The sequence below is a fragment of the Pagrus major genome, chromosome 17 (genome assembly GCF_040436345.1).
Source record: "Pagrus major chromosome 17, Pma_NU_1.0".
Taxonomy (NCBI): domain Eukaryota; kingdom Metazoa; phylum Chordata; class Actinopteri; order Spariformes; family Sparidae; genus Pagrus; species Pagrus major.
In genome coordinates this window covers 30,460,502-30,571,720 of record NC_133231.1, presented here as the reverse complement: position 1 = coordinate 30,571,720, position 111,219 = coordinate 30,460,502, and the positions used below count along the sequence as shown (strand labels likewise).

At 41.0% G+C, this 111,219-nt stretch overlaps 6 protein-coding genes across 9 annotated transcripts; 4 read left to right on the top strand and 2 right to left on the bottom strand.

The window, feature by feature from the left end:
• Positions 1-6,933: 6,933 nt before the first annotated feature.
• On the bottom strand, positions 6,934-29,735 carry LOC141012230 (uncharacterized). The gene is made up of 26 exons (XM_073485658.1): positions 29,532-29,735; positions 27,327-27,411; positions 26,169-26,234; positions 25,208-25,380; positions 24,860-24,991; positions 23,859-23,912; positions 23,652-23,705; positions 23,358-23,411; positions 23,050-23,103; positions 22,791-22,844; positions 21,860-21,913; positions 21,097-21,150; positions 20,745-20,798; positions 20,100-20,144; positions 16,500-16,553; positions 16,361-16,414; positions 15,490-15,543; positions 12,168-12,239; positions 11,904-11,939; positions 10,480-10,524; positions 10,346-10,378; positions 9,193-9,339; positions 8,789-8,965; positions 8,472-8,562; positions 7,899-7,976; positions 6,934-7,624 (listed from the first exon to the last, which is right to left on the bottom strand). Exons 1-26 carry the CDS (start codon positions 29,550-29,552, stop codon positions 7,419-7,421), a joined length of 2,001 nt encoding a protein of 666 aa, XP_073341759.1. The 5' UTR covers positions 29,553-29,735; the 3' UTR covers positions 6,934-7,418.
• Positions 29,736-30,893: 1,158 nt separating this feature from the next.
• Positions 30,894-35,675, bottom strand: snrnp48 (small nuclear ribonucleoprotein 48 (U11/U12)). Its single transcript, XM_073486211.1, has 9 exons — positions 35,470-35,675; positions 34,410-34,523; positions 34,114-34,174; positions 33,812-33,892; positions 32,515-32,697; positions 32,161-32,282; positions 31,866-31,969; positions 31,633-31,752; positions 30,894-31,150 (listed from the first exon to the last, which is right to left on the bottom strand). Exons 1-9 carry the CDS (start codon positions 35,605-35,607, stop codon positions 31,054-31,056), a joined length of 1,020 nt encoding a protein of 339 aa, XP_073342312.1. The 5' UTR covers positions 35,608-35,675; the 3' UTR covers positions 30,894-31,053.
• Positions 35,676-40,054: 4,379 nt separating this feature from the next.
• sri (sorcin) lies at positions 40,055-47,658 on the top strand. 2 transcript variants are annotated; one of them, XM_073485816.1, is made up of 8 exons: positions 40,055-40,384; positions 44,073-44,117; positions 44,267-44,336; positions 44,879-44,922; positions 45,402-45,549; positions 46,404-46,517; positions 46,686-46,744; positions 47,330-47,658. In XM_073485816.1, exons 1-8 carry the CDS (start codon positions 40,337-40,339, stop codon positions 47,354-47,356), a joined length of 555 nt encoding a protein of 184 aa, XP_073341917.1. In that variant the 5' UTR covers positions 40,055-40,336; the 3' UTR covers positions 47,357-47,658. The 2 variants fall into 2 exon arrangements, with proteins under 2 accessions (XP_073341917.1, XP_073341918.1); XM_073485817.1 differs by having other exon boundaries at positions 40,258-40,384; positions 44,076-44,117; positions 47,330-47,489.
• Positions 47,659-48,711: 1,053 nt separating this feature from the next.
• On the top strand, positions 48,712-64,497 carry LOC141011741 (uncharacterized). The gene is made up of 14 exons (XM_073485003.1): positions 48,712-49,672; positions 49,744-49,791; positions 49,960-50,062; positions 50,338-50,427; positions 50,523-50,630; positions 51,092-51,181; positions 51,277-51,384; positions 58,545-58,608; positions 58,917-59,130; positions 59,490-61,272; positions 61,364-61,537; positions 61,856-62,035; positions 62,271-62,317; positions 62,771-64,497. Exons 3-14 carry the CDS (start codon positions 49,974-49,976, stop codon positions 63,304-63,306), a joined length of 3,483 nt encoding a protein of 1,160 aa, XP_073341104.1. The 5' UTR covers positions 48,712-49,672; positions 49,744-49,791; positions 49,960-49,973; the 3' UTR covers positions 63,307-64,497.
• Positions 64,498-67,220: 2,723 nt separating this feature from the next.
• On the top strand, positions 67,221-76,632 carry LOC141011742 (protein NLRC3-like). Of its 3 annotated transcripts, none has more exons than XM_073485005.1 (10): positions 67,221-67,274; positions 67,683-67,753; positions 69,341-69,443; positions 69,719-69,808; positions 69,900-70,009; positions 71,597-73,376; positions 73,468-73,641; positions 73,982-74,161; positions 74,398-74,444; positions 74,907-76,632. In XM_073485005.1, exons 3-10 carry the CDS (start codon positions 69,355-69,357, stop codon positions 75,440-75,442), a joined length of 3,006 nt encoding a protein of 1,001 aa, XP_073341106.1. In that variant the 5' UTR covers positions 67,221-67,274; positions 67,683-67,753; positions 69,341-69,354; the 3' UTR covers positions 75,443-76,632. The 3 variants fall into 3 exon arrangements, with proteins under 3 accessions (XP_073341106.1, XP_073341107.1, XP_073341108.1); XM_073485006.1 differs by having other exon boundaries at positions 67,683-69,172; XM_073485007.1 differs by having other exon boundaries at positions 67,223-67,274; positions 67,683-67,739.
• A 2,448-nt stretch (positions 76,633-79,080) lies between these two features.
• LOC141011740 (NACHT, LRR and PYD domains-containing protein 3-like) lies at positions 79,081-108,589 on the top strand. The gene is made up of 18 exons (XM_073485002.1): positions 79,081-79,434; positions 79,843-79,913; positions 81,498-81,600; positions 81,876-81,965; positions 82,059-82,166; positions 82,629-82,736; positions 82,814-82,921; positions 83,383-83,490; positions 83,568-83,675; positions 101,711-101,818; positions 101,895-102,002; positions 103,442-103,505; positions 103,812-104,025; positions 104,388-106,167; positions 106,258-106,431; positions 106,758-106,937; positions 107,174-107,220; positions 107,685-108,589. The coding sequence occupies exons 3-18, from the start codon at positions 81,512-81,514 to the stop codon at positions 108,218-108,220; spliced, it is 3,930 nt and encodes a 1,309-aa protein (XP_073341103.1). The 5' UTR covers positions 79,081-79,434; positions 79,843-79,913; positions 81,498-81,511; the 3' UTR covers positions 108,221-108,589.
• Positions 108,590-111,219: the final 2,630 nt, after the last annotated feature.

Here is a 111,219-nt window from a genome sequence, read left to right as displayed (position 1 = left end):
AGGTTTTGTCTTCCGACAGCCGAATGTTAAGATTTTACAATGATAAACAGATAAAAGTAGATTTTGGACCACAGGGGTTTTTATCTGATGTTTGGAGCAACCTGACATATCTTGTCTCTGTATAAAGTGGCAGCTGTGGTGTCTGTGATGGGAAACCCAGATGTGGAGGAGATCAACTCGCAATATTCCTGCTGTGACCTGGAAATACACTTCAACCAAGACTGTAACAACAAGTGGATGATCAATGACACGGTAAAAATAACTCTGCATAATCCATAAAATAACAGATACCTTTTCTTGAGGTGCCTGTAAGTGATAAGAGTTCATCTCTGTTCATAAAGTGATTTTTTGTTTGTGGTGTTTGGATCTCGCAGCCCTTCGCCCTCTCCAAGACCGACGAGTGCATACCTCCCTGTGTGAAGATTCAAGATGGAGTGATGACGCTGGATCGCTGCACCTCTGTGAACGCCATTGTGGTGTGCACGGTAGGCCACCCGCTGTTTCACATTTAACTTCTTTTTGTTTTAGTGGCTGTTTGCTATCAGTGCTTTCAAACGAAGGCTTATCTCTCCTTAGTTGCTGTTGCTATTTCTACTCTAACCCTGTGATGTCACGCTAAAAACAACCGTCATTTCCTGGTAGACGACTGGCACCAAGTGTAGAAACTTAATGTCTTAAACTTCAGCGTATGAGCTCATCATATTTGTCAAACCTTTATTACTCTAGACAAGAAGTTAAGGCAGAGAAAGAAGGAGAAAGTCTTTTATTCAGATCTAATTTTCACTCCTCTGTTAACAGAAGCAGAATGTGGCTGCGGAGCAAAGGATCAACTACACTAACCAAACGTGCGCTGGTTCTGGTATGGCACCAGATTCTGGTATGGCACCAGGGAACCACGGTGGGTCTTGTTTGTATTGGCAGATTTCTGATCCGATTGTATTTAAAGTCATTTTCACATCAAGAAACTCAGTTCGGCCCGCCGACTGAACATCACCTGTTTCTGCAGCGACGCTGAGCTAAAGATAGTAACCACAATATCACCAGACTCCATTGACAAATCACTTGATTTTAAAAGTTGCTGCGTGAGGAGAAACTTTTACAAACTTTACAAACTGGCTGTGACTAATCCTAAATCATTCTCAATCCATATCTTCCTGTAATTTCAGCATTAATTGCAAAACAATATGGGCTGCTTTTTTTTGTCGCCCGTGGAGAAAGTCACCAGACTCCCTTAAAAAAATGCTCAATTTAGTGAGTTGTTGAGTTGGGAGAAACTTTATAAACTTTGTGAAACGCTGTCTCTGACTAATTCTTCATTATTTGGGCCTTCTTGTAAATTCAGCAAATGTCCTACATTAAATTCTTTATTTATTTGTGTAAAAAAACTAAAATGAGCAACTAACACCGGTGCTATGGCTAATAGTTGTGAAGCTTAACCATTTTTGTTACCTAAATCTAAAAGGTTTATTCTTCGGACGGCGGCCATTTTATAACATCTCAGGCCCGGCTTCGTCAGACTCAACTTTGATCAGCCTAATCTGGACTTTCATTAACATCCTAATATGTAACTGTTAGATGTTAGCATTTAAACATGTGCACAGTTGACGTTATACCAACTTTAAGTCATGTCAGTGTAACATGTATGTTGAGATTACAACTTATTGTTGTTGTCCCTGCAGGGTCCGTTGGATCGGTGCTGCTGGCTGTGCTGATTGGTGGATGGTTTGTGAAGCTGATCTTCTGAATCATCGACCTCTGACTACGTGTCCTGCTGCTATTAATGGTACCAATTTAGGGAAATGGCTGTAACTGTTCGTGTGTCCTCGCTGTTGCTTGCCGTCCTCTGCACTTAATTTTTTTGGTACCATTTTTTAAATCGCTCATGTTTAGTTGTAGCTGTAGTAAAATATATAGTCAGATAGGATAATTCTTAGGTTTTTACATAAGTCTACCTCACTGCCTCGCTATGCAATGCCTTGCAGACAGTGGGGATTATTTTATACTTTTCTACTTTTTTATGCAAAGCTTGAAGTGAACGTATTCATCGAGCAGCTTAATGCATTCAGAAATATGGGGACATTGCAGGAAAGATATTGCAACGGCTGAAATTTTGCACATCAGTTTTTATCTCTTAGTTAGTCCTTTGCACACAAAGACAAAAAAAGATTGTATTGTCTCCTGAAAAACTTTACCTTCAAATATTTCCCTCCATTCAGTTCTTTAATATAATTTCACTGGTGCTTTTCTCAGGGCTGTATTTAGTAAGAAACTACTAGAAAAAAGCAGTGATTTCCAGTTTAGCAGACAGGTTTAGTAAAGGTGCAATATGTAAGAATTTTCCTTTAAAACATGTATTTAGTGCAGTTACTAAAGTTAGCATGCTAACCAGCTAGCCCTGGCAGTCCAAGGATCCTGAGTTAGTCGTCAGAAACACCAACACTTGCACATTGCTCCGACATCACAGACCGGATCCTCTCAAGTCTGCTTATAGGGCCACTAGCTACACGGCTAACAGAGCTCACGGCAGCTAAAGTTAGCAACACTGACTGAACATAGAATGCTAACCAGGTAGCCACTGGCCTGAAAACCTCTTTTTTTCCCCAGTGGTCCAAAGCTCCTGTGCTAGCCGTGTAAACACCAACACTCCCCTGGTAGTCCAGCTAGCTGCATGGCTAACGGAGCTAACAAACTAACAGTAGCTACAGTCCATGATACATAAACAGAATACGGTTCGCAGTTACTCTGGTGATTCTCACGTATTGCTCCTTTAAGACTGAATAATTTTTCAAGCATTATTAATCGTTCCCAGTCCTTTACTGTCCTCTTTTGGTGTGATATTCTATATATTTGACATATTTTATAGATGTAGCAACTCACAATAGAAATGCATTGATTCAAATACATTTACAAGACGGTTTGAATACACTTAATAAATACTTAGTAACACTTAGTAAATACAGCCCCCGGAGCTCTGCTGTCCAAAGTTCAGGTGATACCACATTCACCTGAGATCAACTCGAACCTACCGAAGCTAAAGCCACCCGCCAAAACAATGTTTACGTCTAATGTTTTGAACAAAACCTTTTTGCAAAGCGGGATGAGCTCCTGGTTCCAGAGGTGGAAAACATCAGTACAAAAAGATCAGCAAATACCGGATTCAAAGTTACAAAGTTACCTGTGAAAGCGACTATACCACTTAGTACCACGCTAAAAGCTGTGATTGCACTTTAAACCCTTTAAGCCATCATCAATAAGGAAGATTTTGAAACCAAAGTGAGGTTCTGGGGGTCCTAATTGTTAAAAAAAATAGATTTACAGGACAGTTTCCTGCATTCTGGTGACATTTAAAGAATGAAAATAACAAAATAATGAGTAACAACCTTTAGAGTGGTATGAATGGTAAAAAAACACTTCCTGAACCAGCCGACTCGTCCACTTTGCAAACTGCTTGAGTGATTTTTAAAAGATTTTAAGCACAAAAAACTTCCTGAAATAAATCTTTTGGAAATAGTTTCTGTAGGTCACATAGGTCCTACTCACTTTTAACTGGAATTTCTCAGAACATCAACCCAACAGTACAATTTTGACATCTTAGCTATTTTTGGTCAAACAGTACACACAGGTTTTTAAAAAAAAAATTTATTTGACCTTTAATGTCGAGATGCAGCTGACAGACTTGATTCCAGTTGGTATAAGCTCTAAAATGTCCGCACGGCTCCAACATGGCCGCTGTTGGGGAGTTCTGTGGGTCCAGTTTCTCAGATTCAGGCCTTCGTCCACACGTACACGGGTATTATCACGCAAATACTCCAACATCATTACAAACACTCTCAGTTTACATTTGCCAATTATGTTACAAGCACGTAAAGAGGATCTTTTTCTTAAATCTCCATTTTCAGTGGCCTTAAACACCGTTTATGAAAAAGTTTAATTTTAAGAAATACCTGTGAACGTGTGGACAGAGCCTCAGACTCTTATTACTCTTATTTATTTTTATAATTGAAGGAAAAGAAAAAGCACTGCCAGCTTTGATTGTGCACTGTGAACTGTCCCGATTTTTACACATCATGGCCACAAGTCATTAAAGGGATCAACATCCAGTATCGGTCCTGCTGTGGTCCGAGAGTGTCGGAGCAGGAAAGAGCATCTGATCAAGCTGCTTATGCCAGTGAGAGCACAATATGATGAGGGGAACTGCATCGTTAATCTGGCGGATTAAATGGAGAAACTGTGGCAGAGATCAAGTATAATGAGATTATTGAATAATCTACGTTTCCTCTCAGTGTTCGACTCTAAATAGTATTTAAACTGACCTCACCTCAGCTGCTAATGGCAGTTAAACTACTTTTAATTTTGTGTATTTTATGCGTTTGTCTGCTTCATTATTATTTTTAAAAAAAACATATAAGCTATTTGCTGCTTTAAAATGTGTAGATATAACTTTTAATGCTCTTTCACAACACTATCACTATCTGAGCTTGTATTTTCTCTCCTTTAATTCATTATAACTGATTCATCTCTCGTCGTCTCATAAAAACATTTCGTTAAGTGAAAGAAACACATCGGTGTAATCGTTCTAACTGCAGACCTGCCGACGCGTTTTGACCTCAAAGTCTGAACAAATGTGCAGCAGTGCTCAAGTTTAATAGCAAGAGGCAGCAGCCTGCTGAAAAACAGAAGAAGAGTTCGACCAATCGTAGCGGCGGGTTCGTTCCACCTGCCTTCACCCGCCTACAAAACAAATATGCCAGCGGTGACGATTGATGCTGGTCATCTCAAGACTCCAGTCCAGATCTGAATGTATTCATTTTTTTAAATAATGTAGTTTTTAAAAAGCAGATATTTATCAATGAAAAAGAGCCGATAAGATTTTAGATTTTTGGCCGCAAGACTAATTTATATGAGCTGAATTTCTTCGAGGTTGTCAGGTCTGATATTATGTGACGTGACTCGATGAGTGATGTCTGTTTTTAACTGACAGTGACTTTCAAAGATCTCTTGTGTGACTTAAAAGTCCAAATACTTTGTTTTTCAAACCTCTAATGAAATTATATGTGAGATACAGTCAGCTGTGTTGCAGTTATGTCTACTGAAGTTAGCATGCTAACCAGCTAGCTCGTAATAGTCTGACAGCCTGTAGTTTCAGCTGGGAGATGTAAAAGCAGCCAGTTCACTACCGAGTCTAATAAGTCAACAACATAAACTCACTAAATGTGAAGAAAGGAAATATTTTCCTTCTAAACAGAAAAATCCAACCGTCCACCGTCTGAACTCAAGTTTCTCTCTCTGACTGAACTCAGACGAGCTTCATCGCCTCGTTAACTCATCGTCAAACACACTTCATTCAAACTGAACCACAGTCACCAGATCAGTGTTGGATTGTCTCCACAGTCACCTCTGGTTCGGTCCAAATAAACCCTCAGTTCACAGAGTAACATGTGGAAATATTCTGGCTCTACGCGACATTTTTTTAACCGCCCGTTACCAATAGGGTCATTTAGCTCCACGGCTAACTGAGCTATTTGCTCACGACAGCCAAAGAGTTTAGCGAGCAGCAGTAAGCGGTTCTGCTGCTCCCTGTACGTTTGGAGCTACGTTTGAATTCTGGTAATTTCTGACAAATTACACCTTTAACCTTCGACGTAAATCTGGACAGTGAGCCAGATTAACAAATAACCAACATAATAAAACTTTTGACCCAACTCTACTCAAGATACTTACTCAGGATTAAAAATAAATATAACTGAATCCCCTCAAATTGAGACGTTCTCGCCTGCCGGTAATTTTAAATTTAGTTTTCAGATCATCTCAGTCCCTTCATCAAATCTGTCATTCAAACTAATCAATCTGGATCACAGTCTGGGTTTTTAACTTCAGTATTTAAGCTCCTCTGATGCTCTTTCCTACTTCACGACTAAAGCAGACCACATCACTAACATCGGGCATTAAGCTTCCTCTCTGTTGGTGCTGTGTCTGCAATACAGTCGTCTGTGTGCCAAATATCAACACCAGCTCATTGTTGTACAAGTCAGGAGGAAAAATGGTGCTTTTGTTGTTCTTGTTTTTTAGATATAGAATTGGACACAGCACACTGGATTTGTGTTTGTATTTTGTTTTGGCTCTTTAAAAAAACGTGAACGTGCCAAAACAGATTCCTCGACATTCAGTATCTGTTGCTTGACTGTGACTCCTTCCGGAGGACAAATGTGAAACCAGCACTGAAATTTAAACATCTTTGTACTGTAATCATTTATAATCATTCCCTCATGTAGTCATAATCATTCCCTCTCACAAAATGATGTATTATTTTATATAAAAGGGACCAAAATTCATGTGCAATGCTTCCTGTGTTGCTGCTAAATTGTCTTCCTAATAAATTATATAAAAACTTCTCTGCATTTTGTCTCACGATTTATTAAAAACGACGATGTGTAGTTTGTTGATGAATCTGAGTGTGAGAAGTTCAGATTTGAAATTTCATGAGCAACATAAAATGTTTGATGTGAAATTTTCTGAGAAATCAATCGACATTTTTTATGTTGTCATAAAATAAAATAGTTATATAGTAAAATGACAACATCGTGTCATTTAAAAGTTTAAACTGGAGACTTGAATTATGCTGGACGAGATGTATGGAGACATTTGTATTTTCTGGTTGTTTTTAAATCAAGTCTCCAGCTGCTTCCGTTGTTTAGCAGAACGCTGCAACTCTGTTTTACTGTGAAGCTCCAGAAATGTTTGGTGGACTACGAGACTTCAGCTGACTTTATATCATCATGAGGGGGAGGAGATAACTGGGTGAACTGATCATTTTAAAATGTCTGATTTTTAAAAACGTGCACCCTGGAAGCAGGTTCTGTCTGTGAATTATCTTCTCGGGAATATTTTTACAGCACAACCTCTTTCCAACACTGAAAAACTGAAGACTCGGAGTAAAAAAACATCAGACAGTTTATCTGAAACATCTTTCAGAGCACAATACATGTATTTGAGATACTTTACAAAATATTTACAAAAGACTTTTTATTTTTATTTTTGTGTATTTAACCAGAGAAAATAAAAACTAAACCGAAGGAGTCTGCTGGGAATCATTTTGTGTTTTTTATCAAATATCAACACATCAGATGAAACTGGTCTTGGTCAAAGTTGTAGCAGTATTTCGATCTTTATATTCACTTGCAGCCTCGTCTGTCTCAGATGATCAGTCTTTTCCACCAGCGGAGCGCCCCACAGCTCTACACTTGGTCCTCTGACATTTTAAACAACAGTCAGTGAAGGACAGAATCAGTCGCAGCTTTTAAACAAACTATTCTCATAAATCTAACAACACTTTTGTCCCATTTAAACCCAGTCGTAACTCCAGCTGGAGTTCAACGAGATGAACCTTCAGGTGGATCCTCAGTTTCTCGTGTTCAGGTTCAGATTTTTGAACTGACGGGTCCTTTCACCAGGCCCTGCTCTTTACGCATCACCGGCGCGTAAATGCTGCAGTCCCGTGCCTCGCAGAATCCCGGCACGCCTGCGATCCCGACCATGCCGCGCTGACCGACTGCACCAGGGAAGCCACGGGGACCTTGGGGACCCTCCATGCCGTTTTTGGGTTCTGCCGGGTTACCTGGCAAACCTGCAGAGTGGAGATCACAACAGGTGATGTAACACCAGGTTTATAAATTCAAGTCATGACCTTAAAGTTTGAGGGAAACACAGAAACACATCATCTGTTAACGATGTTAAAAAACTGGGATTAAACAGAAACAAATCATCTAAAAGTAGTTATAGTTTACATTTTCTCTTTCAGAGGAGCCAGCAGCTCAAAACTGAGATAAAATCATCTTGATACAGATTCTTAGACTGACGTTAACTCATGAATGATTGTGTGGAGATGAACAGTGACACACCTCTGACGCCTTGTGGTCCGTCTGGTCCCGACAGACCTTTACCTGGATCACCTGCGAGGCCTTTACCTCCTTTTTGACCTTTTGAGAGAAACACAAAGATCTTCTGAGAGAAAGAAACAAAACTACAGAACTGCATTTAGAAAAGCTTTAAACTTCTTTGCTGTCAGTCGTCAATTTAGCTGTTTATACTTTCTTTTCATCAAACTGAAGATTAATATGAAGCACAAAGGTTTTTCCACAGGATGTCAAAGACAACACAGCCAAAAAACGTCTTTATTCTCACGTAACTCAGGCTGAGATGAAAGTCAGACTGAAAAGTAAGAAATCCACAGTGTCGAGGAGGAAAATTGAATAAATGCTGTTAATTAAAGAGAATAACATGATTTAAAACATGATTCAGACTCTCAACAGCCTGAGGCGTTAATTTTAAGAGACAAATCATATAATCAAAAAATTAAAAATGCTGCTGAGCACAAAAATAAATAATTAGAGGGAATGACGAATGAAAACCTGCAGCACAGAGCTCAGTGGTGGACGTATTCAAAGGGAAACGTTGTGAAAATGTGCTCTGACCTCTTTTACCCTCCGCTCCCTCCTGTCCCTCCAGTCCTCTGTCACCTTGAGCACCTCTGGCTCCTTTGGCTCCAGTTTTTCCGGCTTTACCCTGAGAGGTGGAGGCAGAGACGGCGTCAGATTAGTGCTTTAATTCAGGGAGAGCAGAGAAACAACGTAACTCCTGACATGACTGTATCAGGTACATTTACAGTCTTAAAGTACTTGTACTTTCCTTCTGTATTTTATTATCTTAAAAAATATTAGTGTAAAATATAAAATACTGAGGAGAAGAAAAACCACCACAGCAGTCGGAGTGGAGGATTTTATCTTCTTACACGTTTGCCTGCTGATCCCGACGGCCCTGGAGCTCCCGGCGGCCCGATTAGCGTCCGGTTGTTGATGGGGCAGCCCTGAGAGCACTTGGCCCGGATGGAGGAGGCGTACTGGGACATCTGGGCCGTGATCACACCTCTGCAGAGCTGCAGGACCTGCTCGTCAGTCAGACCAGGACCCTGCAGGACAGAAACCACTCAGGTTAAACAAGTCTTTTACTCCTTTATCGATCTTAAAAATCAGTTTATTTTACGTGTAATTGATGGAAACAGCTGATGAGCTTTAGCTGCTTTACTTTGGTCATGAAAGATTTTATAGTCGTGATCTTGTCCAATAATCTTTACAGACAATTTAAAAGCAGTTTTAACATTCTGGTGTTATGAAGCACACTGATGACGTCACTCACACTGGGACCAGGGACTCCTTTGGGTCCAGCTCGGCCTTTGACACCCAGGTCACCGAGTGGACCGCGCTCTCCTCTGGACCCTGGGATGCCCGGCGGTCCCACGGGGCCGGGACCGCCGGTACGACCGACTGCACCTTTTGGTCCGCGCTGTCAGAAAGAAGAAAGGAAAGAGGAAGAAGTAAAGATTAAGTCTGTGATTAATGTTTTACTCAACTGCTTCCTGCTGGTTTATCCTGAAAACAACATCATCAGATCGTCGTGTTCATGTCTGAGGTTTTATTACTTTTAATTACTTTCACTCTCACTATTTTTCTCCTTCATAATCAATCTGTGCACTGACTCTAATCTGAGAGCAAATCAAGGACAAGGACACTTTTATTGAGACTTTTATTGGAGTGATAAGAATATATTGTGTTATTGTTTTACGACTCAAACCTAGTTTTGTTTTCAAAACACTCGTGTTGTAAAAAAATGACAAATAAATGGACCTCGTCCTTTGAATTGTTCCAAGCAGAAGTAATTAGAAGCCAAACCCAACGAGTTACTTTACACCTACAAGGTTTGTGTGACGTCACGTATATTTCAGATGTTTTGAAGCAACAAAGTGAGAGTTTGAGATCAGTTAAAGGGACAGTCCACCTCAGTTTACCTGTATTTATCCATCTGATATAATAGAACCAGACGTCACTCGGCTTGTGTTGCTCAAAGTTCTGACCCGATGACTCAAAATTATCCACAGATGTTGTTGTGAGCAGTTTCATGAAGGGAAAGTAATAGTAATCCCTTACACTACTAGTTACTGGGGAAAGTAATATTACAGTAATGAGTTGTTTTATTAAAATATTGCATTATTATTTTAAGGCCATATTGCCGAGCCCTACTAGAGGAAAAATATGTATTTTTTATTTTGTCCCTTTAAATGTGCTTTTATAATAGTTTATATTATAAAAATTTAAATAATTACACTGTAAAGATTTCTGTGTGCTTTGATTCTGTTCTCTGTGGTTTGTTCTGGTGTTTCAACACGATGAAGAAGCCTTATAATCATTTAAATTTGACTTTAAATGTATTTTACAACTTTAATCTTCCTTTCCAAAACCTATTGTGTGTATTTCTATGACGTGAAAGTAGAAAATGGAAATCGAGTAACAACCTGTCCTTTGTCTCCACGGTCACCTCCGCTTGCCTGGAAGAAGAAGAAGTAATTAGTGAGAAAATCCCGGCAGGAAACAGGAAGTGAAATGTAGGTTTCATCATCATCATCAGACTGTAAACAGGTAAAATTACCTTCTGTCCTTTGACACCTTTAATGCCTCTCTTCCCTGCTGCACCCTGCAGGAAAAACCCAAACACAACACGTGATCAGAAAAACAATAACAGCATCTGACTGACTGACAGAATAAAGACCGTCTGAGAGTAAAACACTGTCAAACAGGAAAAACAAGGTTACACAAGAGGAAGTAGACGAAGGGAAACTCCCGTCTGAGGTTTATTTCAGTTCATTTCATGTGTTCATGCTCGGTGGGTTAAAGACTTTCATGAACAGAAGATAAACATCAGTTTTAATTCTCAGGTTAAATCTCGTTTCCTCTCATCTTGAGCGAACACTCGAGTAATGATACGGATAATCAAGTTAGTTGAACAGACACAGACAATGTTGAACTCGTTCATCTTTATTGATTAGTTCAGTTTTATCTCTCAAATAAATTTATTTTTCTAAATCCAGAGATGTGACTCGAGCTTTGCAAGTCAATGTTTTGATGAGTTGCAACTCGACTCGACAGAAAATAAATGACTCGACTCGACTCGTGACTTGACTTGAGACATGATGACTCGAATGACTTGTCTGTGTTGAATTTAGTTTCTTGTAGTCTGGCTGTCAGTATTTCACTCTTTAAAAGTGATTAGGAGATTATTATATTTATAATTATATTTATTTCACTGAATCTCAATAAACAAATTAAATTGATTGTTATTCTTTGTGAATATGTTGGATTAAGTTGTCAGTAATATCTTTATCTGACAGGTACTTTATCTCCTCTCTTTATAAAGACTGGATACTACAGGTACGACTGATGATTCTTGGGTCGGGAGACTTGGACTACTGGACTTGATTTAGTGGATTCAGTCAATCAGCTGCACAGGAAGTGAAGTACTGATGTGTCAGGCTGTTTATTCATTTACTCAGGGGAGTTTCCCTGAGAGCAGCGCCCTCTTTGTCGGTCATGATCACATTCAAACACACCTGGAAGCTGCCCGGTACAATCACAGTCTGATCTGTTGGCCACTGAGCAGTTAGAGTTAAGCGCCTTGCTCAAGGGCACCTCAGTGTTGGTAATGAGGGAGGGGAGAGTGCGTCCTTTCACTTTGCTCATTCAGATTTAAGCTGCCTGTCCGAGGATTGAACCCGAAACTGCACAGCTCCAGAAACTCTCTCAATCTCTGTGAAATGCTTTTCTGAGCAGCGATGGAAGAAGTTCTCAGATCTTTTACTCAAGAACAGTTTGACGTCAAAAATAACTCATTATGAAGCATTTCAGAATAGTGTGCGATACATTGTTGGATTAAGTTAATGCATTAATGTGTTTGTGACTTTCCACCACCGGCGCCGACACAAAACAGCAACATCCACCGAGCATCTCACCAGTGATGGCTTCAGTTTAAAAAACATATTCTCTGAGAAGAGTTTGCTTCCATGCACAGACTCTCACCTTCTCACCATCTGGTCCCGTCTCACCTTTGGCCCCCTGGAAGAAAAACAAACAGACGTCCAACACTCAGCGTAACGATGAAGCACACAACACAAAAGGCCTCATCGCTGTCACAATTATATTAAATTCCCAATACAAGTGTACAGAAAAAAAATAAGATGTGTGACATTTTACATTTTGTTTTAAAACTTCATGTGTCAGGTGGAAAAATAAGACTCTGATAATTAATTAATATATTTATATTGTGTTGTTGTTTGTACCCACAGTGTGGCCCTGCAGGCCCTTTGGTCCCGGTTTCCCTGGCACTCCGGCATCTCCTTGCTCTCCTTGAGCTCCCTGTTGGACAGAAACATACTCGATCAATCAATGTGATTAATCCAGGATGAGGAAATGAAGTTTACGATGTGTAAATCTTCTTGGTTCTGTTGTGTTTATTGTTTGTTTCTTCTCTTTTCATTGACACGAGACATGATTCTGAGGGATACAAGATATATTTTGTTATTGATGAGCTGATGTTTCTTCTCTTTCTATGCATCATCAGATTTGTAAAGAAAAACATTAAAAAGGGAACTTCAGACAAGGAAACAGTTCACATGAATACAACTATAGAGAAAGAAAACATCACCAAGAGGAAGTTAAAGACCTTTACTGTGAAAAAACCCTTCGGTGGGTATTTCACCCTCATTCTCAAAATGTCACATTCGAAGAAAAGGTCAACCAAAGCTTTGTCTTAGACTGACTTTATCTCACCATCATTTCAGCTTCTCGTAACTATCAAGTCAAAACTTACTGTGCAGAAAGTTATAGGAACTAAAATATCACATCAATCTTTCATGCTGACACACAGAAAAAAAAAAACAGTTTGAAAATGTCCAGACTGTCTGACCATAAAGGTTAAAAACAAAGATCTGTTCACTGTATGAATCTTTCAGACTCTCGCTGTGTGAGAACGGCAGGTTTGGGGGTTTCTGTTTGAGAAGGTCGATTCAGAACCGTTTAACTGATGAAAAACTACAAATCTCTGAGAAACCTCAAATTAAAACTGTGAGAAATCAGATCTGCCGTCGGTTTCTTTCCTCGTCGTCTCCACTCGTCTCCTGTAGAGTACCACAGGGTTCTGTACTAGGCCCTCTTTTATTTTCTTATTATGTACTTTTTGGTATAAAATGCTTTTGGTTTTTCTGTTTGTCAGCATTAAAAGAGTTTATGTGATATTTTAGTTCCTATAACAGTAAGTTTTGACTTGGTTGACCTGTTGACCTTGACCTGTTTCACTGTATGAATCTTTAAGACTCTCGCTGTGTGAGAACGGCACGTTTGAGGGTTTCTTTCTGAGTAAGTTTGACTCTGAACAGAAAAACTTTCAATCCTCTACTTTATAGAATACAACATTCCCAAACAAGAGAGACTGGTGATCCGTGATGGTTTCCTGTAATTCCTTGCTGAGACGTTTTCAGGTTATAAAATCCTCGATGACAAAAAGCTTCTGATGGCTACAGAGAATAAAACTCATCCTCAGCCCTGAAAACTTTTCTGACATCACAGTGAATACTCTTGGGCTTCTGTCCTCTCATACAAGAAATATAGGTGTTATCTTTAATTCTGAAAATTACAATTTAAATTCACAACACACGCTTTCTATTTACTCCATTTACTAATACATGATATTCTCAAGGTAACGATTCTCATGCTTTTATTTTGACTTCATGGATCGACACATTCGTAGTTTTTTAATGTTCTCTATAAACGTTTTGGACGTGTGAACAGATGTTTCCTCTGCAGATGTGAACTCCGGATTAAAATACTCTTTAATCTGACGAAGCTCTTTGTTCTTGTTTCTTTCTCTCGTAGGGACTTTACCCTTTTTGTTCCTCATTCAGCTCTCGTGACAACAGTAACAACTGTGGAGCCTCCCAAGAACTGAACTTTGGGAAATTTCTCGAGAAATTAAGAACTGCAAATGTTTTTTAATGACATGAGGTGATACTTTGAGGTTATGAGTAATTACTTTCAACCACAACTGACTTCTTCCGAGGAAACTGAAGGAAAATTACATAAATGATTTTTTTTATTTAACTTCCCTAATGGATGTATTTTCAGCAGGATTTTCCCCGTGGAGTTGTGATTGGCTGATCTGTGTTGCAGGTTTGAATGCTCATGTCTGAGGCACAGTGTTGCCAGGTTGGACAGCTTTGCAGGTGTCCTGAACTGAGTAGCTTTCATTTGCTTGTTGTGAGTAAATCCCCGACTGAACACAAATCCTGAGGTCAGGCGAAGTGGTGAGTAACTTTCACATTGTACTTCAGATATTCTTTTTGCTTTCCACCGTACAGTGCATGACATGAGAGTTTAAATAAGTCTTTGTTTCAGGGCAAAAATAAAACAACTAAACTCTTTGTTTTCCCTGAATGTTCTGCAATCACAGGAAAGCCCTTCTTCTTTTTTTAAACAGAAAACAGACGTCATCCTTCATGTTTATTCTCACTTCCCTTTTATTAACGTCAGCAGGCGAGATGTTGACAACATGTGCAAAAATCAAAATGTCAGGACACCCCGGACCTTCTAGATTGACAGAGAGGTTAAAACAGGATAAAAACTGAAGAAGCAGAGGTCAAGATGTCCTGACTTTTAGTCCCCAACAAGGGTCAAACTCCAAAAAAAGGCTTTCTGTAAATGTTTACTATGGTGAAGCTCCATCAGATCCACAGAAGACATTAACAACTGTTCAGAGGCTGATTTCTCCTCATGAGGAGCAAATTAACTTTTACAATTTAAAATCTGCAGAGTGCCCCTTTAGTAGGTGTTTCATCGCAAAGTCTAGAGAGCCAGCGAGCAGACATTCACACCTTTCTGTGCAAAGGTAATTTGACTGATAGATCAAGACAGAGGATTGATTCTTAGAAAGTTTCATCTCAATTGTTTTTAGATGCCTGAAGAGCCTAAATATTCAGTATTTAACGATAAAACAGGTTGTTTCTCTTATTTTCTGTCTTGTAAATCATCTCACCCCACACTTATCTTACAATCCCTGACAGGTCTGGATTTCTTATTTGGTCCCGTCTGTCCAACAGATTTGCTCCAGTAATGAAGTCTGCAGAGGCGCTGATGACGACTTGATTCAGACTCCAAAAGAGTGGACATGATGATATAAACAGTAACAAGAGTCCACCTCTGAAAATACAAGAACCTGAAGATATCTTTTTAGCCTGGCTTTTATTTAAGGTGGCTTGTTTATCCATTGTCTTTATTTATTTATTTATTTTTCTTAAGACTCTTGTGTCTTTTGTCTTCTTTTGTTTTCCTGTTTTGTCCGTGCTGTTTGTGTTTTGCAGACGGACTTTGGGCTGCATGTCTGTGTGAGAGCTGCTATATGAAGTTGAGTAAAAATGGGGGATGAAATGTCCGGCATCGTACTCAAAGGCACTTTTAACAGGACATTGTTGGGATCAAACCTACAGGACAGTTTCTAACACACACTTTCGACTCAGCAGGTGTTTTTTTTTCTGCCCATTGACTCTTCACAATGTCAGGAATCAAACCCGCATCTTTAGTGTATTTAGCCCCGATCATCCCGCTGCTCACTCACCACAGCGCCGACTCTGCCTCGAGGTCCTCTCACACCACGATCCCCCTCACTGCCCTGCAGAGGAACAACAGACATCATGAGACTGAGAACAAGTTCAGCAGCTTGTTTTTATCCAACAGGCTGATTTTACAGCAAATATTCTGACTTTACATTGAAGGAAAATCACAGATATTAGATTATTGTGTTAAACAATTCCTCTGTAAATGTAAGGGTCAAGTATGTTTCTTTAAAGGAACAGTTCACCCAAAAACATTTCTGGAGTTTCACAGTAAAACAGAGTCGAGGCTTCTGGAGTTTTGGATGTTTAAAAGAAATGAAAAGCTCCAGAAATGTTTTGTGGACAACGAAACTTCTCCTGACTTTCCATCAGCAAGAGGAGGAGATAATGACTGAAATATCAACTGACTGAATCATTTCCCCCTGTCGTCATTTATATTATGTACTAACAATAATAAACAGTGCATCTTATCATTTCCTGCAGTTCTGTTCATTTCCGTTCAAGATAACTGGCAGGAAATTGTTCTGGATGAATCATCAGTACAAACAATACGACACTGAAAAAAAATCCAATAAATTTAAACTGTCCCAGACATAATCCAGTCAGGAACATCCAATCAGAGAGCTTTAAATCTTGTGGATGATGGTGAGGGGAAGTTAAAAGTTGATTCCACATTAAAAAATCCCAAAATTTTGAGATTTGACAAGATCATTGAGGTTATTAAACTAATTACTAATTAAAACTGAGGTAAAAATAAGTTTAAAACGAGTCCTAAATCCCGGTGGTCAGAGTAGCTCTATCTATTCTGAATCTGAAGTTTCCCTTGATGCCACTGAGATCTCACTGAAATGCAGGAGCCATAATGTTCGTTACCTTTGCACCAAACAGTCCCGGCTCTCCCATCACACCTGGGACTCCTATAGGACCCTGAGGAGACAAACAGCAGAGGTAAACAAATAAAGATGGCGGACAGTTTGTAGAGATTTGTGACTGTAAAATCGAATCAACTCACATCTTCTCCGGGGTCGCCGTCACTGCCAGGCAGGCCTTCCTGACCTTGAGTGCCCTGAGAGATAAAAAGAAAAAGAAGAACTTGAGTCGACTGGTTTGACTGGTTTTAAAACGTCTCAGTAGCATCATCCAATCCTTTGTTTCGGTTTGTCTTGGGCCCTTTTCAGACGTGGTATTAACCTGAGTGATCAGGTGTGAGTCCATCACTTCACACCTGGCACACCTTGACATGCACCTGGAGTGATTACCTGTGATCAGATCTCACTTCCACGTGACAAATGGACACAATATTTATTTCACACATAGAACTTATTCGCCGAATTTACAAGAAGGCCCAAATAATTCAGGATTTATTTTAGACAGGGTTTCACAAAGTTTATAAAGTTTCCCCGAACTCAGCAGTTCACTAAATTTAGCGTTTCTTTAAGGGAGTCTGGGGACTTTCTCCACGGGGACACAGAAGTAGCCTATACTGGTTACTGTTTAGTGTATTAAAAATGTTTCTTCTGTCATAAATTGAGTGTAAATGGTGAAATCAGTGTAAACAGTGTGTTCAAACAACTGCTAAATGTTGGCAGGTCAGACTTTAGCACTTTAGACACAGAAGCAGACAGGCTGGTACAGCCATGCTGCCACAAACTGACACTTTTTACAAGGAAACACACAACTTACTGTTTTCATTTAATGCTGAATTTACAAGAAGGAGACAATGATTTCTTCTCACTGAACAACTCTCACTTATTCTCTTTATTTTACATCTGTACCGGTGTCCTGGGTGTAGACCAGTTTAACAGGACAGTACTGAGACCTGTACATAATGAAGGTTAGAAGACATGTCCTTTGTATGTACTTTTACTTTTGTGTATGTACTTTTACTTTTGTTTACATTGGCGTTTACATACTTTTTTCACTTTTGCTTTTATATTTGTGGTATAACACCCACAGCCTCCAGCCTGCTGTTTCTACAGTTTTGCTTTCAATTTTGTCTTAGTCTGAGCTTTGATCTTCTTCTCATGTGGTTTTATTTCCATTTTATTCATATGTACAAGCCTTTGAGGCGTACTGTGATGTGTTGATTCTTGATCTCTTGATTCCCACAAAGCTCAAAGCAACAGAGAAAACTTTGGGAAATTTCAGAAACTAGATCAGGTGCTTTAGTCATCCCACATGTGTCACTGGTGCTGCCCACATGACACAAGTAAACATAGTGATTATCACCTCACTTTCAGTTTTACCTTACCCTGTAAACATTACAAGTCAGACAGACAGTCTGCATGTGGTATTGACCTTAAGAACAAAAAGTAAAAGTATGAAAACCCGTACAGCAATTTTGGTATTTTCTTACTTGAACTGAAAGTTTCTGGGGCAGTTCTGTGTTGCGTGAGACATAAGACTCGACAGTCCTTAAATGAGAGACAGAAACTTTCTTTATTCCTCCTGGGAAAGTTCATTTTTGCAGAGCAGCTGCCAGAGAGACACTGACTGACTCATCCAGTACTGATCTAATCATCAGTGATTTACCCATGAGTCATGAGTTTTTTTTAGAGATGTCACAATTAGAGTCAGAGTATTGTGATTGTGACAGAGTATAGAGTCAAGAATTGACCACCTGCTGCTAACTACAGCAGCAGATAGCTACTTAGCTCAGTTAGCTGTGCAGCTAGTGGTCTGGATTGACAGCTTGCAGTGGTATTAAGAGACAGGTTAGCTGGTTAGCGAGCTAACTTTAATGGCTTCTACACTATAGTCTACTTCGACATCTTTAACATAACGTTAAAACTCTGACTTCTTCACATTCTCTTTGTTGTTTAAACACAAAAATATTTTAAACCAAAATTCTTACATATCGCTCCTCTAAGGAAAATGGTTATAATATAAATCAGTGAGCTCCAGATAAACTCTCAAAAACTACATCATGGCATCAACTTAATTGGAGAGTAAGAGCACTTTCGAGTTGCTTTTTAATGTCAAGAATACAAAGACAATCACATTAAAAAGGAAGTTTGTCCTCTGTGGGCTTCTGTACATGATGCATTGAGAAAAATGGATGAAATTGAGCTGATTTCATTGTTTCAAGGGGAATAGTTGATGATTTATCTGCTTTTGTTTAAACAGTGAGATAAACAGTTTGACCTTCACCTGCCCTTAGATCACAAATTCTCTATTTTTCACTTCTCTTCAGTCTGGATGAAACAAATGAGATGCCACATGGTGGTTAGTGAGCTTGTTGTTGAGCTGGTTCTTATTGCTTTGAGTCTTTAAGCTATGCTAGGCTAATCAGGTCCAGCTCTCTGAGTAAGTCTAATATATAAAAATAAACAAATCTAATTTCAGCAAATCATCAAGTTAGTCTCCCGTTCTGTCAGAGCTGCTGTTCCCACCGTCAGTCACAGTTTGTGAGCAGCTGGTGGTTCAGTGTTTTGTTTAAAAGGCCACAAACCTGCGACCTTTAACCTTCTGACTGGCGGCTGCTCCACACACTGTGTATTCATGTGTTCATAAAACATGACCCATCACATCTTCTTGCACATTTTGTCTTATGATTATTACTTACACAACATTACACAGCACTGTTCCTGTTTCTTGTTGTTTTCCAAACAGCGGTGGAATGTAAGTACATTTACTCGAGTACTATACTTAAAGCAATGTAATGTAACTTTTTCATCTTAAAATAACAGTTTCAGAATAATTTTGTCAGTCATGAGAGGCTGCATACCTGTAGGTTATGACCAGGTAAACTCAAGAAAATACATTACCACCAGTTTTATTTGACTAACTCTTGGAGGCCTGAAGAGGGAAATTATCTAATAATTTACAGGAAAGAAAACCTCTTGTTGTTTTTCTGATTTTCTGTCCTTTTTGATCTTCTGACAACCCCTTGATTTATTGTGTAGCCTGGTTGGAAACCCAGTCATCATCTCCTCCCTCCATGTTGATGGAAAGTCAGGTGAAGTTTTTGTAGTCCACAAAACTTTTCTGGAGCTTCACTGTAGCAGCAAAGCTAAAAGTGTTAGCACCCAGTTTGAAGCAGATGCATGAGCTCGATCAGGTGTCGAGGGTGAAAATAACATCTTTCCAAATCAATACATTTTTGCACATTTTATCTTTTTTTAAATTTTTTTTTTTATGTTACGCTCCAGAAATGTTTTGTGGTCTACAAAACTTCACCCGACTTTCCATCAGGATGGGGGGGAGGGAGGAGATGATGACTGCAGGTCACCTTCATCACTGAGATTCATCCTCTGGAGACGCTGAACGTTCACAGCTAATGTTAAAGGAACGTGGCTGACAGCGTTTCAGATATCGTGCACGTTTTAACTCAGAGTCACTGTGATTCAGAAGGAGGGTCGTCATCGGGAAACTGAAACACCACTGAAGCGGAGACTGATGAGCTCTTTATCACACCCACACACACACACACCCACACACACCCACACACACATACTGTACAGTCACACACACATACTGTACAGTCACGCACACTCAGCGAGGAATGTAAACCGAGAACAAACTGAGTCATATCAACCAATCAGTGATGACTAAAAATAGACGACTACTACTACTACACAAATGAAACCGTGTGTTTAGTGGATGCTTGTACCTTTGGTCCGCTGGGTCCGAATGCCCCCGGCTGTCCAGGATAACCCTGAAGAGGACAAACACAATATTTTACTCAGATTATCATAAATACATCTCAGCGCGCGTGTCTCAGCAACTCAGCAGCGTGATGTAATCTGTTGCTACGTAGACGGAACAAACTCACTGAAGGAAAACGACTGAACCACAAACAACCGTAACGTCAGTAATCACGTGTTTACTATTTACTTCTTCATCTGTCGTAACGGAAACACAATAAAGGAGGAACCGAAAAAGTTGTGTCTGTGTGATAAACTGAATGTAGAGGCCTTGTATGTACCATGCACATTAATTAACAGCGTTGGAATGTAACTAAGTACATTTACTTGAGTACTTCCATTTAATGATAACTTATGCTTCCAATTCACTTTATTCTGAAGGCAAATATTGTACTTTAGTGAAATTATTACCACACAAGGACTCATTTAATTTGGCAGTACATTTATGGAGAGTTCTGCCATGATAATAATCCACTTTTTAAAGCTCTAAGTAGGAGAGACTTGTGTGGGAAAAGTATCTGATCCGGAGCAGAAATCCAAACTGAATGTGAACGATCCTGCTCAGAGTGAATAATCAGAGATTGAGATGACGACTGAGGATCATTTCTTACGGTGTATCCTCTGTCGCCGACGTCACCTGGAAACCCGGGAGCTCCGGTCTGACCCTGCGGGAGGAGACAGGACAGTTAAAGAGACATCAGTTTAGCTATGACCTCTTTCTACCTCTGCTGGAGAGCAGATGGAAGTGCAACATGAACAGAAATGTTAGATTTTGCCTTAATATTCAGGAATTCAGTCACTGTTTTAAGCAGAAAACATTTGGTGAAAAGCAGAAATATCACCAAGGTGGGTGAATCGACTAATTTAAGTTAAGTAACATGTTGTGACTCTGTTGCATGAAAACAACATTCACGTGTACATCAGGAACATGAATATCTTCCTTTCCAAGTTTTATTTTAATACCTTCTGTCCGTCTGGTCCCTGACGACCCTCTTTGCCTTTGTGACCAAGAGACCCCTGAACAGAAAACACAGAGAAAGCAGCGTCAGAAATAAAGGAAAGGTTCAAAACAAATGAAAAAAAAAAAAAAAAGCATAAAAATTCTCGAGTTATGGACAAAAACATTATTAATGAGGTCGCATTGAATTTTGATCTTTGACCACCGAAATCTAATCATTTCATCCTTGAGTCAAAGTGGACATTTGTGCCAAATCCTTCAAGGTGTTCCTGAAATATCACATTCACAGGAACAAGGCAGAGGGACAGGTGAGAGACAGGTGAGAGACAGGTGAGAGACAGGTGAGGGACAGGTGAGGGACAGGTGAGGGACAGGTGAGAGACAGGTGAGGGACAGGTGAGAGACAGGTGAGAGACAGGTGAGGGACAGTTGGACAACATGAAAACAAAATGCCTCTGGTCACGGCTGTCATTAGGTGTTTTTTGTCGATTTGCATTTGCTTTACTTGGGAATTATTAAACTCTTTGGCATCAATGTTCAGAGAAGAAACAGTAAAACATCTGCAAACTAAGGTTTTATATGGAGATCAGGTGACGACGATGCTTTTACCCTTCAGTGTTTCAAACTTAAAATATTCAACACAATGTTCAGATTGAACAAAACAGAAAAATGTTGTTCACACTTCTTAAGAACAATAAAATCAGAATTAATCGCACATGTTAGTTAAAATAGTTTTATATAATAAGTGTGTGTTTGACTTTTTCTTACCTTGATACCTTCACCTCCGTTTGGTCCTGCAGGTCCAGCGTCACCTCGAGGGCCCTGTAAACAAACATAAATAAAGATTAAACAACAAACTGTGTGTGTGTGTGTGTGTGTGTAACACTGACTTCACAGGTTATAATTATAATGAATATACACTATAATATTACATCTGGCTGAGTAAATAAAAAGGATATTACAGCATAAAAACAACATATATACAGCAGAAATGTTTTGGTGTTGCATACTAATAAACTAAGAAATAAGTTCACATGATTTGATGATGATGATTTTGATGATTTAAAACAAAAGGAAAATTAATTTCACGTTGTTTAACAGCTGCAGCAGCAGCAGCAGATGTCGGCTGGTAAATCCCCCAAATTAACCACCAGCCTCCTTTACTGCATCACTTCCCTCTGATGTGGTGACAGAGGCTCCATGGCGGCAGGTTGATGGCAGGTGAGGAAAACAAAAAAGTCTGGGTGATTTCCAACCGTGAGAATAAACAGAAACTGGATCAACGGATGAAGGTCACCTGGATCGCTACACAAATCGGCCAGTGGTTTCCCCCGACAACTGAGAGCTGATGATCAACACTGTGTTGAATGTAAAATATCAGTGAGGTTTTCTATCTCATAATTGATTTTTGTCCCACTTTACAGTTTCCATTTTATTGTATTTAATCTCGCTGTATTGTTATAAAGAGGTCAAACACACAGAGCGGTAGTGATGTGCGGATCAATACAGATTTATCCAGGTACAGAGAGAGAGAGAGGCAGTGTGTAGCCATCAGTGGTGGAGGGGAGCGGATGTATATCAATAAAATATGTGAGATTTTAGCAAACAAACAGACAGAACTGGCACTGATGTATCAGTTTACATCAAACTTCGGTTCAGATTTGACTTGGACATGTGAGAGGCTGCGTTGTTTCCTTACAGTCTCACCAGGACCTCCGACTCCTCCGCGAGGTCCCTCCATCCCGATGTCTCCCTGTCGACAAGAAGAGATGTCACATTTTAACACAACACGACATAAACTTTCATTTTCACTGCTCATTATTTTATCAAATCAAACTGAAAAATTAAAAAAACAAAAACATTTAGAACCATAATACTTAAAGACAAAGTTAAAAATGTTACTAAAGGGAGAGTGATATTTATTTCAGACACCTGTGTTCATATTAAAGTGTGTTTACCTTCAGACCCAGCTCTCCGGACTCGCCTGGGTCTCCTGGAAGGCCAGGTTCTCCCTGTTGATGATAAAAGTTTCAGTTAGTTACAGAATTATTCATTAATTGATTATCTCGTATTATAACTCCTGACAGGTTCATTTAACGAGAAGAATCTTGCTCAACATTACAGCAACAACGCAACGTCTCGCTTCCTTGTTAAATCAAACGAACACTAATTTACAAAAAAATAAATGTTTTCGTGTTGCTTTAAGGGGACAAGTTTCATTTTCTTATATCAATAATAAGCAGTGTCGGACGGGCAGTGAACTCACCATGGCACCGGAGAAACCAGAAGCTCCGTCATCTCCTTCAGGCCCGACGTCACCCTGTAAGACGAGAGGTCAAAGGTCAAATCCAAAAGTTTTATTCTATTGTCTAAATCTTCGATGCCACTTTTCTGCCTGTTTTTACTTTTGTCCCTTGAAGTCTTTAATCTCATTTTCACTTTCAGGTTGTGTTGTTCCCAGTGTCAGTGTTGTCACTACAGCGTTGGTGTCAGGTATCACTATGAGGCATCATACATGTTGGTTGTAAGTCTCAGTGCTGCGGTTACATGATCTACTCACCACTGGTCCGGTGTCTCCTCCTCTGCCTCGAACCCCTTTGGTTCCTTTATAACCCTAAAATACAACAAAACAAATAAATTCAGAAATCAAACTCCCAGTGAGCTCTGCAGCAGCAGAAGCACCTGAACACGCAGCTGTAACTTGATTCTTATGTAATTCAGCTTTTCTCATCATGAGTGCTGTTATAATGTTAATAACGCCTCTCACCTCTCTGCCTTGAGCTCCTGGTTCACCAGTTTTACCCTGCAGACCTCTGGATCCCTGACAGGAAATGGAGAAAAGAAATCAGCAACAGATCAAGACAAACATCACCGTTTATTGATCCATTCCTGCACATTAAATACGACTGTGTGTCTGCAAAGTGACGCTACTTTAACCTGAAGTTCTCAGACAGAAACACACAAATCTCTAAATGCAAATTAATCCTTGTTTCCATCCCCGACTGCTACGTGATTATTAGAGGTGTTGGTTCATTGAGTTAAGCACCAATTCTCTGTTCAGAAAACAATTAAACCATTAAAGAAGAAGAAGGTGCGACAGGATGTCTGGTTGAACCTCAGACATCAGAAAACAGGATGAAATAAGATATTTCTGTTTGTTTCGTGTATTAATGTGAGGAAGGAAACATCAGATCTGTGTGAAGCGATGAGGAGACTGTTTTAATCTGATGCTGTGATTTATCTCTTCCCTCAGAAAGAAAACAGCTAATCAGCATTATTCTGAAAAGGTGTTCCCATCTACCACGATGGGCATTTAACTCTTTTACAAAAAAGGCAAAAACCACCCTAAGATGAGCGTTAAAACGTTGATGTCATTATACACTGCAAAATCTCCAGTACATTTGTCTTATTTATTGTCTCATTACTTTTAATACAAGACACAATCTCTATCTCTGCTGTTCTTACAGCTGAGATATCAAACACCAGGATGCTCTCTGTCAGACGGATATAGACTTTTTTCTCTTCTCACATGTATTTCCAGAAATTCAGTCTGTATATACTTGTACAAATTTATAGTAACCATCAGAAGACCTGGATGAAAGCAGTAGGCAGTAGAGAGTAACAGCGCCTCCTTCAGGCCAGTCAGTGTAATGTTTTCAGTAAACCAGGGGACTGTGAAGGTCGGCCTGTGTTTCTTCATCACTCCCAGGAAGCAGGATGGAGAATAATGTGATAAAGTGACTCTGATATCCTGAAGTGAGTCGGTACCTTCGGTCCTGCGAAGCCAGCGAATCCGGGCTCTCCGGGTTCACAGTTGCACTCTGTCGGGCCCTCTTCCCCGAGCGCTGCGTCGCCCCCAGATTCCTCCGACGAGTCGGTGTCTGGAAACTCAAATGGGACCTGAAGCAGAACAACATTAACCTGCATGAAAATACACACTGTAGACTGCCTGCTGAGATCCTGGGTGAAGATGACATTTTATCTTTTGCAGCACATAAACATTAGAAAAGGGAGATAATGAAAGTGGGCCTTTTATAACTGACTTGTGTTGATCTTGTTAAACTTTAATCATTTTGTTTTCCCAACTGAAACAGGAGCTGATACCTGCGCTCATACCTGCATGGTCTCTGTGTCCTCCTTGGCGTAGTGGGACTCGGCCGTGGTGGCGTAGGGGAAGGAGTCCTCTGTGATCATGGTGACCTGGGTGGGGGCGGGGCCGTAGGGGTCGTAGTCCCCCTCCTCGGGCCTCTGGTCCTCGTCGTAGCTGTGAGTCGGCTCAGGTGGATACTCTGGTGGAGACGACGGGAAAACATTAAAGTCCTGGGACACAAAACATTTCTGGAGCTTCACAGCAAAACAGAGGTGAAGCATTTTCCTCAACAACTGAAGCAGCTGGAGACTTGATTTAAAAATGGAAAAAAAAACAACTTTAAGCTTTTAGCTTCGCAGCTACTGTGAAGATTTCAGCTTAAAAAAAGGTGAAAATAACATATTTTCAAGTCAATTTTGGATCTCGGTGCTTTTGAAGACTTTGATTAAACCGGACAAGCTGTATGGAGACATTTCATGCCCTTTTTCAGTTGCTTGTTTTTTCCATTTTAAATCAAGTCTCCAGCTGCTTCAGTTGTTTAGCAGAATGCTGCAACTCTGTTTTACTGTGAAGCTCCAGAAAAGTTTTGTGGACGACGAGACATCCCCTGACTTTATATCATCAGGAGGAGATGATGACTGCATTCTCATTTTTGGTCAACTGTTCCTTTAAGAACCTTACTTCATTAAGCCACAGCTAAACTACAGCTGAATATGTACATTTTTATACATAGACAGTATCGTCACCATGAATATTTGCCTCATTGATGTTTGTTTCTTTTGTTTTTGTTTCTCATCTCTACTTCATTAAACTCATATGTAAAGTTAAATAAAAGAATGCAGAGATGTTTATTTACTAAATGATGAATGTACGTTTGTTCCATACATAGTAAAAAAAATAGACTTGTTGTTTTGTTGTGGACAAAAGCACATGCTGCTGGTCATATATAAACAGGTAAGAATAAACAGAACGAGTCACTGTGCTCACCTGATTGAGGAGAGACGACGTTGTCATAGTGGTCGACCAAGGAGCCTTCGTAGGTGTGTTCCTCACCTGGACAGACACACACATCACACAGCATCAGACCTGAATCAGTGGGTTCACTCATTCAGCACACAGGTGGCTTGTTAGTCTGGATGTATCGTTCTTGTTTTGGGTGCGAGAAATCCCGGGTTCTCATTTTCAAATCTCAAATATTTCTTCTACAATATGGAATTTAAAATAAATAAGATAAATCTACGATGCTGCATTTGCAGGAAGTAAAAAATGACACAATGCAATCAGAAAAGTAACTAAGATACTCAAGTACATCAGAATTGAACTCTCCACCAGTGTAAATACTGAAGTAACACTTCCTGGTTACAGCAGCAAACAGACTTTCAGCAGTTAATGTGTTTTGTTTTTGTTTAAATGTTAGATTATTACAAAAATAAATCTTTTGGTTTTCACAGGGATTACAGATGAAAAAGAGCTCAGTAGTTAACTCAGGCACACTGATGTGTCGACTGAAATGCTAATTAATTTGCATTTTCCCTGATGAATAAATAAACATATAAATAAATATTTTGGTTTCATGCAGCCAATCAGTCAAGTCAGAAATCTTTAGATAAATCTGAGTTCTGGTAAATTTTGTTTGTCATTTTTTATATTTTCTAGACCAAACAATTCATCCAACATTAACATATTTTTACTGAGCTGTCTCTTTAATATTTAATATAACGTTTTCCTACAAATGGAACAGTTTCTTTTCTCAAAATAAAAGTTGTTGACCAAAAAACATGTAATTGTTTTGCTTGTTTCGGCTGTTAATGATCAATAAAACTGGAATGTGTTTTGTGTCTGTTAATCACGATACTGGAGTTTGTAACTTTGATACAATACCTTGAAAAATATCCACGATCGATACGTAAACATTTTATTAAAGATATATATAACAGGGGTTGTGTACTGTGTTTTAAGAACAACAACAAGTTGATTTACTCTTGCGAGTGGGAGGAGGTGGTTGAATATGTGAACTCGCTGTCAGAGGGAAAGAGAGGGTGAGAAAAAGCAGCTGGTACCGGTGGGAAAGAGGGTTGGAACTGTTTCCAATATTCAGAATCAATATGTATCGATATATTGATATTTTTGTGTGGCAGCTCTGACCTGAGTGGTATCCAGAATATTCCTCCTGGCCGAGAGAAGAGGCGACGCACAGCGTGAACACCAGCAGCCCTGAGAGGAGAGACGCCTGCAGGGGAATAAAAACACAGCAGCATTTATTTGACACCATCTAAGTGAGTCTGTCTCTGCGTGTGTCCAAGTGGACTACATTCAAAAAGGAGATTGATTTTGCGGCTGCTGAGGCCTTGATGACGCTCAGCTGGTGTGTTGGTGAGAATGAAACCGACTGAGAGGTTTCTTTGTCAGGAGGAAAACCGCTGACTTCTTCTCAGACTCTTCTGACATTCCTGAAGCTTCACTGTGAGCCTGAACACCGACCGAGGAAACCTGAACGTTTAACCACACATGGTGAACTCTGACACGAGGTCAATGAACCTAAAACTCACCAGAAACATAATTTCTTTGTGTGATTTCTGAAATCACAGACTGAGCTTGTGAGAAAATGGGTTATGGCAGCTGAAATATTTCTACTCTCAAACTTTCAAATCCACTTTTCATGGCTGCATCTCTACTTTTAACTTAAATGATCTTTTAAGTTAGAGAGGGAAAGTCATGGACAGGTGACAGGAATGACTGAGGGCAGGAACTTTTCTTCATTTTCTTTTTTAATTTCTTTCAGGAGAACTTTGACTGGATTCTTTGATTTTGTAAAAAAGTTCAGAAGTATGTTTTTGTTAACTAGACTTAAAACAAGAAGGCCAAAACAATATGAAGATGAAAAGTCTGGACAGCACTGAACAGACACTAAAAAACATTCTCATTGACGTGTAATTAAACATTTCTGCCACATTTCTATGTCAGAAGTTTTATCCTGAAGAGACTCATTCAATCATTCCCGGGTTTGCTCGTTAAACAGTAAGATGGCCTGTATTTTCTTTTGCCCAAGCTAACTTGTAGTTAGCCTGAGCATAAATCTAAAAATCGACTGTAAGAGGAGCTGCAGGACCTCTGGGGCAGTGAGGTGTGACACTTTATGTTTAACATGTTTTGATGGATACTGGTGGTTATTAAACAAAAATAATCCGTCATCTTGTGGGATGAAACGCTGCTTCTTTTGTTATTTTCACCGAGTGTGATTGTGTGTGACAATAAAGGATCTTCTTCTCTTCTTCTTCTCTCAGAATAAATCCTTTTTGTTGTACTAATCAATACAAATCGCCTGCAAACTCCTCTGCACTGAAGACCGACACTGAGAAAAATCTTCTTTGTTCATTAAACACAATAGAAATGATCCACACAAAGCCTCCAAACAAAGACAGACTGAATAAATCGTCCTTCTTTGTTCAACACATACTGCTGAATGAAGATGAGCAAGTTTTGAGTTCCTGGTACTCCAGGTGTAAGCATGAAGCAGATAGTTGCATCTAAACTGAGACCAAATATAAAGACATTTAATTAAAAATGACATTGGTGTGTTTCAGTTGGTTCCTCTGTTCAGGTCTTAATAACAGTCAAGTGTAAAATGAGTCTCGGTTATTAAAAACATGTTGGAGTGTCAGGGAAGTGTCAGGTATATTCCTGATTCCTCTGATTCTCAAGCTGACGACTGGAGCTACATGAATTGTTGATCAGAAGATTTGATAATCAATGACACATTTAATAATTCGTCCAGCACAAACGTCAAACATTTGCTAGTTCCAGCTTCTTGAATGTGAAGATCTGCTGCTTTTCTTTGTTATTTCTGACAGTAAATGAAGAGTCTTTGGGTTTTGGACTGTTCGTTGAACAAAAGAAGCAAATTTGAAGACGTTACTTTGGGTTCTGGGAAATTGTGACAGGGATTTTTCACAATTTCTTTGACACTTTATGGACAAAACGATCATTGTGAAAAAAACTGTTAATCGCAGCCGTACTGAAGACATCCAACTACATTTAGAAAGAAATAATATTTCAGTGAAGACATCACATATTCAAATTTGAGGCAAAAATGCCTTTAAGGTCTGCTACTTTGACAAAAACCTTTTATCTAGTGTCCAGTAACTGTAACCACACATGCCAGTTTCTCCAAAAGTCTCTGCAAATGACATTTTACACAATTTTCTCTCAACTACCTGCACAAGGAATAATTCAAATTTAGTCCCGGTTGATCCAAATCAACTAAAATTCTGCCTCCAGTCCCATCAGGGGGCTAAATCGGACTCCACACCTGCAGGGCCCCTGACCGGACCCAGACCGTCAGCCTCTTACCTTATCACTGGAGGCTCCCATGGTGCTGCAGAGTCCACCAACACCAGACCAAATCCTGCACAGGACACTTTCAGGATACAGATGAGGACAAAAACGACCTGATTTAGCTTTCCCTGAGCACTTCTCCTCACAGCATGATCACCCCGCTGGTCCCCCCTGTCCTCTCTCTGTCTCCTCACTCTGTCTCTGCAGGATCCCTCAGGTTCCCAGGCACTGACGGGGTCCTCGCCGGCTTTTTTTTTTTTGTTCTCGTCCTCAATCTCTGCGTCTCAACAGGGTGAGAAATACCTGAACCAGGACCCAGCACCAGCAGAGAAACACCAAGACAGAGAGAAAGAGAGATGGACAGTGTCATGGCAGCAAAGTCTTAACTTTGAACCTACATGATTCTTTTCACCTAATGTTTACTGCTGAAAGTGACTAGAAAACTTTATATTGTATATTTTAAATGAAACGTTATATCAGTTTATCACCTGCATCAAAATTATGTGCATGATTTCTTTTACTTCTAAACGTCTTCTTCTTCTTACTTATAAAATCTGTACCAAAACAAGTACTTTGCTTGAAGCCGAACTTTCCACCAAATTTAAGTCAGTTTATAGATTTCCTAAAGTTTCCTAAAAGTATTAAAAACATCTTAAACATTTAAAATTGACTGAACAAATCAACTGTAAAGATTTTAAGCTTGAAAACTTTAAGTAAATGTACATGTATCTTAAAAATGAGAACAAGGATTTATTCCTCCAATGTGAGAACTCGCAGATTTTGACTTAACACCACCGTAAACAGAATATCTTTGAGTTTTCAAAGCGTTTAATGATGAGCGCAGAAACTGCCGTTCATCATTTTCTAATGACAGAATAATTTAAACCTTAAAAATATAATGAAGGACCATAAATATTTAGCATCATGAGTTTAGTGACGCCTACAACATTACATAAATGTGATTATAAGTGGTTTTAAAATGATGAACTGCATATTTTAAATGGCATCACACGTGGCCCTCACCCTCCGTGAGAATCAAACGTTTTGTCATTTTTCTAAAAAGATTCAAAATAAATAAACAAAAAAACTTCTTTGAAACCAAGTTTCCCTCCAGAGTTCCCAAAGACTACAGAAACCTCGTGTAAACACTTGGAGGAACACAAGAAAATGACGCCCAAAACAAGAGTGACCTTTGACCTCTTGATGAACGTGTGACAGCTGTGACACTCCTGCCCCACATTCCACGTCGGCTGTGTTTGAAAAGTATTCTCAGCCAATCAGGAAGAGGCAGGTGGAGCCTGTTCAGGATTGGCAGACATGTAATTACGCTGTAAAAGTATTTAAAACATGTTTGTGAAGCACAAAACGTTCAAAATGTTGATGTTTGTTCCCAAAACTTTATTCCCACTAATTTCTTTCCAAAATCTTCACATTTATGAACTTAAAATGTTTTTACAGTCGACATGTTTGGACCTGTAGAGGCCGCAGTGACCTTTGACCTCCTGATCTGAGTCCTGCTGTTGCTCATCCAGCAACATCACTTCTCCATCTCCCTCTCCCTCTCCCGCTCCTCTTTCTTCTTCTTTTTCTTCTTCTTTCTGTTGTGGTGGTGGTCATCAGGGGAGTGAGAATCCCTGCAAAGATCCAAAATGCAAACTGTGAGCGTACATGTGGGCACTTTCACAAACAAAGCAATGTTTTAGTCAGGAGACCAAAAGAAAAGCTGAAAAAGATGTTTGACAGTAAAACTTTCAAAACAAAATCACTGATGTCAAGCATTGTCAATCAACCAATCAATCAATCAAAGCTTTGTTGTCATTTAGCTATTTAGCTTTGTCATTTTTACTATAATAATTTAAAACTAAAACTATGACTAAGGCTCATGAAGTGCAGTAGTGCGCATGCTCCAGATCAGCAGTTCAGCAGTCTAACAGCTTGTGGAAGGAAGCTGCTGATTAGTCTCTTTGTTCGACCTTTTTGACTCCTGAACCGTTTTCCTGATGGGAGCAGTTCAAAGAATGTGTGGAGAGGATGGGAGGGTCCCTGACGATGTTCAGTGTCCTGCTGTGTAAAAGCAAAAAGAAACTCAACACAAAGACCATAAACTCTTTCTCACCTCTCCTTCTTCTTCCTCTTCCTGCTCTCTCTGTCTCGACTTCGTTCCCGGCTGCGATGGCGCCGGCTGTGGGAGTGACGAGACTCTGACGACGCCGACCGCCTTTCATCCTGCCGATGCCTGACAGACAAATAAAATCAGCCCTTTAATTTTCTTCACCTTAAAATACTTTTTATCTACAGAATCAACAACATTAAAGAAAACAGACCAGGAGGTCAGAGTTTTCATCGTACCTGTGGGAGGAGAGTTCAGATCTTGTCGACTCCTCCTCGTCCTCTTCCTCTCTCCACTGTCTGCTGAGCTCCCCTGAGTGGACGTTGATCACCTCTCTGATCACCTGCAGGTTGATTACAAATGACTTTCTTAACTTTTATTTGAAAAGCTATGAATTTTACCGCTCTGGGGTTTGCTGCATATTCTCCCTTTGGACCACCCAAGAAGTTTGTGCATGTTCCCGTTTGTTCTCTGTATTTATTTTTTATTTATTTGTAAAGACCATATGAAAAACCACCCGTCCCTCGCTCATACCTCGGTGTAAGACTTCTTGGTGATGTGAACGTTCTTGGCTCGATAGGACTGACGCCGCCTCTTGTAGTCCCTCATCTCTGCCATCAGCTCCAGGTGAGTCTTTGGTTCATTCTGTTGGTCGTCTACACACAAACACACACACTCATTTCACCAGAGGTCCACGCTGAGGGAGAAACCAAACTGCTTTTCTTATTCACTAAAATAAATAATAATAAAAAGTAACACTGGTGCACAAACAGCTAATAGGGATTGGATAAGATTACTACAACCCAAATTACCTGTAAAAATACTGTTTTTCATATAAAAGGTGATTTGACAGCGAGTATTTGACCATCTGATGTCGGGGAGTCTTACCCTTCTGGAGTTTGGACACCAAATCTACATAAAGATCATCATTGCTGGAAGCGGCAGCTTGCTTCTCTTGGTTGAAGACGCCGGCCACATGATCGTACAGAGCCAACCGGTCGGCCACGGTGAGGTCACACATGGCTCGCTTGTGGTTCTGAGGCACGTCGACAGGCTGGCCCGAGTACTGACCTGATGGAGGACCAGAGAGGTTTTACACACAAGTCACCGCAACAGTGTTCACTCTGAAACAGGTGCTCAACAGGTTCCTCGTCAGGAACCCAGAAAGTAAAGCAGCTCTCACATTCACACAAATTTGGATTCTCACGTCGTTTTTTAAAATAAAAAGACAGAGAAGACCGAGGTTCCCTTTTGATTTACAGAATCTAATTGGCAGAATTTTGTAGCTTATGTGCAACTAATGAGGTGAACTGATGTGCTTACATATTATTTTTATTTCTATGCTAGATTCTTGGTCTATTTCACAGATCACTGTAGGATCTGATAAAGATGATTAACGTTCCCCATCCTGACAATTTTGTAACTTTGCTGTCATGTAATTTACAGTGACAAGCTCCCATTCAGTTTCTTTTAGCTGTTGAATAATGTACAAAATATTAAGTTTCTAAGCTCCTTCTCATCTCAGCTGCAGCTTTTACCTGTTGGAAATCACCTCCTCTGTGATCAATATCAAATTCTCACTGGAATTATTTAGCAGTCAGTTAATATTCAGCACACTTACTGTGAATCTTTAAAACTGATTTAAAATGTTCCACATTAATAAAGTTTACTTTTATCAGCATTCATTTTAACTGACAAGTCTGAATGAATGAGACTTTCCCCAACACGTAAAGGGAAAAGAGTGTGTCCGTGTGTGTGTGTCTCAGCCCAGCTGTGGTTTGAAAGGATATGATGTTAAAGGATACAACACGTAATCAGGCAAGCCTGAACCAGAGCAGCAGAACTTTTCTAGAACCCAGCTCCTCTCTAATACTCACCCCTGTCGCTGCAAACAGAACACACAACACACGGATTACAGGTCAGAAGGAACATTTAGTAAAGGTGACAATCCCGACTTAAGAAAATACTTCTCAATGACTGACTGGTGAAAGGAGGTTAACGTTGAGCTAGTGAAGTTAGCACAAGATAATCCTCTAGTGACATCTAGTGGTTTGTCAATGCATCTGCATCGTGAAGTCAAACTGTGTGCCTTTGCTTCTAATGATAAGCTGTATCATCTCATGTCAGGATGGTAAACTTCATCACATCAGAGGACACTGTGCTGCTGTGAATAAATTAAACTCACCTTGCCAGAAGACTCCTTCCATCCTCATCAGCGGTGCAGCAGCTCTCGCCTTCAGTATCACCTGGTGCTGCGTGGATTTGTCTGCATGAAGGAAACGACATACTGTCAACTGAAAAATAGGTTAAAAAACATGTACAACGTGTGTTTTCTGGAGATGGTTATGCCAAAAACGCACACGTTTGAGCTTCTGTCTTTAAATTCACGTTCTACTTATCAGGAAAAGTAGGACAAAATGACATTTGTTGACTCGTTTAGTTCAGCTGAGCTTGGATTTATGCTGACAGTCGTCAATAATGACTCACCCATTGTAAAGCTTCTGACGCTGCTGTTCTCATAACACACAGAAGGGTCGACCATCTCCGCCTGCAGAAGACAGATTACACTTCTCATTTATGTTTCAAGGATAAAGTCTGGAAGACTTTGCAGTGTTCACAGAAGTCTGTCACATGATGAAGAGAAGCTTCTGCAGTCTGTTGTCTTGCTTTTCAATCAGATGGAGGTTAGAAAACCGACCAGCAGCGTATTTTACAGTCTGGGTGTTGTGTGTTATTCTGACACGTTGCTTATATAGTTTCAATGAGAGTCACGTGTCTGTTACCTGCTCTTCAGCAGAATAACCCATCTTTCGGAGGCTGCAGGAGGCTTTATGTTTCTCCATGCTCCTCACTGGGACTCTGTGGTTGGCGTCGTAGGGACACTGCTCCATTGGTTCCTGAGAAAACACCACAAACATCAGAAGAACATAACACAGATATGACGAGGTAATCATTTTATAGTTTACTACATTACACACACAAACACCTGCATTCTTGCTTTGTGTTTCAATCTGCACACAAATCTGTTTTTGAATTTATATTTCCGACTTTCAAAAATAACAAAGCCAGACCAGCATTGCCTGTGTGCAGGGACATCTTCATTTGGACGCCCAGGTTTCTCAATGACAAACAGCTCTTGACCTTAAACTTATTCAGCTAGAAATTTGCAAACCTCCCTTAGGTAAGAGTAAACCTTTGTGGATGAACTATTCAAAGACATTTTATGTGGAAACATGGTTATAATGCAAGGAGAAATGCTTGACAGGTCATAAACACTTTAGCATGGTGTTGCAATACAGCATGTTCAATATCTGGGTAAAGATCAGTAGAAAGCAGTAGATACATTAATAGAAAAAGCATATCCACTCTAACTACACATATAAAACAAAAAGGACTGACAGAATGAGTTTTTAAAGCCACATTACAGCATCTTTAAAATAATAAATCCATCATGAACCCTTTATTTCGTGGCTACTACTGGTGGCAAGAAACACACAATGTACATAAATCTTCAGTGACACATCTTTATGATAAACAAAATACATGAGGAGAAATTCCTACGTTAAATGGTTTAAACATTTCGTTGTAGGTGACCAGAAAACCAGAGTTACGCTTTTAACGTAAACTTTTAGCCAGCGTATGGCTAAGTGTTAGCTAATGCTAACCCTAAAATAGCTAATGTTATTGCTAACTCGGTGTCCCGGTGTGTTAGCTGCGATAAAAAACAAATATACTTTATAAAAGATTCTCATTTTGACTGAGGACTAGCTAAATGCTAACGCTAGCTAAATGCTAACGCTAGCTAAATGCTAACGCTAGCTAAATGAACGTTAGCCGACTTACCCGGTTGTAGTCTCGCGACCATCCTAACGTTTTATATATCTTGTCAAGCTGCGTTTTGCAGTTTTCTGTGAGCTCCTCCAGCTCCTGTACTCGGTCCAGTCGATCCTGAAGAGTTTTTATTTCCAATGAGTCCGACATTTTTTAATATTTATCGCCGGACCGCTGAGAATTTTGCCCCGAAATCATCCGTGTTTTGTTTTCACCGCATCTTCGGCAGCCATGTTGTCTGGGACTTATGACGTAGTCGAGGCGCGACAGAGAAAAGATGCATGCTGGTAGTTGTAGTCGGTGATATGATATGATATGATATGATATGATATGATATGATATGATATGATATTATATTATATTATATTCTCATTTAAAAAAATAAATAAATCACAGTAACAAGTCCTGATTTTTTATTGCTTTGTTTTCTGATGTAAATCTTATTAATCACAGTTGAAAGTGGCTTAATTTAAGAAATAAATACACAGAAATACACCTACACAACAATGATGACAGCCTAGATGTATAAAATACAAACAAATTATGATACAATTATGTGAATAACATCTTTGTTAACAGTGCATACAGTCAAAGCTGGAAATGCTGAAAGTGACTCAGGGCTCATGTGGGGTACAGCTGTTCGTCTGGCAGCAGCTCAGGATCCAGGAGGTCATCTGTATATATGTCCTCTGTTCTGAGAGGAGAAGAGAAAGCAACCAGCTCAACCAAAAATACACATATGACTGTGCTGCTATGAATAACTATGATACTGTCAGACTGAAAGTTATAACATGTAGAAGTAAAAGTGACTGTCATAATACTTCTTACATTACTTACATTACTTCTACAGTGTCTTCAACAGCAACCTCCTCCACCACCTCCACTCCAACCACCAGGTTCCTCCTCACTGCATGAAGCAAAGACAGGAATGTTGTTCAAGGCATTTCCACTTAGCCTCCATGACACTGGTTCTCTGTCATAATGGCAAACTACTCCAAAGTTATTGCAGTTTAGTTTATATCAGCGCAGGAAGAAACCAGAGGAACCTGTTCGTAACAGGCCAGGGAGACGGGACGGAGGAACAGAAACATCCTACATCCTTAAATCAAAACAGACTCAAGTTGAAACTTGGATTTTATTTCACTTCTCCATGAACATGAGGTAAACGTTCATATGGTAGATGTAATCACTTCATTGTTTTTCTAGTTGCTGCATTGTTTTAGCTGTGTGTTGTATCTCACACAGCTTAAAAGACTTGAAACGAACTGTATTTTTTTTATAACACTCACCTCCGTAGTAGACGTATGGAGATCCAGGCCAGCAGGGACCCACACTATCCGGTTCCCTCTGTCCATAAGCACAAACACATCCATGGGGGTTCATCCCTGGACCCTCCCAGCAACGACCACCAATGACGTGCCGGGATACGTCAGCATCAGTCACTGTTTTTGGCTGCTGTGAGGGACGAGCACCAGGACCGTGTCCGGCCCGGCCAGAGCTGCTGGGGATCCCTGAGAGGGTGACAGGTTCGGAGGTGGACCAATGGGCTTCGGCAGCCTGACTGATGACATCATTACAACCTGCAGAATCAGGTGAGAAGTTATCCAACAAAATCAAGAATACTTCCCTCGAGCAGCAGATTCTGTTGCAGTTCCCCTGAGAATGCTGAATAACTTTGGTATTTATTGTCAACTGTATATTTTTAATCTCAAATTACCCAAATGACTTAGTTTCACCAAGGAGGTTAAAATGTACATTGACTTAATTGGTTTAGGACTTAAAAACTATTGATATATCGTAGTTTTTGTGTCTTATACTTGTTGATTTTTTTTCTGTAAACTGCAAAAAATGAAACATCCATGAACTATAGCAGCTGAAAAATAAGACAAGGACAGTTCTGACTGTCAGGCAGTGTTTTATGGGTGTTTGGTCAACCTGGACTCAGTGTGGATCAAAACGCCTGTAGTTTCTTCAGAGTAAAAAAAAGCATTATCATTTTCATTCTCAATAAAAATGCATTTTTATTTTCCCTTCATCAACAATTTAAACATGCTGCCTGGTTAATGCGGACTTAGAGCTGCACGTCATGACAGAGTCTTATGTCTGATCCGTCTGTTTTCCTGCACCTGCTGGTGAGACCTGCTGGGTTTGGACCAGAAATGTAGTCCTCTGCACATACTGGCACACACACACACACACACACACACACACACACACACACACACACACACACACACACACACACACACACACACACACACACACACAACATGCTTTCACACATAGCAGGGAGGGATCTGTTGGGGCAGCAGGATGAAATCAGCTGACACCAGCAGGATCATGTACGTTGCACTGAGATCAGGATATCTCTGTGCAGCTCCTCTCTCTCTGCAGGACACTCACAAACATTAAAAGCACGCTCTATGATGATATATCTTTAACTCAATCCACTGTTTCAGTGCTTATTCTAACCGTTTCGCATTTAATTTTCTACTTGCAGTTTGAGTAGCCCTTTATATTCGATAAATACACAGTTTTATTTCTCGTTTTCCATTTTAACCATACATTTCTTCACGTCTGTAATGTAGTAAGCCAGAGGAACCAGTCCAATTCTTTTTTACACATTAATATTGTAATATGCTACACCCTCTGTATATTATAGTCATTTTATTGTGTATATCTTACATCTTGGGCAAAAATATCCCTTAAAAAGTTTAACTAGTTAGTGGACAAATCCGACTATATCTCTCACTCTTATTTTGAGCATTTTTATTGCCTACTTTCTTCTCTATTTTTACAATAATTCCAATTTTATATTTTCCCATCCTGTTGATTTTACTGCTTCAACAACTTATTTCCACATGAAAATCAATAAATTTGATTAAACCTACCTGTCGTGTAGCAGCAAACAGCAGGATGCTCTCCTTCCTCCTCCTCCTCCTCCTCCTCCTCTTCTTCGTGGTGGCTCAGCACAGCTGAAGTAAACCTCCCTGAGTGTTGAGGATGGAGACACAGAGGAGGTCTGGGCGACCAAACCCAACAATCGGGATTCAGTTTGTACATCTCAGCTCGATCTTCAGTGTCCTCCAGTGTGTGTGGTCTCCCTCCTCTCCTCTCTGGTCCAGTTCTGCCTCTGACACCAAAAGGTGGAGCATCAGATGGGTTTTCTCTGGACCGGAGTCGGACGCAGCAGGACTTTATGAGTCACGGAAGAGAACAAGCTGATTGGGCAACTTGTCTCACCAACTGATGTCATGCCTTCTATTAAAGGGTCATGCCTGTGTTTTGCATGTGTTAAAACATTTACTACATATCAGCAAAAATATTTTACTTTACCCCCGTTTAAGTTTCAGAGCGAGCTGGAGTGTTTTAGATTTGTAGACGTGGTCGACTATTATTATTACTTGCAACCAAGTAAAAAATTCTCCCAGTTCTTTACTTTCACAACAAGTTCACTGCTTTTATTGCAGCTGGAAGTCTATGACGCAAACTAAATATCTGTGGGCCTAACTTGTCTTATTTGTTGGAACAGTAAAATAAAAGAAAATGGGAAATACGCTTTAAATGTAAGTGTAATGTTAATGTAATGATGGAATTAAGTGACAGCTGATTGATTGTTTACACAAATTTAGAGGACTTTTGATAAAACACTCCTTTTTTCCCAATTCCATTAGATTAGAGTCATTAATTGTGCAATATGTTTTTTGTATCATATATTGTGTAATAAGAGTGTCTAGACAGTAAAAGAGGTGGGTCTCTGCTATAGATAAAGGCACTTTGATCAGGTAAGTTGCAGTTTGAGCTGTATGAATAAACACAACTGACTATATTACTGATGCTGTTGTAATATTCCTTAACATGTTTCTTCACTTTACTGCAGTGCGTCAGTTATCAACACTGGTTATGAAGCACAACAATACACTCAGTTACCAGTTTATTAGATACACTTAGATAAAGATGATACAGTTTAACGCAACAGTCCTGTAATATATATATATATATACATATATATATATATATATATATATAGAGAGAGAGATTTAGAGATGTGATTCAACAGTGTTCACCTGATGTCAAACTTTTAATGTGAGGACGAAAACCATTTTGTCAGCACAATTTTATTGCTGTTGTCTACATTCTCCCAGACACAAACTAAAACAAATTCCTGGGTGCTATTTATTTATTTATTTATTCTATTGTTTATTTAGCAGGGACAGATACTATAATATTAAGTAAATGGGACAATAACATTTCTTTTTTCATTTAGAAAAACAGTGGCATCATGTAAACAAATTTAAAGGGTTAAAATCCTGAAAATGGATGAATATTTGGTCGTTTTTTTAAAATCAGTTAAGCTTTAAGCTGTATTTTATATTATATGCGTTACATTTTATATAAGTCTTCCTAATAATCTGACAGCTGTGTGTGTGTGTGTGTGCGTGTGTGCGTGTGTGCGTGTGTGCGCGCGCAGGTTTCATTACATTGTTGTAAAAAGCCTCCAGCTTTGTTGTGAGCGCTGCTGCTGTCTGATTGGCCGGTTAGAGGTCATGTGGTCACTCGCTGCCAATCAGAATGCAGCGTTGTGGCTCGCGCTGAGGAAACAGGACCTTTAACAACCATCCCAAAGGTTACACCGCTCCTACCTGCTCCTCTACCTGAGTCCGGACGGGTTAACCCGGGTTAAATCTACATTTCGACTCGTTCCGGTGCTTCGGGCTGATTTAAAAACACTTAGCTCGGGTTAGCTTAGCTCGGGTTAGCTTAGCTCGGGTCGTCTTTTGGCGTTTGTGCACATCTGCGGACGGACACACCCTCAGAAGTTAAACCGCGCTGCGGACTTCAGCTGAAACTCAGCGTTTTATTCTTTAACAGGTTAAAAATGGCTTATCCAGGATACGGAGCTGGACCCGGCGGGTTCCCCGGACAGGTAAGAACACGTTTAAATGTTCTGAAACATCGGAGTGAAGCTGATTCCGTCCGCCGGCCCGGGACAGGACAGGACAGGAGAGGCATCCGGTGGTCCGAGGAGTGCGGAAGTGAGCCGGGTCGACCCAAAGTAACGGGATTCACATTAAAGCACATGAACATTATCACCTGTTCCGTCTCTTTAATGGGTCGGAACCATGACGGACCACAGAGGAGTCGCAGCGAGCTACCGGCTAACAGTTAGCACCAGTCACTGTTTCTGCTTCCGGTCACATTTTAATCTGTTCAGTGTGTTGAACTGGAAAACAGGCACGAGCATGTAAAAAATACTCGATTACAAACAGTAGTGGGAAGTAACTAAGTACATTTACTCAACTATTGTACTTAGGTACAGTTTTAAGGTACTTTACTTGAGTGCACAACCCTCATAAAACTGTTAAAAAAATAAAAACTTTTTTTTAAATCAGACCAGATTTAGTACAAAACATTTAAAAAAAACTGCCATAAAATACAGAATATTAAAATTATTTTCAGCTTATGCTGGGTTACTTTTTTCAGGATTTTAACCCTTGAAACACCAAAAAAAAAAGTTATTTTCCATTTACTTAATACAGTGTAAAAAAGTATCCACCCCCTTTTATAACAACAAAGAAAGACTTTATGTCAAAGTGAAAACAGATTTCATTTAATTACAAATATGTTTGTTTCATGATGCCACTGTTTTTTTAAATGAAAAAAACACAAATATTATTTTACATATACCTAATATGTAGTATTTTTATGGCAGCTTTTGACATGGAACATTTTTTTGTACTAAATGTGGTCTTTCACCGGTGGATGTCAAAGTGAAAACAGATTTCTACAAAGTTATAAAATATATAACGTTTTTTGTACATTTTTTGTCAAAAAAAGCCAAATAATATTGACCATGATTCCATTTATAAAAGCGGAAAATATCCAAGGGGGTGAATACTTTTTATAGGCACTGTATGTAGTATTTTATTGCAGTTTTTGTACTAAATGTGGTCTTCTGCATGTTGTATTTTGAGGTAAAGCCCCTGTAGGACACAAGGGAAATAGCATGTATTTGGCCTTTGGGCTCGAATAGTTAAATTGGCCTGGAAAAATAGTAAAAATTAAAAGAAAACTCATCCAGGACCACAGCATGAAAGCCTGATAACACAGGATGCATGATTGTATTCTGTAATGACAGTGGGATGAAAAAGAATAATCATAATGTAATTAATAATAATAATTTTTAATATGTAGGCTACAACTGTTTCAGCCGTGTGTCTGTAATATACAGTGTATTATAAACATACTATATTAGCAGTTAACAGAATGCACTTAAAGTACTGACATGAAAACTATTTGATTATAATATTGTTAGATATTGTTTTGAACTATTAATGTGTGTGAGTAGCATTTTAATGTAGTAGTTTGCTGAGTTGGAGCTGATTTAAAATAGATTATATACAGATCGGTAGTTTAACCTGTGACAAATGTGTCATTCATGAGTTGATCAAAGGTTTTATTGTCCGTTGTGAAATCTTAATCTTTAAAATGAATAACGCTGTCATGTGGTGGAGTAAAAAGTGCAATATATCCCAGTGAATTTTTATGAAGTAGAAGTATAAAGAAGTATAAGCAGCGTACTCAAGAAGCAAAGTACAAGTACCTTAAAGTTGTTCATGTTGGTGTCACTGTGGATTTACAACAGGGAGTCCATTTTGTTTTCTAGGAAACATTCAAGTTTGCAGATTTCTTTTGTTTGTAACTCCTGGAGTTATTGAAACCAGGTTTGTTTGTTTTTTAGCAGTGAAGAAATGTTTCTTTTTTACTGTGTGTGTGTGTGTGTGTGTGTGTGTGTGTGTGTGTGTGTGTGTGTGTGTGTGTGTATACGTGGGTGAGGACGCACACATGCAGCAGATAATGCAATCAATCATTTCAAGTCTTTTCAGTGGCCAACATGAACACACACACCGAGTCAGCGCTGGTGGACTGTGTAAAGTGTCTGTCATTGATTATAAATGAGTGAATGGGAGTTTTGTGCCGCTAACAGGACATTTATGAGGTTTGTTTGCGATAAAGTTAAAAAGACTTGAATGCTGCACAAAGAATAGTCTGAGCTCAGGCTCACGTGTTGTCACCCTCCACCGGCTTCCAGTTAGTTAACAGGAAAGGTTTTAAAACAAGATTACAAAATGTTAACGGAGCTTTATTTGAACATTTCCGTAGTCAGGTAGTGGCACCATGACACAGGGTGCAGGAAGGTTTTTCCCCTTTAACTGAAAGGCGATGTGAGTGTTCAAAAGGTTTCTATTTTTCTCGATACCGCTGTATATTTCAGACATTACATCAGGCTTTTTATAGAAGTCCCAGGGGCCGGACTTTAACCTGGTCTGAGATGTAAAACTCTGAAAAACATTTTAAAACAACGCATGTTTAACTTTTTCTTTCCTTTGTACCTTTTCACAATTGAAACAGGATTGTTTTACATTAAAGCAAGACAAAAAAAACCTCTACTTATACAGCCTAAAACCTTTTTATAAAATAAGAGGATTTTTGTGCTTCGAAGCAGACAAAGGGCCAGAATGAGGTTGTCAAACCAGTGGAAAATCTCTGCCTTACTGGTTGTGACTGTCAGGATGTTGAAGAACCAGCTGCCTGTAAATTGCGCGGCATCATTATAATTCCTCCTGAAACCTGTTTTGCACAGAGCCTGAAGTCATGATTGACTTTCTTCTCGTTGTCCTGTGTTTTATGTTTCTGTAAATGAAACTTGTACAATTCAAGTCATTCAGCTACACTGATACATATCAAGTAGGGTTGTACCGATCCGATCACGTGACTCGGAAATCGGGGCCGATCACGCCACTGAAGACTCGATCGGGACTCGGACGTTACGACCCGATCAGAGATCGGTTTTATATATATTTATTTAGTCATTATTTGTATTAGATTGTTGATATATGGGCTATTGGTGATTCAAAATAAAAAAAATAAAATGAGTATTTACTACCACCGTTTACGACATGCGCATGCGCAGAAGACCAGCACGCCAGTTTGTTTTGAAGCGGAGTGGCGAGTTGTGGCGCACCATGTCTGCTGTGTGGAAGTATTTTAAAGTGAGTGACGAGAACGATGCAGTTGCAAACTGTCAGATATGTAAATTTGGGATATCAAGGGGTGGTAAAATATAATAAAAAATAAGGGACACCTTGGATAGTTTTCTTCGATCTTTTTAATTTTTTAAATGTATTATAAGAGTATCGGATCGGGACTCGGTATCGGCAGATACTCAAAAATCAAAGGACTCGGACTCGTATCGGGGGCAAAAAACCCTGATCGGAGCATCCCTAATATCAAGTAAATATTAGATAGCAACTGATTTGATGAGGGATGGGAATCCAGAACCGGTTCAGGCAGGTTAAGATTTGATCTTTGACTAAGAAACTTTAAATGAAAATGGATGCTGCACAAATATTCTCTCATATCATCCACACGTGTGTTTTTTCTACCTTATTTCTACACTAGGCTCACTTTTTTTCCCACATAGAGGGAATCTATAACAAATCGGACCGACGAGCCAAATCGATAATGAGTGTTCTTGGAGATTTGTCACGTAAGATCTCAAGAGAAACCAACTCAATCCTGCTGACGTTCTTGTTTCTCTGTCCGTCTCTCAGCAGCAGGATCCTCTCTACGGATATTTCTCATCTGTAGCCGGACAGGTAAAACATTCCCCGCACCTCAGTATTATTAAGCATAACTATACAACTTTCCTTGAATTTGTGAAATGCTCGTCAGTATTGGGGTGTTGGTGTTTTTCAGATCTTTGTGCAGTTTGCTGTAAGTGTTTATTTCTCTCGATCTCTGACAGGATGGACAGATCTCTGCAGACGAGCTGCAGCGCTGCCTCACTCAGTCCGGCATCGCAGGATCATACAAACGTAAGAAAAACAGACTTTATTTCAATTAGATATCCACTCAAAACATTAAAGCACTGTGAGAGAGGCACTTTTCCACCTCATGCTGTTGTACAGTCGCCCGTCGTGCACTGAAAGGATAAAATGGTGCCACTTTTTTTGTGTTTAGTTTTCTAAACACAAAGAGTCTTGTATTTTTAACGCTAATAATCAGACTATATTTCCAATCTGTTTTTCTGTTTGGGAAGGAAGTGGCTGTGCTCAAATCAAGTAGCTGCTTTCCAGTCATTTTCCGAGGTGGTTTACTGAATTACATCATATCATAAAGAGAAAAGACTGTAGCCCACACAGAACATTACAATTTTTGCAATACACATAAAAACACAGCATGCGGACCAAGCAATCAGCAACCCAAAACGTATTCGCAATAAGAAAGTTCAGAAGTCTCCAAGTGGCAGTGATCCAGAGAAAGAAACGTTTGGATATTAAGCAGAACGTCACACTGTGTCTTTTAAAGAGGAATTTTAACTGAAACTCTCACTTCTTTGTGTGTTTTCCTTTCCCAGCCTTCTGCCTGGAGACCTGCAGACTGATGATCAGCATGCTGGATGTATCCTTCACCCATCAGCCGATCAGAGAGGTTAGGCTGACTGTCTCACAGGTGGACAGAAGCTTCATAACTGAAATAAAGATGCATTATCAAGGGAAAAGATAAGTTCCTGCCTCTAAACGTACTCCTCTGTGCTGATGTTGATGCTCCTGTCAGTCACAGTCGTGTGAAGATAACAGAAACGTTTTCACCCACAAATGTAAATTCAGTCGTCATCTCCTTCGTGCTGATGGAAAGTCAAAACAAGTCCTCAGCTTGTTTCGCTGTGAAGCTCCAGAAATGTTTTGTCGCCCATGACACCCCGACTTTCCATCCACATTCTCCTCATATATCTTATAATCCACATGTTCTAGTAGAACTTTTGTCGCCATTATCTGTGTACTCCCAGCTGGGTTTGTTATATATTTTCAGTGAGTAGGGCACCGTGAGCCTGTAGCGTTAAAAAATAGTAATGTGATTGGTCCTTGACTGACTCTCAGAGGGACATGTCTGGCACCATGGGCTTCAACGAGTTCAAGGAGCTGTCGCAGGTTCTCAACGGGTGGAAGTCCACCTTCTCATCCTACGACCGGGACCACAGTGGAACAGTGGAGGGCCACGAGCTGCAGCAAGCCATCGGCGCCATGGGTACAGACGAACTAACAGAACAACCTCTCAGACATCTAGTTCGTTTGTAGTTTTAGTTATTTATTTGAGTTTGTACTTTTAAAACAGATGTCATTTGAAGAAACTCCTTCGTTATGGGGTGTATTAAAGCAGAATGTTTGGAAAAAGAATTGTGCAATGGCAGGTATATATAGAAAAACTGTGCGCTGTAATGTAAATGACATGTTCTGTTAACCTGTCAGTGTTGGCAGCAGTTGTTTGTGAACACACCATCTGTTTCAACCACAATATCACCAGACTCCCTTAACAAATGGTCTGATTTTCAGAGTTGTTTCATGAGGAGAAACTTAACAAACTCTGTGAAACGGCTCCGACAGATACTGAATCATTGTCTCCTTCTTGTAAATTCAGCGTTAAATGAAAACAGTAAGTTGTTTGTTTCCTTGTAGAAAGTGTCAGTTTGTGGCAGCATGGCTGCACCAGCCTGTCTGCTTCTGTGTCTACAGTGCTAAAGTCTGACCTGCCAACATTTAGCAGCTGTTTGAACACACTGTTTACACTGATTTCACCATTTACACTCAATTTATGAAAGAAGAAACATTTTTATTGATGCTAAACATGTCACATTTTACAAATGCACTAAACAGTAACCAGTATAGGCGACTTCTTTGTCCCCGTGGAGAAAGTCACCAGACTCCCTTAGAAAAACGCTAAATTTAGTGAACTGCTGAGTTGGAGACACTTTATAAACTTTGTGAAACTCTGTCTCTGACTAATTCTTCATTATTTTTTCCTTCTTGTAAATTCTGCAAATGTTCTACATTAACCTTCTTTCTTTCTTAATGATAATTAATGAGATATTTGTGCCTTTGCAGGTTTCAATCTGAGTCCTCAGGCCATGAACGTCATCATGAGGCGCCACAGCACAAACGGCAGAATCGCCTTCGATGATTTTATAAGCTGTTGCGTGAAACTGCGAGCGCTGACCAGTGAGTGAGATCAACAAGAGCTTCATTTAATAGATAAATCAGCTGCTTGTTGGAGCAGAACAAAAACTGAACCTTTGGAGCTCCTCGCCCTCATCACAAGGATAATAATCTGTGTGTTGAATTCAAGTCAGCTGTTTTAAGGTGTGTGTTTGTGTGTTTGTTTTTCAGCTCAGTTCCAAAGAAGAGACACATCCCGAACAGGCCAGGCCATGTTTGGGTATGATGATGTAAGTGTCCATACCTTCTGAAAAAGAGAAACGTATTCATGAATGTTTAACTTCTCCTCAGACTAGTCTTCCTTGTTTTACTTACTTACTGTCTTTCTGAGTTTCCTGCTTTTGCTCGTCGCACTTGTAAACTCTGTTTCTAAAGGGGCCATATGGATAAAGTTTATTATTATAATAAGACATTGGGATTGATTTAAGGCCTACAGAGCGAGGAATCAATCAAGTAAAAACACACAGATGTGTGTTGCCTGATCCTCTGCAGAGCGACCGGGCCCTGACAGTCCTGGTCGTCCCTGGTTCACAATCTAGATCTTGGGATCTGTAAGAGGAGGAACCCAGGCTACATTTTGATTAAAGATAAACTGACCAATGAGGAGCCAGTCCCATTAAAATCTATTCTAAAACACACAGGTAGCCGGAGTTGTGAAGCTGAAATTGGGGTTTTATGTACACTGCTGCTAGACTATGTAGAAGTTCATAGACTAGAATTATAGAAATGTAGTAGATGACTGGATGAAGCGACTCTGCACTGAATGATGATGAGTTGCACAGTGACAGTCTGTATCTTTGTCTCTCTCTCTTTAGTTTATCCAGGTCACCATGAGCTTATGAAGAGGAAAACACCAAACAGAAGGGAAACACCGACTTTTAACATTTTCTCATATTAACAGCATGACCTGTACTCTCAATGTGTATTTTAAATATTAATCATTGTAGTTCAAACAGTGTTAAAATGTCACTCTCACATTCCATGTTTTTTTAAAAAGACTAATGCATATTGTAACACACTTGTTAGACTATTGTAACCTCAGGCTGCACCAATGACAGACCACTATGTGCCTGTGTTAGCCCAGTATCATGGCAGACACAAGAGTGTGAACATGTATGAAATGAATAAACATATCCAACACAAACATGTTTGTCACAAACTGATGTTCAGCTGATCATCTTCACATTTTGACAGAACAATCAGCCTTAACGCAGCACACAGCTTTGTTAATGGCCGGTTGAGAAGAGCCTTTAGTATCGAGCAGGTGTTTGAGGCTAATGAGCTCCATCAAGTGGGTTTAATGATGACGCTGCCTTGTTTAACCTGTGGTCGAATGATTTCTGACCTCAGTTTGAAATTTAAGTTTTAAGGACGACAGTTCAGGTTAAATGACTCGCAAGACTGATTGGACAGAATGAGATGGATCTGTTCAGTTAATGGTTCCCCTTCACACAAAGTATAGTTTTCAATAGGCCTAAAGTAGCTGGGGACTTGTTTTAAAACGTCAAAAAACAACAATAAAAAAACATAAAATGGCTCCTAACAGCTCGTCCAGGTGATCAACAGGAGGATGAGTAGATAATGACTGTATTTTCATTTTAGGGTGAGTTTATGTATATATGTATATATATACATATACATGTATATACATATACATGTATATACATGTATATGTATATACATGTATATATGTATATATATACATGTATATATATATATATATATACATATACATGTATATATATATATACATATACATGTATATGTATATATATATGTGTATATATATATATATACGTGTATATATATACATATACATATATATATGTATATATATACATATATATATATATACATATACATATATATATATATATATATATATATATATATATATATATGTGTGTATATATATATATACACACATATATATATATACACACATATATATATATATATATATATACATGTATATGTATATATATATATATATACATAAACTCACCCTAAAATGAAAATACAGTCATTATCATTATCATCATCCTGTGTCCCGTAAAGCTCCACCTACTCATTTCCTTGTTGACTGTGTAATGCTTTGACTTCCTCTTTCGTCTTTGGACTCGTCACAGCTCACTCTTAAAGGCAATAAAAGGTAATGTAACATACAGCTATTATGTTTCATGCTCTTATGTTTCGGTGTTATTACATATTTAACGTCACTGGCGCCGAACCGCGTCCGTTATCAAGTTGATAAAAACGTCACTGAAAGAGTCTCAGTCGGTCCATTAAAAATAAATGCTAAGCTAGGCCAGACTTAGCCTCCTTTTTATATATATATATATATATAAAAGACACGAACTAAAGTCCTCTAAATGATATTCTGGTTCCTACTTTCTGTTTGGTGGTGATTTATTTTGTATTCAACATAACTACATATGAAAAAACATCACATGAAAGTGAAGGTTAATCTTCTTTACATATCCTGGACTTGCTGGACTCATCAGTTTGATGAAGATGTGTCACTTCTGACTAACTGTAGGGGAAGTTGCAGTCTATTGAATCATGTCTGTGTCCTTACAGAGTTGTTAAGGAGATATGAGCTCTTTGTTTCAGAGTCCTTAAGGCCAATGAAAGTAAGTACTGTGTGTCAGGATGCTGCATCAGAGCCAAAGTAGCACATTTTTTAATTAGTTTATTTTATCGGCAGTCTGACAGAATAACCAGTGCTGATAATCAGTCCACCCCTAATGTAAAGATTTAATGAATAAGGAAAATGTGAGTGTGGCACAACTCCCCCGGTCCTCCTTCTTTTTGTCAGTAAACTTGAAAAACAAGCTGATAAAATCAGTGTGGACGTCAGCATCCAGCACGACATAGCATTGGGCATTTGCACAGTTACTCACAGGAAAGCAGGAAATATCTGTCAGGGGAACAGCCGACCCAAAGAGACAGGAGCTGAAAGCAAAAAAGGGAAATTACTGCAGCAGATGGCAGTTATTTAACCATTGGGGAGCTGTGTACTACTCTCAGGAAGAAGACGTCATGCTTTCTTCATAAGTCCTTCACTTCACTGGAGCTGTATCATATTATCAGGGACTTCACCAGCAAATAATGAGCCACGTGTCAGTGAACCCTCTCCACAGTCACTTGATGTGGATGTAAGTAACCAGCAGTAAGTTACATTTCCCTGGTTGTTTTAAGTGAAATCTGAATGAATTATATTTTTCAGTGGGGAAAGTCCAAATAATTAACCAGAAGATAGAAGTGGCAGTTGAAGGTAACTACTTTAAATCCACTTTCTACTTGACTACATTTCAAAGGGTAATAATCAAGATACTGTATATATCCTGTATCACGAAACAGCCTCAAAATATCAGTAAAATATTGGTGTTTATTGACAGCATTTGTCCTGCTAACACAGCATGTTTGGTGTGTTTGTGTGAAGGTATACATTCTACCATGAGTAAGCCTGAGGAGGAAGATGAGGGAGTCCCTCCCTCCAGCACCACTCTGTCTGAGGAGCATAAGAGTCGGACCGAACCTGACAGGTAAGATAAAGAACTGTCCAACCACAGCTCAGTGTAAAATGAGTCCACTGTCAGAGAAGTGTGAGTACTAAGAGGAAGGAGAAGATGTCACTCAGTCAGACATTTTATTTTTAACCGTTTGTTGGATTCAAAGCTTCTAGATTTTTGTCTGATTGTCTGACAGCACTTCATCAGATTTGGTTTCCTATCTGTCGTAGCTGGTAACACATCTTTCCTCACAGTCACTGAGCTCCATATACGTCCACCTGTCTTTGTCAACGCTTCATTTCTTTCAGGACGGAGCAGCAAAGAGCAGATTCTCCAGAACCAAGCTGTGTGTCCATGAAGAGTGACCGGTCCATGGACTATCCTATTGAATTTAAAAGGCAAGAAGACATTTCTGAGAAGGTCAAATGAACTTTCTAAGCACACATTTTCTCCAAAATGTTTAATTACTATTTTTAATGCTTCATTTTTACAGGACTGAGCAGGACAGAGCAGATTCTCCTGCACCAAGTCACGCCTCCTTGAAGAGTGACAGGTCCATGGACTTCCCTCTTGTTTTCAAAAGACAAAATTCAAATTCTAAGTAAGTTAAAGGACCTTCAAAGCACAAATTCTCAACAGAGGGAGATACATTTATAACACTACTCTAACATTTCTGCATTACTTTAATAATCACAGCTCTACGTGTGAGAAGGTATAAAAATGGAGGTTAATCTTAAACTAGAAAAACTGCATTTCCTGCGAAAATACAGTGTGAATGCTGACTGCTGAAGTGATTTTGAAAAAACTGCTGAATATACTGGAAAACATTTGCCTGAAACGTATTAAACTATAATGCATCGCACGACACTGCTGAAGCAGTAGCAGAACCAAGGCTGAACATTTCCCCATAAGATTCAAAGCTTTTAGATTTTTGTCTGATTGTCTGACAGCACTTCATCAAATTTGGTTTCCTATCTGTTGTAGCTGGTAACACATCTTTCCTCACAGTCACTGAGCTCCATATACGTCCACCTGTCTTTGTCAACGCTTCATTTCTTTCAGGACGGAGCAGCAAAGAGCAGATTCTCCAGAACCAAGCTGTGTGTCCATGAAGAGTGACCGGTCCATGGACTATCCTCTTGATTTTCAAAGGCAAGAAGACATTTCTGAGTAGGTCAAATGAACTTTCTAAGCACACATTTTCTCCAAAATGTTTAATTACTATTTTTAATGCTTCATTTTTACAGGACTGAGCAGGACAGAGCAGATCCTCCTGCACCAAGTCACGCCTCCTTGAAGAGTGACAGGTCCATGGACTTCCCTCTTGTTTTCAAAAGACAAAATTCAAATTCTAAGTAAGTTAAAGGACCTTCAAAGCACAAATTCTCAACAGAGGGAGATACATTTATAATACATTTATTTGTACAGCGCTTTTAAAAACTCTCAAAGACACTTTACAAGAATAGAATACATACAAGAATACATAAAATCAAGTGCATGGTGCATAAAATCAAGTGCATGGTGCGATAAAGGAGAAATATGTAGTAAAAAGAACAATGTATGAGGATATGGATCTGTGTAGGTTTTTAGGGAGAACAGGTTGAGGACAGCAGACAGCTACAGGTGCAAATGAAAAGCGAATTTGAAGAGGTGGGTTTTGAGTAATGACTTGAAGGTGGATGAGTCTGGGCAGTCACGGATGTGTTTGGGGAGGGAATTCCAGAGGGAGGGGGCAGCAATGGAGAAGGCTCTATCCCCCCAGGTACGGTGCTTGGTCCTGAGGGGGGGTGAGAGAAGGTTTGCGTCTGAGGATCTGAGGTTTCGAGAAGGAGTGTGGTGGTGGAGCATGTCCGTGAGGTAGGGAGGGGCCTGGTTGTGGAGGGCTTTATGGGTGAGTAGGAGGAGCTTGAAGTTGATTCGGTGTGGGACAGGGAGCCAGTGAAGGTTTTGGAGTACGGGGGTGATATGTTCACGGGAGCGGGTGTGGGTGAGGAGGCGGGCAGCAGAGTTTTGGATGTATTGAAGTTTATTGAGGACTTTGGAAGATGAACCATAGAGGATGCTGTTGCAGTAGTCCAGTCTTGAAGTGATAAATGCGTGGATGAGAGTCTCAGCTGCAGAGAAGGAGAGTAGTGGGCGGAGGCGGGCAATGTTTTTTAGATGGAAGAAAGCAGTTTGAGGCGGCTGATGTGCTGTTCGAATGAAAGAGTACTGTCCATGATAATGCCAAGGTTACGGATGGAGGGAGAGGGAGACAGGGTGATGTTGTCAAAGCTGAGGGAGAAGTTCTGGGTCGATGTGGTGAGATGTTTTGGGCCAATGAGTATGATTTCAGATTTGTCACAGTTTAGTTTGAGAAAGTTTTTTTGCAGCCATGATTGTAGTTCTGACAGGGAGTTTGTGAGGGTAGAGTGGGTGGCAGGGGTGATGGATTTTGTGGAGATGTGGAGTTGGATGTCGTCGGCATAGCAGTGAAAACGGAGACCATGCCGACGGATGATGGAGCCAAGGGGGAGTAGATAGATGATGAAGAGGAGAGGACCAAGCACTGAGCCCTGGGGGACGCCTTGAAGCAGGGGGGCAGTGGAGGAGGAGCAGTTGTTGACATGGATGAACTGTTGTCTGTCTGAGAGGTAGGATTTGAGCCAGGAAAGAGCGGAGCCGGTGATGTTGAGAAATGTTTGTAGGCGGGACAGGAGGATGGAGTGGTTGATGGTGTCGAAGGCTGCAGTGAGGTCAAGGAGGATGAGTATACTGAGGTGGCCGGAGTCTGCAGAGAGGAGGAGGTCGTTGGTAATTTTAAGGAGAGCGGTTTCGGTCCTGTGTTTGGGGCGAAATCCAGATTGAAAAGGTTCGTACAGTTCATGAGAATGGAGGTGGGTTTGGATTTGTGAGGCGACAACACGTTCCAGAATCTTTGACAGGAAAGGGAGGTTTGAGATAGGACGGAAGTTTGAGATGATGTCAGGATCCAGGCCGGGTTTTTTGAGGATGGGGGTGACAGCGGCCAGTTTGAGGGATTCGGGGACAGAGCCAGAGGAGAGGGAGGAGTTAATAATGATGGCGATTAATGGGGAGATTGTAGGGAGGCAGGATTTAACGATGGAGGATGGGATGGGGTCCAGAACAGAAGTAGAGTTTTTTATCTTGGTGATAATGGGGAGGAGTTCCAGGGGAGAGACAGGGGTGAACTGTGACAGAGGTTGAGTAGTGGTGGTGGTGATGGGGGGGGTGAGAGGTGGAGAGGCTGTAATGGGGGGGGAAGTGCTTAGTTGATTGTAGATAGTGTCGATCTTAGACTGAAAGGATGCCAGGAAGGAGTTGCATTTGTTGACTGTGAAGGAGGTGAGGGTGTTGTCGCAGGGTTTGAGGAGTTTGTTGATGGTGGAGAAGAGAGTCTTGGGGTTGTTGGAGCCAGAGTGAATAAGCTGAGAGTAGTAGGTGGACCGTGCAGCAGTGAGGGCGTTTTTGTAGTCTGAGAGGTGGTCTGTGTAAATGTTGAGATGGACTGTGAGACCGGTTTTCTTGTAGAGTCTTTCAAGCTGGCGCTTACGGATTTTCATTTGACGGAGTTGGGGAGTGTACCAGGGAGCTGAGTGGGTGAAAGAGACTGATTTGGTTTTTAGGGGGGCCAGGTTATTGAGGCAGAGGGACAGTGTGTCATTGTAATGGTTGACCAGGTCAGTGGGGTTAAAAGTTAAAGGGGGGGTGGACAGAGTGTTGGCCAGCAAGTCAGAAAAAGCTGAGTGGGAGATGGATTTAATGTTCCTGAAGGTAATGTTGCGTTTGAGTTTTGGGGGACGCAGGGGGGTGATGAAATCCATGATGATGGCCAGGTGATCAGAGATCTGTAGGTTGAGGCTGGAGAGTTTATGAAGGGTGAGACCGGCAGAGCAGACTAGGTCCAGGATGTGGCCGCGACAGTGGGTGGGGAAGTTGACGTGCTGGGTGAATTGAAGGCAATGAAGCAGTTCCAGGAGGTCTGTTGCACTTTTGGAGTTAGGGTCATCGATATGGATATTGAAATCACCCAGCAGCAGAATTGAGGGGGATATGGCGGATAGCTGGGTGAGGAATTCGGCGAGGTCTGAGAGGAAGGAGTGGTTTGGTTTGGGGGGACGGTAGATGATGGTGATGACCAGGGGAGTGGGACCAGGCAGTTTGAGGGCAATATGTTCGAAAGACTGAGCAGGAGGGATGGAGATAGTGGATGCAAGGAAATTTTTCTTGAAGATGGCAGCAACGCCACCACCCCGTCCGTCAGGGCGTGGTTTGTCAATGTAGGTGTAGCCAGTGGGTGTGGTCTGATTTAGGGAGAGGTAATCTAGAGGTTTGTGCCAGGTTTCGGTTAGACAGAGGAGGTCGAGTTTATTGTCAGTGATTAGTTCATGTAGGATGGCACTTTTGTTGGTCAGAGAGCGGGTGTTGAGTAGGACCAGTTTGAGGTGTTTTTGGATCTGAGTCAAGGAGGGGGTGGCAGGAGTGCAGTGTATGGGGAGCAAGTTGTTTTTCTTCATAGTCCTGGATGTACAGCATGGGCGGAGAGGTCTCTGTGTTATGATGGATTGTATGGGGAATGTTTCAGGTTGGAGGGATAATGACTGGTTGGGTCGTACGGGGGCGCTAGTGAGCTGGACAGTGGTCTGTGCCTCTGCTGGCGAGGGATGAGGAAGAGTGTCGGTGAAGGGGGTGTGTGGTGTAAATAGTCAGTCTCGTGGAGCAAAATGTACAGTGTGTTGTATGTTGGCTGCAAGCATGCGACTACCTGTGGTGTTTGGGTGAATGCCGTCGGGCTTGAAGAAGGAGGGGCGGTTCCAAAGAAGGTTAAAATTGTCCGCGAAGTTGAAACCTCGAGCGTAGCAGGCATGCTTGAGCCAGGAGTCCAGCTGGAGCAGTCTGGAGAAGCGCGCGTCCCCGCGACCAAGTGTGGGAATGGGACCGGAGATGAATACGGACTTTCCACACGTGCCCAAGAAGTCCAGGAGGGAGGTAAAATCCCTTTTGGTGAGCTCGGAGGCGCCCCGGGCCAAGTCGTTGGTCCCTACGTGCACCACTATGCGCGTTATGGAGGATGGGAGTGACTGCAGCAGCCCAGGAAGTTTTTCCAGAATTTTTGGGGCTGTGGCGCCGGGGAAACAGCAGGTGGTGGCATTGAAGAAACGGATATTCCTAGTGATGGAGTCACCGATGATCAGGGTGGTAGGTGGGAAAAGTGGGCGAGGATGAGGTCTGGCCGGGCGGGATGGTGACGAGCCACCGCCCGGGCCGTGTGTCATCCGCAGGGTCGGTGGAAAGGCCCGGCCGGACAGGTGTTGCGGTGGGTCGGCCGTTTCGGCCTCAGGAGGAGGAGAGTCTGCCTGCAGCGTGTGGTGGCAGAGGCCACCGGAGCGTCGGAGAACGGCTTCCTTCAGGAACTTGCGGCGAGAAGCAGGGTCAGCCGGCGGAGAGGAGGGCTCTACGTCATCAACGGGCGCCGGGGAGCACGCGGCGGGCGCCGGCGGAGAGGAGGGCTCTACGTCATCAACGGGCGCTGGGGAGCACGCGGCGGGCGCCGGCGGAGAGGAGGGCTCTACGTCATCAACGGGCGCCGGGGAGCACGCGGCGGGCGCCGGGGAGCACGCGGCGGGGCCTCCCGGCACCGGGCGAAGATCTGGGTTGTCGGCCAGGGCCTCGAAGCGGTTGGAGAGGCTCAGGCGAGGAGAGGCAGTCGCATCCTGGATTCTCTTTCTGTCACGGATAACAATTTCGGCCCGGGATGACTGAAGGCTGGGTGTTGAGGAGGTGAAAGGCCGCGGACAGGTGGAGGTATCCCATGGGACAGTATCCTGGAGGGCTGCTTTGAGCGAGGCAATGTGCATTGATTGTTCGTGTGCAAGGTCCAGACAGGAGGTCAGCATGGTCTGTTTGTCCTGCAGTTCCTCGGAGAGTCGACGGATGTCCTCCTTAAGGTCGGTGATTTGTTTGTTAGCCATGTTAGCCATGGCTGTTGCTTTTTGCGTGTGCACACATGTTCCCTGTGTGCACTGCATGTTAACAGTGTCTTTAGTGAGCAGAAATATGATTGTCTTTAGTGAAGCAGGAATATGATCGTCTTTAGTAAAGCAGAAATATGATTTTCAGACGGTTAGCAGGCTAGGTTTACACAGCTAGCCGACCGCAGCCGGTTAGCCTGCGCTGCTCTGCTGCTGTGCTGCTCTGCTGCTGTGCTGCTGTGCTGCTCTGCTGCTGTGCTGCTCTGCTGCTGTGCTGCTCTGCTGCTTCTGGCTAATGTCTGGTCCCATGGAAACGAAATGCACGAAATGGGACTCAGGCTGGCTAAACAATGGGAAACTGTTGTGCCCACATCTTTACAGAGACCTGTTTCCACCACAAGATCCTGCATCAAGCTGCTGCAGTCGAAGGGTGGGCCTTGTTCTGAGGCAATTTATAACACTACTCTAACATTTCTGCATTACTTTAATAATCACAGCTCTACGTGTGAGAAAGTATAAAAATGGAGGTTAAACTTAAACTAGAAAAACTGCATTTCCTGCGAAAATACAGTGTGAATGCTGACTGCTGAAGTGATTTAGAAAAAACTGCTGAATATACTGGAAAACATTTGCCTGAAATGCATTAAACTATAATGCATCGCACGACACTGCTGAAGCAGTAGCAGAACCAAGGCTGAACATTTCCCCATAAGATTCAAAGCTTTTAGATTTTTGTCTGATTGTCTGACAGCACTTCATCAGATTTGGTTTCCTATCCGTTGTAGCTGGTAACACATCTTTCCTCACAGTCACTGAGCTCCATATACGTCCACCTGTCTTTGTCGACGCTTCATTTCTTTCAGGACTGGGTGATGAGGGTGATAACTATATAACACTACTGTAAGATTACATCTTTTAATAATCACAGCTCTACTTCATCTATTTGTTGCACAGTATAATTGGGTGGCTGTAGCTCAGGAGGTAGTACAGGTTGTCTACATTTACATTTAGGGCATTTAGCAGACACTTTTGTCCAAAGCGACTTACAATAAGTACATTTGTCACAAGAAAGAAACCACAACATATCACCGTCGATAAAGTAGAAAATAAAAAAAAGAAACAATTTTCAAGCTCTCATCTGAGCGCGGTAGCTGCTATTTATCAAGGATACCTTAAGTACATAAGTGCTATAGTGTAAGTGCTAAGGGTCAGAACATACAAGTGCATATACTTTTTTTTTTTTTTGGGGGGGGGGAGTCATGCTATGCAGGGTTGAGGTGAAGTCTGAACAAATGAGTCTTGAGTCTTTTGCGGAAGTTCGTACCACCACTGAGGCGCCAGAGCAGAGAAGAGTCGGGACTTCGCTGAGCGGCTTTTGTTTGCTCTCAGCGTTGGTGGTACCAGCCGGCCAGCTGATGTAGCAGAGTGCAGTGCTCGCGCTGGGGCGTGTGGTCTGACCAGTGTTTGGAGGTAGATGGGTGCAGTTCTATCGTCTTGAATCGGATGTGGCCCGCAACAGGAAGCCAGTGGAGGTCACGGAGGAGGGGGGTCACATGGGAGAATTTAGGGAAATTGAAAAAGAGGTGTGCTGCAGCATTCTGGATACATTGCATCGGTTTAGTCGTGGAGGCTGGGAGTTCAGCCAAGAGCGAGTTGCAGTAGTCCAGGCGGGAGATGACCAGCGTTTGGACCAGGAGTTGCATTGCCTCCTTTGTGAGGAAAGACCGGATCCTGCAGATGTTGTAGAGGGCAAATCTGCAAGATCGGGCCACCACGGTGATGTTGGTGGTGCAGGATAGTCCGTCGTCAAGGATTACACCCAGGTTCCTCCCAGTCGATGAAGGTGCTACTGTGACGTCCTCAACAGTGACTGACAGGTCCATGTGAGGGCAGTCTTTCCCTGGGGAAGAGGAGTTCAGTTTTACTAAGGTTGAGCTTGAGGTGATGAGCAGTTGTCCAAGTTGAGATGTCGGCCAGACATACGAGATGCGCATTGCAACATGGGTATTGGAGGAAAAGAGAGGAACAGTTGGGTGTCGTCTGCATAACAGCAGTAAGAGAATCCATGTGATGTGATTGCAGAGCCTAGTGATCTAGTAATCAGCGTCTAGTAATCGGATCGAATCGTTCGAATCCGTGGCTCCCCCAGCTGCATGTCGAAGTGTCCTTGAGCAAAATACTGAAGCCCAAATTGTTCCTACTGAGCAGTTGGCACCTCTGCCATCAGTGTATGGGTGAATGTGACAAGTGTTGTAAAGCGCTTTGAGTGGTCAGTAGACTGGAAAAGAGTGTGATAGAAATGTCCATTTATCATTTTACAGATTTGTAACAGACTGATTGTGACCTTTGATCTACAGAATGTGAGAAAGTATAAAAATGCAACTGAACATGGTCAAAGTCTTGTAAATTCTTTTCCACTTTCCCTCTTTCTCTCCACCTTTTCTCAAACCCTTGGTTTTGTGTATGAGCTGTATGCTTTAACCTTTATTCTTCAGTGTAAAGTTACACATCTTCATCACTAATGGATCCTGTTTTCTCCCCAGAATTCACCAGGAGACGTCAGAGGTTTCCACTGGTCGTCAAACAGAACTGGACTCCATATTTATGGTGCGTACACACACATACAAACACATCACATTTTGCTGAGCAGTGGACGTACACATTAGAGCTTAGATAGTGATGAAGGTTCTCAGTCATCCAGGTCATGGTAATACTGAGTGCTGTATCGTAGGCGACTGGACTTGTTTCAGGTTCTTGAAGATGTTTCACTTCTCATTCAAGAGGCTTCTTGAAGAAGTATACCAGCATAGCATTAGCTACATTAATGTTTGCTAGATAGCGTTAGCAATGTTTTGTAGTTCAACAAAATGGCCAAAAGTAGATGATCGGAACAAATGAATATTCTTCTGTTCCAGTGTCTCGAGGAGAACATTGTTACTTTTGTGAAGAAAGAGTTGAAGAAGTTCCAGAAGGTTCTGAGTCAAGATTACCCAGAATGTTTAAGGGGCCAATGTGATGATGGTGAAGAAGAAGAACAGAGGAGGAGCAGCAAGGAGGCATTTCTGAAGATCACCCTGCAGTTCATGAGAAGAATGAAGCTGGAAGAGCTGGCTGACTCTCTGCATAACAGTAAGAGACCTTTGATAGATGTAGCAGGAAAAACATAATGTTGTAAATATGCTGTGCAGCACCTGCATTAGATCTGTGAATTCTACTTGTACACACTGTCCAACGCTGCTAGAAAGAAGAAGAACAACAACAAAACAGGGCAGAATGGGGGTCCATTTTTCCATTACATCTTGCTGCAGTTGAAGTGGTTTTGGAAAAGCAAATTGGCAGGGCGAAGTTTGTTTTGACATGGCCAAATGTGCTGGTGGAAAAATGCCATATGGCTCCAAATCTGATGACAGCTCCATGTTGCAGTCAATGTATCAGAATCTTAAATGAGACTTGTACAATCTAATCCAATGTGTCATTTTTCCCTGTAGGAACTTTTGCTGCAGTGTGCCACAGAAAACTCAAATCTAACCTTCAGAAGAAGTTCCAGTGTGTGTTTGAGGGGATCGCTAAAGCGGGAAACCCAACCCTTCTGAATCAGATCTACACAGAGCTCTACATCACAGAGGGAGGGACTGCAGAGGTCAATGATGAACATGAGGTCAGACAGATTGAAACAGCATCCAGGAAACCACACAGACCAGAAACAACAATCAGACAAGAAGACATGTTTAAAGCCTCACCTGGAAGAGATGAACCAATCAGAACAGTGATGACAAAGGGAGTCGCTGGCATCGGAAAAACAGTCCTGACGCAGAAGTTCACTCTGGACTGGGCTGAAGACAAAAACAACCAGGACATACAGTTCACATTTCCATTCACTTTCAGAGAGCTGAATGTGCTGAAAGAGAAAAAGTTCAGCTTGGTGGAGCTTGTTCATCACTTCTTCACTGAAACCAAAGAAATCAGCAGGTTTGAAGAGTTCCAGGTTCTGTTCATCTTTGACGGTCTGGATGAGTGTCGACTTCCTCTGGACTTCCACAACACTGAGATCCTGACGGATGTTACAGAGTCCACCTCAGTGGATGTGCTGCTGACAAACCTCATCAGAGGGAAACTGCTTCCCTCTGCTTGCCTCTGGATAACCACACGACCTGCAGCAGCCAATCAGATCCCTCCTGAGTGTGTTGACATGGTGACAGAGGTCAGAGGGTTCACTGACCCACAGAAGGAGGAGTACTTCAGGAAGAGATTCAGAGATGAGGAGCAGGCCAGCAGAATCATTTCCCACATCAAGACATCACGAAGCCTCCACATCATGTGCCACATCCCAGTCTTCTGCTGGATCACTGCTACAGTTCTGGAGGATGTGTTAAAGACCAGAGAGGCAGGAGAGCCGCCCAAGACCCTGACTGAGATGTACATCCACTTCTTGGTGGTTCAGTCCAAAGTGAAGAACATCAAGTATGATGGAGGAGCTGAAACAGATCCTCACTGGACTCCAGAGAGCAGGAAGATGATCAAGTCTCTGGGAAAACTGGCTTTTGATCAGCTGCAGAGCGGCAACCTGATCTTCTATGAATCAGACCTGACAGAGTGTGGCATTGACATCAGAGCAGCCTCAGTTTACTCAGGAGTGTTCACACAGATCTTTAAAGAGGAGAGAGGACTGTACCAGGACCAGGTGTTCTGCTTCGTCCATCTGAGCGTTCAGGAGTTTCTGGCTGCTCTTCATGTCCATCTGACATTCATCAACTCTGGAGTCAATCTGCTGGCAGAAGAACAGTCTACATCCTGGTGGTCTAAATTGTTCAGAAACACAACTGAACTCTTCTACCAGAGTGCTGTGGACAAGGCCTTACAGAGTCCAAATGGACACCTGGATTTGTTCCTGCGCTTCCTCCTGGGTCTTTCACTGCAGACCAATCAGACGATCTTACGAGGCCTGATGACACAGACAGGAAGTAGCTCACAAGGAACAGTCCAGTACATCAAGAAGAAGATCAATGAGAATCTGTCTCCAGAGAGAGGCATCAGTCTGTTCCACTGTCTGAATGAACTGAATGATTGTTCTCTAGTGGAGGAGATCCAACAGAACCTGAGCTCAGAACGTCTGTACCCAGATAAACTGTCTCCTGCTCAGTGGTCAGCTCTGGTCTTCATCTTACTGACATCTGGAAAAGATCTGGATGTGTTCGACCTGAAGAAATACTGTGGGTCAGATGAGACTCTTCTGAGGATGCTGCCAGTTGTCAAAGCCTCCACTGAAGCTCAGTAGGTTCAAAATATAACTACGTAAATAAAATACATTAAAATTGGAAAGAATAATCTCACTGTTTCTTTTTTTTTGCTGATGCTTCTTTAGGCTGAGCAGTTGCAATCTGTCAGAGAGAAGCTGTGAAGCTCTGTCCTCAGTTCTCAGCTCACCGTCCTCCAGTCTGAGGGAGCTGGACCTGAGTAACAACGACCTGCAGGATTCAGGAGTGGAGCGGCTCTGTGCTGGACTGGAGAGTCCAAACTGTACACTGGAGGTTCTCAGGTCAGGATTCATCAGGTTGTTCAACAGAAGACCATAGTCTTCACAGCTAACATGGGGTGGAAAAAGATGTTATGCATGTCAAGACTCTTGCTACTCTAGTTTTTGGGAACTTCATGGACTTTGATATTAAAAGTTTTGACTCACACAGAGTCAAGACAACTTCTCTCAGACTGTGTGTCAGTTTATTTACAGTATCAAGATGAACTGTAATAAACAGAGACGTAAATGTGATGAGTCTGTTGCCAAGTGAAGCTTTTAATGTAGATGTGTAATGAACACCAACTGTTCTCAAAGATGTGTGTGTGTGTGTGTGTGTAGGCTGTCAGGCTGTCTGATAACAAAGAAAGGCTGTGCTTTACTGGCCTCGGCTCTGAGATCCAACCCCTCCCGTCTGAGAGAGCTGGACCTGAGCTACAATCATTATCATCCAACAGACTCGGAAGTGAAGCTGCTTTCTGAAGGACTCAAAGATCCTGACTGGAGACTGGACACCCTCAGGTACGGACAGACACGAGTGGAGGTCGAGCTGATCACAAAATAATGTCCCACTTAGCTCTCGTTGTATCTAACCATGCAGAACTTTAATATGTTTCTTTTTTGTGATGGTCACAGATTTACTAGTAAAACTCTACAGCAGCATTTCTTTCCAGAAAGTTTCATTCTCTGGATATTCAACAAACACTGTTAACAGTTTTCACTGAAGTTGTTAAGTGCTGATCTCACTGTTTTGCAGGATGGATCCTGTCGGATCACATTTCATGAAACCTGGTCTGAGGAAGTGTAAGTGTGTCATTGTTTGTGTTTATTTTTTATTTTTTTAAATAATGAGCTGAAGAAGTATACAGTTGATTTTTGATTGACAAATTGTTTCACGTCATGGAGAACCAACACTCTGCAGGTTTATATACTCCAGATATATACATATATATATATATATATCCTAGTCTGTCAGGAATCACTGAAGGATCTCTGATACCCTTTTCGACCGAGGCAGTTCAGGCTCTGGCTCGGAGCCGGCGCCTTCCCTGGGTCCAGTTCTTTGCAAAGGACCGGTTCCCAGCCAGGAGAAGTGGTTTCAGACTGGCACCAACACTTTGCTGGTCTAGAACAAAAAACAGCATATATCAGGGGCTGGGGTGGGTCACCATGACCAGAGACCAACTAAACCACTTTTTACTTTGTAATTTGTCAGACAACAACTGATTCTATCTTTTGTCTTCTTCTCTCAATCAGACGCCTGTAAACTCACACTGGACCCAAACACAGCAAACAAGAATCTCATGCTGTCGGACAACAACAGGAAGGTGACAGTGGGGAAAGAGAAGCAGCCATATCCTGATGATCCAGAGAGATTTGACTACTGGAAACAGCTGCTGTGTAAGGATGGTTTAACTGGTCGCTGTTACTGGGAGGTTGAGTGGAAAGGATATGTTTATATAGCAGTGACGTACAGAGGGATTCAAAGGAGAGGACAAGGTGACAACTGCTGTCTTGGAAGGAATGATCAGTCCTGGAGTCTGAGCTGCTCTGATGATAAAGGTTACTCTGTCCGTCATAGTAACAGAAGAGCGTCCATCCGTCGCCGATCTTTGAACAGAGTGGGAGTGTACCTGGACTGGGCCGCTGGCACTCTGTCCTTCTACACAGTGTCCTCTGACAAGGTGACCCACCTCCACACCTTCCAAACCACATTCACTGAGCCGGTCTACCCTGCATTCAGGATGAAGATGGACCCGTCAAACCCCTCAGTGTCTTTGTGTCCGATATAGTAGAGAGGGTAGGGAAGTATTGTAGGGTATCCAGTGCAGGTTCAGGCCAGGGGCCACCTTAATGCTGAAAGAGATTTAGCATTTTTCTCTGAGATATAAACAAAAATGTCGACCTATCTCACAACGTTAAAGAAAATGAGAAAAATTTCCTGGATCTGCACCAAAAGTTAATGTGGTCTATTCTGAACCGAGACCCATCCTCCATCCAGGTTTCATGGAAATCCCTTCAGTAGTTTTTGTGTCATCCTGCTGAAAAAACAACCAACAAACAAATGGACACAGGTGAAAACACAACCTCCTTGGCAGAGGTAATAATACAGTATTTTGTCATATACAGAAAAGACCAATTACATCTCTTAGTGTGGGAGTCCGTGGAGGTTTCAGTCTGGGAGTCCGTGGAGGGCGAGAGAAAGCTGATGTAGATATGGTCATAGTGGCTTAGTCTCATTCACTATAAAGCCATCCATCAAGCAGAGTATCAAGGTCATATTATGAGAATGTTTTAGGAGACAAAAGTTTTAAGTCAAATGTCCTGATGAGACTCAATAATCAAGTACCTTACGAATCGGACCTTTTAAGTTAAAGGTGTAACATGTAAAATATGGCCACCTGTCGAGCGAAGCTCCAGAGTCACAAGAGGAAGCGTAATATCAAGCTGTGGCTCACTCTCCTCTTTGCTGTAGTTATCTTTAGCTGGAGCAACTAGCTGCCCTGTTAATTAGCTCAGTTAGGCGTGGAGCCTCACTAGCTGACTGCAGTTTACCTGGATCACAACATCGGATCACTGGGGGAGTCACGGTAGGCGATAGGGCTCAGCTGGACACCGGGCTGGGACTGGACCAGCCTCTGAGACCGACAGAGGCCAGTTTGAAGACGAGCACTGGATCCACTAAACCCTCAAACTGAATACAACAGAACAGGCTCCAAAAACTCATCCAAAGCAGGCTGACGGATGCAGCTGATTGTCCCAATTTGGAGCACAACTCCTGGGTCTGTTTATCTGTAAGGTTGTGTGAATATATGTACATTAATGCTGTGAAATTAACTCATGTATAAAGAGGTAATACACTCTGTTCACAAATCTGTATCATCTGTTCCAACTCTAACACTCTGTCTCCCATAATCCCACAATACGATTAATATTTGGCACATTTATGTCAATAAAATATCACATGACCAGATCATACATTATTTACTGAATGTTCAGGTAGTTATTGATCACTGGATGATGAATTTTATGAAGTACGTGAAGTTGACATATCCAAACATAGTTTTTTGGCAACTTGACCACAGCAGCTGATACAAAGAGCCAGGAAGCACGCCATCTACACCAGAGCCACACGTACATTACTGACCAAACAAACGGTGCATCAACAGTGTTGTTTGACAGGTTTTGACAGTTGATTATGTTGTTAATAATTAAAGGTGCACTATGTAGTTTTGAAGAAGAAATTCAATTGTGTTTGTTTAGGCATAAAAAAATCAGCTAATGAAGATCTTTCTATTCTGATAAAAATGTCTTCCCCCAAACAACATGGTGCACCTTTTAAATGTTGGAACCCACAGATAAAGTCGTCCACTGTGGATTTCAAAATGGGCTCTGAACTGAACTGAGTGACTCTGCTGTCCTGACATTGGTTGGGAGTTCGTTCCACCATTGAGGCGCTAGAACAGAGAAGAGTCGGGACTTCGCTGGGCGGCCTTTGTTTGCTCTTAGCGATGGCGGTACCAGCTGGCCAGCTGCCCCGAGGTGATCTAATGTAAATTGGATCTTATTATTAATCATAATTAATAATTATCCCTGATAATCATTAATTATTATTGATAGCCAAATTTAACCCAAAACTCCCTATTACTGTTGCATGAAGCACTACATAATGGTGCCCTGTGTGAGGCACTGTACTGTTGGCAATCATTCATAAATGTGCAATATTAATTTCAGCATAATTTGGACAGTGATAAAATTTGAAATTCACATCTTGAACCCCTTAGCCAAAAGTCTTTACATTTAACTCCACTAGTCTACTACAGGAGTAGATGTTGATTTGTACTTACAAACAATTGCAGTGTGGTCAGAATTGATTTATCAATCAAATGTATGACCCATTTGATTAACGCAAAATCTTTTAGGTTGTTAACTGCCACTTTGAGCCATCTGCTATTGCCGCTATCGATTCAAGTTGAGAGTACTCTGTAGAAATTGTAAGAATTTCAGTTCAACATTTGAATATCCCGTATTCAATGCATTGTAGTCAAGCTGTCAGAATTTGACGTCAATTTAAGTGTTCCTCGTGTTAATCACAGCATGCCACCGGCCCTGTCATACAAAGAAGTTTATATGTGACTGTTACTGCCTTGCATTTCAGCCTGAGTAAGAAGTAGAGCCAGAAATAGAGCCACAGCGTGCTACCAGCCCTGTGAAACAGAAGTTTTGTACTTAGCTGTTACTACCACGTGTTTCAGCCCAAGTCAACTTTAAAAGACAATCCTCTGACTGTTACTGCCCTGCATTCCAGTTAGTGCCTGTTGAAAGTTTGGTAAGCAAAGTTACGCTTGTAAATTGTGTTTATCTTTATTGGCCCCAATCTGTATACCCAGAGCCACTAGAGTGTGCCAGAGCCACCCCTCCTCCACAGGAAGCTGCCCCCGACAGTGTAGGCCATAACACAGTTTGGTTAGGCTAGTGTACTTCCCCCAAGCTACACTACAGAGGTTCTGCCAAAGCAATACCATAGGCAACCACACTGATTGTTGTTGGACAACTTGTTTAACAATGGAGAGCCTCTGTGTAGAGCGATTTATTTCTTCCCTGGCACAGAGTGTAAAACCAGGCTGCCCTGAAGTCATTAGCAGGTTAAATCTCAGCAAGTGCATTGAAGAGATAGAGTCCCTACTTAAGGACAGGTGTGATGTGCAGACCGCATCCCAAGACCAGTTGTTAAGATGTTTGCTTCTGATCTTCCACAGGCAAACCAGAGCAAAACAACCCTAGAGCAGGAGTTAGAATTCCTAAGAGCGCATAATTCTTGTCTTCTCCATGAAGTTCAGAGGGCTAATAAGAAAGCCATTCGCTATTTAGATGACCTGCACTCAGCAGAGTTAGATCTTTGCTCACACAAAGAGGAGTTATTAAGGCTTAGGTCAGAACCTTTTTCCCCACCACAGTCGTTCAGCCAATGTGATTCTGGTTACTCCGATTCACACAGATGTGAACAATTCCCAACTGACCCTAAACCCTTGGGAATGAAGTCAGTTCCCATCTTCCAGAAACAGACAGTGAGGTCACAGGGAGAACCACCATTGTTTTCTTTGTTCTGCCACACACACACACACACACACACACACACACACACACACACACACACACACACACACTATTTAATTATTGTACAAGAGTGAATGTTGCCAACCTCGACTCTGTCAAGAACTCCAAAATCCTTCAACCATTACTAACTGTTATGGTAATATTGGTTGTAGTTATTAAGTTATCGTGTGATGTGAGCACAACATAAAGGACAACATAATTTCATACTGTTTTACTTGGTTTATATGTGGCGGACCCTGCCACCTTTGTAGCTTCAAACAATGTCCTGGGGACCTTGTTTTCCTCTGAGAACAGCTTGTTTATTCACTTATGGGAAAAATACATATTTCTGAGTTTGTATTATAACCTCATTAATATTGTAAATATAAAAATTCTGAGACTTGATTTTTAATCTCTTCTCCAAAACTACACGGTGCCCCTTTAATACTTATTCATGATCAGTTGTGGTATGATGACATCAACACAAGCGACATTAGATATCACATTCTGTAGATGGGGGAGAGGGGAGGGCCATCTTGCGTCTCAGATAAGTTGTCACGTTGTTTTTTATCTCCAAACCCAGAGGGAGTTATATTAAAAACCACAGTTGCATTTTAATTTAATGCTGTCAACTTGCAGTCGGCTATATGTGACTTGATCTGAGGTGAGAACATCTTTTATTTATACTTAACCATACGAGTAAAAAGAAAAAGCACTGTTTATGTAAGAAAAAGGTGTTCTGTATGAAAGCTAGCTTGTGGATTAGCTAGACGTAGCGTTCATGTCACATTTGCAATGCAGTTACCAATGCAACAGATGGGCACATGAGGCTCCAGGGTTCACAGTTTGTTTGTGATTAGGCTATATAGTTTATATCAGTGACAAAATGTAACCCATATTCAGTCAGTTTGGTTCATAAATGTTGCATTTGCTTTTGAATAGATCTGAAAAAGTCACAATTCAGGATTAAATCATTTGTTTTTTGTTATTTATTTTTCATCTACACTCTTTTTTCCTTTTGTAAATCTCATGAATCTGCCTTGCTAACAGGAGACTGTTTATTTATTTGCAGGCTTGGGGAGAAATGGAATAAATGTAACGGGATTAGGTAATCAGGATACAGAAGAAGGTAACTGTATTCAGGTAAAGTTACAGAAAAAAATATGTAATTAGATTACAGATACATTCAGTAGAAAAGGGGATTACTAACCAAGTTAAAATTAAAATGATATACTAGTCTGTAACTATTACAACACTTCACATCGCACTGGTTCTTTAGTGAAATCGAATACACAAGTTTGTATTTTTACAGAATACACATTTGACATTATTGATATTTATTTTCTCTTTTCTTTTTTTTGCATATGTTTGGTATTGAAGTAATCCAAAAGTAACAGAAAGTATTCAGGTTATATGGCTTTGGTAGCCCTGGTATTTAAAACATCTAACATCTATTTAAATCAGACTTAACTGCAGAAATGAGTGTGGAAAGTCTACTTTTATTCATATTCTTATTTGTTGAAAAATATAATGTGACAATAAGTCCTTACATTGTGTGCCAACTCACCTGTTGATGGGGTAACTTGTCACACATACACATTCTGTAGCCTACTTCTGTACCGTGGATAACTCTTTACTACAACGAGAAGTAAAACTCTAAAGATCATATAAAGTCGGGGGCGACCAATACGGCTTTTTCAGGGCCAAAACCGATACTGATGATTTGAAATCAAGGAGACTGAAATCTGATATTTGGGACCGATATTCATTTGCAGTAAAAAATAAAAAACAGCGATGGAATAAACCCAAGAACAATTTACTGTAGTTCTGTTCTTAAGTACAATTTTCAGGTACTTTAGTTGAGTGTTTCCAGGTTTTGCTGCTTTATATTTCCTCTCCACTACATTTATTTGATGAATTTAGTTACTTGTAACTTTGCAGATTCAGATTATTCAGTGTTTAGAGGCTATTAATTGTGACGTGTTACCAATTAGAGAGTATTGTGGGCAGGACATTGTGCTAGAGAAAGTTGCATCAGAGCCAGATTAGCACATTTTAAAATGATTTTAACGGCAAATGACAGAAAATGTCTACTCTTAATATAAATATTTCATCAATATGGAAAATGAATTGGCTGTGAAACACTGAGACAGAGTAAAAGAAAATGAAGTGAAACCAAAAAGGGTGGCAAAATGTCTTGCTCCTCCTACTTTCACTGGGCAAGTGTGAAAAACAAGCTGATAAAATCAGTTTTGATATCATAATGCAGCACGACGCAGTGTGGTGTCACCAGATAAAAAATGAAGCGAAAAACATTGAGCACACTGAGACAAGGAAAAAGTCTTTTCAACACACTGATGGTCATCACTCAGGAGATACATTTAGGACTTACACAATAATGGTGAGGTAATTAAGGTAATTTACTGCAGATGAATTGAACTGAATTGAAGATGTCAGTAATGTAAAAAAGGCAGCTGTATCATATTATCTGGGACTTCACCGTTACATGCTCATGACTAACAACCCAAACAATTAACCAGAAGATAGAAGTGGCAGTTGAAGGTAACTACTTTAAATCCACTTTCTACTTGACTACATTTCAAAGGGTAATAATCAAGATACTGTATATATCCTGTATCACGAAACAGCCTCAAAATATCACTAAAGTATTGGTGTTTATTGACAGCATTTGTCCTGCTAACACAGCATGTTTGATGTGTTTGTGTGAAGGTATACATTCTACCATGAGTAAGCCTGAGGAGGAAGGTGAGGGAGTCCCTCCCTCCAGCACCACTCTGTCTGAGGAGCATAAGAGTCGGACCGAACCTGACAGGTAAGATAAAGAGCTGTCCAACCACAGCTCAGTGTAAAATGAGTCCACTGTCAGAGAAGTGTGAGTACTAAGAGGAAGGAGAAGATGTCAGTCGGTCAGACATTTTATTTTTAACCGTTTGTTGGATTCAAAGCTTCTAGATTTTTGTCTGATTGTCTGACAGCACTTCATCAGATTTGGTTTCCTATCTGTTGTAGCTGGTAACACATCTTTCCTCACAGTCACTGAGCTCCATATACGTCCACCTGTCTTTGTCAACGCTTCATTTCTTTCAGGAACGAGCAGGACAGAGCAGATTCTCCAGAACCAAGCTGTGTGTCCATGAAGAGTGACCGGTCCATGAGTGGCCTTATTGATTTTAACAGGTAAGATTCACTTTCTAAGTAAATCAAAAGAACTTTCTGAAGTAAATTCTCTATTATTTTTAATTTCTTTTTTAATGTGTCATTTTTTCAGGAACGAGCAGGACAGAGCAGATTCTCCAGAACCAAGCTGTGTGTCAAAAAAGAGTGACAGGTCAAGATCTGAGGAGGCGCTGTCAACTTTGCCATCCAACTCTGAGAGAGGTGTGTGCAGCAGAGTCAGTAAATGTCTTATCTTAAAGCTGCCATGTAAAAACAATATAATTGTAGATCATAACAAATGTGTAAGGCACTGCAGATGGACCTATGATTTCTTTTTCTAATGTTTATGCATTGAAAAGAACTTTTATTTTGTAGCCTGCTGTAGTCTGATAGTTTAAAGGACTTTCTGACTAATAGGGGGATTTACATGATGAAAAAGTAGCCCTGTGCAGTAATATAGATCACTGAGGATGCCATACGCTGAGATGCATCGAGGATCTTTTTGCATTCGAATCGTTGACAGCTGAATCGTAATCGAATCGTGAGTCCAGTGAAGATTCACACTGTCGTATATTCTGTGGCGATGCTGAAGATGTTTGAAGAAAAACTCCGCCGACACTGTCTTAGATGTATAACAAATTTATAACAATAAGTTCAGTATCGTAAACAAGTAACACGTTACTTGGAGAGCCTCCAGCCGAATAATGAAGCTCTCTCGAACATATGCAGACAGCTCCTTATATACCGAGCTTGTTCTGGTCAAAAACTTAGTTACCACATATGGTTTACATTAAGAGAGGGACAGATAAGAATAGAGGCACCTGTTGTTGGATGCCCCGCCATATGTCTCCTGACCTCTGACCCAGGACTTCCATGACTCTTCTGACCTAACATTTGGTATATGTTGTCTTGACAGCAGTACCATCATGTCTGCATTTCGGTACCCCTACTCAAATAACCTCCAAGTCATGGGCCCAAGCAGCAACTAACATTCCAATATATTCTCTTAATACAAACCATTTGTATAAGTATGCTGCATCTAACAGCAGACACCTCAACACCTCTAATAAATATGCTGTGCAACACCTACATCAGATCCATAAATTCTAGCTGCACATACTGCACATCCAAAGCTGTAACATAGAAAAACAACACAGGGGAGAATGGGGGTCCAACAGTCCTCTAATGCCGTTTTTCCATCACATCTGTCGGCCTGGCTCCACTCAGTTTGACTTGGCACAGCAGGGATTTGCATTTCAACCACAACTGGGCTACCTGCTTGAAAGTGCAGCAATAACTTCTTCACAATAAAAGCCCCCCATTATTTAGTCATTTCTAGATTTTATTTATTCGCAGCATTACAGGAAACGTTGTGTTTTCAGCAGCAATAACTAAACATGACTCCCGAAACAGCTAAAAGTGAACACAATGAAACAGTGAAATACAGCAGATGTTTGAAAGAACAAATAGGACAAGAGAAACTAAAGAGATTCAGTTAGAAGCTACAAAAGTACTGACAGGTGGAGGAGATGGGTGCTTGTTACAGTTTGGCTGCAGTCAGCTTGGAGGCGGGGCAAGTGCTGTTTGGGCAGATCCATTGCGGGTGTGGTGCGGCTCAACTCGGCGCAGTTAAACTGGCAATGGAAAAGAAAGTTGGCGTGGCAGGGGTTGTCTCAGTGCGGCCAAAAGTGCTGGTGGAGAAACACTATATGACTCCAAATCTGATGACAGCTCCATGTTGCAGTCAGTGTATCAGAATCTTAAAAGAGACTTGTACAATCTAATCCAATGTGTCATTTTTCCCTGTAGGAACTTTTGCTGCAGTGTGCCGCAGAAGACTCAAATCTAACCTTCAGAAGAAGTTCCAGTGTGTGTTTGAGCGGATCGCTAAAGCAGGAAACCCAACCCCTCTGAATGACATCTACACAGAGCTCTACATCACAGAGGGAGGGACTGCAGAGGTCAATGATGAACATGAGGTCAGACAGATTGAAACAGCATCCAGGAAACCAGACAGACCAGAAACAACAATCAGACAAGAAGACATGTTTAAAGCCTCACCTGGAAGAGATGAACCAATCAGAACAGTGATGACAAAGGGAGTCGCCGGCATCGGGAAAACAGTCCTAACGCAGAAGTTCACTCTGGACTGGGCTGAAGACAAAAACAACCAGGACATACAGTTCACATTTCCATTCACTTTCAGAGAGCTGAATGTGCTGAAAGAGAAAAAGTTCAGCTTGGTGGAACTTGTTCATCACTTCTTCACTGAAACCAGAGAAATTAGCAGGTTTGAAGAGTTCCAGGTTGTGTTCATCTTTGACGGTCTGGATGAGTGTCGACTTCCTCTGGACTTCCACAACACTGAGATCCTGACGGATGTTACAGAGTCCACCTCAGTGGATGTGCTGCTGACAAACCTCATCAGGGGGAAACTGCTTCCCTCTGCTCGCCTCTGGATAACCACACGACCTGCAGCAGCCAATCAGATCCCTCCTGGGTGTGTTGACATGGTGACAGAGGTCAGAGGGTTCACTGACCCACAGAAGGAGGAGTACTTCAGGAAGAGATTCAGAGATGAGGAGCAGGCCAGCAGAATCATCTCCCACATCAAGACATCACGAAGCCTCCACATCATGTGCCACATCCCAGTCTTCTGCTGGATCACTGCTACAGTTCTGGAGGATGTGTTGAAGACCAGAGAGCGAGGAGAGCTGCCCAAGACCCTGACTGAGATGTACATCCACTTCTTGGTGGTTCAGTCCAAAGTGAAGAACATCAAGTATGATGGAGGAGCTGAGACAGATCCACACTGGACTCCAGAGAGCAGGAAGATGATCGAGTCTCTGGGAAAACTGGCTTTTGAGCAGCTACAGAAAGGCAACCTGATCTTCTACGAATCAGACCTGACAGAGTGTGGCATTGACATCAGAGCAGCCTCAGTGTACTCAGGAGTGTTCACACAGATCTTTAAAGAGGAGAGAGGACTGTACCAGGACCAGGTGTTCTGCTTTGTCCATCTGAGCGTTCAGGAGTTTCTGGCTGCTCTTCATGTCCATCTGACATTCATCAACTCTGGAGTCAATCTGCTGGCAGAAGAACCATCAACCCGGTGGTCTAAATTGTTCAAAAACACAACTGAACTCTTCTACCAGAGTGCTGTGGACAAGGCCTTACAGAGTCCAAATGGACACCTGGATTTGTTCCTGCGCTTCCTCCTGGGTCTTTCACTGCAGACCAATCAGACGATGTTACGAGGCCTGATGACAAAGACAGGAAGTAGCTCACAAGGAACAGTTCAGTACATCAAGAAGAAGATCAATGAGAATCTGTCTCCAGAGAGAAGCATCAGTCTGTTCCACTGTCTGAATGAACTGAATGATCGTTCTCTAGTGGAGGAGATCCAACAGAACCTGAGTTCAGAACGTCTGTGCACAGATAAACTGTCTCCTGCTCAGTGGTCAGCTCTGGTCTTCATCTTACTGACATCTGGAAAAGATCTGGACGTGTTTGACCTGAAGAAATACTGTGCGTCAGATGAGACTCTTCTGAGGCTGCTGCCAGTTGTCAAAGCCTCCACTAAAGCTCAGTAGGTTCAAAATATAACTACGTAAATGAAATACATTAAAATTGGAAAGAATAATCTTACTGTTTCTTTTTTTTTGCTAATGCTTCTTTAGGCTGAGCAGTTGTAATCTGTCAGAGAGAAGCTGTGAAGCTCTGTCCTCAGTTCTCAGCTCACCGTCCTCCAGTCTGAGGGAGCTGGACCTGAGTAACAACGACCTGCAGGATTCAGGAGTGGAGCGGCTCTGTGCTGGACTGGAGAGTCCAAACTGTACACTGGAGGTTCTCAGGTCAGGATTCATCAGGTTGTTCAACAGAAGACCATAGTCTTCACAGCTAACATGGGGTGGAAAAAGATGTTATGCATGCCAAGACTCTTGCTACTCTAGTTTTTGGGAACTTCATAGACTTTGATATTAAAAGTTTGACTCACACAGAGTCAAGACAACTTCTCTCAGACTGTTTGTCAGTTTATTTACAGTATCAACATAAACTGTAATAAACAGACGTAAAATGTGATGAGTCTGTTCTCAAGTGACGCTTTTAATGTAGATGTGTATTGAACACCAACTGTGCTCAATGGAGTGTGTGTGTGTGCGTGTGTGTGTGTGTGTGTGTGTGTGTGTGTAGGCTGTCAGGCTGTCTGATAACAAAGAAAGGCTGTGCTTTACTGGCCTCGGCTCTGAGATCCAACCCCTCCCATCTGAGAGAGCTGGACCTGAGCTACAATCGTTATCATCCAAGAGACTCAGAAGTGAAGCTGCTTTCTGATGGACTCAGAGATCCTGACTGGAGACTGGACACCCTCAGGTACGGACAGACACGAGTGTAGGTCGAGCTGATCACAAAAAAATGTCCCACTTAGCTCTCGTTGTATCTAACCATGCAGAACTTTAATATGTTTGTTTCTTTTGTGATGATCACAGATTTACAAGTTAAACTCTACGGCAGCATTTCTTTCCAGAAAGTTTAATTCTCTGGATATTCAACAAACACTTAACAGTTTTCACTGAAGTTGTTAAGTGTTGATCTCACTGTTTTTGCAGGATGGATCCTGTCGGATCACATTTAATGAAACCTGGTCTGAGGAAGTGTAAGTGTGTCATTGTTTGTGTTTTTTTTTTATTTATTTAAATAATGAGCTGAAGAAGTATACAGTTGATTTTGATTGACAAATTGTTGTACGTCATGGAGAACCAACAATCTGCAGGGTTGTATATAAGACCTTATATATGTATATATATATCCCAGTGTGTCAGGAATCACTGATTTTGACAGAGGCAGTTCAGGTGCTGGTTCAGAGCCGGTGCCTTCTCTGGGTCCAGTTCTTTGCATTACAATGGCCAAAGAACCGGTTCCCGGCCAGGAAAACTGGTTCCAGAGTGGCACCTTGCTCAGTCAGGAACAAAAAACAGCAAACATCAGGGGCTGGGGCAGGTCATCATGACCAGAAACCAACTAAAACCGCTTATGACCGCCATTTAAAAAAAAACACTTTATTTGTAATTTGTCAGACAACAACTGATGCTATCTTTTGTCTTCTTCTCTCAATCAGACGCCTGTAAACTCACACTGGACCCAAACACAGCAAACAAGAATCTCATGCTGTCGGACAACAACAGGAATGTAACAGTGGGGAAAGAGAAGCAGCCATATCCTGATGATCCAGAGAGATTTGACTACTGGAAACAGCTGCTGTGCAAGGATGGTTTAACTGGTCGCTGTTACTGGGAGGTTGAGTGGAAAGGACATGTTTATATAGCAGTGACGTACAGAGGGATTCAAAGGAGAGGACAAGGTGACAACTGCTGTCTTGGAAGGAATGATCAGTCCTGGAGTCTGAGCTGCTCTGATAATGATGGTTACTCTGTCCTGCATAATAACAGCAGAGTGTCCATCTGTCGCCAAACCTTGAACAAAGTGGGAGTGTACCTGGACTGGCCCGCTGGCACTCTGTCCTTCTACACAGTGCCCTCTGACAAGGTGACCCACCTCCACACCTTCCAAACCACATTCACTGAGCCGGTCTACCCTGCATTCAGGATGAGGATGGACCCGTCAAACTCCTCAGTGTCTTTGTGTCCGATATAGTAGAGAGGGTAGGGAAGTATTCTAGGGTATCCAGTGCAGGTTCAGGCCAGGGGCCACCTTAATGCTGAAAGAGATTTAACATTTTTCTCTGATATATAAACGAAAACATTGACCTATTTCACAGCGTTAAAGAAAATGAGAAAACATCCTGAATCTGCACCAAAAGTTAATGTGGTCTATTCTGAACCGAGACCCATCCTCCATCCAGGTTTCATGGAAATCCCTTGAGTAATTTTTGTGTCATCCTGCTGACAAACCAACCAACAAACAACTGGACACAGGTGAAAACACAACCTCCTTGGCAGAGGTAATAATACAGTATTTTGTCATATACAGAAAAGACCAATTACATCTCTTAGTGTGGGAGTCCGTGGAGGTTTCAGTCTGGGAGTCCGTGGAGGGCGAGAGAAAGCTGATGTAGATATGGTCATAGTGGCTTAGTCTCATTCACTATAAAGCCATCCATCAAGCAGAGTATCAAGGTCATATTATGAGAATGTTTTAGGAGACAAAAGTTTTAAGTCAAATGTCCTGATGAGACTCAATAATCAAGTACCTTACGAATCGGACCTTTTAAGTTAAAGGTGTAACATGTAAAATATGGCCACCTGTCGAGCGAAGCTCCAGAGTCACAAGAGGAAGCGTAATATCAAGCTGTGGCTCACTCTCCTCTTTGCTGTAGTTATCTTTAGCTGGAGCAACTAGCTGCCCTGTTAATTAGCTCAGTTAGGCGTGGAGCCTCACTAGCTGACTGCAGTTTACCTGGATCACAACCTCGGATCACTGGGGGAGTCACGGTAGGCGATAGGGCTCAGCTGGACACCGGGCTGGGACTGGACCAGCCTCTGAGACCGACAGAGGCCAGTTTGAAGACGAGCACTGGATCCACTAAACCCTCAAACTGAATACAACAGAACAGGCTCCAAAAACTCATCCAAAGCAGGCTGACGGATGCAGCTGATTGTCCCAATTTGGAGCACAACTCCTGGGTCTGTTTATCTGTAAGGTTGTGTGAATATATGTACATTAATGCTGTGAAATTAACTCATGTATAAAGAGGTAATACACTCTGTTCACAAATCTGTATCATCTGTTCCAACTCTAACACTCTGTCTCCCATAATCCCACAATACGATTAATATTTGGCACATTTATGTCAATAAAATATCACATGACCAGATCATACATTATTTACTGAATGTTCAGGTAGTTACTGATCACTGGATGATGAATTTTATGAAGTACATGAAGTTGACATATCCAAACATAGTTTTTTGGCAACTTGACCATAGCAGCTGATACAAAGAGCCAGGAAGCACGCCATCTACCCCAGAGCCACACGTACGTTACTGACCAAACAAACGGTGCATCAACAGTGTTGTTTGACAGGTTTTGACAGTTGTCCAGGGATTATGTCGTTAATAATTAAAGGTGCACTATGTAGTTTTGAAGAAGAAATTCAATTGTGTTTGTTTAGGCATAAAAAAATCAGCTAATGAAGATCTTTCTATTCTGATAAAAATGTCTTCCCCCAAACAACATGGTGCACCTTTTAAATGTTGGAACCCACAGATAAAGTCGTCCACTGTGGATTTCAAAATGGGCTCTGAACTGAACTGAGTGACTCTGCTGTCCTGACATTGGTTGGGAGTTCGTTCCACCATTGAGGTGCTAGAACAGAGAAGAGTCGGGACTTCGCTGGGCGGCCTTTGTTTGCTCTTAGCGATGGCGGTACCAGCTGGCCAGCTGCCCCGAGGTGATCTAATGTAAATTGGATCTTATTATTAATCATAATTAATAATTATCCCTGATAATCATTAATTATTATTGATAGCCAAATTTAACCCAAAACTCCCTATTACTGTTGCATGAAGCACTACATAATGGTGCCCCGTGTGAGGCAGTGTACTGTTGGCAATCATTCATAAATGTGCAATATTAATTTCAGCATAATTTGGACAGTGATAAAATTTGAAATTCACATCTTGAACCCCTTAGCCAAAAGTCTTTACATTTAACTCCACTAGTCTACTACAGGAGTAGATGTTGATTTGTACTTACAAACAATTGCAGTGTGGTCAGAATTGATTTATCAATCAAATGTATGATCCATTTGATTAACGCAAAATCTTTTAGGTTGTTAACTGCCACTTTGAGCCATCTGCTATTGCCGCTATCGATTCAAGTTGAGAGTACTCTGTAGAAATTGTAAGAATTTCAGTTCAACATTTGAATATCCCGTATTCAATGCATTGTAGTCAAGCTGTCAGAATTTGATGTCAATTTAAGTGTTCCTCGTGTTAATCACAGCATGCCACCGGCCCTGTGATACAAAGAAGTTTATATGTGAATGTTACTGCCTTGCATTTCAGCCTGAGTAAGAAGTAGAGCCGGAAATAGAGCCACAGCGTGCTACCAGCCCTGTGAAACAGAAGTTTTGTACTTAGCTGTTACTACCACGTGTTTCAGCCCAAGTCAACTTTAAAAGACAATCCTCTGACTGTTACTGCCCTGCATTCCAGTTAGTGCCTGTTGAAAGTTTGGTAAGCAAAGTTACGCTTGTAAATTGTGTTTATCTTTATTGGCCCCAATCTGTATGCCCAGAGCCACTAGAGTGTGCCAGAGCCACCCCTCCTCCACAGGAAGCTGCCCCGACAGTGTAGGCCATAACACAGTTTGGTTAGGCTAGTGTACTTCCCCCAAGCTACACTACAGAGGTTCTGCCAAAGCAATACCATAGGCAACCACACTGATTGTTGTTGGACAACTTGTTTAACAATGGAGAGCCTCTGTGTAGAGCGATTTATTTCTTCACTGGCACAGAGTGTAAAACCTTGCTGCCCTGAAGTCATTAGCAGGTTAAATCTCAGCGAGTGCATTGAAGAGATAGAGTCCCTACTTAAGGACAGGTGTGATGTGCAGACCGCATCCCAAGACCAGTTGTTAAGATGTTTGCTTCTGATCTTCCACAGGCAAACCACAGCAAAACAACCCTAGAGCAGGAGTTAGAATTCCTAAGAGCGCATAATTCTTGTCTTCTCCATGAAGTTCAGAGGGCTAATAAGAAAGCCATTCACTATTTAGATGACCTGCACTCAGCAGAGTTAGATCTTTGCTCACATGAAGAGGAGTTGTTAAGGCTTAGGTCAGAACCTTTTTCCCCACCACAGTCGTTCAGCCAATGCGATTCTGGTTACTCCGATTCACACAGATGTGAACAATTCCCAACTGACCCTAAACCCTTGGGAATGAAGTCAGTTCCCATCTTCCAGAAACAGACAGTGAGGTCACAGGGAGAACCACCATTGTTTTCTTTGTTCTGCCACACACATACATACACACACACACACACACACACACACACACACACACACACACACACACACACTATTTAATTATTGTACAAGAGTGAATGTTGCCAACCTCGACTCTGTCAAGAACTCCAAAATCCTTCAACCATTACTAGCTGTTATGGTAATATTGGTTGTAGTTATTAAGTTATCGTGTGATGTGAGCACAACATAAAGGACAACATAATTTCATACTGTTTTACTTGGTTTATATGTGGCAGACCCTGCCACCTTTGTAGCTTCAAACAATGTCCTGGGGACCTTGTTTTCCTCTGAGAACAGCTTGTTTATTCACTTATGGGAAAAATACATATTTCTGAGTTTGTATTATAACCTCATTAATATTGTAAATATAAAAATTCTGAGACTTGATTTTTAATCTCTTCTCCAAAACTACACGGTGCGCCTTTAATACTTATTCATGATCAGTTGTGGTATGATGACATCAACACAAGCGACATTAGATATCACATTCTGTAGATGGGGGAGAGGGGAGGGCCATCTTGTGTCTCAGATAAGTTGTCACGTTGTTTTTTATCTCCAAACCCAGAGGGTGTTATATTAAAAACCACAGTTGCATTTTAATTTAATGCTGTCAACTTGCAGTCAACTTGCAGTCGGCTATATGTGACTTGATCTGAGGTGAGAACATCTTTTATTTATACTTAACCATACGAGTAAAAAGAAAAAGTACTGTTTATGTAAGAAAAAGGTGTTCTGTATGAAAGCTAGCTTGTGGATTAGCTAGACGTAGCGTTCATGTCACATTTGCAATGCAGTTACCAATGCAACAGATGGGCACATGAGGCTCCAGGGTTCACAGTTTGTTTGTGATTAGGCTATATAGTTTATATCAGTGACAAAATGTAACCCATATTCAGTCAGTTTGGTTCATAAATGTTGCATTTGCTTTTGAATGGATCTGAAAAAGTCACAATTCAGGATTAAATCATTTGTTTTTCGTTATTTATTTTTCATCTACACTTTTTTTTCCTTTTGTAAATCTCATGAATCTGCCTTGCTAACAGGAGACTGTTTATTTATTTGCAGGCTTGGGGAGAAATGGAATAAATGTAACGGGATTAGGTAATCAGGATACAGAAGAAGGTAACTGTATTCAGGTAAAGTTACAGAAAAAATATGTAATTAGATTACAGATACATTCAGTAGAAAAGGGCATTACTAACCAAGTTAAAATTAAAATTATATACTAGTCTGTAACTATTACAACACTTCACATCGCACTGGTCTTTAGTGAAATCGAATACACAAGTTTGTATTTTTACAGAATACACATTCGATATTATTGATATTATTTATTTTCTCTCGTCTTTATTTGCATATGTTTGGTATTGAAGTAATCCAAAAGTAACAGAAAGTATTCAGGTTATATTGATTTGGTAGCCCTGGTATTTAAAACATCTAACATCTATTTAAATCAGACTTAACTGCAGAAATGAGTGTGGAAAGTCTCTACTTTGATTCATATTCTTATTTGTTCAAAAATACAATGTGGCATTATGTCCTTACATTGTGTGCCAACTCACCTGTTGATGGGGTAACTTGTCACACATACACATAGCCTACTTCTGTACCGTGGATAACTCTTTACTACAACGAGAAGTAAAACTCTAAAGATCATATACAGTCGGGGTCGACCAATACGGCTTTTTCAGGGTCAATACCGATACTGATGATTTGAAATCAAGGAGACTGAAATCTGATATTCGGGACCGATATTCATTTGCAGTAAAAATAAAAAAACAGCGATGGAATAAACGAAAGAACAATTTACTGTAGTTCTGTTCTTAAGTACAATTTTCAGGTACTTTAGTTGAGTGTTTCCAGGTTTTGCTGCTTTATATTTCCTCTCCACTACATTTATTTGATGAATTTAGTTACTTGTAACTTTGCAGATTCAGATTATTCAGTGTTTAGAGGCTATTAATTGTGACGTGTTACCAATAAGAGAGTATTGTGGGCAGGACATTGTGCTAGAGAAAGTTGCATCAGAGCCAGATTAGCACATTTTAAAATGATTTTAACGGCAAATGACAGAAAATGTCTACTCTTAATATAAATATTTCATCAATATGGAAAATGAATTGGCTGTGAAACACTGAGACAGAGTAAAAGAAAATGAAGTGAAACCAAAAAGGGTGGCAAAATGTCTTGCTCCTCCTACTTTCACTGGGCAAGTGTGAAAAACAAGCTGATAAAATCAGTTTTGATATCATAATGCAGCACGACGCAGTGTGGTGTCACCAGATAAAAAATGAAGCGAAAAACATTGAGCACACTGAGACAAGGAAAAAGTCTTTTCAACACACTGATGGTCATCACTCAGGAGATACATTTAGGACTTACACAATGATGGTGAGGTAATTAAGGTAATTTACTGCAGATGAATTGAACTGAATTGAAGATGTCAGTAATGTAAAAAAGGCAGCTGTATCATATTATCTGGGACTTCACCGTTACATGCTCATGACTAACAACCCAAACAATTAACCAGAAGATAGAAGTGGCAGTTGAAGGTAACTACTTTAAATCCGCTTTCTACTTGACTACATTTCAAAGGGTAATAATCAAGATACTGTATATATCCTGTATCACGAAACAGCCTCAAAATATCACTAAAATATTGGTGTTTATTGACAGCATTTGTCCTGCTAACACAGCATGTTTGGTGTGTTTGTGTGAAGGTATACATTCTACCATGAGTAAGCCTGAGGAGGAAGATGAGGGAGTCCCTCCCTCCAGCACCACTCTGTCTGAGGAGCATGAGAGTCGGACCGAACCTGACAGGTAAGATAAAGAGCTGTCCAACCACAGCTCAGTGTAAAATGAGTCCACTGTCAGAGGAGTGTGAGTACTAAGAGGAAGGAGAAGATGTTACTCAGTCAGACATTTTATTTTTAACCGTTTGTTGGATTCAAAGCTTCTAGATTTTTGTCTGATTGTCTGACAGCACTTCATCAGATTTGGTTTCCTATCTGTTGTAGCTGGTAACACATCTTTCCTCACAGTCACTGAGCTCCATATACGTCCACCTGTCTTTGTCAACGCTTCATTTCTTTCAGGACTGAGCAGCAAAGAGCAGATTCTCCAGAACCAAGCTGTGTGTCCATGAAGAGTGCCTGGTCCATTGACTTTGATATTGATTTTAAAAGGCAAGATGACATTTCTGAGTAGGTCAAATGAACTTTCTAAGCACACATTACTCCAAAACTTTAATTTCTTTTTTTAATGCTTCATTTTTACAGGACTGAGCAGGACAGAGCAGATCGTCCTGCACCAAGTCACGCCTCCTTGAAGAGTGACAGGTCCATGGACTTCCCTCTTGTTTTCAAAAGACAAAATTCACATTCTAAGTAAGTTAAAGGACCTTCAAAGCACAAATCCTCAACAGAGGGAGATACATTTATAACACTACTCTAACATTTCTGCATTACTTTAATAATCACAGCTCTACGTGTGAGAAAGTATAAAAATGGATGTTAATCTTAAACTAGAAAAACTGCATTTCCTGCGAAAATACAGTGTGAATGCTGACTGCTGAAGTGATTTTGAAAAAAACTGCTGAACATACTGGAAAACATTTGCCTGAAATGCATTAAACTATAATGCATCGCACGACACTGCTGAAGCAGTAGCAGAACCGAAGATGAAAATTTCCCCATAAGATTCAAAGCTTTTAGATTTTTGTCTGATTGTCTGACAGCACTTCATCAAATTTGGTTTCCTATCTGTCGTAGCTGGTAACACATCTTTCCTCACAGTCACTGAGCTCCATATACGTCCAACTGTCTTTGTCAACGCTTCATTTCTTTCAGGACTGAGCAGCAAAGAGCAGATTCTCCTGAACCAAGCTGTGTGTCCATGAAGAGTGCCTGGTCCATGGACTATCCTCTTGATTTTAAAAGGCAAGAAGACATTTCTGAGTAGGTCAAATGAACTTTCTAAGCACAAATTTTCTCCAAAATGTTTAATTACTATTTTTAATGCTTCATTTTTACAGGACTGAGAAGGACAGAGCAGATCCTCCTGCACCAAGTCACGCCTCCTTGAAGAGTGACAGGTCCATGGACTTCCCTCTTGTTTTCAAAAGACAAAATTCAAATTCTAAGTAAGTTAAAGGACCTTCAAAGCACAAATTCTCAACAGAGGGAGATACATTTATAATACTACTCTAACATTTCTGCATTACTTTAATAATCACAGCTCTACGTGTGAGAAAGTATAAAAATGGAGGTTAATCTTAAACTAGAAAAACTGCATTTCCTGCGAAAATACAGTGTGAATGCTGACTGCTGAAGTGATTTTGAAAAAACTGCTGAATATACTGGAAAACATTTGCCTGAAATGCATTAAACTATAATGCATCGCACGACACTGCTGAAGCAGTAGCAGAACCGAAGATGAAAATTTCCCCATAAGATTCAAAGCTTTTAGATTTTTGTCTGATTGTCTGACAGCACTTCATCAAATTTGGTTTCCTATCTGTCGTAGCTGGTAACACATCTTTCCTCACAGTCACTGAGCTCCATATACGTCCAACTGTCTTTGTCAACGCTTCATTTCTTTCAGGACTGAGCAGCAAAGAGCAGATTCTCCTGAACCAAGCTGTGTGTCCATGAAGAGTGCCTGGTCCATGGACTATCCTCTTGATTTTAAAAGGCAAGAAGACATTTCTGAGTAGGTCAAATGAACTTTCTAAGCACAAATTTTCTCCAAAATGTTTAATTACTATTTTTAATGCTTCATTTTTACAGGACTGAGAAGGACAGAGCAGATCCTCCTGCACCAAGTCACGCCTCCTTGAAGAGTGACAGGTCCATGGACTTCCCTCTTGTTTTCAAAAGACAAAATTCAAATTCTAAGTAAGTTAAAGGACCTTCAAAGCACAAATTCTCAACAGAGGGAGATACATTTATAATACTACTCTAACATTTCTGCATTACTTTAATAATCACAGCTCTACGTGTGAGAAAGTATAAAAATGGAGGTTAATCTTAAACTAGAAAAACTGCATTTCCTGCGAAAATACAGTGTGAATGCTGACTGCTGAAGTGATTTTGAAAAAACTGCTGAATATACTGGAAAACATTTGCCTGAAATGCATTAAACTATAATGCATCGCACGACACTGCTGAAGCAGTAGCAGAACCGAAGATGAAAATTTCCCCATAAGATTCAAAGCTTTTAGATTTTTGTCTGATTGTCTGACAGCACTTCATCAAATTTGGTTTCCTATCTGTCGTAGCTGGTAACACATCTTTCCTCACAGTCACTGAGCTCCATATACGTCCAACTGTCTTTGTCAGAGTCATGCTATGCAGGGTCGAGGTGAAGTCTGAACAAATGAGTCTTTTGCAGAAGATGGTGAGTGACTCTGCTGTCCTGACATTGGTCGGAAGTTCGTTCCACCACTGAGGCGCCAGAGCAGAGAAGAGTCGCGACTTCGCTGAGCGGCTTTTGTTTGCTCTCAGCGTTGGTGGTACCAGCCGGCCAGCTGATGTAGCAGAGTGCAGTGCTCGTGCTGGGGCGTGTGGTCTGACCAGTGTTTGGAGGTAGATGGGTGCAGTTCCATCGTCTTGAATCGGATGTGGCCCGCAACAGGAAGCCAGTGGAGGTCACGGAGGAGGGGGGTCACATGGGAGAATTTAGGGAAATTGAAAAAGAGGTGTGCTGCAGCATTCTGCATACATTGCATTGGTTTAGTCGTGGAGGCTGGGAGTTCAGCCAAGGGGGAGTTGCAGTAGTCCAGGCGGGAGATGACCAGCGTTTGGACCAGGAGTTGCATTGCGTCCTTTGTGAGGAAAGACTGGATCCTGCAGATGTTGTAGAGGGCAAATCTGCAGGATCGGGCCACCGCGGTGATGTTGGGGTAGCAGGATAGTCCGTCGTCAAGGATTACACCCAGGTTCCTCGCAGTCGATGAAGGCGCTACTGTAACGTCCTCAACAGTGACTGACAGGTCCATGTGAGGGCAGTCTTTCCCTGGGGAAGAGGAGTTCAGTTTTACTAAGGTTGAGCTTGAGGTGATGAGCAGTCGTCCAAGCTGAGATGTCGGCCAGACATACCGAGATGCGCATTGCAACATGGGTATTTGAGGAAAAGAGAGGAACAGTTGGGTGTCGTCTGCATAACAGTGGTAAGAGAATCCATGTGATGTGATTGCAGAGCCTAGTGATCTAGGAATCGGCGTCTAGTAATCGGATCGAATCGTTCGAATCCGTGGCTCCCCCAGCTGCATGTCGAAGTGTCCTTGAGCAAGATACTGAAGCCCAAATTGTTCCTGCTGAGCAGTTGGCACCAGCAGTTGCCATCAGTGTATGGGTGAATGTGACAAGTGTTGTAAAGCACTTTGAGTGGTCAGTAGACTGGAAAAGAGTGTGATAGAAATGTCCATTTATCATTTTACAGATTTGTAACAGACTGATTGTGACCTTTGATCTACAGAATGTGAGAAAGTATAAAAATGCAACTGAACATGGTCAAAGTCTTGTAACTTCTTTTCCACTTTCCCTCTTTCTCTCCACCTTTTCTCAAACCCTTGTTTTTGTGTATGAGCTGTATGCTTTAACCTTTATTCTTCAGCGTAAAGTTTCACGTCTTCATCACTAATGGATCCTGCTTTCCCCGCAGAATTCACCAGGAGACGTCAGAGGTTTCCACTGGTCGTCAAACAGAACTGGACTCCATATTTATGGTGCGTACACACACATACAAACACGTCACAGTTTGCTGAGCAGTGGACGTACACATTAGAGCTTAGATAGTGTTGAAGGTTCTCAGTCATCCAGGTCATGGTAATACTGAGTGCTGTATCGTAGGCAACTGGACTTGTTTCAGGTTCTTGATTCTTCATTCAAGAGGCTTCTTGAAGAAGCATACCAGCATAGCATTAGCTACATTAATGTTTGCTAGATAGCGTTAGCAATGTTTTGTAGTTCAACAAAATGGCCAAAAGTAGATGATCGGAACAAATGAATATTCTTCTGTTCCAGTGTCTCGAGGAGAACATTGTTACTTTTGTGAAGAAAGAGTTGAAGAAGTTCCAGAAGGTTCTGAGTCCAGATTACCCAGAATGTTTAGTAGGCCAATGTGATGATGATGAAGAAGAAGCACAGAGGAGGAGCAGCAAGGAGGCATTTCTGAAGATCACCCTGCAGTTCATGAGAGCAATGAAGCTGGAAGAGCTGGCTGAGTCTCTGCAGAACAGTAAGAGGCCTTTGATAGTAGCAGGAAAAACATAATGTTGTAAATATGCTGTGCAGCACCTGCATTAGATCTGTGAATTCTACTTAGCTGCACACACTGTCCAAAGCTGTTGGAAAGAAGAAGAACAACAACAAAACGGGGTAGAATGGGGGTCCATTTTTCCATTACATCTTGCTGCAGTTGAAGTGGTTTTGAAAAAGCAAATCAGCAGGGCGAGGTTTGCTTTGACATGGCCAAATGTGCAGGTGGAAAAATGCCATATGGCTCCACATCTGATGACAGCTCAATGTTGCAGTCAATGTATCAGAGTCTTAAAAGAGACTTGTACAATCCAATGTACTTGTACTTGTATCCAATGTGTCATTTTTCCCTGTAGGAACTATTGCTGCAGTTTGCCGCAGAAAACTCAAATCTAACCTTCAGAAGAAGTTTCAGTGTGTGTTTGAGGGGATCGCTAAAGCAGGAAACCCAACCCTTCTGAATCAGATCTACACAGAGCTCTACATCACAGAGGGAGGGACTGCAGAGGTCAATGATGAACATGAGGTCAGACAGATTGAAACAGCATCCAGGAAACCAGACAGACCAGAAACAACAATCAGACGAGAAGACATGTTTAAAGCCTCACCTGGAAGAGATGAACCAATCAGAACAGTGATGACAAAGGGAGTCGCTGGCATCGGGAAAACAGTCCTAACGCAGAAGTTCACTCTGGACTGGGCTGAAGACAAAAACAACCAGGACATACAGTTCACATTTCCATTTACTTTCAGAGAGCTGAATGTGCTGAAAGAGAAAAAGTTCAGCTTGGTGGAGCTTGTTCATCACTTCTTCACTGGAACCAGAGAAATCAGCAGGTTTGAAGAGTTCCAGGTTGTGTTCATCTTTGACGGTCTGGATGAGTGTCGACTTCCTCTGGACTTCCACAAAACTGAGATCCTGACGGATGTTACAGAGTCCACCTCAGTGGATGTGCTGCTGACAAACCTCATCAGGGGGAAACTGCTTCCCTCTGCTCGCCTCTGGATAACCACACGACCTGCAGCAGCCAATCAGATCCCTCCTGTGTGTGTTGACATGGTGACAGAGGTCAGAGGGTTCACTGACCCACAGAAGGAGGAGTACTTCAGGAAGAGATTCAGAGATGAGGAGCAGGCCAGCAGAATCATCTCCCACATCAAGACATCACGAAGCCTCCACATCATGTGCCACATCCCAGTCTTCTGCTGGATCACTGCTACAGTTCTGGAGGATGTGTTGAAGACCAGAGACGGAGGAGAGCTGCCCAAGACCCTGACTGAGATGTATATCCACTTCTTGGTGGTTCAGTCCAAAGTGAAGAACATCAAGTATGATGGAGGAGCTGAGACAGATCCACACTGGACTCCAGAGAGCAGGAGGATGATCGAGTCTCTGGGAAAACTGGCTTTTGAGCAGCTGCAGAGCGGCAACCTGATCTTCTATGAATCAGACCTGACAGAGTGTGGCATCGATATCAGAGCAGCCTCAGTGTACTCAGGAGTGTTCACACAGATCTTTAAAGAGGAGAGAGGACTGTACCAGGACCAGGTGTTCTGCTTTGTCCATCTGAGTGTTCAGGAGTTTCTGGCTGCTCTTCATGTCCATCTGAGATTCATCAACTCTGGAGTCAATCTGCTGGCAGAAGAACCATCAACCCGGTGGTCTAAATCGTTCAGAAACGCAACTGAACTCTTCTACCAGAGTGCTGTGGACAAGGCCTTACAGAATCCAAATGGACACCTGGATTTGTTCCTGCGCTTCCTCCTGGGTCTTTCACTGCAGACCAATCAGACGATGTTACGAGGCCTGATGACAAAGACAGGAAGTAGCTCACAAGGAACAGTCCAGTACATCAAGAAGAAGATCGATGAGAATCTGTCTCCAGAGAGAAGCATCAGTCTGTTCCACTGTCTGAATGAACTGAATGATCGTTCTCTAGTGGAGGAGATCCAACAGAACCTGAGTTCAGAACGTCTGTGCAGAGATAAACTGTCTCCTGCTCAGTGGTCAGCTCTGGGCTTCATCTTACTGACATCTGGAGAAGATCTGGATGTGTTTGACCTGAAGAAATACTGTGCGTCAGATGAGACTCTTCTGAGGCTGCTGCCAGTTGTCAAAGTCTCCACTGAAGCTCAGTAGGTTCAAAATATAACTACGTAAATAAAATACATTAAAATTGGAAAGAATAATCTCACTGTTAGCATTTTGCTAATGCTTCTTTAGGCTGAGCAGTTGTAATCTGTCAGAGAGAAGCTGTGAAGCTCTGTCCTCAGTTCTCAGCTCACCGTCCTCCAGTCTGAGGGAGCTGGACCTGAGTAACAACGACCTGCGGGATTCAGGAGTGGAGCGGCTCTGTGCTGGACTGAGGAGTCCAAACTGTACACTGGAGGTTCTCAGGTCAGGATTCATCAGGTTGTTCAACAGAAGACCATAGTCTTCACAGCTAACATGGGGTGGAAAAAGATGTTATGCATGTCAAGACTGTTGCTACTCTAGTTTTTGGGAACGTCATAGACTTTGATATTAAAAGTTTGACTCACACAGAGTCAAGACAACTTCTCTCAGACTGTTTGTCAGTTTAGTTTATGAGTCTGTTGCCAAGTGAAGCTTTTAATGTAGATGTGTAATGAACACCAACTGTGCTTAAAGAAGAGTGTGTGTGTGTGTGTGTGTGTAGGCTGTCAGGCTGCCTGATAACAAAGAAAGGCTGTGCTTTACTGGCCTCGGCTCTGAGATCCAACCCCTCCCGTCTGAGAGAGCTGGACCTGCGCTACAATGATTATCATCCAACAGACTCAGAAGTGAAGCTGCTTTCTGAAGGACTCAAAGATCCTGACTGGAGACTGGACACCCTCAGGTACGGACAGACACGAGTGTAGGTCGAGCTGATCACAAAATAATGTCCCACTTAGCTCTCGTTGTATCTAACCATGCAGAACTTTAATATGTTTGTTTTGTGATGATCACAGATTTACAAGTAAAACTCTACAGCAGCATTTATTTCCAGAAAGTTTAATTCTCTGGATATTCAACAAACACTGTTAACAGTTTTCACTGAAGTTGTTAAGTGCTGATCTCACTGTTTTTGCAGGATGGACACTGTTGGATCACATTTCATGAAACCTGGTCTGAGGAAGTGTAAGTGTGTCATTGTTTGTGTTTATTTTTTTAAATGATGAGCTGAAGAAGTATACAGTTGATTTTGATTGACAAATTGTTTCACGTCATGGAGAACCAACACTCTGCAGGGTTGTATATAAGACCTTATATATGTATATATATCCCAGTGTGTCAGGAATCACTGAAGGATCACTGATACCCCTTTTGACAGAGGCAGTTCAGGTGCTGATTCAGAGCCGGTGCCTTCTCTGGATCCAGTTCTTTGCATGACAATGGCCAAAGGACCGGTTCCCGGCCAGGAAAACTGGTTCCAGAGTGGCACCAGCACGTTGTTCGGTCTAGAACAAAAAACAGCAAACATCAGGGGCTGGGGCAGGTCATCATGACCAGAGTCAAACTAAAACCGCCCATGACCACCATTTTAAAACAAGACTTTACTTGGGAACAACTGATGCTATCTTTTGTCTTCTTCTCTCAATCAGACGCCTGTAAACTCACACTGGACCCAAACACAGCAAACAAGAATCTCATGCTGTCGGACAACTACAGGAAGGTGACAGTGGGGAGAGAGCAGCCATATCCTGATGATCCAGAGAGATTTGACTACTGGAACCAGCTGCTGTGTAAGGATGGTTTAACTGGTCGCTGTTACTGGGAGGTTAAGTGGAAAGGACATGTTTATATAGCAGTGACGTACAGAGGGATTCAAAGGAGAGGACAAGGTGACGACTGCTGTCTTGGAAGGAATGATCAGTCCTGGACTCTGAGCTGCTCTGATAATAAAGGCTACTCTGTCCTGCATAGTAACAGAAGAGTGTCCATCTTTCGCCGAACCTGGAACAAAGTGGGAGTGTACCTGGACTGGCCCGCTGGCACTCTGTCCTTCTACACAGTGTCCTCTGACAAGGTGACCCACCTCCACACCTTCCAAACCACATTCACTGAGCCGGTCTACCCTGCATTCAGGATGAAGATGAAACTGTTAAACTCCTCAGTGTCTTTGTGTCCGATATAGTAGAGAGGGTAGGGAAGTCTTCTAGGGTATCCAGTGCAGGTTCAGGCCAGGGGCCACCTTAATGCTGAAAGAGATTTATTTCTTAATCTTGCTGTTCTGTGGCTTTTTTTCTTACATCTGTAGAAACTAATGACAAGAATTGTGTGCAGATCACTAATGCATTGTTATACATGTGGGAATGTTTGTTAATCCAGATCATTCCCAAATTCATAAATAATAAAAGGTGCAATTCTTAGTGTCATCTGCAAACCATCAAGAATATATTTACTCCGCCAATGCCCAACATTCGTCTTCATCAATTCAAATCACTCGGAGATACCAGCCACCTCAGTACATCCTAATTATTTCATCAAGATCCATGATGCATTATATTATTATTATTATTTTCCCTGAGATATAAACGAAAACGTCGACCTATATCACAACGTTAAAGAAAATGAGAAAAACTTCCTGGATCTGCACCAAAAGTTAATGTGGTCCAATCTGAACCGAGACCCATCCTCCATCCAGGATTCATGGAAATCCCTTCAGTAGTGTTTGTGTCATCCTGCTGAAAAAACAACCAACAAACAACTGCACACAACCTCCTATCTTTAGCTGGAGCAACTAGCTGCCCTTAGTTAATTAGCTCAGTTAGGCGTGGAGCCTCACTAGCTGACTGCAGTTTACCAAGATGACAACCTCGGATCACTGGGGGAGTCACGGTAGGCGATATGGCTCAGCTGGACACCAGGCTGGGACTGGACCAGCCTCTGAGACCGACAGAGGCCAGTTTGAAGACGAGCACTTGATCCACTAACCCCTCAAACTGAATACAACAGAACAGGCTCCAAAAACTCATCCAAGGCAGGAAGACAGATGCAGCCGTTTGTACCAACTCGGAGCACAACCCCTGGGTCTGTTTATTTGTGAGGGTGTGTGAGTATATGAGATTTATCTATGAGAAGATAAAAACAGCTGTACGCCCGTTTCATAGCAGTCCCATCGTAACATGTCGCTGGAAGCATCAGCCCTCGTCTGCACAGCTGTTACTAAAAGGGAGCACACAAACGTTTAACACAGTCTTTAACCTCGCTGGACGAGCCAAAACTGCCCCGTGTTTAGCAAACATGTTCCGGATTCAGAGAAGAGCTGCGCAACCCCAGCCTCTCATCCCTGCATACGGTTTCCCCCCAGAAAACGCTGCTTTGACCCGTTTTCTTTGCCCATGTCGACTCCGCTGTGTGGTTTAATCAGTGTCTGGGCAGATACTAGAAATTCACATGTATTGTTACATTGTTTGTGAGTTTGTGGACCTTTTTATTTGCTGTTAGTTTTACATTATAAAACAGTTTGTTGCTTGTTTTTTTTTTACTCATCACAAGCTGATTGGAGCCTCACCTCTCTGTGGAGCTAAAGTGTTAGCTTAGCCGCTGTGTGAGCGTACAATAAGCCACATTCCTGTCAAGGATCAGCCAAAGGTGATTTGAGTCTGTTCACCGGCTGCTGAGTGACAGGAAGGCGAGTATTGTGTCTCCACAGCTGTTTCTCCCTCTTCGCTATGCTCCGAGCGTTAGCTCTCGTTCTCTGACTTGTTGGAGACTTATGGTTAATAACCTCGCTATAACATTAGATACGTGTGTCTCGAGGTAGCCAGTCCACCTTTGTGGAACAGCGTCTTGTATGTACTCAACAGAACATGTGAGAACACGGTGTTCTGTCACGGTTTGTTCAAGTCTCGCGCAGGCTTGAACAAACCGCGACGTCATCTCCCAAGAGAACGTGTCGGCCATCTTGGCTCTCCGCCATCTTGGCTCTCTCCCTCTACGCCAGCTATCTTGGCTCTCTCTTTGTCTCTCTTACACACACACACACACACCGCGTGCTTGTTTGCTGCTTTAGTTTGTCTTTGTGTTTTAGTTTCATAGTTTAGCTGCTGTAGTTGAATGATGGATTTTTGTTGATTGAAGTATTATTGATTTGATCAGTTTACTAACATTAATAGATTCTATTATATTGTACAGAGCAGTTTTCTGTCATTATTTTGTGCATATGTTTTGTGGTAATTACTGGTTGTGATGGTCAGTGCTCAGATTAATTTCCTTCACTGTTCCTTTAATTCTGAATGTTTAACAAATATTTACATTTAAAATGAAACCTTCTTATGAGACTGTTTTTGGTCTGGTTGTTGTTCCCTGATTCCAGGTTGCCCAGCTTTAATGATTTGAATATTATTTTTTATGATATATATAAATATATATATATATATATATATATATATATATATATATATATATATATATATATATATATATATATATATATATTTTTTTTTTTTTTTGATTAATTTAATTTGGATAATTACTATCAATATTTATTATTTAGTCATTTATAATAACCACAACTGCTCTACCATCAATTCTAACACGGACATTCAATTACTATTTGGCAAATTTAATTCAATAAAATCACATGACCAAATCAGACATTGTTTACTGTATGTTCGGGTAGTTATTGATCACTGGTTGATGTATTTTATGAAGTAGATTATTGTAACATGTGAATAAAATAAGCCAGGAGTTTGATCTACTGTTGTTAAAGGTGTCACCAGTAAATAGAGCGTACTAGTGTCTGGATATGTTGCATTACAATTAACTTGCTGATGCTACACTCTATTTCAATGTTCAATGTATTTTTTCCTTTTTTATGTGCACATATGTGATTATTCATGAAAATAATAAAGAGGTAAATACATCAGATCATCTGGTTGTCTTTATTTAAATCCAACACTGTGTTTTGCCAAAGAAACAGAAAAATGTATAGAAAGCTTCATGATTACTGCAGCAGAGTGTTTTTAATGTAATTAAACATTTTCCAGAATGACAATTCTTAAGTGATCAGAAAATACAAACACAAAATATGCATTTCCTGTCACTGATGAGAGGACTGATCTGTGTGCACACATTTCCAACTTGATTTGAGGTTTATTAAAGGAGATTGTGCACTAGTGTGCCACAACTGACTGCAGACTTTCATATTGTAAATACTATGTATATACGAGTTAATTCTATTTCTTATCTCTATTATATTGTTTATTTTTTACTTTTTATTATTGTTTAAGTGTGATACTGTCCTTTGGCTGCTGTGACTAAGGAATTTCCCCATTTGCGGGACAAATAAAGGATTTCTGATTCTGATTCTGAGACATTTTCATTCATTAATTCCAATTTTATGGTGCAAATATAATCAGAAGCGAAAGTCAGACAAATTGAAGCAACAATTCTTTATTTAAACAAAAAAATGTTTGGTTCAGTGACGGGAAGCTGCCGTCGAGGACTTTTAATGACACACCTGCAGCAGGAACACCAGGCTTTTTTTTTTTTTTTTGTGTATTTTTTTTTTTTTGTGTGTATTTTTTTATTTATTTAAGTATTCAATTTATACAAAGTGTCAAACACTAACACATAACACAACACATGAGAGCTGTTTCACATTCAAAGGTCAATAAATAGAATAAAAAAATACAGCAAGGATCTCATAAAATAAAATTTAAACAAATAAAATAAGTAAATAAATACTATATTGTCATGTCAACACATATATGTATGTACTAATCTCTGTTATCATAAATTTCATTAAATGCCAGGGAGGAACACCAGGCTGTTGTAATTTGACCCTCGGCCACTGACGTCAGTGTGACTGAGCAGTCGAACGTCAAAGAATTCAGGCGGCCTCTTCTACTGTTCCAGGCGGTAGCTGTCTTCGAGGAGGGGATGCCGTCCTAAGACAGTGGTCCAAGTGGCACGACACTGCATTATGATCAGAAGAATTTAAAAAAGGACATTTACCTCTCTGGAAAAAGGTCACGACACTGAGGTCTCAATTAACCTGCTCAGGTAGGCGACTGAAAGGAGAAACTGCGAGTCAAACCACTACCGCGGAGGGACGCCTTCTCCACGTGCGTTACAAACTTTTCTGCTTTGAACTGGAATACCGGAGTCAAGACTCATCACGCCGAAGGGTATGGACAAAGGAAACTTTATTAATACGATGCACTCCTATGCACGGAATTGCCTAATTGACCAATGTGAAGTTATGGACAATCTTATTGCCGAGGGAAGTGAACCCACTTCGGAGCAGACACCTGAAGCTCCAAAATCTAAGAAAAGTAAAAAACCCATGAGTGATGAGATGGAGGAGTCTGACCAGATGTCGTTGAGCATCCTTGAGAGAATTGAAAAGAGACAAATTGAGTCTCTTAAACGTCTCCAAACGCTGGAAGATGCAGTAAAAGAAAACACTAAAACAACGAAAAGTGTCACAGACTCCCTGGAAGCTCTGTGGGGACGGATGGACGACATGTCTGGCCAGGTGAGCACCCTCCAGGCTCAAGCCTCGACCCTGGGGAAAGCGAGCACGGAGCTCCGGGATAAATACAACGACATGGATGCCTATTCGAGACGGTGGAACCTGCGTGTAGCCGGCTTACCTGAGAGGACCGGGGAGGACTTAAAGAAAACCATCATCGACCTGTTCGGCCAAATCTCCCCTGACATCGCGGACCAACTGGCCCTCACGGTGGACATCGTGCACAGAGTGGGACCTCGCTCCGGACACGAGCACTCCAGCCGCCGCGTCATAGTGCGCTTTCTGTCACGATCACATCGAGAGAAGATCTGGAAGGACGCCAGGACATCGGAGCTTCTCAAAACAAGAAGAATAAAGATTCTGGAGGACCTGACACAAGCAGCCAAGGAGTCCAGAAACCAGCTGTGGCCGCAAGTGGAACAGGCGAGGAAGGAAGGAAAGAGAGCGGGCTTCAGAGGAGCACACGCATATATTGATGGCGTACGAATCGCAGCAAAAGTCATGTAAGTTACAGATTCAAGTTGTCACAGAGCCGAGAGACTACATAGTTGTTGTTTTTTTTGTTTTTCTTTCAATGTCTCTGACCCGCTCTGACCGACACTAGAGTTAAATTACTTGGTTATGCAAAGACTCGATGCTCCCGGCCTCTCCCTTTTTTGTTTTTTTTTTACGTGGCTGAAATGCTCAAACGCTCATTTGACGTTCGATTTTTCTTTGTTTATTTCCCACTTTTTTCAAATTAGCCTAATAATATTTTTCCCCCTCAATGTTATGTTATTTTATTTACTTTCTTTTCTTTTGCTACAGCTCCTTTGTGCTAAAATAATGAACCCAAAACGCCGCTTCTTTTTGTTTTGTTTTGTTTTTGTCTCAATGGAGCGATGGAACGCAAATGAAGAGGGGGAGATTATTTCAAGTTTGAATGTGGTCTGATCTGGTGCAGTGGCCAATCCTGCAGTATCCGCTCTCAACCCAGTGAGGTTTTTGAGTGGGTGCTTGTGTATTTGTGTGTGTGTGTGTGTGTGTGTGTGTGTGTGCGACTATGGCAACTTCTGTTCTTTCTGTCAATGTCAGAGGTATTAAGAATGAAGTGAAAAGGAAAAGTTTGTTTTTATTTCTTCAGAATAAAGGTGCAGATTTTTATTTCATTCAAGAAACCCACTCTTCTGAGGCTGATGTTTCACATTGGAAAAGTCAATGGGGAAGAAATGTGTGGTTTTCTCATGGCAGTAATCGCTCAGCAGGGGTAGCCATCCTACAAGGGAAATTTGGTGGGAAAGTTATAAAGTATGATGCAGATAAAGATGGTAGATGGATCATTCTGTTGGCAGATATCAACCAATCGCCTGTTATTTTGATTAACATATATGGCTCAAACAGTAAACTCCTCAATAACATAATTTTTTCAACAATAGAAAATAGGGTAAATCAGTGGCTGACGTTGTTTCCCTCAGCAGAGCTCTTATGGGGCGGAGATTTCAACACGGTGTTTGATGATAGAGTGGACAGATGGCCTCCAAAAGCCAAACAGACAACCGAGTTAGAAAACATTTGCCACAGAATGAACCTGATTGATATATGGAGACACAGATACCCACAGGATAAAGTATTTACATGGAGCAATAAGGATAGATCTCACCAATCTCGCATAGATTTTTGGTTAATCTCAGCTGATTTAGAAAATAAAGTAGACTTAATCAAAATAGAACCCACAATACTGACAGATCACAAAGCTATATTAATTCAATTCCATCTTGGATCTGATAGGCAGAAGGTGAATAGAGATTATTGGAAATTAAACAAAATGCTGCTGCAAAATAAGGAATTTGTAAAGGAAAGCCAAAAAATTATTGATAAATGCTGGAGACAAGCAAACTTACTAAAAAATTTTGGTTTATACTGGGAACTAATGAAATTTGAAATAAGAAAGTTAGCTATGAAATTAAGCAAAAAGATCAATAGCTATAACAAAGAAAAAGAACTTCAACTTGTCACCCAAATTATTCCGCTTTCTGAGAAAACGGATCCAACTAGTGCCGAAATAGAACAATTGGCTTATTTACAAACCGAATTAGATAAATTTTATGAAGGAAGGGCTAGAGGTGCCTTCATCAGATCCAGGAGGAAATGGCTTGAGCAGGGGGAAAAATGTACCAAATACTTCTTTAATTTAGAGAAAAGGAATTATGAAATATCTTCTTTATGCAAACTTAAAATTAATGATACTGTGTGTGAAAATGGAAAACTAATTTCACAATATGTCGCCAATTTTTATGGAACGCTGTATCAGGCTGACCTGTTGGACCAAGATAAAATGTCATTATTCCTTCAAAACATACAACCAAACATTAGAAGAATAGATGATGACTTCCAAGTAATATGTGATCAGAAAATAACTATAACAGAGGTGCAAAATTGTATTGATTCCCTCAAGGACAATAAAGCCCCAGGGAATGATGGGTTAACAGGGGAATTTTACAAATGCTTTAAACAAACAATCGCTCCATTTTTAGTTGGTTTATTTGAAGAGGCTCTAGATAAAGAAGAACTGCCCCACACATTAAGACAAGGACTGATAAAACTAATTCCAAAACCAAAAAAAGATAAATTAAACATTGAAAACTGGAGACCGATTAGTTTATTGAATAATGACGCAAAGCTGTTTGCTCTCATCTTTGCTAAAAGAATAAAAATAGGATTAGATGACATTATTGATGAGGAGCAATCTGGATTTATGCCAGGGAGAAATATTGTAAATAATATTCGGATGATTTTGGACATGATAGATTATAATGAATTTATACATGATGAAAGCTTTATTTTATTTGTCGACTTCTATAAAGCGTTCGACACAGTTAATCACCAGTTCATGTTTAAAGTTATCCAAAGTTTTGGGTTTGGAAATAGGTTTCTGAGGGCAGTTCAAACACTTTACAAAGGAAGTAACAGTTCAATTAAGGTAACAAATGGCACAACACCCAGATTTAATATTAACCGTGGAATCAGACAAGGTTGCCCATTAAGTCCCTTTTTGTTTTTGCTGGTCACACAAGTAATGGCAACACATATTAAAAAAAGCAACTTTCAGGGTATAAGAGCCTTAGGTAGAGAATTCAAACTGTCTCAGTTAGCGGATGATACAGCAGTTTTTTTATCCAATCAAAATGAACTCGACACAGCTGTGCAATGTATCAGAGAGTTTTCTGAGGTTTCTGGGCTGACAATGAATATTAATAAATCTATGCTGTTTCCCCTTAAACACTGTGATCTGTCAGAACTGAGTGATATTCCTATCAAACAAACTGTGACATATCTGGGTGTAGTGCTTGAAAAAAATGAGAACAGACGCTCTGAGATGAACTTTGAACCAATAACTCAACAGATACAAAGAAAATTCAATATGTGGTTAATGAGGGATCTGTCTTTAAATGGTCGGACTTTGTTATCTAAAGCCGAAGGAATATCAAGATCTGTATACTTATCACTAGCACTAGAAATGCCTGCATTAGTGTCTAAGAAATTAGATCAAATGTTATTCAACTTTATTTGGAAGAATAGATGCCATTATTTAAAAAAGGATATCTTGTGTAACTCCAAGAGAGAGGGTGGTTTGGATGTGTTAACCTTTGAAATGTTAAATCACTCTTTCAAGATTAACTGGTTAAATAATTTATGTAGACGGAAGAACAACTTCTGGAACTCTTTTGCTACACATGTATTTAACTCATTAGGTGGTTTACGCTTTATGTTGAAATGTAACTACAAAGTTGAAAAACTTCCTGTTAAACTTTCAAATTTTCATAAACAAGCCTTGTTGTCCTGGAAGCTGATCTATAAACATAATTTCTCGCCAACCAGTTATTATATTTGGAACAATGAAGATATTCTTTACAAAAACCGATCATTGTTCTACAAGGACTGGATGGAGCATAAAATTCTATTAGTTGACCAACTTATTAATGAACATGGTCTCTTACTTTCTTATGAAGAATTTTTGTTAAAATTTCAATTCCCAGTCACACCAAAACAATATGCAGTGGTTTTTGATGCACTACCTCAAGGTGTGCTACAGCTTTTTAAAGGAACAGAAAGAATCACTGTTGTTCCAGATAATTATAATTGTGATATTTTTGTGGGCGGAGTAGACGTTATAAAAAAATCCTGCCCTAACAGACTCTTGAGAAGCTGCTTACAGTCAAGAAATCTGCCTAGAGGACAAATTAACTGGTCCGCACAATTTGGAGATATTAACTGGAATAAAGCATGGCTGGTTGGTGAGAAGTTTTGTCTCAATAACAAGGTGAAAGAAGTCTTGTTTAAAATCTTACATCAAATTTACCCTGTAAAGAAAACCCTTGAAAGATTTAAGTTAGACATTGAATATGTGTGTGATTTTTGTGAACTTGAAGATGAAACTATTTCTCACTTATTTTATCATTGTGCATACAGTAAATCTTTTTGGAATGATGTCCAACACTTTGTGCAAGTTAAAACAGGAAGAACGATCAGTTTCCAGGAAAAACATATTTTTATTTACTATGAAGATCAAGATAAAGACTTTTGCTTTTTCTGTCAGTTAATCTTGAGCCTAGGGAAATTTCACATCCACAAAAATAAATGGGCCAAATCTAAACCGAACATTGTACCATTTAAACATGAGCTGCATCGTTATGCAGCCACAATCAAGGACCTTAAAAACAAGAAAGCTACCAGAACGTACTCTATTATGGAGAAATTTTGTGTAAGTGAACTGTAACGCCTCTGGCTGTCTTGTCTTTGGTTTATTTTTTTCCTTTCTTTTGTTTTCTTTGGTCATTTTGTTATTGTTACTTATTTTGTTTTGTCTTATTGTATTTCTATGTATAATTGTATGACATGTGTCGCACCAATAAAAAAAAAAAAAAAAAAAAAAGAATTCAGGCGCCATCTTGGATTTAACGTCTGTTTTATTTACTTCGTTCGTCCCTGTTCCGAAGAAGTCGTGTGTTTGTTACTTTACATGCGCCTGAAAGTTATTTATTTCCACCTGACAGCTCCATAAGAAGACGAGTCTCTTCCCGATGTGTTTATGATGTCAAAGTAATTTCTATAACACATTTTGTGATGCCTGACTGACGTAATTTCCAGGTTTTCAACAGGAGCCATCCAGAACCTCGGCGTCATTTCCTTGTTTACACAAGTTCTGGGTGTAGCTTTCACTTTCCATTTCGTCTTTTCTGTCGAGGCAGGTCACTCCTGAGCGCAGTGAAGGTAATGTAACTTACATCTGTTATTTTTTCATACTCTTATGTTTCGTGGTGAGTGTCTGTGTTGTGCTGGATGTATTATATTCAACGGAGCTACAGATAAAACGTCAAATGAAAGTTTGGTGCAACTGGAAGTTAAGAACAAGGTCAGCAGCATCAAACTTCGTATGTACTCTTCAAGTGGAATATCTTGATTTTATACTTCATGTAGTGTCATTTGACCGATTGAGACAGTTTTGTAGGGATAATATAATAATTAACAGTAATCCAGGATTTCTATATTTAGATGATCACATGCATGAGGGTAGGGTGGCGCCTGCCATCTTGTCACGATGGTTAGTTGTCACACAGGTTTTATCCAGAATGATTAAATATATTTATTATGTATTTCATTTCTGCATTAAAACTTCTTAAAGCGCCCAGACCTTTAGTATTTTGATGAGTTGTTTAATACATAATCCCAAATGTGTCCAACAATGTTCAGACCACAGAAATTAGTAATTATATTTGATGTAAGGCTGCGTTTCATTAGTTCACCTGTCACTGAAACAGCTGGGAGAGAGAAGTAGGGGGTTGAGATTCATTGCAAACTGTGGCTCTTTTACTCACCATTGCATGTTTTATACTCAGAGGTTTATTGGTTTGCACGCTGCCTAAGTCACCGGTATATTTCTATTTACAAAGCCATCCTTGGCAAATTTCCTATTTACTTGTCCTCGCTTTCAAAGTTAAAAATATAGAAATAACAGTCTTTAATCTTTTGACATGTCGTGATTTGTTGTTCTGTCTGAAGTCTGAAACTGAATCGGGGAAGAAAGGTTTGAGGTTTAAGGTTTTCGGCGCAATGCAAAGAACAATCTACAGACTGAGCTTAAATTTCAGAATATTGCTGATGATAATGTGGTAACTGTTGTGTCTTTGACAACTTATATGAGGAAAAAAATACCGCATCCATCCATATGGTATATCCATACTATATCGCTGCGACGATAATGCAGAGTCTGTGTGAAAAGAGCAAGTGTGTTCGAATTCAAGTCAACTCTCACTGAATTCAGCACTCACCTGAGACTCTGACTTTCTCTTTTTCAAAAAAATCTCATTGTAGTAATATTTTGTGAAAGTACCTGTTGCAATATCAATACCGAGGTATTTGGTTAATAATATCATGATATTTGATATTGTTGCCTAGTCAAAGTATTTATGAATTGATTTTCAGGAAATTTCAAAATATCAAGAAATGTATCACATAGCCTAAAAATATCACTTTATTCTAAGGTCATATCACTGACCCCTATTTTGAGCTTCAAATAGCTGATTAAGCCTGTGCTGTTCATAGCTACTCACAAGCATTAATGTGTTAGTAATTTCAAATGTGTTTGTGTGAAGGTATACATTCTACCATGAGTAAGCCTGAGGAGGAAGGTGAGGGAGTCCCTCCCTCCAGCACCACTCTGTCTGAGGAGCATGAGAGTCGGACCGAACCTGACAGGTAAGATAAAGAGCTGTCCAACCAGAGCTCAGTGTAAAATGAGTCCACTGTCAGAGGAGTGTGAGTACTAAGAGGAAGGAGAAGATGTCACTCAGTCAGACATTTTATTTTTAACCGTTTGTTGGATTTAAAGCTCCTTGTTACAAACCTGATTATGTTCTATTGTCTGACAGCACTTCATCAGATTTGGTTTCCTATCTGTTGTAGCTGGTAACACATCTTTCCTCACAGTCACTGAGCTCCATATACGTCCACCTGTCTTTGTCAACGCTTCATTTCTTTCAGGATGGAGCAGCAAAGAGCAGATTCTCCTGAACCAAGCTCTGTGTCCATGAAGAGTGACTGGTCCTTGGACTATCCTATTTTTTTTAAAAGGCAAGAAGACATTTCTGAGTAGGTCAAATGAACTTTCTAAGCACAAATTTTCTCCAAAATATGCTTCATTTCTTTCAGGACGGAGCAGCAAAAAGCAGATTCTCCTGAACCAAGCTGTGTGTCCATGAAGAGTGACCGGTCCATGGACTATCCTATTTTTTTTAAAAGGCAAGAAGACATTTCTGAGTAGGTCAAATGAACTTTCTAAGCACACATTTTCTCCAAAACTTTAATTCCTTTTTTTAATGCTTCATTTTTACAGGAATGAGAAGGACAGAGCAGATCCTCCTGCACCAAGTCACGCCTCCTTGAAGAGTGACAGGTCCATGGACTTCCCTCTTGTTTTCAAAAGACAAAATTCAAATTCTAAGTAAGTTAAAGGACCTTCAAAGCACAAATTCTCAACAGAGGGAGATACATTTAATACACTACTCTAACATTGCTGCATTACTTTAATAATCACAGCTCTACGTGTGAGAAAGTATAAAAATGGAGGTCACTTTAAACTAGAAAAACTGCATTTCCTGCGAAAATACAGTGTGAATGCTGACTGCTGAAGTGATTTAGAAAAAACTGCTGAACATACTGGAAAACATTTGCCTGAAATGCATTAAACTATAATGCATCGCACGACACTGCTGAAGCAGTAGCAGAACCAAGGCTGAACATTTCCCCATAAGAATGAATGGGGAAAATTTAATTACGTAGAAAAACGCCTCCCAAACTCCTGCGAGTTTTGAAAAAAGTGTCATGTTTATGGCCAAAATATTCATACAGTGAGTAACGGGAGACATTGCTGAACGCTGTGATGTGTTTTTTATTTCTGTAGAGTGAAAAATGAGGAAGCTAGAGCGAGAGACAAAACCGGTACCGTCTGCTCTCCTCCAGAACTTTAGGCTCAAAATTAACATTGTGGCTTATGGGGGAGTTGCTGGAGTGCTTGTCGCTCTAGAGCTTCTACAGCCAAAAGTGTAAGTCCTATATCTGAAATAAGACCACCACCTGAAAGCCAACAAGATTTCCTACATTTCTATGTATATATTGTCTATGTGAAGTAAAAGATGTGGGATCTAAATCAAGCTGAAGAGAATTTTTTCAGAAGGTTTTCCAGCTGCTCTCCACTCTAGCGGTCATGTGACCCACTCTGCAGCTCTGAACATTCTGCAATACACACCCATTATAAAATCAGAGTACGAGCTAAAAACCTTAAAACTAAAACTGTGATAATTTCGAAACCGTAAAAGATTTTAAAAAGCTGAATACACGCTGAATAGTTCAAAGTCTGGTGACTTCTTCAAAGTTGGAATGATGTCTGGAGGTCAAACTATGAAGGAGGAGAAGAGGTTGAAAGTCAGGTGGGTTTGAAGAGGATTTGAAGATTTTCCCATTCACGTCCATTGTAATTTTTTTCTTTTAAAAAAAGCTGAATATTTGAAAAAGCTGAAAAGTCAGAAAGCTGAAAAGTACAAGGCTGAAAGAGCTTAAAAAGCTGAACAATTTGATAGCTTAACGGTTTCTGTAGCTCAAAATTTGTAGGAGGAGAAACTGACCGAAAAACGTACGGAAGAACAATAATAACTTTATTCCAGAAGTAGAATCGTGTGAGCATTACAGCATTCACACTAATAACGCAGCTGAACATGGTCAAATTAGGCTTTGCTAAGTCGTGGAACTTGTTTTCCACTTTCTCTCTTTCTCGCCATCTCTTCTCAAACCCTTGGTTTTGTGTATGAGCTGTATGCTTTAACCTTTATTCTTCAGTGTAAAGTTACACATCTTCATCACTAATGGATCCTGTTTTCTCCCCAGAATTCACCAGGAGACGTCAGAGGTTTCCACTGGTCGTCAAACAGAACTGGACTCCATATTTATGGTGCGTACACACACATACAAACACATCACAGTTTGCTGAGCAGTGGACGCACATTAGAGCTTAGATAGTGATGAAGGTTCTCAGTCATCCAGGTCATGGTAATACTGAGTGCTGTATCATAGGCGACTGGACTTGTTTCAGGTTCTTGAAGATGTTTCACTTCTCATTCAAGAGGCTTCTTGAAGAAGTATACCAGCATAGCATTAGCTACATTAATGTTTGCTAGATAGCGTTAGCAATGTTTTGTAGTTCAACAAAATGGCCAAAAGTAGATGATCGGAACAAATGAATATTCTTCTGTTCCAGTGTCTCGAGGAGAACATTGTTACTTTTGTGAAGAAAGAGTTGAAGAAGTTCCAGAAAGTTCTGAGTCCAGATTACCCAGAATGTTTAAGGGGCCAATGTGATGATGATGAAGAAGAAGAACAGAGGAGGAGCAGCAAGGAGGCATTTCTGAAGATCACCCTGCAGTTCATGAGAAGAATGAAGCTGGAAGAGCTGGCTGACTCTCTGCAGAACAGTAAGAGACCTTTGATAGATGTAGCAGGAAAAGAATGATGTTGTAAATATGCTGTGCAGCACCTGCATTAGATCTGTGAATTTTACTTAGCTGCACACACTGTCCAACGCTGCTAGTAAGAAGAACAACAACAACAAAACAGGGAAGAATAGGGTCCATTTTTCCATTACATCTTGCTGCAGTTGAAGTGGTTTTGGAAAAGCAAATTGGCAGGGCGAAGTTTGCTTTGACATGGCCAAATGTGCTGATGGAAAAATGCCATATGGCTCCACATCAGATAACAGCTCCATGTTGCAGTCAATGTATCAGAATCTTAAATGAGACTTGTACAATCTAATCCAATGTGTCATTTTTCCCTGTAGGAACTTTTGCTGCAGTGTGCCGCAGAAAACTCAAATCTAACCTGAAGAAGAAGTTTCAGTGTGTGTTTGAGGGGATCGCTAAAGCGGGAAACCCAACCCTTCTGAATCAGATCTACACAGAGCTCTACATCACAGAGGGAGGGACTGCAGAGGTCAATGATGAACATGAGGTCAGACAGATTGAAATAGCATCCAGGAAACCACACAGACCAGAAACAACAATCAGACAAGAAGACATGTTTAAAGCCTCACCTGGAAGAGATGAACCAATCAGAACAGTGATGACAAAGGGAGTCGCTGGCATCGGAAAAACAGTCCTGACGCAGAAGTTCACTCTGGACTGGGCTGAAGACAAAAACAACCAGGACATACAGTTCACATTTCCATTCACTTTCAGAGAGCTGAATGTGCTGAAAGAGAAAAAGTTCAGCTTGGTGGAACTTGTTCATCACTTCTTCACTGAAACCAGAGAAATCAGCAGCTTTGAAGAGTTCCAGGTTGTGTTCATCTTTGACGGTCTGGATGAGTGTCGACTTCCTCTGGACTTCCACAACACTGAGATCCTGACGGATGTTACAGAGTCCACCTCAGTGGATGTGCTGCTGACAAACCTCGTCAGAGGGAAACTGCTTCCCTCTGCTCGCCTCTGGATAACAAGACCTGCAGCAGCCAATCAGATCCCTCCTGAGTGTGTTGACATGGTGACAGAGGTCAGAGGGTTCACTGACCCACAGAAGGAGGAGTACTTCAGGAAGAGATTCAGAGATGAGGAGCAGGCCAGCAGAATCATCTCCCACATCAAGACATCACGAAGCCTCCACATCATGTGCCACATCCCAGTCTTCTGCTGGATCACTGCTACAGTTCTGGAGGATGTGTTGAAGACCAGAGAGGGAGGAGAGCTGCCCAAGACCCTGACTGAGATGTACATCCACTTCTTGGTGGTTCAGTCCAAAGTGAAGAACATCAAGTATGATGGAGGAGCTGAGACAGATCCACACTGGACTCCAGAGACCAGGAAGATGATCAAGTCTCTGGGAAAACTGGCTTTTGAGCAGCTACAGAAAGGCAACCTGATCTTCTACGAATCAGACCTGACAGAGTGTGGCATCGATATCACAGCAGCCTCAGTGTACTCAGGAGTGTTCACACAGATCTTTAAAGAGGAGAGAGGACTGTACCAGGACCAGGTGTTCTGCTTCGTCCATCTGAGCGTTCAGGAGTTTCTGGCTGCTCTTCATGTCCATCTGACATTCATCAACTCTGGAGACAATCTGCTGTCAGAAGAACAGTCTACATCCTGGTGGTCTAAATTGTTCAGAAACACAACTGAACTCTTCTACCAGAGTGCTGTGGACAAGGCCTTACAGAGTCCAAATGGACACCTGGATTTGTTCCTGCGCTTCCTCCTGGGTCTTTCACTGCAGACCAATCAGACGATGTTACGAGGCCTGATGACACAGACAGGAAGTAGCTCACAAGGAACAGTCCAGTACATCAAGAAGAAGATCGATGAGAATCTGTCTCCAGAGAGAAGCATCAGTCTGTTCCACTGTCTGAATGAACTGAATGATCGTTCTCTAGTGGAGGAGATCCAACAGAACCTGAGCTCAGAACGTCTGTGCCCAGATAAACTGTCTCCTGCTCAGTGGTCAGCTCTGGTCTTCATCTTACTGACATCTGGAGAAGATCTGGATGTGTTCGACCTGAAGAAATACTGTGGGTCAGATGAGACTCTTCTGAGGATGCTGCCAGTTGTCAAAGTCTCCACTGAAGCTCAGTAGGTTCAAAATATAACTACGTAAATAAAATACATTAAAATTGGAAAGAATAATCTCACTGTTTCTTTTTTTTGCTGATGCTTCTTTAGGCTGAGCAGTTGTAATCTGTCAGAGAGAAGCTGTGAAGCTCTGTCCTCAGTTCTCAGCTCACCGTCCTCCAGTCTGAGGGAGCTGGACCTGAGTAACAACGACCTGCAGGATTCAGGAGTGGAGCGGCTCTGTGCTGGACTGGAGAGTCCAAACTGTACACTGGAGGTTCTCAGGTCAGGATTCATCAGGTTGTTCAACAGAAGACCATAGTCTTCACAGCTAACATGGGGTGGAAAAAGATGTTATGCATGTCAAGACTCTTGCTACTCTAGTTTTTGGGAACTTCATGGACTTTGATATTAAAAGTTTTGACTCACACAGAGTCAAGACAACTTCTCTCAGACTGTGTGTCAGTTTATTTACAGTATCAAGATGAACTGTAATAAACAGAGACGTAAATGTGATGAGTCTGTTGCCAAGTGAAGCTTTTAATGTAGATGTGTAATGAACACCAACTGTTCTCAAAGATGTGTGTGTGTGTGTGTGTGTGTGTGTGTAGGCTGCCAGGCTGTCTGATAACAAAGAAAGGCTGTGCTTTACTGGCCTCGGCTCTGAGATCCAACCCCTCCCGTCTGAGAGAGCTGGACCTGAGCTACAATCGTTATCATCCAAGAGACTCAGAAGTGAAGCTGCTTTCTGAAGGACTCAAAGATCCTGATTGGAGACTGGACACCCTCAGGTACGGACAGACACGAGTGTAGGTCGAGCTGATCACAAAAAAATGTCCCACTTAGCTCTCGTTGTATCTAACCATGCAGAACTTTTATATGTTTGTTTATTTTGTGATGATCACAGATTTACTAGTAAAACTCTACAGCAGCATTTCTTTCCAGAAAGTTTCATTCTCTGGATATTCAACAAACACTTAACAGTTTTCACTGAAGTTGTTAAGTGTTGATCTCACTGTTTTTGCAGGATGGATCCTGTCGGATCACATTTCATGAAACCTGGTCTGAGGAAGTGTAAGTGTCATTGTTTGTGTTTATTTTTAATTTATTTAAATAATGAGCTGAAGCAGTATACAGTTGATTTTGATTGACAAATTGTTGTACGTCATGGAGAACCAACAATCTGCAGGGTTGTATATAAGACCTTATATATGTATATATATCCCAGTGTGTCAGGAATCACTGATACCCCTTTTGACAGAGGCAGTTCAGGTGATGGTTCAGAGCCGGTGCCTTCTCTGGGTCCAGTTCTTTGCATTACAATGGCCAAAGAACTGGTTCCCGGCCAGGAAAACTGGTTCCAGAGTGGCACCTTGCTCAGTCAGGAACAAAAAACAGCAAACATCAGGGGCTGGGGCAGGTCATCATGACCAGAAACCAACTAAAACCGCTTATGACCGCCATTTAAAAAAAACCACTTTATTTGTAATTTGTCAGACAACAACTGATGCTATCTTTTGTCTTCTTCTCTCAATCAGACGCCTGTAAACTCACACTGGACCCAAACACAGCAAACAAGAATCTCATGCTGTCGGACAACAACAGGAAGTTGACAGTGGGGAAAGAGAAGCAGCCATATCCTGATGATCCAGAGAGATTTGACAACTGGAAACAGCTGCTGTGCAAGGATGGTTTAACTGGTCGCTGTTACTGGGAGGTTGAGTGGAAAGGACATGTTTATATAGCAGTGACGTACAGAGGGATTCAAAGGAGAGGACAAGGTGACAACTGCTGTCTTGGAAGGAATGATCAGTCCTGGAGTCTGAGCTGCTCTGATGATAAAGGTTACTCTGTCCTGCATAATAACAGCAGAGTGTCCATCCGTCGCCGAACCTTGAACAGAGTGGGAGTGTACCTGGACTGGCCCGCTGGCACTCTGTCCTTCTACAGAGTGTCCTCTGACACGCTGACCCACCTCCACACCTTCCAAACCACATTCACTGAGCCGGTCTACCCTGCATTCAGGATGAGGATGGACCCGTCAAACTCCTCAGTGTCTTTGTGTCCGATATAGTAGAGAGGGTAGGGAAGTCTTCTAGGGTATCCAGTGCACGTTCAGGCCAGGAGCCACCTTAATGCTGAAAGAGATTTAGCATTTTTCTCTGAGATATAAACGAAAAACGTCGACCTATCTCAACACGTTAAAGAAAATGAGAAAACGTCCTGGATCTGCACCAAAAGTTAATGTGGTGTATTCTGAACCGAGACCCATCCTCCATCCAGGTTTCATGGAAATCACTTCAGGAGCTTTTGTGTCATCCTGCTGAAAAACCAACCAACAAACAACTGGACACATGTGAACACACAACCTCCTATCTTTAGCTGGAGCAACTAGCTGCCCTTAGTTAATTAGCTCAGTTAGGCGTGGACAGTGTTGGGCAAGCTACTTGGAAAGTGTAGTGAGCTAAGCTACCAGTTACTCTACATTAAATTAAGCTTCACTACACCGAAGCTACCCCCCAGAGAAATGTAGCAAGCTAAGCTACAGCAACATGGCAAAAGTAGTTTAACTACATCGAAGCTATTTTTTTTTTTATATTGGAACAACTTCATTCCAAGGCAAAGCTATCTCAGTGATCAATAAAACTGTCAATCAGCTCACGTTCCATTTCCATGGAGGCCATTTTAGTTGGGTGGACCAGCTACAAAAGAAATAAAATTCTACAATTTTGTATATTGTATTATTCAACTATCAATGCACACTTAATTCTAACATCCATGGACAATCATGCACCTTACTACCATAGCAATATCCACCTGACTTGCACTAATGTACAGTGTCCTACACTGTAGCACATTAACATAATTAAACAGTGTATACTCAGCAAATAGTATATTATAGTTATAGTTTTCGTTAGGGTTCTCTAGGCTGTATTCTAGTTTCAGCTTTTATATTTATATTTTATATTTGAGTTAGTCTATTTAGTTATTTATATAATTCAGCCTTTTAATTGTATTTGTTTCTCATTGTTTTTGTATTTTGAATCATGTCAAGTGGCTGTAACACTTTAATTTCCCTTTGGGATTAATAAAGTACTCTATCCATCTACCAGTATCCCATATAACTGGCAGTTTCAAAAGTGGTATTTTTATTAGGCCCACTCTGTACTAGTAGCTATATCTACATACATTTTAAGCTGATAATTTTGACTAACCACCATACTTTGATTTTGTGTTTCTCTGTTCCCTCATTTCCCCACCTCTTACCTCCTATATGTAACGTTACTGTATTTGTTTATTATTTAAGTTTGTCTTTTGCAAGTCTTGGACGTTGAGAGCAGCTTCTTCTTGGGGTTGCACAGCAAGCACCTGAACACATAATTTTTCTCTGTTGTTTCATTCAAACTCATGTATTTCTCGAGGTACGGCCACGGCGACTCCCTCGGGATCAATTCGTCTCCGTCCTCCTCACCCTCTGCCATCTTTCCATCAAGTAACGTAACTCACTCAAGCAAGCTAACTTGTCTGTATTCCCCTGCAGCAGAGACGTTGTAGCCAGCCCAAGGATTGGTCCGTGATGTCACCGTCATACGGAAGTGCTTCTGTCGGCTCCACATACACGGCCGTGTATGGCGGTGGCGTCACTGACTGATCCTTTTATTTCAGACCGCAGCAGAAAGCTCCGCTACGCTGAGCTTCAGAGATGTTTGTAAAAATGTAGCTTGTGTGGACGCTACCGCACTACTTGGTTAATAAAAGAGCTAAGCTACTGAAAAGCTATTTGATTCAGAAAACAGCGACGCTACCACCACGCTACTGAGAAATGTAGTTAAACTAGTAACGCCGCTACTTGTAGCGACGCTACTGCCCAACACTGGGCGTGGAGCCTCACTAGCTGACTGCAGTTTACCTGGATCACAACCTCGGATCACTGGGGGAGTGACGGTAGGCGATATGGCTCAGCTGGGACTGGACTCAGCCTCTGAGACCGACAGAGGCCAGTTTGAAGACGAGCACTGGATCCACTAAACCCTCAAACTGAATACAACAGAACAGGCTCCAAAAACTATATACAATATATAACAATCTATATCACATGACCAAATCATACATTGTTTACTTTACGTCCAGGTAGTTATTGATCACTGGATGATGTATTTTATGAAGTAGATTATTGCAAGATGTGAATGACATAAGCCAGGAGTTTGATCCACTGTTTGTTAAAGGTGTCACCGGTAAATACAGCGTACTAGTGTCTGGATGTGTTGTATGTACAGTTAACTTGCTGATGCTACACTACATTTGAATGGATTCCATGTATTTTTTTACTTTTTTATCTGCACATATGCGATTTTTCATTAAAATAATGAAGATCAGAACACAACAGATCATCTGGTTGTCTTTATTTAAATCCCAACACTGTGTTCACATTTATTTCATCACATTTTTTGCAAAAGAAATAGAAAAATGTTGAGAAAGCTTTGTGATTACTGCAGCAGAGTATTTTTAATGTACTTAAAAGTTTCACAGAATGACACTGATCTGTGATCTGTGATCTGAAAACACAACTGAAGAAACTTATTGCATCTTAAAAACTGACAGAAAGAAATAGCTCAGACTCACAGCAGCTTATTTTCAGTGTTTAAATGTTTCTGCATTGTAAGAATGAAGGATTGTTAATGGAGCTGATGATCATTACACCTCTGCGATTATAGTTTAAATAAAAAACATTCCTCCTCCCGTCCACTCAGCTCAGCTCCTGTCTGATCCTCAGATTATTGTTGATTTCATGAACTGAGAGGAGAAAAAAGTGTAACATGCATCTGTGGGTAAATCATGTTTTTTAATTTCTTTATAATATGATATAGAATTCAGAAAAAACTAATTTCTCCTGTTTGAATTTTTTCATGACTCGCACATATGTTTGTCAATTTAAAACATAATTTTCCAAGTCGATAAAGTTTCAGTCTGTCAAACAAACTAATGAAATATCAGACTGTGAAAATACGTCATTATAAAGGCGACAGCCAACAGTCTCGTTAGTGACGTCTCCTAACTTAAACATTGTAGAGC

Excerpts from the sequence above, each read along its gene's own strand:
- LOC141012230 (XM_073485658.1), bottom strand. The coding sequence starts at position 29,552 with ATGGGAGCCTCCAGTGATAAG. Across the intron at positions 22,845-23,049 it reads CCGGAGAGCTGGGTCTGAAG|GGAGACATCGGGATGGAGGG; the intron begins GTAAACACACTT and ends TCTTGTCGACAG. Across the intron at positions 7,625-7,898 it reads CGGACCACAAGGCGTCAGAG|GTTTGCCAGGTAACCCGGCA; the intron begins GTGTGTCACTGT and ends TCCACTCTGCAG.
- snrnp48 (XM_073486211.1), bottom strand. The coding sequence starts at position 35,607 with ATGTCGGACTCATTGGAAATAAAAACTCTTCAGGATCGACTGGACCGA. Across the intron at positions 34,524-35,469 it reads GGTCGCGAGACTACAACCGG|GAACCAATGGAGCAGTGTCC; the intron begins GTAAGTCGGCTA and ends GTGTTTTCTCAG. Across the intron at positions 31,753-31,865 it reads TCTGAACTCTCCTCCCACAG|GCATCGGCAGGATGAAAGGC; the intron begins GTACGATGAAAA and ends TTTGTCTGTCAG.
- sri (XM_073485816.1), top strand. The coding sequence starts at position 40,337 with ATGGCTTATCCAGGATACGGAGCTGGACCCGGCGGGTTCCCCGGACAG. Across the intron at positions 40,385-44,072 it reads CCGGCGGGTTCCCCGGACAG|CAGCAGGATCCTCTCTACGG; the intron begins GTAAGAACACGT and ends TCCGTCTCTCAG. Across the intron at positions 46,745-47,329 it reads CCATGTTTGGGTATGATGAT|TTTATCCAGGTCACCATGAG; the intron begins GTAAGTGTCCAT and ends CTCTCTCTTTAG.
- LOC141011741 (XM_073485003.1), top strand. The coding sequence starts at position 49,974 with ATGAGTAAGCCTGAGGAGGAAGATGAGGGAGTCCCTCCCTCCAGCACC. Across the intron at positions 51,385-58,544 it reads AGACAAAATTCAAATTCTAA|AATTCACCAGGAGACGTCAG; the intron begins GTAAGTTAAAGG and ends TTTTCTCCCCAG. Across the intron at positions 59,131-59,489 it reads GGCTGACTCTCTGCATAACA|GAACTTTTGCTGCAGTGTGC; the intron begins GTAAGAGACCTT and ends TTTTCCCTGTAG.
- LOC141011742 (XM_073485005.1), top strand. The coding sequence starts at position 69,355 with ATGAGTAAGCCTGAGGAGGAAGGTGAGGGAGTCCCTCCCTCCAGCACC. Across the intron at positions 73,377-73,467 it reads AAAGCCTCCACTAAAGCTCA|GCTGAGCAGTTGTAATCTGT; the intron begins GTAGGTTCAAAA and ends ATGCTTCTTTAG. Across the intron at positions 74,445-74,906 it reads GAAACCTGGTCTGAGGAAGT|ACGCCTGTAAACTCACACTG; the intron begins GTAAGTGTGTCA and ends TCTCTCAATCAG.
- LOC141011740 (XM_073485002.1), top strand. The coding sequence starts at position 81,512 with ATGAGTAAGCCTGAGGAGGAAGATGAGGGAGTCCCTCCCTCCAGCACC. Across the intron at positions 82,167-82,628 it reads AGACAAAATTCACATTCTAA|GACTGAGCAGCAAAGAGCAG; the intron begins GTAAGTTAAAGG and ends CATTTCTTTCAG. Across the intron at positions 106,938-107,173 it reads TGGAGACTGGACACCCTCAG|GATGGATCCTGTCGGATCAC; the intron begins GTACGGACAGAC and ends CTGTTTTTGCAG.